Source organism: Panicum virgatum, chromosome 5K (assembly GCF_016808335.1).
Source record: "Panicum virgatum strain AP13 chromosome 5K, P.virgatum_v5, whole genome shotgun sequence".
In the NCBI taxonomy this organism is placed as follows: Eukaryota; Viridiplantae; Streptophyta; class Magnoliopsida; order Poales; family Poaceae; genus Panicum; species Panicum virgatum.
The window spans coordinates 32,997,219-33,138,715 of NC_053140.1; the positions used below are offsets into that span (position 1 = coordinate 32,997,219).

General features: G+C 46.4%; 7 protein-coding genes and 3 long non-coding RNA genes across 23 annotated transcripts; 4 read left to right on the forward strand and 6 right to left on the reverse strand.

The window, feature by feature from the left end:
* Positions 1–6,161: 6,161 nt before the first annotated feature.
* On the reverse strand, positions 6,162–9,426 carry LOC120707135 (WAT1-related protein At5g64700-like). 2 transcript variants are annotated; one of them, XM_039991930.1, is made up of 7 exons: positions 9,210–9,426; positions 9,074–9,136; positions 8,294–8,410; positions 7,599–7,851; positions 7,336–7,494; positions 6,582–6,730; positions 6,162–6,492 (listed from the first exon to the last, which is right to left on the reverse strand). In XM_039991930.1, the coding sequence occupies exons 1-7, from the start codon at positions 9,380–9,382 to the stop codon at positions 6,369–6,371; spliced, it is 1,038 nt and encodes a 345-aa protein (XP_039847864.1). In that variant the 5' UTR covers positions 9,383–9,426; the 3' UTR covers positions 6,162–6,368. The 2 variants fall into 2 exon arrangements, with proteins under 2 accessions (XP_039847864.1, XP_039847865.1); XM_039991931.1 differs by having other exon boundaries at positions 6,164–6,489; positions 9,210–9,424.
* A 33,403-nt stretch (positions 9,427–42,829) lies between these two features.
* Positions 42,830–54,477, reverse strand: LOC120707136 (WAT1-related protein At5g64700-like). Of its 2 annotated transcripts, XM_039991932.1 has the most exons (7): positions 51,943–54,477; positions 51,811–51,873; positions 50,776–50,892; positions 50,000–50,240; positions 49,738–49,896; positions 43,373–43,518; positions 42,830–43,247 (listed from the first exon to the last, which is right to left on the reverse strand). In XM_039991932.1, the coding sequence occupies exons 1-7, from the start codon at positions 52,113–52,115 to the stop codon at positions 43,085–43,087; spliced, it is 1,062 nt and encodes a 353-aa protein (XP_039847866.1). In that variant the 5' UTR covers positions 52,116–54,477; the 3' UTR covers positions 42,830–43,084. The 2 variants fall into 2 exon arrangements, with proteins under 2 accessions (XP_039847866.1, XP_039847867.1); XM_039991933.1 differs by lacking the exon at positions 49,738–49,896.
* Positions 54,478–54,838: 361 nt separating this feature from the next.
* Positions 54,839–58,654, reverse strand: LOC120707138 (pentatricopeptide repeat-containing protein At4g38150-like). 3 transcript variants are annotated; one of them, XM_039991937.1, is made up of 2 exons: positions 57,580–58,654; positions 54,839–55,391 (listed from the first exon to the last, which is right to left on the reverse strand). In XM_039991937.1, the coding sequence occupies exon 1, from the start codon at positions 58,589–58,591 to the stop codon at positions 57,596–57,598; it is 996 nt and encodes a 331-aa protein (XP_039847871.1). In that variant the 5' UTR covers positions 58,592–58,654; the 3' UTR covers positions 54,839–55,391; positions 57,580–57,595. The 3 variants fall into 3 exon arrangements, with proteins under 3 accessions (XP_039847871.1, XP_039847869.1, XP_039847870.1); XM_039991935.1 differs by lacking the exon at positions 54,839–55,391 and adding an exon at positions 55,897–56,259; XM_039991936.1 differs by lacking the exon at positions 54,839–55,391 and adding an exon at positions 55,897–56,336.
* A 63-nt stretch (positions 58,655–58,717) lies between these two features.
* On the forward strand, positions 58,718–61,514 carry LOC120707137 (pentatricopeptide repeat-containing protein At5g40400-like). Its single transcript, XM_039991934.1, has one exon. The coding sequence runs from the start codon at positions 58,720–58,722 to the stop codon at positions 60,523–60,525; it is 1,806 nt and encodes a 601-aa protein (XP_039847868.1). The 5' UTR covers positions 58,718–58,719; the 3' UTR covers positions 60,526–61,514.
* A 6,753-nt stretch (positions 61,515–68,267) lies between these two features.
* On the forward strand, positions 68,268–78,790 carry LOC120707140 (2-oxoglutarate and iron-dependent oxygenase JMJD4-like). 8 transcript variants are annotated; one of them, XM_039991940.1, is made up of 13 exons: positions 68,268–68,638; positions 68,731–68,889; positions 69,573–69,735; positions 72,665–72,782; positions 73,063–73,132; positions 73,212–73,292; positions 74,697–74,753; positions 74,829–74,940; positions 75,031–75,116; positions 75,662–75,925; positions 76,031–76,150; positions 77,274–77,658; positions 77,838–78,790. In XM_039991940.1, exons 1-10 carry the CDS (start codon positions 68,411–68,413, stop codon positions 75,680–75,682), a joined length of 1,095 nt encoding a protein of 364 aa, XP_039847874.1. In that variant the 5' UTR covers positions 68,268–68,410; the 3' UTR covers positions 75,683–75,925; positions 76,031–76,150; positions 77,274–77,658; positions 77,838–78,790. The 8 variants fall into 8 exon arrangements, with proteins under 8 accessions (XP_039847874.1, XP_039847879.1, XP_039847877.1 ...); XM_039991945.1 differs by having other exon boundaries at positions 75,031–75,083; XM_039991938.1 differs by having other exon boundaries at positions 68,270–68,638; positions 75,031–75,535.
* On the reverse strand, positions 73,755–73,943 carry LOC120707142. The gene is made up of 2 exons (XR_005688830.1): positions 73,874–73,943; positions 73,755–73,839 (listed from the first exon to the last, which is right to left on the reverse strand). It is a non-coding gene; the product is annotated as an uncharacterized LOC120707142 (long non-coding RNA).
* Positions 78,791–78,957: 167 nt separating the features above from the next.
* LOC120707141 lies at positions 78,958–82,357 on the reverse strand. The gene is made up of 6 exons (XM_039991947.1): positions 81,426–82,357; positions 81,239–81,325; positions 80,884–81,105; positions 80,249–80,467; positions 80,025–80,171; positions 78,958–79,711 (listed from the first exon to the last, which is right to left on the reverse strand). The coding sequence occupies exons 1-6, from the start codon at positions 81,621–81,623 to the stop codon at positions 79,331–79,333; spliced, it is 1,254 nt and encodes a 417-aa protein (XP_039847881.1). The 5' UTR covers positions 81,624–82,357; the 3' UTR covers positions 78,958–79,330.
* Positions 82,358–109,939: 27,582 nt separating this feature from the next.
* LOC120707143 lies at positions 109,940–112,771 on the forward strand. Of its 3 annotated transcripts, XR_005688832.1 has the most exons (4): positions 109,940–110,198; positions 110,290–111,904; positions 112,002–112,132; positions 112,457–112,771. It is a non-coding gene; the product is annotated as an uncharacterized LOC120707143 (long non-coding RNA). The 3 variants fall into 3 exon arrangements; XR_005688833.1 differs by lacking the exon at positions 112,457–112,771 and having other exon boundaries at positions 110,273–111,904; positions 112,002–112,342; XR_005688831.1 differs by lacking the exon at positions 112,457–112,771 and having other exon boundaries at positions 112,002–112,342.
* Positions 112,772–113,116: 345 nt separating this feature from the next.
* Positions 113,117–116,052, reverse strand: LOC120707144 (probable WRKY transcription factor 27). Its single transcript, XM_039991948.1, has 3 exons — positions 115,184–116,052; positions 114,242–114,355; positions 113,117–114,129 (listed from the first exon to the last, which is right to left on the reverse strand). The coding sequence occupies exons 1-3, from the start codon at positions 115,627–115,629 to the stop codon at positions 113,568–113,570; spliced, it is 1,122 nt and encodes a 373-aa protein (XP_039847882.1). The 5' UTR covers positions 115,630–116,052; the 3' UTR covers positions 113,117–113,567.
* Positions 116,053–132,909: 16,857 nt separating this feature from the next.
* Positions 132,910–134,807, forward strand: LOC120707146. The gene is made up of 3 exons (XR_005688834.1): positions 132,910–133,182; positions 133,261–134,004; positions 134,502–134,807. It is a non-coding gene; the product is annotated as an uncharacterized LOC120707146 (long non-coding RNA).
* The last annotated feature ends 6,690 nt before the right edge of the window (positions 134,808–141,497 follow it).

The following is a 141,497-nucleotide window of genomic DNA, read 5'->3' on the forward strand; positions in this document are numbered from 1 at the left end:
CCTCCCCAAGCGAGCGCGGGAGCCGGCGCGGGCCACGGCGGCGGCGTCGAGCCCCTCCCCCAAGGCCGGCGACCCCCTCCCCGATGAGCGCGGGGGCCTGCACGGGCCGCAGAGGCGAGCCCCTCCCCTTGGCCGGCGACCCCTTCCTGGTCGTGTCCGGCGGTGGCGCGCCCTCCCGAGGCCAGATCCGGTGGCCGCGAGAGGATGCAGCAGCGGACGCTGCGGCGATGGGATGCGGCGGCGGTGGCCGATGGGCTCGTCGGGCTCGTGATGGGCTCGGCGAGGTTTTTTCTTTTTAATATTTTTTTTTGATTTACCGAGGCAGGCGTTGAAATCGCCTCGGTTAAGTCACGATTAACTGTGACTATGCGCCTGAGGCGGTTGGGTCTGCCCGCCTCGAAAAATATTTTTTGACTACCTCAGAAAATAATTTTTGTACTAGTGAGAGGTACTAGGGGGCTCCAGGTCTGTCGGCGCTCTTCTCCAATTTGTACCTCTGGGAGAGTGAGAGGTAGTTTGGGAGAAGTGCTAGGGTGACGGCACTCTTCTCCCAGCTTGTGCCTCTATGGATGCTGCTACATTCTTCAGTGCTTAGTAAGCATTCGTGATTATTATCTCTAGTATTTTACATGGTATAGTATATACTAGTAGTGCCGGTAGTTGAGTAAGATCAGTTCTCTTAGTCACAGATTCGTCTCTCCGTATTTATATGGAGTGCTGTAGTTAGCTATGAGATATCATAAATAGTTAAACTGCAATAGTAATCTATAGCGCAGACGTGGTGTCTAGGCTAAGGGTTATCCTGTGTTTGCCTTATATTTCACAGTTTGTTAGAGGTAGGCTGTAGACGGTGACAGCCCTATTAGTCCTTCGTAATGCTCTATATTCAGATATAGCGTAGTGTTGTTGGCCGGAGTCCCCTGGCAGACCAGATGTTGGCCCGTACCCGAAGCGAGTATTGTGCCCGAGAGATCGATCTTTAACTCAGCTATAATGCTATATTAGGAACCCTCTCTAACCTTGCCACCTATGTTGGTGTGTCCTTGGACCGACTATAATAGCAGTTAGTGCACACACGTTCCCTTGGATTCGATAACTCTTGAAATACTCTGAGGTGAAAGCTACAACGATATCCATGTGCATGCGGATTTATTCGTGACACTAAAATACCCAACACACATGCAAGTGTTCGACGAGGACCTGTTGGAAAAGACAGGTAATGGATGTCGACTTTGCTAATGTTTGGAAGATTGTGGGTTGGTCTGCATTTGCTGAAATTTTTGATATGGTTCCCGTGATTTGACGATTGAATTTCTTTGCACACTCATGGAGACCGCAAATGGTGTCTTGTTTTGATTTTTCCGTAATGAATTTTCACCATCTTGAAAAGATTTGAGCACTCTTTTGGCTTTTCATCCACTCGTGGGTTTCAAAGAGTAAGATTTTGGCAATCCATTACGGGATAACCAACATGTGCACAACCACGCTGCAATGATATTCATCATCCCACTTTGCGTCTGATGCATAAATGGGTTGCGCTTATGCGTTTTCTGCGGGAAGACGTTCAAACTATCTGTGCTGATGAACTTCACATTCTTTATGCCATGGTGAACAAAATAAAAATTTCTCCTGTAAAGGAAATGGTTCACCAGTGGCTTGGAAATTTTCGGATGGTTGGTCCTATCGAATGCACTTCTCTTGTTACTCAAATTGCTAATGGGTTGAATGTTTTGAGTTGGGCTCAAATTTCGTACATTTCTGCTCCTCGTTTAAAAATCAATGAAGCTTATTTGGTTCAGGGACACACTTTAAAGTGTGGTCCAGATGGCTCTGTTATATTCTTCTTTTCCGGCTATGTAAATGAAACCTCGATTCCTAACTCAGGGCTTCATTTATATAAGCGTCAGAGTCTAGCATTTGAACTGCAACCAATGGAAGTACCCCTGCAGGAGTAGTGTATCCGGGAGAGTGACCAGGAGCAGGTCAAGGAATGCTTCGATTGATATGCCACCACCTCCACCACATGCTTTTCATGGTTATGCAGGTGGATATGTTCCAACTGGCGGGACGGCTAGATCCTTATCCGGACATCAACCCAGTTGGGACCAGTACATTCCACAACCCGAAACCGGTACATCATCATGGCAGAGTGTAGGGAGCACTGATTGGGAGCAAGCTGCGAGGACCAACTGGGGCTACAGTGGTAGCTCCAGTTCGAGCGGAGCACCCTCACTCTTTGCTGCCTGGTGCTCATTCTCGGCTAGAAGCTACCATGAAATAAGCCAAGGGATCCAAGACCTCAACATCCGGTGCGACGACATAGATCAAACGACCCAGCAAATTTAGAGCACCCTCAACCAGCACATCGAAAACACCACGCAGCATCATGCACAGGAGGATGCAAACTTCGCCAACATGATTAGCATACTGCAGAAACAACCAGAGGACCATTTGGCATATATGTGGTCACTAGGGTACAACCCTGGACCCAGTTAGTGATCCAGCTTGGGGAAGAGCCCCGAAAGGTAACATGTATCTTTGCATCTTGCATATTTCCTTTTCCCCATTGCATTGCATATAAAAAAATGAATGATGACAAAAAGATATGCTTTCATTTCTCTTAATTCATTTCTCTTGTATTTCCATGAGCGGTAACAATGAATTAGTCCTTTTAGTTGAAATGATGAATAGTTTTTCTATTTTATTTTCTCTTCATGCTCAAAATTTCAACTTGTATTCTCCAAGAATTGAGTTTGTTGGTTTATTAAAAAGTTTTCCTTAAACCTGAAATCTTGTGGGTTGCGAGTGTATAATCCAAGTTTATGTTGTTGAGAAGTATGATATGATGAAGTAAAGTTGCTACAAACCTGTTCTGAGTAAAACTTTATGTCCAAAATTTTATCTTTCAAAATAACAAAATGAGAAGTTCCTCAATGATGAAAATTTCCTACCAAAGCCATATAACATGAAGCTTGCACTGAATTATCCGATACACATGCTGCTTGCTATCATTTTGACCTTTGTCAAATGTTGTGAATGTTGTGAGTTTCTTTTCATACTCTCATGATCGAGATCACGTACACACCACCCTCACTTGCTAAAACTTCCACACTGGAAGATAGCAAAACATGCCATCCATTCCAATCATTATACAAATGCTCCACAATTTATGTGATCTCTCTCTCAAATACTTTACCTAGAAAGACATGGGCCATGCAAAAAAAAATTGGACACATGAAGGTCCAAGAGCTGAAAAACAAAATGTGGACACATGAAGGTCCATGAATAGATGCTAGCCATATCTAAAATAAAATAAAAAGAGAGGGATCATATATGGAGTTTTATTCATTTCATTCCACATACCATCCATTTACCACACACATGCACTTCATGATCATGATTGTATGATGACATGTTTACTCTATTGGTTTCAATTTTTGACTTTGCAAAATATTTGGTGCAAGTATGCTTTCTCATTTTCCCTACCAGAGCTCCACCAAAGCCTTTTTAGAAGTAGGAGAAAGAAGGCATCAAAAGACCTTGGTGAGGAATCATACACATTGAGTGATTCAAGAGTATCATTTGAGGAACTTGGTTTTTATTTGCAAAATATTTGAAAACCTCTGGATATAAAGTTGAGCAAAGAATGGGTGAGTGGTGCTTTATGAAGTCGTTCTATTTCTCAACCACCCAAGACAAGGAGAATGCCAAATGCCCCACGGAAACTAAGGTAAAATGACTGAGCAAAATTATGACCAACTTATTCAATTTGAGGAAGAATATTTTGTTGGAAGCTATGCATGATGAAGAAATGAGATAGTGCAACAACTCCTGATCAACAACCCAAGTCTAGCTTTTCTCAGGGACGAGCAAATCTCAATTTGGGGGATCTTGTTGACACCCGTTACAGGCCGTTTTTTAGCATCAATTTGAATAAAATAAATGGATGAACTTGCATTTCTTACACTCATGATGCTAATAAATCACTGAATTCCACATGTCCTTGTAGAAATTTATGAGTGCAGGTTTTTGGCTAAAAATGAAGGGTAATCATACCCTTTGATCCAAGGAGCAAAGTCCCATCCAATCAATCGTCACCATGCAGTCATCACATGGGTTGGAGGGCACATAATTGGAGCAAACCGACCTACCTCGAGCCATGTCATCAACTAAAGGCACAAGGACCCACATACCACTGACTCGACAAAAGAAGAAGGTCATTGGGGCCATGCCTTGGTCGGCCGACCAGCCCGGTCAGCTGACGGCCCATGGGCCCCACCGCCTTTGAGTTTTGACATGGCAGTCCCTCATTGGTTGGCAATGTCAGCTTGAGGTGAATTGGCTGCAGAAATCAGCTGAGAAGAGGTTGTCTCCCCTTCATAAATATGAGGGGAGGGGATCCTAATCAAGAGAACTAAAAGAAACACCATGTAGCTCAATTCTTCACTTGTAAAGGTCTTAGGACTAGGAGAGTTCAGGTGTGGAGTAGTTTTTCAAGGTCTTAGAGTCTTCATGAAGAGTTGGTATGGTTTTGTATCTTCTCTTTATATAAAGTCTTAAATTTGTACTAGAGTTTATTTATTTATTTATTCTAGCATGTTTGGTTCATATGCTTGTGGCAATGTATGCGATCCTTTCATGATTTGTGCTTGAGTTGTTTATCTGGAGTGCTTAGTTTGGTTTCTAGTACCATGGTAACTGTTTCATCCCCTTTATCCGGACACTCTAGAACTAAGGCTCTTGATAAAGGTGGATGTCCTTGCACAAGGCTAGAGCGGTAATCGTCAATGTAGACGTGCTTCCTAGATAAAGGTTATATTTTAATGCGGCTTTATCCCACGGTTCGTAGAGGTATCCTGCAGGTGGTGACAGCCCTGTTAGAGACTTTGTAACACTCCACGTTCGAGTAAGGCTGTAGAAGGTCCATAAAGTATCATAGTGATTGACAGATTGTCTATCGGTCATACGTGGTCTCCCTTATGTCATGGGGGTCTAGATTCAAAGCTATGCATGTGTGTGAATAATTTCAAATACAAGTCTTACTTACTAGGTAATAAATATAACTCCGGTTACCCTTGGATGCTCTCCTATCTCTTTGCTATCTTAAGTAATTATATCTGAGCGGTTTGTCTTGCGTCACACTACCTCCTTATCATATATCATTTACCCCTGCTTAGGCTATAGATACTAATTCATAATATTTTCCCTAACTTAATAAAATCTTTACACGGCCGTCTTCCCTGCGGAAATATAAATGACAACTCTGGTATACTCCGGATAAAATGCTATAGAGGTATTCCGTGCGCTTGTGGATTTATTCATGACATATGAAATAGCCCGCTTGACATCTATGGGCATCACTGTCTAGAACGGTGATGCCGGTAGATGTCAACAATGTCTGAGGAACCCCCACGGCTGAAGAAGGCTGATGTCGGACGAAGAAGCTTCATGGCTGAAGAAGGCTGATGCTTCACCAATCACAAATGTTTCCTCCCTCCGAAGGTGACTTGCTGAAGGTGATTTGCTTGTGTTCTTCCTCCTCCAAAGGATGTTTCGTTCTCAGATCCCCTCTTCAAAATTTTATTCTCGGGCCAAACACGCGGTGGGCGCCAAACTGTTGGGGAGGTGACTCCACCAAGACAACCGAGAGTGAGGTATGAAGAGCGTGACGATTCAAACAAGTGAGGAAGTGAGGAGTGCTCCGGAGAGAGCCCCACTAATGACTCTTTGGGTCCTTTATTATATACAGGAGGGTGAGTGCTAATTTGCATCTAAGCCCTTGGTGGGTACAACATTTACAAATAGACACTTGGGCTTTTACAAGTAGCCCATTTGCTTATGTCGGCTGGGCCATTCCCTCAACATTGGCCACAGTTCTTGTATTAGCAACACATTTGTGAACATTTGGTGCTATCTCTTCCAAGCATTGTTCATGTAACCAGCGATCAGACCAAAATAAGATGTTTTCCCCATTTCCAACAGCGGTGATGACCATTGGAAGTTTGAATTTGTAGGCCACTGAGCCACTCGCATTTGTATTAAAATGCATGAACCGGAGTTTCCACATTGTGGGCCACTACTACTTTCCAGTAACCAACTCCTCCCATTTCAACAAAAGATTATCATCACGTAATTCAAGTATTATGTAACATCATCACAGAGGCACAAGAAGGAATTGTGCAATAATATTGTATCAACAGTTTATAACACACTAGTTTGAACCTCGAATCCTTGAACAAGAGATGGCAGTACTGGAAGAAAAAGGGTAACATAACTTTTAAAATTATCTTAATTTCAGTAACTACAAATATAAACCAGCCTGAGACTATCATTGAGTTCTCATGTACAAACTGAATCGCTAGTGTGATCTAAACTTCTGCTGCCTCTGCGGGAGCAGCCATTTGTTGCTTCCTGACATCTACATGCTCAGATCTCTTTGCCCAAAGAACACTATACAGACCACCAACCATAATTACTCCACCTAAGATACTGCTGGGAAAAATGATGACTTCCAGGTAAATCATCTTCATCATGACATGAAAAATGAGGCAAGAAACAGGTAAGCAGAAGGACAAACCCACCTTCCCAGGGTAATTGCTTCTCCGAGAAACAAAGACAGAATTATTGTGACAAGCAGGGTTATTGGCATTGTCATGGCCAAGAAAACGGGTCCGCTCTTGTCAATCACCCATACTTGCATATAATATGCAACTCCAGAAACAAGTATGCCCTGCATGATGTGTTCAGCAGTTTCAAACAAGCAAGCATCACATTCATATTGTTGGTAGTGCTCTACCAACCGATGGTCTTTTGGAAAAAGAGTCAATCTAATATAGAATAATAAGCCACCACTAATAAAACAATAGTACTAATAAGAAAAAAAGAAATATATTTCTGCAACACGGGAAAAAACATACATTAGGTTGGGACGAAAGTGGCTTTGAGGCTTAGAAAGCTAGTACTAATACTTGAAGAGACTTTGACTTTTATTTGAATCCTGTCACATTTCTAAGTGAAGACTCTACTATCGAATAATTTCAGATCAGTATGGGAATGGATCTGTTGAAATTCTCGCACTCAAAACAGTGCATTAGCTTAGGGGAATGTACAATTCTGAACAGGTTCTGAAGATTAATGAGCATCAGTTTGATTCCATTACCTTTGTTCCATTTGGATCAACAGCGAGAAAAATCTAGAAACTTTTTTTTGTGATAAATCTATTAATTTTCTGCTGCTCAGAGAACACCTTTTTGTTACCTACAGGCTAAAGAGTGGTTTGCTAAAAACAAAGATGCACGTACTGGTACACTATCTGATAGACCAGACATTACTTACAGAGTACACCACAGCAATAAGACGTGCGTCCAGTCCTAGCCTCCATTTTGCAAAATCTCTCTCAGCCGCTAGGGTGATAAAGAAACATTGAATTGTTGCAAAGATCATCTGGAGAGTTGTATTGAGCAGCTTAGATGGATATGCTTCCAACATTGGTCCCTGAGAACAAGTATTGTGTAGTAAATTTCACGAGGAAGCCAATAGTTCCGTTTGATCTGCTATGATCTTTGAACATATAAAAGAAGCTCCTGTAACTATCATACCTGAAGAACTGTCCAAAGAGCCCAAGATGTAGTTGATAAAGTCGTCAGGAAAATTCCCAGTATCCAAGTCCTTCTAGGATGAGCAGTAACCCCACCATGAAAGTTACTTACATGATGAAAAAGATGGTGGTGGTTGAATGATTTCATTTCAGGTCCTTGGTAAAATGCAAGTACAATGACGCCAGCAAGGCTAAATAGTATGCCACAAATTTTTGCAATCCCGTGGAACCTCTTCAAGTTCAAAGTCTCCATCCTGCCAGACAGAAGGAGGAATATCCAATATTTAATCTAGTCTACATTTTCAAGTTAATTTGTCTAAAGTGAACACAGATAATATCATGTTTTTGGTATATTGCAACTAGCAAGAGGCTTCTCTTACTAAACTTACAGAGCTCATAAAATTTGCCAGATCGTTCTAGGTTCACAAAAAAAGTTAATATGATGCTTTTTTACTTCATCATCAATTTGCGTGATAGTCACTTCACAAGTAATTTTATTGTATAGTTCTATGTCGTGTAATACTGGATCCTATATAGGACATTATACAAAAGGCAAACAACAGAGGATTAGCTAAATCTACTATAGTTTAGAAAGTTGCAGCTTTACTTCAACATTAGAATCCTCAAATATGTAAATTATGGTCTAGTATTAGTCTACCGTCCTAAAAAATGCAAGTACAAAAATAAAAATCTCACCTCAATAGAACAGCCAGAAAGAAAGCCACTGCTGGCAGGAGGTTAAATATTGCAGATGATGATGTTGCTGAGGCATAACTTAGACCAAGGCCATATATGTTTATTGCTCCAGAAATCCTAACAAAATAAAAAAAAAAAGATCTGAAATGATTAGTGAGTAGTGACTGTGCTAAAGTATAGTAAATGGAACAGATAGAAATAACAAGTACTGCAAGTTATGAACAGAGCAATCCATCGAACCTACTTAAATATATAGCTCGGTTTGACAAGTTCTGCACATATCTACCACTATGTTCTTGACAAGTTCTGCACATATCTGATATCTACCACTATGTTCTATGTGCTGCCAAACGTTGGGTTATTGTTAGTTGTTGCTGATTTTAAGTATATATATATTTAAGAAGAATAAGGGAAAATAACAGAAAACAGTTTATGTCACTGTGGGACAAAATACTACAAATACTGCACTTCAACTCAGAAAAGGGAAATGGACAAATGACTGAACCAGGGAGCCTAACATCTTGTGCGCACAAGTGCAACGATGTGCAAACAAAAGTAGTTCAAGCATAGATCTCTGACAGACCTTTAAAATTAAGGTTATGGAACCCATACAGTTGAACATGAAGATTCTGAAAACTGTTAGTGCTTTAAATTGAAATCAATGGCAGCTTGATAACCATTTATGTTTCAGATTTCTGGTCAATACTGATCATTTGGCCAAACAAATAGAAATGAAAACGATCAACAATAAGTACAAAATAAGATTCCAGGCTCACCTACCCGTATAACGCATGCACAAATAACTTCAGAGAGACCTTAAATGAAAGTGGTGGAGCAGTTTTCCTGCAGAAAGAGCTTCGATTCATTCTCCCACGCGGTGGTATGCAATAAAAATAAGTTACAAGATTTGTATTACCTTTCAAGAACAAAAGCAACTGGCACCAAGAACAGAATAGCAACCAAATGCCTGTAGAAAACAAAGACAGTCGTGCTCATGCCTTCATTGAAAGCGTTTTTGGTTACTATCTGCATGCCTCCATATATAGCCCTTAGGAGAAACGCGACCACAAAAGCTGTTCTATTGCCCATTGCTACAGAAGTCTCCTGGAACTTCTGAACATGGTCTTTTATAGTGGAGGTGTGCACTGGGATAATGCAGGATCATTTTTATAATATATATAATCAAGCAGGTGGATCCTAGAAAGATAATGCGCCCTCACTTTAGCGTCAGCATACATCAAAATTGATTGGTAGGACCTCTAACAGAGATTAACAACTTGGGTAGTGCATATATTCGCTATGTAGGGACCGTAGTTATCCCATCCTAATCGAAGCCTAAACACATATATACTAAACGATTTGAAGTTTGACGATTGATATGTTGGTAATTCTGCAAACAGTCAATTCGAAACTGCAGTAGATTCTGATGCCAAGAAAGGGTTCCAACAAATAGTTAAAGATTGTGAGGCTCACAATTTTCAGTTAAATACCTGAGGTGTCAACTTTTATAAAAAAAAAGTTAATCTCCACTAAACATCCACTACTAGCCAGCGATCTCCAAAGTGACCCACCAGAATGCAAGAAAAGGTTAAACCAAAGTCTACCTGATTGAGGCATGCATAATGACATTTCAAGCTTTTGCACCCTTCTAAATAAATCCATAAAAAAATACTTAAGTTCCGTGGTATCTACAGTCCAATGGCTTATTAGCATGTTGTGCAATGGAATATAGTAAGAGTATCCTAACACAATGCATGGATTCTGTTAAGAGTTTCCTAAAGTCCTGTAAAATGCCGAACAAAGCATAAGATTTTGGACATGCATCGGTGCATTTTTAAAACTAAAACTATAGCATTTTTGCAAATTTGCTTCTCCGAGTCCTAGCTAGATCACTCTTTTTTGAGAGAGAAAGAGTCCTAAATCAATCTGATACAATAGAATATGCATGTACAAGATCACTTACTAGGCTAACCTGGACAACAATCACATCACACGATATTTCACACTCATGAAAACAAACATCCAAACAAACCGGTCGGAAGCATATATTTGTTGGAACCCTCTATGTTATTTTCTCTCAAGAATGAGTTCCGAATTGTTATACAATAGTCTGAATTATTCTCATGCATATTCTCTGAACGAAAATGAGAATAACATCTATGTTCAGAGTCGGAGCTCCCCATATGGCAGGGTGGGGCAGCTGCCCCACCTACCACCGGAGGAGCGAGCCATGGAGGAGTGCAGAACTGGAGCCTAGAGGAGCGGCGCCGCGGCGGCGGCCGTCGTGGCGTCGTCGCGTGCAGAGTGAAAAACGGGGAGGGAGCTAGCAAAGACGAAAAGGCCCAGTAAGCCCATTGAGCTAGCCCAAGTGCCCCATCCCCCAAACCTTGCTCACGGGAGCTCACGGGATCCCCCTTCAGCCCTGCTCACTGCCTCCCCCCAATCCGCGCCACCGCCGCTTCCAGACTGCCGTGCGCTGCCGCCCGCCGCCTCTAGGCTCCGGCCCTCGCCTAGTACCGCGCCGCCGCCCGTTGCCTCCGTGCTCCGGTAGCCGAGTCCGGCCCTCCTCTCCGCTAGGCACTAGGCACTAGCATGCTGCCTGCAGCCACCCCGCCTGCCACCTCCCTTGCCGGCGGCCGCAGCCAGGCGGCCAGACAGAGACCGCCTAGCGGCAGAGCCGCAGAGGCGCCCCGAGCAAGCAGCCCCGAGGCTTGAGTTGCGCGGCCCCATGCAAGCAGACCCAAGCGCCGGCGGGCGCTGCTCAGCTCTCTTCATAATTGTTTTATTATATTACAATTCATAATTTCATATATTACACACCAAGTCACTAACTGATTTGTGTTTCGAATTTGTAGGTTTCAATTCATATATTACACACCAAGTCACTAACTTATTTGTTCTTCAAAATTTACATATTTCTTAGCTCTGAAATATTAGATTTTGGTCTTAAAATTGGATATTTTTTCTTGTTTGATTGGTCTTTATTGAATTAATGGACAATTATTTTCAAATGAAAGGTATGATCATCAATTATTGTTTAAATTTGATATAGATTAGCTATTAATATGCATCCTCAAGATATCATTAAAAAAACTATGTTTTCCACTACGCCCCACCTAAATTTTTATCCGAGTTCCGCCACTGTCTATGTTTAGCATGAAAATTCGGACTATGTTATTTTCTCATGCAATTGTTATAACATCATTGTGACCCATCTATGAGAATAACTTCAAACTCATATTCTCATGCATAGTCCGAATTTTTTCTCATCTATTCTCTCATAGTCCGAATTGTTATACAATAGTCCGAATTCGGAACTCATCTATGTTATTTTTTCTCTCAAGAATGAAAATGAAATATACAACGGTTTCTCTTTAATTATTTGTACACATTTTTCTCTGAACCAATAGAGCATCAGTATTATAATTAGCTGCAGGCCATGAGTTCTATCTGCTGATGAAATTACACCCTCATCCATTGGCATCTTCAGAAAGAACGGACGAGAAAACATTCTGCTTTTGTTCTGACAAAGCTGTATACGGCTTCAATTATAACCGTCTGTAGTGTGAGATGCACGTGTAGCACTACCCCAAGACGTAATTGGAGGCAGCACTTTGGGGCATCCTGATTCCACCGACACAGTGACCTTACGTGCATTGCTACAGGAAAGCATCAGCTGCGCTCCACTCACATGTGGCACTGTGGATTCTTGTTTTTTGTTCTTGAGGGTAGGCACCGTGGATTTCAGCAGTTAGTACATTTGGTGCTTAGGTTTGAATTATTGATCTATCCTAGCATAGGTCACTTCTTAGCATTGTCATCAACTCATCACCTTTCTCAAGAAATAATAGGTCATACACAACAGTGGGCACCCACGAATCTCAAATCCGTTGCATAATGGCTCAATGTAGCGTACTAGTGTGACTTGCCATATGAACTCTCCCTTCTTTCAATCTTGCATCCTGCCATGGTAATGCTTTATACTCAGAAATTCTAACTTACGCAACAAAATTAAACTCACATAGAGCACGCTTCATAGGAGATTATGCAAGATTTCAGTAATGAAAATGAAAGGAAGGACGAAAAGTAACATATCACTACTACAGAAAAAGCATCTTGTCCCGGTCCCCAACCCCATTCAGCAACCAGGACAACCGGGACTACGAATCCAAGACTAAAGATTCCAGGCTCTAGTCTGTCACACCCGCCTGTCCTCCAAAGCCTCACTGCCCAGCCCTTCCGAGGGGCGGACTTGCATATACATAGCACCCTATTTACACTTTCATCCTTGCTTCGTGTAAAAGGGTCAACCCGAAGGTGTTAGGCTGGAGAACAAAGGCTTATAAGTTGGTTTCACCCTTGCTTAACTAGTAAGGAGGTACTAAACATGTGCACGCCGCACTCATGGGCAACATCCAAATTGGGACAGGTGTCACATACACCCCCTCTCAAAGGACCCGATGTCCTCGTCGGTCCAACTCCCACCATGTGTCAAGTGCCAACGCCATATGTCATATCGTGTGTCCCATCTAGACCCACACGCACCATGTGCAATATGACCATGCACTAACCCATATCTAGGAATGTCCCCTCTTAGCGCACGTCCGCACATCCAGTGCCTGTGCCATATGCCATGCCGTGTGTCCCATCCAGGCCCACACGCGCCATGCGCCATATGCCCGCACACTGACCCATATACGCAACTGCGAGAGTCGGCTTGAGAGCACTACCGTGTAACCGTGAGACGACTTGGGCGGCTGGCGTGGGTGGCGGCGTGGCCGTGGTGGTGCCCGGATGCCGGTATAACTGCTGTTTATGGGGAGGAGCGCTCGTAGTCATGCCCCGAGGATGCTTATGGCTTAAACCATTTTGTTTTGGACAGTTGGAGGTAGAGCTTGAGCAAAAGCCGCTTGAGAAACTGGTCGATGAGCCCTAGTGTGAAAATATTTGCTAAGCATACTTCAACACTTCGCTTGGATCAGAAGTTGAAGCACATTAGGATTTTTACTTGTCTTGTTTCTGGGGAGAAGATAGCTAGAAGTCAATCGAAGAAGTCATGCTTGGAGAATTCGATGAACCAGCGAGGTTGAGGACCATTTTGTCGTTGAGGAAGGTATGTAGTTCATCTCATACTCTGTTTTCATAGGAACTCAAGTTAATTTTGATGGATTTTTTTCTAATGATGATGACGAAGCGGCCATGTATATGCTCCGAACCATTCTCCTCTTATCGAAGTCAACACCATCTGCTGCCATCTATAGAGCCCTCATGACTCTGTTGTTTGGTTGGATGAATTTGCAAGTGCTGTGAAAGATAGACGTTGCAGACGTTTGGTTGCCTGAAAATTGGCACGCGCCCTGACCTCTCACGCACATCCTCGCGTCCCGTGCGAACTAGGCTGCCAAGAAACGGATTTCAATTCCGTTTCCCGAGAGCCAGCCAGCCAGTCTCTGCAGGGCCAATTCCCAACTGCACGCGTTGGACCAGGCTCAGAGCAGAGTACTTGCCTGATCCTGCATCTGGCCCGGCCAGGTCAGGCCATATGCAACGAACCAAACGCGCTCCAAGTTCTCACTGTGTCCCTGTTTTGGGAGCAACTAGCAGTTCCCATTTTCTGGCCTGGAGTAGTACACTTTCGGTTCCCATTTACAAATTCTATGGTTTTGTCTTGCAGTTTGACGGCAGGTATACAGTTCCCTAGGCTCATTCTGTCTGCCCGTTCTCCAATAGTCCTTTCTCAATAATTGGTATTTGGTATTGGGAGATATCTTAATAGCAGTGGATTATTGAGGGAGCTACTTTTGTAGTCTCCAAATAATCTTGTCCTGATAACTAATATATTGGAAGAGCATGAACTCTCTCTTTATCTGAGAAGAGTTGGGTTAAAATATTGGGACAACCCAATAGTTATTAGGGAAAAGGAGATGTATTGGGAAACTGCTGGAGCACGTCCTTTTCCCAAAAGTAGGATTTTATTGGAGAATGGAGGACTGCTGGAGATGCTCAGCAAGACTAATGAATGCGCCGGCCTGCCGGCATCTCGCACGCCAGCTCATCTGCAAGGAGGGCAGTGGAGTTTAGGCCAATCCCAACCCAAGACATTACTAGTAGTTTCTATATACTTGATGAAGGCTTGTCCCACAGTTTGGTAGATTGTATCTGTCATCTTGTTCTCACACTGTGCTTCAGTCAATGGCTGGAGCTTTGGGAAGTCAAACTTTTTAACCACATCTCCAGATCTGGTGGTGTTGTATGACTTGAGACATTCACGTTCATACTTGTCCACAGCTTCACGCAACTCTTTTTGTTAATCCTCTTTGAGCTTGTCTTTCTCAACAGGAACATACACAGCTTCACGCAACTCTTTTTGTTAATCCTCTTTGAGCTTGTCTTTCTCGACAGGAACATAGTTGCCTTCATCAACTTCACCGATTATTGGCATGTTGAAGCTTCTGGTCCCACTGGGCTTGCAAAAAGATGTGTTGACACAAAAATTAACACACTGAAATCCGAGGGCAAGTGTTCGCCAAGCTCCGAAAAGTCAACCAAGCGTGCCAGTCAATTTGACCTGCAATTGACAAGGGATAAACAAAAGTTAAATCCGAGAGCGTATCGGCTGGAATTCTGAATATCTCTCACACAACTCGTATCGGCAAGCTCTGTCGATAGGGAAAAACGACAAATGAATATTAAATGCAGGTGCGGAGTAGATAAGCGCGTCGGCAGGCCAGCCGATGCGGAAAACGACAAAATCAGCTTGCGGGAGCCGATTGCACGTGTGTAACAAAATCTAAGCTACGAATGTGTAACTCAGATGATGTTGCTCGATAACGCTTGAAACAGATCTAAACCGGCTTTTATAATAACAAGATATTATTACAAATTCTATAGCCGATCTAATATGTTTTTAAGCAAATAATTATGATAATGGCCAAAAACGTAGGAAAAACCTACAAATCTAGCAGACATCGGTAATTTGTGAATAAATCTAGACGAGAAAACAACGATGCGCCCGAGATCAAAGCCTAGATAAACTCGATAACTTTTGAATAGATTTGAATGAAGCCACAGTGATACGCCCGGTAACTAAAGCTCAAATTTACTCGGTAAAACGAAAACTCGCCAGCAAATCAAGTCGCTTGAATATGAGGCGTCCTTGATCAACTTGAAAGAACTCGGCGAAAAAAATAGTGAAGTCGCCGACAGGATAGTAAATTGCAAAGAAATTGTAAAGAGTTGTTGTATTGGATGTGTATTAAGTTTTTCCGATCTCGTACAACTGATATATATATCCTACGCTAACAAGTCCTAGCCGATTACGGCAAATATATTACTTGACCAAAAAGTAAAGACTTCCTAAAGACTATCTAAAAATCTACAACCGAATTATCAGAATTCCCATAAAGTTCGGACTTTTCCTTCCTTTTCTGACTCGTCGGCAACTTCTATCGGCCGATTCCCAAATCGTGCAGATCAGCATCTTCATAGAATATTCCTCTAGCCCATCGTCTACAGCCCCATTGGCCGGCCCTGATCCTGTGCATGTTTTGGTTTCTTTCAAATCGGCAATCTTTCCTTCATAATATCACCTTCCTTGACACGTGTCAAAAAACAGTGTCAACACATGCCCCCCAGTTTCGGAGTAATTTATCTTTTGCTCCGAATTTAACTCTAATTATGATTGCCAATGTTCGAATAGATCTCTGTCCTTCAAATAGGCGGCGCATCAAATCCCCATATTGCCCTTTGAACAAAGACAATAAATATCTCCGCCTTCCCCTTCGTCAACACTTTTCCTGTAGCACCTCTTTGCCTCCCCTCTTGTTCAAGAACACATATGTTCCGCCGCCATTTTCAAGACTGCAGCCGAAGCACACCTAGGGTTTGAAGACCTTGGATTCAAGAGTCATCTACTTCAACAATGGCGTCCATCTCTAAGATCCCAGAGGTACATTCTCCTTCCCATCTACCTTTTATCCCAATCTCTTCTCCGATTCTTCTGTTTGTGTGACACTTCAGGTGTCTAGTAATTAGAACATAGGATAATGTGTGAAATTTGTGTTTGTTCTTGTGTGAAAGTTTATTTTTCCAATGCAAAATTAAGGGTATTTTTGTAATTATGGAAAATTATAAGTCCCTTTTTGCAAAAGTTTTTAACATAGGGAGCAAATTCAACTTTGTGAAGGGCTTTTTTTCAAATATACTAGCAATCATTGCTTTGGCAGCTTTATTGCAAATTAGTCCTAAAATTGTTGAAATTTGCTACCAAAAAGTACTTTTCCTTTATTATTTAGAGTTCATTTGAACTTTTGAAAATATTTCAAAATTCTTTGATCTAGTGCAAATTTGCACAACATGAAAGTTGTAGATCTTGAAAAACTGAACAACTTTCATTTTGGGCACTTTTTCATTTTAACCCTAGATCAATGGCAAATTTTAGTTTACACTCAAATTCCTAAACTTTTCAAAATTTACAACTAGATCCTCCCAGCTCTTCTTCCTCCTCCCACCTTGCCGGAGCTCTGCTCCACGCCGCCGCCGTGGATTTCCCTCGCCGTGGCTTAGCCTCGCCGCCTCTGGAGTGCCACCCGGCCACCCTGCCATCTCCCTGGCCCCACCCCTTTCCTCTGCTGGCCCCGCGCGAGCTCGCCACGCCGCGCCACTAGATCGCTAGGTCGTGAGCTTTTGGGGGTACCAACAGCCGGGTGGCGGAACGCATCCGCCTTTTCCCCGAGGGGGAGTAGTCGAGGAAGTGCTAAGCTATTAGGCCGATCTAGCTTCGGGGCAAGAACGCAAGAACACACGGATTTAAAGTGGTTCGGGCCGCCGGAGCGTAATACCCTACATCCACTGTGTGGTGTATTGCACTAGGAATGAATGAGTCTATCCCCTGCCCCCAAGTTTTTCTTTTGACTTGAGCCTTCCTCTAATGGGCGTGTCCCTTTTATAGAGCAAGGAGGACGCGTACACAGGCGTCGGACCCTGACAGGTGGGCCCAACAAAGATGTATATTTTACTAGACAGTAGTGGTGTTACAGCGATGGAGAATCTCTTGCCGGATACACTTCATCGTCATGTAGACTCTCTGGCCGAGGGGGGTCTTCTCCTGTCTCATCGGCGAGGCGCCCGTTGAGGCAGTGTAGGTTGCGGCGTAGACTGTTGGGCCTACCGTGTAGGCGTTATGATACTCTGTCGCCGAGTTGTCGTGTCTAACTGGTGTAGCAGACTGACGTGCGCGGCGTGAGTGGCGCCAGCGGCTGTACAGTGTACCTTGGTAACGCGCGGTCAACAGTACAGCCTGGCGAAAGTCTCCTCGGGTTCTGCTGTGGCAGAGCGCTCTTAACATCTCCCGCATTGAATGCGGTAGGTGGCCAAGTCTTCCCGAGGAAGCTTGGCAGCCGCGCGCATATCTGCGTCTGCGGACACATGGCGGCTCCAGACCCCCCAGGCGGGGTCTGTTCCCTCCCTGCCGAGGGGTCCGGATAGTATATGGGGGTCCGGGACCCCGTGGGAGGTCCGGGGCCCCCGGCTGTTTTGTCTGAGTGCTTCCTTCTCCGAGACACGTGGTGACACCGGACCCGACCCCGAGCGGGATGCGAGTCCGAGACCGTTGATCCGATGAGATGGAGTCGGACCCCAGGGGTCCGGTTGCTCAGCTCCTTTGGGCGTAGTTACGGATAACTACGAGTCTTGACACAGCAAGAAGGGGTACCCTAGTCCAGAGGTACCGACAGTGGCCCCCGGGCCCACCTCGGGAGAGGTACGAACCCGCAGGTGGGGCCATTATTGTGACGCAATGCTGATTGCGTTGGCGTGCTCATGTTGAGAGCGAGTGCTCCGGACCCCCTCAAGGTCGTAGCACTTGTTGCCAGGTTCAGGTACTAGAGCGCTCTCCGCAGGGCGGCGAAGGTGCAGGCTTAGGGTACGGAACCAAGCTAAGCGGCTGCTCAGACCTTGAACCACCCAGGGAGCCAGCACTACTTCCCCGGACCCGGCTCCAGGCGACCGTGGCGAGCGGTCTCCACCGGAGCGGGCCACCGGAGTGGACTTGGAGCGACCGTGGCGAGTGGTCTCCACCGGAGCGGGCCACCGGAGTGGACTTGGATCGACCGTGGCGAGCGGTCTCCGCCGGAGCGGGCCACCGGAGTGGACTTGGAGCGACCGTGGCGAGCGGTCTCCGCCGGAGCGGGCCACCGGAGTGGACTTGGATCGACCGTGGCGAGCGGTCTCTGCCGGAGCGGGCCACCGGAGTGGACTTGGAGCGACCGTGGCGAGCGGTCTCCGCCGGAGCGGGCCACCGGAGTGGACTTGGAGCGACCGTGGCGAGCGGTCTCCGTCGGAGCGGGCCACCGAAGTGGACTTGGATCGTTGCTGACGATCCCATGAATTACGTCACCGGGCCTTGCAGCAAGGTGTAGGAAACCAGGCCTTATACTAGAAAGGAGCCCGGGACCTCTAGGGACACCAGACTCGGATACTAGGGGACTCGTAACAGGGCAGTGAAGTACGTAGGCTTAGGGTACATTACCAGGCTAAACTACGCAGAACTTCTCTACCCCAGGATACGGGCACCACTTCTCCTGAGCAGATCCCTAGGGGTCCGAACTGCCTTCCAGCTAGAAGGGGTGTCCCAACCTGACCACAAGCTAGCAACTCAATTTGGATTGTTAGCAACTAAAGAAAAAACTCCGTGCGGGAGAAAGAAACATGCAGGTTGAACGAACAAGTGCTATTAGGTTAAAGTAAAGATAGGACTGAGAAAGTGAATCTCCTTTATTGCTTGACTCGTGGTGTACATCAGAGGTCGGGATTACGAGGGCGGACCTCTACCGCTCTGGACCACTTGCTGGTGTCGCCTGTTTGTGCGATGAAGCCAGAGATCGGGTTTACAAGAGCGGACCTTTACTGCTCTGGACCACACGTAGGCACCAAATCATTACAAAAGAGAAACACACTCAATCCTATCTAGTGATAACCTACAGCCGTCGCCCCGTAAAGCATGCACGTTGCTGGCCGTAGTGGAGCTGCCATCTTGGGGGCTCTTCTGAGTTGTTGGGGCGATGGCGCCCTGGACGTGCTTGTATAGCATCATCCAGCATCACCTCAGGAGCTTGCGGGGCTTCTCCCAGCACAAGAATTGTCCTATGCTCAGATAGCATGGGAACAAATTCTTTGGCTTTGAGTGGGAGTGGCCCTGCCGTTGCCAGCTGTCGCCGTCTGCCGTCGGAGGCCGGCCCGATGACCGCTCATCACGAGCTGGGTGCTCGTTTGAATGAGCACGGAGTGTATAGAAGGGCGGTCGTTCGCCGACTCGACCTTGGTGCTGGCGTTGGGCCCCCGCGCCTGGTGGCGGAGTCCTGTCTGCAGCAGCACCGAGGGAGACTCGGTCCTGGGAGGGAGGAGTCGACGGTCAACTTCCCCCGGGCGATAGTGGTTGGCTCTAGGCTTCGTGTTGAGAGAAAGCCTTGAGCCGACATCATGCCACCGCCGGGGAACCCTGGCGGTTGCTTAAGAGAAAATCTTGAGCCGATGCAGAGGTGTTGTAGGGTGACGCACAGCGGGTATCTCCGCTGCGCGCCGCCGCGCCGGCCTTGAGGTGTCGCAGTGGCGACGCATAGCAGGCGCCGCTGCCGCGCGCCGCCGCACCGAGGGCATCGTCGTCTCAGTGCCGTGGCATGCAGCGTGGGTGACGCCATGCCTCTCTTCATCTTCTCGTCGCTGTTGCAGAGAATGAGGTCAGCCTCAGAAGCCTGGAGATCTAGCCAACGCCTGCATCTTCCCCACGGACGGCGCCAAATGTCGTGGGCTTTTGGGGGTACCCACAGCCGGGTGGCAGAACGCACCCGCCTTTTCCCCGAGGGGAGTAGTCGGGGAAGTGCTAAGCTATTAGGCCGATCTAGCTTCAGGGCAAGAACGCAAGAACACACGGATTTAAAGTGGTTCTGGCCGCCGGAGCGTAATACCCTTCATCCACTGTGTGGTGTATTGCACTAGGAATGAATGAGTCTATCCCCTGCCCCCAAGTCTTTCTTTTGACTTGAGCCTTCCTCTAACGGGTGTCTCCCTTTTATAGAGCAAGGAGGACGCGTACACAGGCGTCGGACCCCGACAGGTGGGCCCAACAAAGATGTATATTTTACTAGACAGTAGTGGTGTTACAGCGATGGAGAATCTCTTGTCGGATACACTTCATCGTCCTGTAGACTCTCTGGCCGAGGGGGGTCTTCTCCTGTCTCATCGGCGAGACGCCCGTTGAGGCAGTGTAGGTTGCGGCATAGACTGTTGGGCCTACCGTGTAGGCGTTATGATACTCTATTGCCGAGTTGTCGTGTCTAACTGGTGTAGCAGACTGACGTGCGTGGCGTGAGTGGCGCCAGCGGCTATACAGTGTACCTTGGTAACGCGTGGTCAACAGTACAGCCTGGCGAAAGTCTCCTCGGGTTCTGCTGTGGCAGAGCGCTCTTAACGTCTCCCGCATTGAATGCGGTAGGTGGCCAAGTCTTCCCGAGGAAGCTTGGCAACCGCGCGCGTATCTGCGTCTGCGGACACGTGGCGGCTCCGGACCCCCCAGGCGGGGTCTGTTCCCTCCCTGCCGAGGGGTCCGAATAGTATATGGGGGTACGGGACCCCGTGGGAGGCCCGGGGCCCCCGGCTGTTTTGTCTGAGTGCTTCCTTCTCCGGGACACGTGGTGACACCGGACCCGACCCCGAGCGGGATGCGAGTCCGAGACCGTTGATCCGATGAGATGGAGTCAGACCCCAGGGGTCCGGTTGCTCAGCTCCTTTGGGCATAGTTACGGATAACTACGAGTCTTGACACAGCAAGAGGGGGTACCCTAGTCCAGAGGTACCGACAACCGTCCCTGTTTTCTTCTCCGGCGAGCGGCCCGCCACTGGAACTGCTTCCCCGGGACACCTCGACACCCACGCATCATGCCTGGAGCGCCACCACCACCCGAACCACCTCTGCTGGTGCTCAATAACCCCGCCATGACGCCCCGAAGCCCCTCCCGATGCCACCTCGCCGGCCGCCATTGGAAACCACCGCCGCCGTCGATTCTTACCTACAGTTCCGACGAGCTCATCCCCTGAGCCTTTCCTCTCGCTCATCCCTTCTTTTGCGGCCTACATATAGCCCCACCAAACTTCAATTCTGGCATTCAACCGCCGCCGCCCTCCATCCTCATTTCCGGCGAACTTTGCCCGCCGTCGACCCGTCGCCACAACGCCGCCCCAACCACCATAACCTCCTCTCTAGCTTCGCCCTGATCTCACAAAGCTCACCAGCCCTCTAGCCCTGCCTTTCCCCTACTGGAGCACCACCACCGTCAAGCACCCCCTCCGCCGTGCCCTGCTCCATCGCCGACGAGCCCCCTCCAATCCCCGATCCACCCCTTCAAGCACATCAATAGGTGTGCCTTGAGTTGCTCGTCCTCCCTAGCCCCCTGGCCTTCGCCGCCGGCGATCACCCTCGCCGAAATCCGGCCGGTCAACGCCCTCCCCACCTCTGACCCGACCAAGGACCCAATTGCTTTGATTCAAAACTTCTCAGGGTCCTTTCGCCAAAAAGATATTTTCCTTTTATTCTTTTTCCATGTGAACTTTGAAAAATCCTAGAAAAATGTAGAAAAATCAGAAAAATGCCAAATTAATTTTGTTGTGTTCCTTTTAATTAGCTCTACAATCTGATGTGATGAGTTTGAGTTAATTTTTAGTGTAACTAATTCTAAAAATTGGGTTAACATATAAATCTTTTTATTTATAACTTTTATTCTAGAGCTATACTCTAAAGGAGCTTTGGACCATGTGATCTATAGAACATGACCAGCTCTATATAATTTTTCTAGAACTATTAGTGGACTCTAGATGTACTTTTAAAATTTATTTTTGGTGTCTTACTTATATTCTTCAAGCTTTCTTTTAAAAATCCTTTTTGTTGTTTGTTGTATTGAAATAAAAACCCTTTTTCCCATGTTATTTTATGGAGTTTATTTGTGTTCACTTTTACTCTATAAATAATTGCCCAATAAAGTAAAACTATTAAGTCTAGTCTTAATATTAACTTTATTGGATTATAACTCTATAGTGAAGGAAAGCTATACTCAAGCACTTCACTAATTTTCCAACTACTGCATTGCATATAGAAACAACATCATTAGCAGACGGAACCTACGAGCTCATCCAGGAGCCAGACAGGGATTTCTCTGAAGCTCAGGCCAACATCTTTGAAATAACTGAAGTCCCAAACTCTGATTCGGAAGAACCAAAGCTTACTGACTCCATAGACACCACTGAAGGCAAGCCCCGGTGCAGAATTCCTATTATTTCAAAATTGTGCCACTTATTATTGTTATTTACTTGTGCATTTAAGTTATTGGAGTTGAATGAAAACTTTAGATGCATCATCCTAGGTACCTATTGATTGAATACTAGAAACTGATTCCGAATAGATGCTAAGCTAATAGGACTAGTAAAAGTCGAGTGATTGCCTGTCACTAGCGAGCTTTATAGGAGTTGATTGTTTATATTCTTGCAATCACTATAAGGACCACGGACGGGATTTGGTTACGAGATTCATGGTTATATCCCACCTGTGTAGTTGAATTTGTTAAGGCCGCAGTGTGTGGTAGTGTTGATTAAGTGTTTGAAAGTACTAGCCACATGCCGTAAATATGGTACGCGGTAAGCCTAGTAACTGATCGGCCCAGCAAATGGACATACACCCCCCACTCTCTCGTAGAGATAGGAAGTTAATTTATGTTGCAACAACCACTGGTGCAGAGAAGGTCGGGTTCTCTATAGTTGGGGAGAGTGGCTCTGATCCATGAACCGGAATGAGAAGCAAACGGTTGCTTTGGAGTGACTCGTCAGTGCTCCAAGCGTGTGTGTTAGGTTTACCCTTGCAAGGTTGGAAATTCGATTGAATCGTCCATTTCTCGCGGATATTAAGATTGCTTAATCTCTTTGCCACATAGAGTAAGAAGTGAAACATTTATGATTCTTAATCTTGTTTGATGCAAATATATCCTGTACCATGTTTGTGTAGATAGGAGCTTATCTGGACTGGTTAATCCAACTAGAATCTGAAAGCTAAAATTTGAAAGTAAGGATCTACTCTTTGTTGCTTTTCAGCAAAAGAAACCCCAGAGCTTTCACAAGCCCTACATGTCTAGAAAAAGGGATGTTATATACCCTGAGTCGGGTTAGTCTTGCTGAGTATTAGTATACTCAGTCTTGCTGGTGACTTTGTTTTCAGGAATGACTTGTGAGGAACCAAACACTAGTTTGACTTGGCCTAGTGTTTTACCTGTTGGTTAGTCTATGGAATGGGAACCATCCCCGGCCAGCAATGACTCGGCTGAATGATGTCATGCTCGGGCTTACCATGACATCTACCCTACGACAGATATATATATATAGTTATGTTTTTTTTTGCTGCAGAACTTCTCTCTTACACTTAGTTTCTTTTAAAACTTTTTTTAAGTTCCTTTGGAAATAAAGTGTGTAAAAGCTAGAACTTCGGTTTACTAGCTTTAAACTCTAATATAAATTATACCCCTTATCTATGTGATGTGAGATATTGTGGAATGTTGTATCTCTGACTCGCCTTCGTGCGGGATGTATACTTGTGTTACGATCGGATATCTAGTGGTTCCATCGGGATGTTACCCGATAGACCAATGATTATACCGGTTGAGGTGCGTTTAGATGTTTAATGCACTTGAACTGGTGTAATTCAAATTGGTTCTGCCACAGTTTGCGCCCTCTTATTTCTACCTTTTTTCTTCAGAATCTTAGGAACAGCACAATAATCCCTCTAGAAAATCAATCCAGCATGGTTTGCTTAGGCCCCATGGGCAATCCGGATCCTACTAATTTGATCAATCTAGAGACCAGTAGAATCCCCCTTAAATCATCCAATATGAATCTAGACTGGACTCAAGTATTCAGATCTTGGCCAAGTGTCACCCCTGGATAGAGGAACTGGTTCCGCTGGGTAGTGAACACTTACAGGGCAAATTGGGAACAATATGACATCAGACAATGTCTGAATCTACCCTTATCTGAAATGATTAGGAACAAGCCGATGCTAATATCGGCTTCTTTCTTCTGGTCCGATGCTATTAATGCTTTCATGTTTAACCATGGACCAATGACACCTACCCTGTTAGATGTCATGATGTTGACTGGCTTGAATGTTCATGCTTCCGATAGACCTTTTTTTTCTTGTTAGAAAAAGCCTCCTTCAAGATTGAAACCAAAAGCATTGGTGGATGGAAAGGATATATCAGCAAAAATATGAAGACCGGTTCAATCTCGGTCAGAGAGCACACTGCCTTTCTGAACATGTGGCTTGAAAAATTCATCTTCTGTGGTAGAGCTATTGGCCCAACAAACAACAATCTCAAACTGGCCAAAACTTTGGCCAATGGAAACTCAATTCCCCTTGACAAACATCTTTTGGGATCAGTCTACCATCTGCATTACCAAGTATCAATTAGACTTAGAAGGGATCAACCAATTTCTAACCTTGGGGGCCCCTAGTGGTTTCTTCAGCTATGGCTCCACATGTATATGCACAAAACCATGATGGTGAACTTAAAAGAGATGAAATTCCCATCAGAAGAATTTTCTGAAGAAGAAGATACAGTTACCCGCCGATGTACCTCATTTGGCGAAGCTGCCATAATGATTGCTAATGACCCCAGGATCCTCGGCATTACTGACTTCTTCAAATGTTTCTACCATGGATTTGCTGAAAATTCCACTATCTAGTTTGCATATCACGATGATGATAACAACTTTGAGAATCCCTTCAAGTTTCAACTTGAATCCTGGAAAGATAATGAATACGCCTCAAAGAGCATGAAGGAAATAGTCTCCCCAAGAATTTTGCCTGCCACCTTCACATTTGGCAAAGATGCACTTTCCTTTGAATTCTATTATCCATCAGTAGCATCCAGACAATTGGAATTTGGCCAAATACCACCCTCTCCCTTCTTTGCAGACAAGGTTCAAACTAGAGGAGCCATCGGCGATTCTCTCTCCTACAGTCGGCTAAAGGATTTGGAACCTAACATCGACATGACACTTCTAGCCGATTGGCAAATTATGCCCTTCACCACCACCCCTTTCACCCAATGGTGGCCAGAATGGCAAGAGCATCTCTTCTGCAGAGCCGTCAGCCTTTATTGTATCGCTCTGAATGAAAACTACCAAGCGGCCATTGATGAGGTATAAATCCAAACCCATCCTCATGATATTTCATACAAATTTCTATTTCCATCTTCTAACAATTACTTTTTACAGGATGATGGTCACAATCCTCCAACTGTCAGTAGAAGTGGCTAGCCGATCAACTATGCTCTGCCAGCCAATAAACCCAACATCGGCTACGGTGCCCCATCTCTTATTGATGTTGCTACTGGAAGGAAATGCAAGCTTTCTAGTACCAAAATCTCAACTCTTAAGAAGAAAAACTCTTTGAGCCAACCTCCAACAGCAACATTACAGATAGATGATCTGACGTGTCTTCCCTCCTCTCCGCCAGAAGGTAACCTTTCTGAACCTTCTCATGACTGTATTCATCTTGACACTAACCATATCATCAATTCTTATTATCAAGACGTCTCCGAGGATCAATCAAGAGGAGAAGAAGAGGATTCCCAAAACACACCTCTTCGCACATCATCAATTATTCAGGTACTAAGCTGCTCAGCAAATGCTTGTATCCTTTCATGATCCTAAAATTGACATTCCTTTTTCTTTGATTCTATCAGATGCAGCATTCACCTCCAGTTCCCAAGAAATCCAAGGCAACCTCTTCACTAATCCAGGTAAAAATTCGGAACTCGTTTGTAAATTCATTCTGCAAACTTCTAACTATTATCTTTTAGCTTGCCCACCAAGCACAGGCTGGATCATCCAATCAATCAGTCATGCCAGACTTTACAACTCCAGCCTCTTCACCACTAGTCCTTGCTCCTCCTGGCTCCAACTTTGATGAAGTAAATCTGAAACAGGTGAACACTCCTTCTCCAGCCGATTTATAACACTTATCATCTTTATCGGCTATTCTGATCCCATGTTCTCTTTTAGGCACAAGAATCTCCAGACAACAGCATGTTTTCCTTTCAAATTGGAGCCACCTCTCAAGAAGAAGAAGGAGAGACATCTGCTGAATCAATTGCATTGTCTGACGATGTCAAAGCCAAACTTCAGGAAACACTCCAATTTCTGCATCAAGACATTGGCCAACTAGTCAGAAATGCTAAGCCGATTCGTGCCATTCTAGACGATCTAGAAGGCAAGCTCCCAGAGTTAATTGAAGAAGTGTTAACTCCTACAGCCTTCATCGAGAGCCATCGTGTGCAAGTTCTCAGGGCTCAGAAACAACTTGTCGATCGACTCCAACAAGAAGCCATTGCCAACCAAAGGGATAATTCAAAAGCCCTTGTAAAGTTGGCTTGTGATGAAATCAAGTCTCTGAATGATACACAGGCTGCCATCCAAAGAAACAAAGCCGAGCTGGAAGCCAAGCGTGATCGCCTTCTGCATGAACTTAATCAAGTCAATCAAGCAATAGATACTGCAGACAACGATCTTTCACAGATCTCACCGGCTATCACCAAGCTTGAAGGAGAGAAACAAATGCATGCTCGTCAAGCGTATCAATTCCACAAACATCCGAAGCCAATTCCTGGTTCATCAGAAAGTGATAACCAAGTGATCCAGGAAGTCAATCAGATTCTCCTACGTGCGATAAAAGTGATCCAAGAGGCTCTTGGATTATTGTAAAAATTTCTTCTACTGTCCTACACTGTAGTCTTTGGAAGTCGCAAACGATCTGGCCGCTCATGACACAAACTTTAGAAACATGCTTTCTTTATATTTTATTGCTCTAAGGGAGACAAATATCGTGTCAGCCATATCACAACCGATGCACCCAATTTACAATCGGCTTTACATAATTTTTGCACTAAAGGCAATACTCCTTAGTATTGGCTATAACTAACATCTTGGCCGATATTACAACCGGCCATGTCTCTTATTGATCAAGACTCATCCGAAGAATTTCCAGCTTGCATCGACGTAGATTCATAATCAGCTACCCGAAAGAAATCCTTCTCCCATGCTTGACCAGAGAGGCAATTCATATTATCATAACTTACTATGTGAGCCTCAGCCGATGCCACACTGAACGACGAATCGGCAAACACTATCTCGACAGAATCATCAATCCATTGTATGAGACATTGATGCATAGTAGAAGGAATGCAACAATTGGCATGAACCCAATCCCGACCCAAAAGTAAATTGTATGAACCTTTGCCGTTAATAACAAAGAAAGTAGTAGGAAGGGTCTTACTGCCAATTGTCAGGACAACACATAATGCACCCAATGCAGGCGATACGTCTCCTTCGAAATCCTTGAGCATCATGTCAGTCTTTGACAAATCATCCTGACTTTTTCCCAATTTGCGCAACATCACATAGGGCATTATGTTCACAGCCGCACCTCCATCAACAAGCATCTTTGTAACTGGCTTGCCGTCGACAAAACCCTTCAAAAACAATGCCTTAAGATGTTGTCACTTGTCATCTTCTATTTTTTCAAACATTGCTAGCACTGGTTCCAAATTCAACTGTGCCATGGCTTCTTCCAACTCTGTTTCTTTATCTTTGTCATCTGGCGCCATGAATTTCTTTGGCATTATGAAAACCATGTTAATTGGCGCAGCCGATGATTTGGAATCTTGTTCGTCATCAGCCTTCGGCTTAACACGCCAAACTTGTGACTTCACTCATTTCTTGCTCGGAGCCTGTTCTTGTTCCTCTTCTATGATTTCCAGCTGGCGTAATCTCTAAACATGCCTCTTCTATGATCTGGTAAAACCTCCTGGACACCATTGAGGTTGACTAGTTCAATCTGAGTACGGCTCTCTTTCTGGATCTCTACGCATCGGCTGATCATCTTGTACCCTATCATCGGCCATTTCCTCTAGCCGATCATGCGCAGGCACCCTTTTTCCAACAAGATCACATAGCATGGTCCTGCCCCCCAGTCTGTCGTGCACAGAAATCCTTTTTCCTAGGCGATCATGCACAGGAACATGCCCACGTCGGTGTAGCTCACTATCATGACGTGGCTTATTATATGATCGGTTGCCTTGACCATTGCATTCGGGACAATCATCTGCCGATGGCAATGTCAACCCTTCGTCCCAGCAGTAGATGAAGAAAGGACACTTTCAATGTTCCTTTTTACGCGGTGTCTCTTCTTCTCTACGCTGTCGCCTTTCACGGTCACGCTGGAATTTGTTTAACAGCATTTGAGACGTGACACGCCTCCGTGGTGCCGAAGAACGTTCGGCCTCTTCTTGTGGACCCTTCCCTTTGACTTCATCGGCTATTATCTGTGCCTTGGGATCAACAGCCCCAGATTTCTTAGCCAATGATGACGTCAGGATCTTGTCTTGAGGAAGATTCTTCTCTTTGGTCATGTCTACCATGTTGGTAGCAAACGGATGCTGATCAATCTTCATCGTCTTCTTGGGGGCTTCAAACTTCAGCTTCCCTTGCTCAAAGGCCAATTGAATTGGCTGTTGGAAGACTTTGCACTCATTTGTACCATGTGACGTGGCATTGTGCCACTTGCAATACTTAATATTCTTGAGCTCTTCTTCCGACGGGATCTTGTGATATGGTTTTAACTTGATCAATCCTCCCGACAATAACAAGTCAAAGATCTTATCTGCTGTTGGTATTTCTTAACGTTCACAGAATAATCCGCAAGCGTACGGAGATATTGTTGTAGCACTTCATCCGTGAGTATTCAGGGTACCGTATTTCCACGGGGAACGGAGGTACTAACCTTCTAACTGGTTTGTCCAAGGACAAACAAGAGGTAGGTAGGCAAGGATAGAGAGGATTCCTATGGCTTAGAGTTCTAGTAAAGATAGGTTCTACATCTACTTGCTTACTTCGGGCACCCGCTTACTCCTGGTCTGCCAAGAGTATCCGGCTATTAGCTCTACACCCAACCCTCACGTGGGGGACTACAAGAGACGAACAGGGCTGTCACCACCTGCCGCCTACCCCGACAGACCGTGGAGAAGGTATGCAAACAACGGTAACCTCTAGCCTAGACACCACGTCAACGCTACCGATTACTACTCTAGCACCGACTCCGTCCACGACTCGAGCCATCAGACTAGAGCACCCGTCATGAGGACAGACGATGATCCCGCAAGCAAATAAAGAATAAAACTTACTTTACTAAAAGACTAACTACCATAGAAGATCACGAATACTTACTTAAGAAAGGAAGCATGCGTCGAGGTACAAGGCCGGAGAAGAGCGCCGACAGGCCGGCGCCCCTCCGAACTACCCCTCACTTTCTCCCTATTTTCTAAGTACTAGGCACGTCCGGGATGGATGTAGGAGAGCCATGGGAGACTGCTGGAGAAAGCTGGGCCTGAACAGGCCCAGAAGGGGGTCGGCCGAACCCTTGGTTCGGCCACACCCTTGCTGAGGCCTTTTGTGCTCATCTTCGGCCGACACACTCCTTGTGGGCTCCTTATGTAGATTTTAGGGTGCATTCCTGTAGATGTGTGGGTTTGGCATGTCATTTGGTCCCTAAGATCCTTGTGCGCACTGCTGTTGTTTGTCGAAAGTGTCTTTTCTCTTGGACTTGGGCTAATTTGCTTCAAGATGTGGGCCCTCTAATTCTCGTGCTCACGTAGAATGCTCTGATATGTACTTTTCCCTTTGTATGAGCACGGTTTTCACCCGTATGCAGATGTTGCTTCCTGTAAACAACGATTCACCAAAACTTGTGGAAATGATTAGTATCAAAGTCCTAATTCTAGTTTGATGTTTGTTTTGGCACAGATCTTTGTAAGAGTTGACGGTCAGATATGATACTTAAGGACCATCAATAACACCCCCACACTTAGTCCTTTGCTCGCCCTCGAGTAGAGGTTGAAGGACTAAGGTGGATGTAACTCCTTTTTATGAAACCTACATACAAGTTATTCCAAGCTTCTTCCAAATTCTGTGAACTTTTGAGTGGCTACCATGCTTTCTTGGGTAATTGAAGAATGGAATGATGCAAAATTCAAGTTCCTAGCTCTTCCTGCTTGGAAACTTGGGTTTTCATTTTTTATTTTTTTTTTTGAAAAGAAAGAATAGTCTTGCTCCTCAAATTATTCTCTCGAATCACTCTTTTTGTTTTGGATCCTCACCAAGGCAAAGTTTTTGCCTTCTTTTCACCTGTCATCTTAATCAGGCTTATGTGGAGCTCAGGATAGGAGTAGAGAGGCATGCTTGCTTTGCTTATGTTGCTAAGTCAAAGTCTAGATCCAAAAAGAAACAAGTCATACACCTTGATCAAGATGTGCAAGTGTGTGGTGATATAAATATTTTTTTCTTTTTGGGTGGATGGTGTATGAACTCCTTTTCATGAACCATCTCTCTCTCCTTTATTTCTTTTGGATGTGGGCTATTTTTTTCTTCTTCTCTTTTTTTTGACATGCCTTGTGGGCATGTGGCATACCTTCTTTGGGTATGCATTTTTTTTGTCATGCCTTGTGGGCATGTGGCATACCTTCTTCGGGTATGCATCTTTTATTTCTTTTTGTATAGCCCACATCATTGATGATAACTTTAGAGAGAGGGAGTCATGGTGTGACTTGAAGTTTTATTTTGTGGTGGATGGAAATGCTTGCTTTCTTCCAGTGTAGAAGTATAGCATATGAGTGGGCGTGTATGTGATCTTGATCATGGGAGTATGAAAAGTTTCTAACATGGGTCGTAGAACTTGACAAAGCTCAAAGCAAAAGGCAGCTGCAAAAGGTTTTTCATGATGCTCAAACTTTGGCTCTGGTAGGATTTTATATTAATTTGAGGAGACAAGCTATTGCTGATTTTTTTTAAAACAAATCCCAAGTTCTTTGCAAGAAAAACATGGTTCCCTTTATCTAATCATATCACATTAGTCAATTACTTAGATAGCATGGGTTCCCTATGAAGATATTTGCTCACAAGAACTAGAAGAAAAAAGAGGAATAAAGAGTATGCAAGGTTATTTTTGGAAGAGCATGGAGTGCAGAGAGGATTGACAAGGTTCATTGAGTTTAGTTTTTATGATCAGCAAGGAAATTATTTAAACTCAAGAACTTCGAGAGTTTGAGGGAGTTTATGAGGCGTGAGTTGCACACACCATCGTTGAAGGAGGAAGAAGCACGAAACAAAGGGAGTCAGTGGTGGCTTGGTCGAACCAAGGGTTCGGCCATTCCTCCCTGGATTTCTTCTGTCCTGTTCTTCAGCGTGTTGTATCGTCGATGTTGTGCACCGTAATTGGGGGAGAGATCTCGAACAGGTTTGTAATTGGTGATTTGGGGAGATCTCCCCCACACTTATTCTTGTACCTGGCTTTATTCAAAAGAAAAACAAAAGTGGGGACAAGGGACTCTGCCAGTTTTGAACACCGGGGAGTCTAAACTTTATTGAATAAAAGAATGCTTTCATTGGGAATACTAAAGGTTTTTTTCAAATCTAATTTTTTTAATATGTATATGTTTCTTTTTTTTATGGCAAACTAAACATGATGGGTAACTTAGCAGGGTGGATACATGAGGCAATGATGGACAAGGTGTGTAGGATACTTACCTGGAAGAACTCGCCAAGCAATGAACAAAGATGCAAGAGTGGAACTTTATTTTGATGTAGCGAAGCTTTGCATTTGTTCAGCTTGGTTCCTTGTGCATTTGCCTTCCCATTGGACCAAGGAGCGTTGTGTTGAAGTTGGAGTTATGTACACTGCTCCTAGTGTTGTTTTTTTTCGTTCCTGCCAAAGGTTAGTGGACAACAAATACTCGCGAGATGGATAAAGGACTTTTGTTTTTGGATTTGTTGTTCACATCCATGCTTTAACAAGTTCAAAAGATTTATTTGGCATGGATCACAAAATGCTTGCCATCATTTTATTATTATTTTTTTTCTAGAGAGAAAGTTTGGAAGAGAGATTTGTTTTTTACTGTTCATCATTTTTTGAAAAGCTCAAACAAGGCTGAGTTAAAGTTGCATAGACATAACAAAGGGGTATTTTTGACAACATACTCACTGTGATCCTTGAAAGGTTATTTGTACCTCCTTTGCATGCAATTTTTTTGTGCTGGAGTGCATCCCGGGCCTTGTCTTATCTCTAGTATGAATTTAGCTTGAAGACTTACCCATTCAATTTGAAATCTTCCTATAGGGGTTAGTCCGCAAAAGATATACCTCCAAAGTTAAGATCGTATTAACTCTAACGGTTCATTAATCAAACTCGACACCATATCTTATTTGATCAAAGAAGGCTATTTTAACATAAGTACCATGCTTAATTTAAAAAGCCTATGGATGTATGCTGCAGCATACACTCAAATCAAGAGCATACGGGAAAAAACAAAGTGAGCATAAAAACATGAACAAGCTAAACTCATAAAGAGATGAACATGAATAAATTGTAGGTGAACATTATCTTACCTTTGCACGTACCTGAGTGTTCTTACCAACAGGCATATGTGATGGAAGTACTGGAGTTGGTGCAGCAGTGGCGTGGTCACAAATTATTGTCAATTATTCCTCCATGTTGATCCAGGCTGAAGCGGAGGAAGGCACGTAGACCATGCCGACTCAAGTGGACAACAAGGCCAGATCTTACGCACGGGAAGATTGTAGCGGATCATGGGCCTTGGTGCCATGTTCGTGGTCATAGCGCTCCAAGATTGGGGACGTAGAGTATACTAGCAAGTGCCAATCGGAATGGAGCAGCGAAGGCCTAGAAGCAGAAGAGGAGTAATTCCTCTTGCTTGAATGCGCGCAAGAGCCGCTAGAGCAAGGCTATGCAAAGCTTGAACTAGATGAGAATTATGGGCAGGCTATGAAAGCATGAGCGAGAGCTAGGTGGCGGGATGATATCTAATAGTGTGCAATGTAATGGTTTGGAGGCACGCATATAATGCAGCCTCTGTCCATGTGGAGTCTGCTTTGCTTGCTCTCACTCCCTTTCTCACTCTCTCTCTCTCTCTCTCTCTCTCTCTCTCTCTCTCTTTTCTTTTCTTTTTTTCTTTTTTTCTCTTTTTTTCTTTTCTTTTTAGCAAGGCAGAACCAGCACCATCCTTGGTACAAAATGAACCTGTTGCGGGGTGCTAACCGATCTCCCCCACACTTGGACTTTTGTGCCTTACGACACCAAAAGCCAAGTGTGTGATGTCAGTATCTCCAAGTATATTCTGCCAACTGGAGGTACCAGGTGTGCAGTTGGTGCAGTTCTCATGTCCTCGTGCATCGCATGCCTCTCATCTTGAAAATGGTTAGTGACAAAGAATACCCGAGGGTGCATACAAACCGACAACATGTTCTTGCTTTTATTTGTTTAGCAAAAGTTTTTTTTATAAGAGTCCGGGCTATCTCCCGGCAGTGTTTGTTTATGGTCACAACCTCAACCATGGGAGTTTTCCTGTTGCAGCCATAATAGGTGATGTACACCCCAGCTACACCACCGATTGTCATTCCATTGTTTCTAGCTGCAAGGTTAGTGCCAAAGTGCGACAAGATATGCAAAATTTTGATAACCATAAGCAATTACATCCAACCGTAAGAACATAGATTTCTAAAAAGGATGTAAAACTTGTTGCACTTCCCTAACACGAGGGGGTGATGAATCTGGAGATTCATGAGAGTGACTTTGGGATTTTGGAAAAGAGGAACTCTCATGCTCATGAAAAAGGATCTCATCTTTATGGGGCTCCAGGTTCGATCACGAAGATTGTTCATGGCCCTTGAGTTCTTTAAAGAACATCAAGATAGGAGTTTGAGGGCTAGAGGAACAATGTTTAGGAGGTGATGGCTGCTTGGAGGAATAAGGGCAACAACGGTGGGTGGAAGGACATCACCTCCTCATGGTGTCACCATTGGGAATTTTGGTTAAGATTGTGGTGACACCTTATCTCGATCCCTTCTGAGATTGCTCAAGAAGGTTTAGCTAGTGCTAAAAACTCCTCTCCTAAGAAGGTGAAAGCAAAAGGTCTGGGCGAGGACTAGCACCAGCAATGAGATCGTTCAAAACATCCACTTCAGTTCCTTGAATGTGGCATTGAGTGGTTTAAGAATGGGTGCGAATCTGAATTTCTTCAGAAGAAAAACTCCCCATCTTTTACCACTCTTTGCACAAAACGGTCGTTAAACCCCTCGAGGTTTCTTTCTGGAAGCACTAAGGTCAGGAGGGATTTCTGGAACTGGTGGTTTGTTCTGGAAGGGATAATTCGACGTATTTTCTATTTTTTCAGAAAAGTTTTTCCTCGAATTCACAAGGGAACTCTAAACAAGGCGAGAATGTTCATGGCCCCATAATGAAAGAGGATGTGTAACTCTGTGGGCCATATGAATGATTTTGAGTTTGGGTCCCGAGGGAAATTAGTTTCAACTCATCCCTTCCTTAGGTGGAAGGCCTCGCGTTTCATCAAAGATGAATTGGTGACAAAGCACTCCATCCTAAGCTTCCAATAGAAGTTCAATTGAAATGAAAAATGAATGCAACTTCTACCGGGCATCAATCAAAATCAAGGAATAAGATGTGAATTTTGAATCACTTTATTTGATTGGCATCGATTAGTAATCGAGGATATGAATGTGAATTTATTTCACTCGATTCGATCGGTAAGGCGTGAGGGTGAATCTCGTAGCGGGATGAGGAACTTAGTCCAGAGAGCATAGCTCTAAAGACTCACCCCAACGGGGCAGAAGGTGTGTACGAGGATAACCTTCCAAGGGTAGCAGGGGTGAGGGTAGAGGTAAAAAAACAAAAGAGATTTTTTTTGTTTTGAAAATATACGAGGACGAACTAGATTCGAAGTCAATACGGCAACCGTTCCCCGGCAACGGGGCCAGAAATGCTTGTTGGTATTTCTTAATGTTCACAGAATAATCCGCAAGCATACGGAGATACTGTTGTAGCACTTCACCCATGAGTATTCAGGGTATCGTATTTCCACGGGAACGGAGGTACTAACCTTCTAACTGGTTCGTCCAAGGACAAACAAGAGGTTGGTAGGCGTGGATAGGGAGGATTCCTATGGCTTAGAGTTCTAGTAAAGATAGGTTCTACCTCTACTTGCTTACTTCGGGCACCGGCTTACTCCTGGTCTGCCAAGAGTATCCGGCTATTAGCTCTACACCCAACCCTCACGTGGGGGACTACAAGGGACGGACAGGGCTGTCACCATCTGCCGCCTGCCCCGACAGACCGTGGAGAAGGTATGCAAACAACGGTAACCTCTAGCCTAGACACCACATCTACGCTACCGATTACTACTCTAGCCCCGACTCCGTCCACGACTCGAGCCATCAGACTAGAGCACCCGTCATGAGGACAGACGATGATCCCGCAAGCAAATAAAGAATAGAACTTACTTTACTAAAAGACTAACTACCATAGAAGATCACGAATACTTAATTAAGAAAGGAAGCATCCGTCGAGGTACAAGGCCGGAGAAGAGCGCCGACAGGCCGGCGCCCCTCCGAACTACCCCTCACTCTCTCCCTATTTTCTAAGTACTAGGCCTAAGCCTTGGAGTGGAGCCCTTCCTCCTCTCTTGTTGTGTGTCTTGAATGGGGGCTCTCCTCCTTTCATAGCCTCTCCAAGGGTGGATCCACGGTTAGACTTGTGAGGTGGCACTATGCACATCCGGGATGGATGTAGGAGAGCCATGGGAGACTGCTGGAGAAAGCTGGGCCTGAACAGGCCCAGAAGGGGGTCGGCCGAACCAAGGGTTCGGCCACACCCTTGCTGAGGCCTTTTGGGTTCATCTTCGGCCGACACACTCCTTGTGGGCTCCTTATGTAGATTTCAGGGTGCATTCCTGTAGATGTGTGGGTTTGGCATGTCATTTGGGCCCTAAGATCCTTGTGCGCACTGCTGTTGTTTATCGGAAGTGTCTTTTCTCTTGGACTTGGGCTAATTTGCTTCAGGATGTGGGCCCTCTAATTCTCGTGCTCACGTAGAATGCTCTGATGTGTACTTTTCCCTTCGTATGAGCACGGTTTTCACCCGTATGCAGACGTTGCTTCCTGTAAACAGCGATTCACCAAAATTTGTGGAAATGATTAGTATCAAAGTCCTAATTCTAGTTTGGTGTATGTTTTAGCACGGATCTTTGTAAGAGTTGACGGTCAGATATGCCACTTAAGGACCGTCAACATCAGCTTTGGTGATGTCGAACCCATATGATTCAGGTTCCTTCTTCCCAAACGGACACATTACCAGCTTCTTATTGTTCTGAATCCATTCAGCTGATGCGACTGTTTCTTACTCTTCATCAGAATCTTGATCAGCAGAATATCCTACGAAATTCACCTTCTTCTAAAAAGGCTTCTTAGACTCATAGGACAGAGTCTCTCCTGTCATTTGACTCGCGATCTGACTGATGCTCTCAAACTCTTGCGATGCATATTTATCCTTGATGTGTGGCAAAAGTCCATTGAAGGCTGCATCGGCCAACTGCTGGTCTGACAGAACTAGACTGTAGCACCAGTTTTTTACATCTCTGAATAAAGGCAGCTACTGATTTATCATTTCTTTGCCTCAAGCTAGTCAGATCTACCAACTTCAGCTCTGTAATCCCAGAGAAGAACTGGTGAAACTGCTTTTCCAAATCGGCCCAATATAGTATGGAATTTGCTGGCAGTGTGGTAAACCATGCAAAGGCCGATCCAGATAAAGACAAGGAGAACAATCGGGCTTTAAGTGGGTCCTGATTAGGTGCATCTCCACATTGCAAGATGAATATATTGACATGCTCCACTGTAGAAACATCCCCCCTGTCCTGAAAACTTGGTGAAATTAGGAATCTTATACTTGTGTGGGAGAGGAATTTGATCATTAGCCGAAGGATAGGGAGTCTTGTACATAACAAACTTCTGCTTCGGCCTTAATTCGAATTGCTCCCTCATTACCTCAGCTATTTTAGAGGTCCAATCAACCTGCTGATCAACTATTGGTATCTGCTGAGGAGAAACCATGCCCGTTGGATTCGTTGCCGCTGCAATTTGTGGTGATGTAGGGGTCATCAGCCGTCCTGCCGATGCCATCTGCTGTGCCTGCTGAGCCATCTGATTGGGTAGTTGCGAAGCCATCTGTTTAGTTGGCTGCTGATACATAATGCAGAAGTAGCCGTCGGCTGTGGAACCGATGGACTGGCTGACTGTTGAGCTGAAGGATCCATGTATGGCACGTTAACGTATCGTAACGCTCCAGTCATCTAATCATGGAATATCCAGTTGACTCCACCCTGATGAGGGGATTTTGAGATCAGAATCACTGAAGGGGACTTAGGTTGGAGCAGTAATGCAAGATGCTGTTGTGGGGTCATTGGCGGTGGCGCTGATGCATTGAATTTTGCAGCCATCTGTGGACTCCATGTATTGTGTGTGGTTGGCTGTGCTGCCGATGCACCTTGCTGAGGGGTCATCGGCTGAGCAGCCGATGCATTAAACTGTGCCGCAGATGATACAATAAATAATTCAGGCGGCATGCCAAGTCCAGTAGCTAGATTCCATTCTTTTGGGTATCCAGACGCAGATCCTCCCTGTACAGCTATAGGAACAGCCGAAGGAGTTGAATAAATGGGAGCCGCTGGAGTTGTTGATGTTGCAGTAGTAGCCTTCATTGACACTTGACTGTTACTAGTTTCTAGTCGGCTATCTAGAGCCGACAAAGCTGTTGCCATAGCCGCTTCTAGAGGAACAAAGTTCATCTGATCTGGCTGTATATAGCTTGGACCCACACGGCCTCGAAACGTGCCTTCCGTAAAGGTCTTGACCACTGTATTATGCACTGTATTACCCATGATTGTGGCACTCTTGACGAAGGCTTCTCCCACAGCTTGGTAGATTGTATCTGTCATCTTGTTCTCACGCTGTGTTTCCGTCAATGGCTGGAGCTTTGGGAAGTCAAACTTTTTAACCGCATCTCCAGATCTGGTGGCGCTGTATGACTTGAGACATTCATGTCCATACTTGTCCATAGCTTCACGCAACTCTTTTTGTTGATCCTCTTTGAGCTTGTCTTTCTCAATAGGAATGTAGTTGCCTTCATCAACTTCACCGATTATTGGCATGTTGAAGCTTCTGGTCCCACTGGGCGTGCCAAAAGATGTGTTGACGCAAAAATCAACACACTGGAATCTGAGGGCAAGTGTTCGCCAAGCTCCGGAAAGTCAACCAAGCGTGCCAGTCAATTTGACTTGCAATTGACAAGGGATAATCAAAAGTTAAATCCGAGAGCGTATCGGCTGGAATTCCGAATATCTCTCACACAACTCGTATCGGGAAGCTCTGCCGATAGAGAAAAATGACAAAGGAATATTACATGCAGGTGCGGAGTAAATAAGCGCTTCGGCAGGCCAGCCGATGCGGAAAATTACAAAATCAGCTTGCGGGAGCCGATTGCACGTGTGTAACAAAATCTAAGCTACGAATGTGTAACTCAGATGATGTTGCTCGATAACGCTTGAAACAGATCTAAACCGGCTTTTATAATAACAAGATATTATTACAAATTCTATAGCCGATCTAATATGTTTCTAAGCAAATAATTATGATAATGGGAAAAAACTTAGGAAAAACCTACAAATCTAGCCGATATCGGTAACTTGTGAAAAAATCTAGACGAGAAAACAGCGATGCGCCTGAGATCAAAGCCTAGATAAACTCGATAACTTTTCAATAGATTTGAACGAAGCCACAGCGATACGCCCGGTAGCTAAAGCTCAAATTTACTCAGTAAAACAAAGACTCACTAGCAAATCAAGTCGCTCAAATGTGAGGCCTCCTTGATCAACTTAAAAGAACTCGCCGAAAAGAAAATAACGAAGTCGCCGACAGGAAAGTAAATTGTAAGGAAATTGTAAAGGGTTGTTGTATTGGATGTGTATTAAGTTTTTCTGATCCCGTACAACTAATATATATAGCCTACGCTAACAAGTACTAGCCGATTACGGCAAATACATTACTTGACCAAAAAGTAAAGACTTTCTAAAAACTATCTAAAAATCTACAACCAAATTATCATAATTCTCATAAAGTTCGGACCTTTCTTTCCTTTTCTGACTCGTCGGCAACTTCCATCGGCCGATTCCCAAATCGCGCGGATCAGCATCTTCACAGAATATTCCTCTAACCCATCGGCCGGCCCTGATCCTGTGCATGTTTTGGTTTCTTTCAAATCGGTAATTTTTTCTTCATAATATCACCTTCCTTGACACATGTCAAAAAACGGTGTCAACAAAATTGCTATCCAATCATATCTCTTCTCTCTCTTTTCTCCCTCCAATCCTCTCTTTTTTGTCTTGATTTTCACATAAGCATGGTTTCTTGCATGAGATCCGGTTTCTTCATATTTTTTCTTCTCTTCCCATTAACTCTTCTGCCACCTCAACTTTTTGCTTACATAGCAACGTATTTAATAATATGAAAACTAGCTAAGTTGGAGGGTTGAGACTGGTTTTAGCTTGATAATCACTTAATGTTGGGAGCAACTGGAATAGCAACATGCAACCAATGGGAACCAAGGATCGCTGGACCACAGCATATCCGCCCGTGTTGTGCCGGCGACTCACCAGTCGCCCGCTTTCCTCTCTCTATTTTCCTCTCTCTCCAACGTGGAACCATGATGACGTGTTCTGCCCATTGACCGGCTAATCAGGATGGCAACGAGCGAGGTGGGGATTGTGAACCCATCCCCGCCCCGTTCCCTAAAATGTAGTCCCCGTAGTCCCTGCCTCGTCCCTGAATAGCATGACGGGGCGATTTTGATCCCCGTCCCCGATCCCCGTGGGTCCCCAATCCCCGATGGGGCCCTGCGAGGACTAGAGAGATGGCTTGATGGGACGCGGCATTGGCTGGGACTGGCGGCGGGGTGGCTGAACTGTGCGAAGCTTCAAGCGACGGCCGGCAGCGCCACTGCCAATGGACGCGCCGATGGTGGGGGCGGGCGGCGGCGACCCGAGAGAGGGAGGAGAGGACTCTGCTCCTGTGTTGGCGTCGATGTCTATCAGAGCACCTCCCGTGCTTAGCTGCTCACAAAGTAGTGGCCAGCGGGGACTAGGGGCGGTGCGCCGGCGGCGGTGTATGACGGTGGCCTATAGGTAGCCCCTGAGCGGCATGCAGATGGCTCGAGCAGGCATGACTTGGGCAGATGCGGCGGCGGCATATGGGGATGGGGCAGAGGAGGCGCGGAAGACCATAGGGAAAGAGAGAGACGGATGGGGATGAGGCCGATTGGCTGATTCCCTTGTTTTTTTTTATTTTTTTGGGTCCCATGGATCCCCATGGTGCAAACTCGATACCCGAACCTGCCCCGCCTCGGCCTCCCTGCGGGGAAAAACTCCCCCGTCCTCGCTGATAACGGGGCGGGTCCCTGTGGGGACGATTTAGTTGGTCTTATAATATTTGCTCTTATACACACACATCTGGCAGCAGCAACCAAATGCGATTAATGAGTTGGGTTGATCAAGTGTGCCCGTGCTGATCCTCTCATGCTGTGTGCAGCCGCTCCGCTCGGTCGCCGGTAGTCATCCATGCCGGAGGCAGCTCAGCTCAGCCCATCCGGTCACCGGCTCACCGCCGCCGCTGCCACGTTCCGGGCCCAGCCGAGGCCGAGCTCTGAGCGCGCCACGATGCCAGCAGAGCCCATTCCCGTTACCCAGGGATCCGTGCCATCGGAATCCGGGTCGTTTTCATTTGGGCCCTGTTTAGTTCCCAAAAAAAATTCTACAGTACCCATCACATCAAATGTTCGGACACATGCATGGAGCATTAAATGCAATTAAAAAATAACTAATTACACAGTTTAACTGATTAGCACGAGATGAATCTTTTAAGCATAATTAGTCCATAATTGGACATTATTCGTCAAGTAACAACAAAATATGCTACAGTACCAAAACCAACTACTTTTCACCAACTAAACAGTGCCCTGGTCTGCCCGTTTATCAAGTTTGGGGAACTGAACTGGAATATTCCTAACTCAGCAAGATTGGCGACAACGCTGTTTTAGCTTCTATTTAGAGCATCTTCTAAATTTTCTCTGTTTCAACTTGTATTGATGCTTAGTGAAGCATAATACCATAGCTTTTTCTTCTCAAACACGTAGGAGAGTTGCTTTATATATCTCTATTATTTCTAAGCAAGCAATATTTTTTGTTCATCAATCAAAATCCTAATCGGAGCGTGGACAAATCAATCGAAATCCTAATCGGAATACGGATAATCAATGTCTCACACAATCACAGTCACAGCACGACCTGATGAGGACATGACCAATACGCATATGACCAAGGCCCAAGCGAAGATAGAGTTCAAAGCCCAATCCACATTAAAGTCCGATTTATTCGCGAGTCCGGTTCGGACTGCATGAGCAGGCCTCACGAAAACGGACGCCCAGGCCACATACGGGCTTCGTTTTGGGCGTTCTATATATCGTTGCAAAGCTAAGGAGATAAGATTTCCAACCCAACTGATCCCATATCAAAATACGCTCGGAGTCGATGGGAATCGTCAAAACAACATGACGACCAGAATCTGCCTGGATGCAGTGACGCCAGTTTTTGGGCCCGAAGGCCTTGTACTCCCTAGGGTTGCCCGGCCACCCCCTTGGCCGCCCCCCTAGCCTCTCTCTTCTATATACACAGCAGCCGTCATTAGGTTACTTGGGTTTTGCTTAGATTATTCTGTCGAGAACAGTTTCGCCGCCGTGTCGGTTTGTGAGACCCCAACTTTGAGATTAATCTTTCATCTGCAGAGTCACTTCAATTGAGCTGCGTTCTTTCGAGTTCTTGCTTGTGTTCTTCGTTGCGCTTGCAGGGATTAGCCTTCTTGGCGAGGTCAACCGAGTTGTGACACGGTTGATAACCAGAGGAGTTGTGGTGCTAAGATTGCTGGATTCAGGTCTTAGGATCTGAAGCCGGATCGGTGTGTCTCGCTCCGCCTACAACGAGAGTTATCCAGAACCTGACGGAAGATCGGGAACCCACATCCCCATTACGACCTCTACATGAAGTGAATGAATACAAAGTTGATAGTATTACATAAGTCTATTATATTACTCGTAACAACGTACGGACACTATACTAGTAGAGAGAAATAAATAATAGTTACGTACAAAAGCAACCATTATACCATAATTATATTGGCATCATAGAAAGGCCACAAAATTAAGCACCCAAACTTTTAAGTTTTTAGAAAAATACAAGGATTCGCTAAGATAATTTAACTTAACACTCCACTTGCACGTGAGAAAAGAAAAATATTATTAAAAGGCAAATTGGACTGATTGAATAGTTGTACCAAAAAAATAGTTTAGAGGGTTATTCTAACTCTCACCATAATTAAAAATAGTTTAGCGGGTTATCCAGATTTTGACCGTACTTAGGAAAGAAGTTTCAAGTTTTCTTTCGAGTCCAAAACTTTATTAATTATTTTTAAAAAGTATTGAACGGATTTGTTGTTTTTAGAAGAAAACTATGACAACCAAATATCCCCTTGGGTTGGCTGTATACTCTCTACAATAGCAAACTGGCAGTGGCAGCCGTGTGGCAGCGTTCAAATTTTGAAACAACAGTATGACTACACCTAACTTATTCTGAGTTCTGACATATAGTTTGAGTTCTGTTTCCCACATATATATGGGTGTACACACTGTGTGACGTGTAGATCTTCATATTCCACATCTGGTACTGCATTGATCTAATCTTGTGTCTTGAGAACTGATGCTGCTGTTCCCTGTTCCTCCAGATCCAAAGCAGCATTTATGTCATCATCTCCTTGCGCGCACATAGCTACTTGTTCGATTCTCTTTCCCCACAGTACATTATACAGACCACCAACCAGTAGAGCTCCACTTATCACACTGCATATGAACAGCACAGTATGGCAATATGGCATTGGGCATCAGAAAAGCAGACTCCAACCAATTTGCTACTGTCGAAACAGGTAAAGCTAATTTATGCCGTGAAGTGACTAGAATATACACACCTTCCCAGGGTGACTGCTTCTCCTACGAGGATTGTCAGGATGATAGTGAATACCAGTGTCAATGGTACGGTCATGGACAGGAATACAGGCCCCCTCATGTCAACTAACCAAACTTGCAGGTAGCACAAAACTGCAAGTGTTATGCCCTGCAAAGTTCAGTAATAAAAAAATAAAAATAAGAAGCTTAAAAAGTGATGGAGAGAATAATTCTCTGTATTCCTCCAACTTTAGATGGGTGGGTATATATAGAACCTATATATGGGCCTCTAGGTGGGCCTCTATACACATGGGCTCAATATACTCCAACACCCCCCCCCCCCCCCGCGCGCAGTCTGAACTACCGGCGCAGCGGTGTTCAAGACTGGACAACAAGAAAGCTAACACCCCCCGCAGTCTGAACAACCGACGCAGCGGTGTTCAAGACTGGACAAGATGAGAGTACAAGTAGTGCACAAAAAGGGCTAATACCCCCGCAGCCACAACTAGCCACCGGCTACGTTGAGGCTGGATCGAAACTCCGAGAAGGTCGACGAGGGCAGCCCCTTGGTGAAGATGTCAGCAAACTGGGAGGTAGTCGAGACATGGAGTACCCGAACATCGCCGATGGCGACTCTGTCGCGCACGAAGTGTAGGTCGATCTCCACGTGCTTCGTCCGCTGATGCTGGACGGGGTTGATGGAGAGATACACGGCGCTGACGTTGTCGCAGTAGACGAGCGTGCTCTTGGCGAGCGGGCTATGGAACTCTGCCAAGAGCTGTCGTAGCCAGGACGCCTCCGCCACGCCGTTAGCGACAGCCCGGTACTCCGCCTCGGCACTGGAGCGGGAGACAACCGGCTGCCGCTTGGACGACCAGGAGACCAGGTTGCCGCCTAGGAAGACGGCGTAGCCGGAGGTGGAGCGACGAGTGTCCGGGCAGCCAGCCCAGTCAGCGTCTGTGTAGACCACCAGCTCAGCAGAGGGCGAGCGGTGAAGCACCAGGCCGAGGTCCACAGTGCCACGGACGTACCGGAGGAGACGCTTCAGCGCGGCAAGGTGTGACTCCCGGGGATCATGCATATGGAGACAGACCTGCTGAACAGCGTAGGTGAGATCCGGCCTGGTGAAGGTGAGGTACTGCAAAGCGCCGGCCAGGCAGTAGGATCAGCAACCGGGTCACCCAGATCAGCAGACAGCTTCGCCTGAGTGTCGACTGGAGTGGAGCAGGGCTTATAATCAGTCATCCCAGCCCGCTCCAGAATATCGAGGGCGTACTGCCGCTGGTGAAGGAGAAGACCAAACGGACGAGGCTCAATAGTGACGCCCAAGAAGTGGTGGAGCTGACCGAGATCCTTCATAGCGAACTCCTGCTGCAGAGAGGTGATGACACTCTGAAGCAACTGCTGACTGGAAGCTGTGAGCACAATGTCATCGACGTATAGCAGCAGATAGGCAGTCTCATCCCCACGGCGGTAGATGAAGAGAGATGTGTCAGACTTGGCCTCGGTGAATCCCAGTGTCAGCAAGAACGTGGCGAACCGAGAGTACCAAGCCCGAGGAGCCTGCTTCAGCCCATAGAGAGACTTGTTGAGCTGGCAGACTATATCCGGACGACTCGAGTCCACAAATCCCGTAGGCTGAGAGCAGTAAACATTATCTGACAAGGTGCCGTGCAGAAACGCATTCTTCACGTCCAGCTGGTGCACAGGCCAAGAGCGCGAGAGCGCAAGTGAGAGGACGGTGCGCACCGTAGCGGGCTTCACGACCGGGCTGAAGGTCTCATCATAGTCCACACCAGGCCGCTGAGTGAAACCCCGGAGAACCCAGCGAGCCTTATAGCGCTCCAGGTTGCCGTCAGCCCGACGCTTATGCGTCCAGATCCACTTGCCAGTCACCACATTGCCACCAGACGGACGCGGCACGAGGTCCCACGTCTGGTTGGCAAGAAGAGCCGCGTACTCCTCTTCCATCGCGCGACGCCAGTGAGGATCCGCCAAGGCGTCGCGGACAGAGGAGGGTACCGGAGAGATCCGCGGCTCTCCCTCGGTGGCGGAGAGAGTCGCGGCCTGAGACGCCATCCGCCGAGTCACCATGGGATGGATATGCCGAGGATCCCGATGGATGACTGGCGGGTGATACACCTCCGGCTCGGCTCGAGAGGGAGCCGGAGGAGGCAGCGGCGACGGCTCCGGTGTCGGCGTCGCAAGAGCCTCCGGAGCAGGAGGCGTCACCGGTGTCGGCGCCGAACGACGCCGGTACACCTGCACCGGCTCAGCGTACCGCTGCGGCGCCGGGGTCGGCGCCGAGCGACGCCGGTACACCTGCACCGGCTGAGCGTACCGCGTAGGTGCAGGCATCGGGGCCGCGCGTGGTGCAGTGGGAGGCCCCGGGTCCACGCGCGGTACGACCGGAGGTCCGAGGGCCGCGCGTGGCGCGACCGCGGGCACCGGGGCCGCGCTCGGCGCAGCAGGGATCACCGGAAGTGGTGCCGGTGCGCCGGGAAAACCTGCAGGAAAAGGACAGACAGGTAATGGTGGCTGAACCACCGGGTCAGTCGGAAACAGAGACGCCAACTCGGGATCAGAAGGTGTGGAGGAGGTGGAGTAGGGGAAATTCGACTCGTCGAAGACGACGTGTCGGGAGATCAGAACGCGGCGAGAGGTGAGGTCAAAGCATCGGTACCCCTTGTGGTCAGGGGGAGTACCCGAGGAACACACAACGAGTCGAGCGGGGCGCCAGCTTGTGAGAAGCAGTGGCGGAGGTGTTAGGGTAACACGCACACCCAAAGACCCGAAGGTGGTCGTAGCGAGGAGGGGTACCGAAAAGAGCGTGGTGTGGAGTGGGATCAGGAGAAACAGTGGACGAAAGGCGGTTGAGCAGGTAGGTGGCGGTGTGGAGGCTCTCAACCCAGAAGCGTGGGGGGAGAGAAGCCTGGATCAGAAGGGTGCGCACGACGTCGTTCGTCGTGCGAATCATCCGCTCAGCCTTGCCGTTCTGAGGAGAGGTATACGGACAAGACATACGCAGCTGAACACCCCGAGACAGGAAGAAAGACCGGGAGGTGGAGTTATCGAACTCCCGCCCGTTGTCACACTGGACGGCCTTAACGGTGAGGCCGAACTGAGTGGACACCCAGGCAAAGAAGTGGAGGAGGGTGGGGAAGGTCTCAGACTTGGCGCGCAAAGGGAAAGTCCAAGAGTAATGAGAAAAATCATCAACAATGACCAGATAATATCTATAGCCAGACATGCTGAGTACAGGAGATGTCCACAGGTCACAGTGAATAAGATCAAAAGCATGCGCAGCATGCGAAGAAGAAAAAGAAAACGGAAGTCTAACATGACGACCTAACTGGCACGCATGACAGAGGTGCTCAGCAGGAGCCCTAGTACATGGAACATCGATACTACGGCAGAGCTGAGCCAAAACATCGCGGCCGGGTGACCTAGCCAGCGGTGCCAGGTGGTGGAAGAAGGCGTCACGGCAAAAGCAGAAGACGAGGAAGCCGAAGGCGAGGTAGCGGAAGCAGGAAGCCGAAGAGTGTAAAGGGGCCCCGGGCTGTCACATCGGAGGAGCGGACGCCGGGAAGCCGAATCCTTCACAGTAAGACCAGAGGAGTCAAATTCGATAGAACAGGAGTTGTTAGCAGTAAACTGGCGAATAGAAAGAAGGTTGTGAACCATTTGAGGAGCAACAAGAACATGAGGAAGACGAGGAGCAGAACCCACGGCGGTGACAGGAAGGCAAGACCCATCACCAACCATGATAGAAGAAGGACAAGAAGGGTGGGGGGTCGGACAGAAGAGAGGATACCAGCATCGGGAGTGGTGTGGAACGAGGCACCCGAGTCGGCGATCCACTCGGTGCTGGTCGGCGGCATCAGTCCCATGGTGCTGAAGGACTGCGCCAAAGCGGCCTGGTCCCACCCCCCAGGCCAGGTCGGCTGCTGACTGTGCTGAGCAGGCGGGGTCCAGGACGGCGCGAAGAGTGGAGCAACGCCAGTGAACATGGCCGCCGGCTGGAGCTGAGGACGAGGCCCCCCTCCCGGACCCTGGAACGGCCACATCGAGATGCGCCCTGACCATGGGTTGCTGAAGGATGGCCAGGGCGTACCACGAGCGGTAGGGGCAGGAGCGGCAGCCGGTGTCGGCGCGCCCCGACGGCCCCCACCGGTACCGGTGCTCCCAGAAGCAGGGCCACCAGTGCCACCACCACCACCCCGTCGCCTGCGACGTCCACGCCCCCCCCCCCCCCTCCTCCGGTCTGCCCGGCGGGAGCAGCACCAAGGAGGGAGGTGGCAGGAGCAGTAGAGGAGGCCGGTGGAGTAGCAACGAGCGCGGCAGGGGTGGGCGAGGACGATCCGGGCGCGAGACCCCTGGTGATCTCCTCGAGGGCGAGGTCGTCCCGGACCTGCAGGAAGGTGGGGAAGGGCCTCTGGCGAGCGATCCAGCCCTTCAGGTGGTCGTAGGTGCTGCTCAGTCCCCGTAGGACATTGAGCACCAAGACCCGATCGGACACCGGATCCCCGAGGTCGTGAAGAGCATCGGCCATGCTCTTCATCCGCCGGTAGTACTCACCGACGGAGAGGTCCCCCTGCACGAAGGTGCGGAAAGTGGCGTCGAGCTGGAGGGCGCGGTACTCGGCGTTGCCGAGGAACTGCCCCTCGAGCGCCACCCAGGCCTGCCGCGCGGTGCCGCCGTGGGTCCTGACGAGGTCCTGAAGATCTAGGGAGATGGTCCCGAAGATCCAGGACAGGACCACGCTGTCGAGGCGCAGCCAAGCCACGTCTCGCGCCTCGATCGGCGAGTCGACGAGGACGTGGTCGTCGAGGGCGTAGCGGCGGAGGGTGAGGAGGACCTGGTCCCGCCAGCGGCCGTAGGAGGAGGACGCGGGGTCGAGGAGGACGGAGACCAGGGCCCTGATGTTCTGGACGCCGGCTGCCTGGAGGTGGAGTTGGGCGACCATGGGGTCGGTCGGGTCGTACCGGGCTCCAGATCCAGCTGGCAGGGACTGGTGGGAGGAGGCGCCGTGCTCGGGGTCGACTGGCTGGCCGGAGGAGATGCGGAGGTAGCGCTCCGCCTCGGCGACTCGGAGAGCGAGGGCGTCGGCCGTGGCGCGCTCGCGCTCCCAGGCGAGGGCTGCCACACGGACCCGCTCCTGGGCCGCCGAAGCCTCCGACTTGGCGGCGAGGAGGGCCGCGGCGAGAGCGGCGTCGGCCTGCTGCCCTCGGAAGGCGGCGGCAGAGAGCGGCGCATCCATGGGAGGCATCCCGAGCTCGGGCCATGTGGGATCGGCGACGGTGGCAGCGGCGGGCTGCTTGGCGGCGGCATCGCCCACAGACACCAGAGGTGCCGCGCCCGCACCAGAGTTGCTAGCCGGTGCCTGCTGCAGGGGGACCTCCTGGCCCTGCGCCTGCAGCGGCAGTAGCAGCAGCAGGCTGCTGCAGGGCGGCGGCGGTGGCCACGGGCGGCGCACCCTGCACAGACAGCTGCTGCAGGGGCTGCAGGGCGCCCACGGCGGCGGTGCCCGTAGCACCCGCGGCCCCCGCGGCGTCCTGCGGCGTCCTGCGCTGGCGGGATGACGGCCAGCGCGGCGGCCGGCGCGCGCCAGGCCGGAGAGCCCCAGGCGGCGGCGCCGGCGCCAGATCTGGTGCCCCCCGCGTTCGTGCTCGCCGCGCCGGTAGTAGAGGCGGCGGCGGCAGCTGATGCAGGGGTCAGGGCGGCGGCGGACGCAGGGGTCAGGGCGGCGGCGGTGGGGCGCCATGCGGCCGCAGAAGCAGGGGAGGAGGGAAGTGGGGGGAAGGAAGAAAGGGAGGAGAGGGACGGCGCCGGGAGGGGCTGCGTCGGCGGCCGGCGGCCGGCCATGGCGCCGGGAGGGGCTGCTGCAGCGCCCAGAAACAGGGGTGGCGGCTGCAGGGGAGAAGAGAGAGAAGAGAGAGAGAAACCCTAGGCTTCTGATACCATGATGGAGAGAATAATTCCCTGTATTCCTCCAACCCTAGATGGGTGGGTATATATAGAACCTATACATGGGCCTCTAGGTGGGCCTCTATACACATGGGCTCAATATACTCCAACAAAAAGTAACAGTTTCCAACCAATGTTGTTCCATTTCAACCGGTGATCTTTACCAAGCCAGTGGCAGTTTTCAAATATTTTGCCAGTTACAGTACATTTTGCTGGAAGGACAATGAACTCAATAGAACAGCACTGGAATAGCACATTCTACAGGAAGACATATATTCACTCTCAGACTCTATGTAATGGCTATATCCATAAATATAGTTTTCAAAATATATATCCATAAATGTTTAAAAACAGTAAGCTCGAGATATAGCTCTGCCATATATTCATGATCCATAAATTATTTGAGGGATCTTATACTTACACAATAGATTATAGCCACAAGGCCTACATCCAAACTAAGCTTCCATCTTGAAAAATCTCTCTCAATTAAAAGAGCCATCAGGAAAGACTGAACAGTTGCAAAGACTATCTGGAGCGTTGTGTTAAGCAGCTTAGATGGATATTCCCCAAACAGATGTCCCTATGAAGTACCATGCAGTGATTTTAGAGCAAACAAAAATGCACTGCAAACTAACACATGCGTTCTTGCATAAGTGCGAGCTAAGAGAGCAAGAGGTGTGTACCTGAAGTACAGCCCACAGAGCCCACATTGCAGCCGCAAAAGATTGCAAGATGACTCCCAATATCCATTTCCTTGCAGAATTAGTACCAACATGGCTTGTGTAATGGAAAAGACGGTGATGGATGAAAGATTTCAGCTCAGGTCCCTGGTACAATGCAAGTACAGTAACACCAACAGAACAAAGCACCAAGCCAGAAACTTTAACGACCCCATGGGATCTCTTTAAGTTCAAAGACTCCATCCTACAAAATTTAGAGCAGAAATACTCATAGCTCCATGAAAGTCAATTCTCACTAATCTACTATGTTCATTGAATACCTCACAACTTACAAATGTTTAGTCTTATTACACCTTCAAAAGTCTCACATCAAGCCTTAGACATTCTTTTTAGAAGAAATTTCAGCTAAGCAAGGGGCCTCGCTCAGTCTCCAGAATATTACTTAGCAGTGGAGGGGGTAAAATTGGATCCTTTCTTACCTCCATTCTGGTAGCTAGACCAGTTTTTTTAAAAAATATTCCCTTTTTTATTCTACGCAGTGAGTTATTGAACATATATGGTCTCATCCTAGTAATCAGTAGAGACACAACACAACTACACGTGTTATTGAACATTTATACAAGTTAAGTATGTACAAATATTAGAAAATAACAATTACTAAGACCATTATATGCCACAGTTGATTAAGTAGTTCTATTAGCAACCTAAACAAGAGATGGATGAAAAATATGTTGTCCACACCTTTCTGAGGAAACAGCAATTTCCATGGAAAATATTACCTGAATAGGACAGCCAAAAAGAAAGTAAGCACTGGCACAAGATTTATTACTGCAGAAGCAGATGTTGCTGAAATGTAATTGAGGCCAATGTACGATATGATCGTAGAAGCAGACATCCTAAGCAAATAGAACAAGAAGATTGTTAACGAAATTGCATTGTTGCCTGTTGGTCCAGTGATAAAGCCCCCCCCCCTCCCCCACTCTAACACCTGGGTTTTAGGGTCGGAGTGGCTAGAGGGGGTGGTCTAAGTTGGTACCAGAGCCAGGTCCCGGGTTCGAAACCCACCGGCCACGCATTTCTTCCGCTGCGCGATTTCCCCTGCGGGGTTCGCTGAGACCAGCAGCCACAGGCGCGGCGCGGCGCGGCGCCGTAGGGGGAATGTTGGTCCAGTGATAAAGCCCCCCCTCTCCCCCACTCTAACACCTGGGTTTTAGGGTCGGAGTGGCTAGAGGGGGGCCCATGTGTAGGTACTATATATACCCACCCTTCTAGGGTTGGAGGAATACAACAACTATTATTCTCCTACATTGCCAGCTGACAAAATTATTATGTTCGCACTTCATGGAGAAAATGACACTATAACTGCCTGACATAACTGTTAGCCTGTCTGTGCGCAATGGTTGGCATGGACAAACATTCTGAAACAGGAGTATCAATGAATATGTTAGCAGTTACAAGTGGCAAAGACTGGATCACCATGAACCAAGGCCATGTGGTGTGTAATACTTCATTCAGTTTGCTGAAACCAAATTTAAGGGAAGATTTGAAAGGAAATATGCTGAGAAAAATAAATTTATTTCCTCCAAAGCTACGCATGCACATGCCAATAAGATGTTCAAACAGATAATGTTTGGACAAGAACTACAAAGTAACACCATGTAGTAATAACAATCCAAGTCAGAGTTTATCAGGCTATGAATATATTTCAGTTAAGTATGCACACTTGAACATCATCATAGAAAAATACTTAGTCCAAAGACCCATTTTATAGAAAGAAAACTTAATACATCTAAAACAGTTGTACTTTGACATACCCGTATAATGCATGCACAAATAGCTTAAGAGAGACTTTGAATGACAGTGGTGGGGCAGTTTTTCTGCAAAAATAAACTCAGCACATCCTTCCATAAATGACATCCAAACAAATAAGCCACAAATTTGGATACCTTTCAAATGCAACGGCAAGGGGCAGCAAGAGCACACTAGCTATCAGAAACCTGTAAAAAACAAGAACACATGCACTTGTGCCTTGGCTAAAAGCAATTTTGGTGAGTGTGTTTGTGACTCCATAAATAAGTCTTAGGAAAAATGAAACAGCATAAGGAGCTACAGTTCCCATTTCTGTTGTTTGTTAGAACTTCAAAGAAGACTACTTCAATACCGCTGGTTGGGCATCAGGATATTTTGCAGACAATTGGTTAGTTCAGATATGTAGACATCCACTCAAAGGAAATATATTTTAGTATGCAGGACAACTTGCTTCAATAATAGCTAAAAATATAACTAAAGTGAATGAAAGTTATTTTCACAGCCTGGCCCACCTAGTTATGCAACAAACAAGATGCATAAGCCCCAATCTCTATGAATATTAATAGAAACGTGAGGCAACCTCCCTTGATTAAAAATCTCTAGAAGAAATGAGTCAAGTGCACTAGCAGATCGATTCATTTCAGGGATTTCCATTCAGTCAGAAAACATAGTAGAAGCTTCAATGCTAGATGTCAATTCAATGAAAGCCATTAAACATAGAAGCGTGTTTTCTTATACATATTTGATAAAATAAAATAATCAAATTTCAACCTTCATAGAATAATAAAATAAACATAATATACATATAAGTAAACTAATGTATTCTGCATAGAATAATAAATAAAATTCAAAAGTAACAGCTCCCCGTATAACCATGGTAACTGCTTGCCTGCAGTGTAGTTCAACAACAAAATGAATTTATATTTCTCAGGAAAGTGTTTCCGGTGATTCCAATTTTCAACAGTAATGTCCAAAATGCTCAATAATTCATTTCAGATTACATATTAATAAATTAATAAAATCGAGTTCACCTACTGCTGCTGCAGTCTATTTTCTAACCTTAAGTAAGTGGCCATTACTTGGTATCCTCAGTTACTAAAATTGGTACACATTGTCTGTTGACATCATTTGGCATTAGCACATTCTTATTCTATTAAATAAAAAGGAAAAATAAAGGTATACTACTTGAGTACTTGTGTTCAGTTATGAGCAAGAGCAAAGGACTGGAGAGAGAAGACAAGGCTTTTAGTTATTTCTGATAAGTATTCTTCTGACTGTACACCCACCTAGGCAAATTTGGTGGCCCAGCAGCCAAAGTGACAACGACAATTTAATGGAATAACAAAAAATTACTGAATATGAGGATAGAGATTAGACGACAGCAACAGTCAAGGGGGCTAAATTGATTTCTTTTGCTTGCATAAAAAGATGGTCTATCTCTTTCTGAAGTTCTTTCAGTAGTCACAGTTGAAGTAAACTTTTGTGTAGGTAGGAGGAATAAGGGAGGCATTAATGGGCTAGACGTGGAAAAGCAATTGGGAAGCACTTAAAGACAAGGAGCAAAGTGGTTTTAGGAGAAATGAGATCAGCAAACCTTTCTCCTTTTGCCATGTAAAGAGCAATAATTTCATAGTTGCACCTTTGTGATTATTAAAAACAAAAGTGGACAAATTCATAACAATGTGTTTAGTGGTACAGCAGTGTCTACTTCCACATGAAGCCTCCAAAACTTATGTGGTTTATACGAATTACTTTTCCCGGCCAATATACAATCACAATCTATACTAGTAAGTCTGTATATGTACTGCTTAAAAGTTTCAGTTTTTTTTTCTCGAACACGCAGGAGAGCAGCGTATCTTTGTATTAAGAGAGTGAGAGTTTGGTTCAATTACAGAATACAGGGCCGCACCATGGACCAGAGTACGGACTGTAGGAGTTTCAACATTAAACTATTACAAGACAAAGGACTAGGGCCTGACCACCAAAACACTAAGCTAAGTCTGGGTTAGTGCCCTCCCTGACACTAAGGCAGCAAGCGCCTTAGCCTAAAAGTTTCAGTTGGTTGTGATTTCGTAACCCCTCAAGGCCTTGTGTTGACGCAGATTTCAACACACGAGAGCACTTGAGAGTGTGTGTCGCAAACGGACTGAAGGGCAGCGAGGCCGCGCAGACCGGTCAGACCGCTAGAGTAGACCGGTCGGACCGGTTTCTAGGGTTTCGCTGGAATCGGTCGTCTCGAGGGATAACTATCACACTTACGTAGTGAAAGACGGCGAGGTTTACAAGCAAACCAACAAAGAGATAACCAACGCACTTACGTAGCGAAGAACAACTAGTTTACGAGCAAACTAGCAAAGGTCGTCGATGTTCACGCCCGGGAGGGACCCCGTCAGGGTGTGTGGACGTCGCCGAACGTGCCCTAGGTCGACCAGCGAGCCTTGAGCGTCATCAATGGTCGTGGAGATCACGGATGAACAGCAAGAAGAGGTTGGAAAAGAGAGTTAGGGTAAAAAAGTAGATGCATTGTTGTTTGATTCGATTGTATGTGTCTCAATCGGCCGTAACCCTTTATATTTATAGGGTGGGGTGGTCTGTACCCATTAGGAGTCGAAATCTTTACAAATCCCGTGTCAAAGTACAACTCCTAACTCTAATTGGGTGTTCCGAACCGGTCTGACCGCCCCTGGACCGGTCTGACCGGTCAGACTGGGGTGCAGGTCTTCCGGGAGGCATAACTTCCTCATCCGGTATCCAAATTGGACGTTCTATATATGCATTTCGATCGTCTCGATGAGATCTACGCAATGGTGAAGTCCAATTGACAATTTGATAAACTTGTCTTGACCAGTCTGACCGGTTTACACGACAGGTCTAACCAGTCCGCCCAGATTGTCCAGCAAACCTGATGTGTGCCAATTTTGGGTGTCAACACCTTGTTCGGTTTAAATCCCAGAGTAGGAAGGATTGGAGGGGACTGATTCCCACCCCCCACCCCCAAACCCCGCCCCTCCAACAACAACACAAACAATCCCCTTCGAGAGGGGATTAACCAAACAAGGCTTAAACAGGATGGTCTGTTCTTCCAATTCTTGAGTGTTGGGTTTGCAGTATCAAAATGATACCAGGAGTGCCAGAACGTGCCTGGTGTTCTACAGAACCTTGTGGCAGAAACTCCTTAATTTATATTAGCCCAGCGTCAATTACTACCAAGATTACATCCGAACAGAGCCAAAAAATAAAAAAGAAAAGAAAATTTCTCGAATGAAAAAAGAAAAGAAAAGAAAATCAAATAGACCTCGTTATTGTAAATAGAACATAGAAAAACTCAATTTATTTACATTTCACTTTCAACTAGGAATGACCTACATTGTGTTTTACTAGAGAAAGTCTGGAAATAAAGTTTTAAGATTGAACCTTTTGTCCTTTTGGCATTGGCATAAACATAATCAGACCCCTGTGGATCAACAATGGGGCAGTTCATTTATGACCTTTTCCTGTATCCAGGCTGAAGATTCTCCAATGCAGACCCAGTCACCAACCGGTGCTCACATCCTCAGCAATACTGGAAACAAAGCCACCGAGAACCCTGCGGTAACAAAGATTGCAAAGATCACATACCAAATAGAACATCGTGAAGCAATTGATCACTATGTAAAATGGAAATTCAAGCAGCTGTGCTCATTATCCATGGATCAGCCCCCTCCTGCTCATTCTGATCCTTCTAGAAAAATCACTGGGTGTGATGTGAGTATGTGACGTGCGGCGGAGTTCAGCAGAGACATAAGAACATCTCCTCTGGTGGAATTCTGAAGTGACACAATGTTTTTGTGACAATCCATGGAAGATCCTGGCAAGGTACCTCAGAGGAGATGGCCCATATAAGTGCCGGCATCAGGAAATTTGTATTCCATAGCCAATGCTGCGATCAGTTATTTGTATCCCAGTTTGGGCAGGGAAGGGTTGCTCACAATTGATAAAGCGATATACACCCCCAGGGTGACCAAGTGAGATCGCAGGATGATCATGGATCTTGAACTTTATCATTTAGACCAAACGCGGCGATAAAATGAGAAATTTCACTAAGCCACAACTTTATCAGCCATGCTTGCAAAACACAATTCATAAAAGTTGTTGCATTATTCAACCAAATTCCACCCCATGAACTGTCAACAACTAGACACCATTCAGAAGTTAGTATACTATTACAGCTACCTAGAAATTCTAAAATGTTTACTGGACAGCAAACCTGAAACAATAGAACTCTTCTACACCCAATAGGTTATGTTGCACATAGTTACAACTCTATTTCCAGATTTATGTAGCGCAGAAAGTTTCAGTTTATCACACCATTCTTCCAGTACTGGGTTGAGCTTGTGTTGTTGAAACTGGAGAAGCTGCTTCGTGTTCCTCCAAGACCAAGCAAGCAGCCTCTTTTCTCCATTGCCTCTTGCATCCTGTTACATTGTGTGTTTCCCCAAAAATACATTATACAGGCCTCCAACCATTAGCACTACACCATTACATTGTGCATCTGAAAATCAAAATTCAAGAAAAAGAATACACTCGCTATTCTGCCTAAAAAGGTAAAGGCTTATTTAGGCAGTGAATGTTTGACAAGAAGTGCACCACCCCAGAGTGATTGTTCCTCTGATGTTCAGGAATACAGGCCCCCAGCTCCCCTTGTCAATTAACCAAATTTGGATGCAACATGAAATTGTGAAAAGTATACACTAATACCCTGTTGTATTCAGTAACTTCACATACAACAACAACAACAACAATAACAAAACCTTTTGTCCCAAGCGAGTTGGGGTAGGCTAGAGATGAAACCCAAAAGACACAAAGGTCATGGTTCAGGCACGTTGATAGCTAGTCTCCAAGCGCTCCTATCCAAAGCTAGCTCCTCAGAGATATCCCAATCTTTAAGGTCTCTCTTAACCGACTCGTCCCAAATCAGCTTAGGTCTACCTCTACCCCTCTTTACCTTATCAACACGCTTTAGCACCCCACTACGCACCGGCACCTCCGGAGGCCTCCGTTGGACATGTCCAAACCATCTCAACCGATGTTGGATAAGTTTCTCCTCAATTGGTGCCACCCCTACCCTTTCCCGAATAGCTTCGTTCCGGACTCTATCCCTCCTTGTGTGCCCGCAAAACCACCATAACATCCGCATCTCTGCTACACTCAGTTATTGGACATGTTGCCTTTTTTAGGCCAACATTCAGCACCGTATAACATCGCCGGGCGAATCGCTGTCCTATAGAACGAAGGGACTACACTCAGTCGCTGTCAGTAACTTCACATACGTCAAAAAAAAAATTCTGCCCTCTTTGATTTGTTCATCATGCATGAGAATGACACCAGCTATCAAATTGTGGTTTATGATGTCACTATTTTGAATTAGCAACAAGATGAACATCAAACTATCAAGTCACGAAGTTGTATCTGAGCAGCAACTATGAATTCATGAGTGAATTGGTCACCATGCATATAGATTGCCAATAGCGAAAATACTGTGCAAATAGCAACTCATTGCCTTCAAGTAGAAACAACATAACAAATCAATTGGAAAAATGCAGTGAGTACGTCTTTATGGGGGCAGTTGAATAAATAGTGCTAAATTGCATGTAACAAAAGTGCATACAGATCTCCACAATGGCTGGTTCCATATAAAACGACATGGTAGCCATTTTGTTTTAACCACGGAAGCAAGCCAACTCTTGGGGGATCATCACTGCAAGGCTAAAAAAATGATGAAAATGTGCACGTACTACTTTCAGGCAGATATCAGAAAGGTCGGCCTGATTTCCTCTTCCCAAAGATCACCTCCCACACCACTGGTGAGAACGGGCCTTTCTTGTCAAGGTGCTCCCTTATGGATTTCTCATCAATAGCAAAGTTCCTATCCTGGAAGCTCCGCACAAGCTTCTCACCCTCATCCACCCCCTTCATCTTGCACACCGCATCAACCAAGCCCACAAACGTCTCAGCATTCGGCGCAAGCCCTGCCTCAAACATCTCCACACAGAACCCAATCGCATCATCCAGCCTGCCCCCTTTGTACAGCCCCTGTATCAGGAGCCAGTAGCTGAATGCGTTGGGGATGACCCCATTCCCCTGCATCTTCCTGAAGATCCTCACAGCGTCGTCAAGCTTGGCCACCTTGCAGAAGGCTTCGACAACAGCCGTGTAGATGACAACCTCCGGGATGGCGCCCTTCTCCCGCATTAAGCCGAACAGCTTCATGGCGTCCTGCACCAGCCCGTTCTTGCACAGCCCGTCGAGCATCGACACGGCGTTGGGGATCAGCCCGGTCTCCTTCAACTTCCGGAAGATCTCGTCCACGTCCACCGGCTGCGCCGGCGCCGCCTCGTCCTCAGGCTGCTTCCGCTCGGCTCCGCCTCCCTTTATAGCGGCGGCGGCGGCGCCAGAGGGGCCATCTCCCAGCTTAAGCTTCTCCAGCAGCGTCTCGCCGACGGCCTTCTGAGCGCTCCGCTCGGGCCGCTCCTGCTGCGGCTGCGGCTGCGGCTGCCTACCGGCAGAAGCTGAGGCGTCAGGCCCTCCCCTGCCGCGCCTCGGCGGCGGGGGAAGGGGGTTGTTCTCGGGGTCGGCGCCGAAGTTGAGAGTGCGGAGGAACGCCTCGTCCTCCTCATCCTGCTGCGCCTCGCGGATCACACGCCGGCGGCGGTCCCCCGTGGAGTAGAGGCGCGGGAGCCCCCCGGCACCGCTTAGCAGAAGGAGGCGGCGGAGGGCGCCCGATCTCGCCGGAATCTGCAGGCTCATCTCTCGCTTCCTCGCTCTGACTCTCTCTCTCTCTCTCTCTCTCTCTCGCTCGCTCGTGGCGGCGGAGCACGCCCAAGAGAAGGATTGGGGGTTTATGCTCTGTTGCTGACCGGTGGGCCCCACATGTCATGGGGACAGTTCGGAGAGTTTCGGTCGGTTTCAAGTGGCTCTGCTCCCTTGTGAATTGTGATGACGCGCCCGAAGCCATGTCCAAAGCTGTGTCGCGCATTCCGTCGAGCACCTTGACCTCGCTCCTCCCCCGAGCCCTCAACCCCCACGTCGCCGTCGTTGACCTCGTGTCCACCCACCTCGCCGCAGCCGCAGCCGCCGACGACGCCAAGCCCGTCGACCTCACTCGCCTGCTCCCATACCTCGGCCACGACGAGCTCACCGCAGTCGTGCTCCGCGCGGGCCACTCCCACCCGCTCCCCACCCTCCGCTTCCTCCTCGCGCTCCCGCCGCCGCTCCAGCCCTCGCCTCCGCACCTCGCGTTCCTCGCGCACTCGCTCGCCTCCTCCCGCCTCTTCTCCCACGCGCTCGACGCTCTCTCCCACCTCGTCCGCCTCCACCCGGGCCACGACGCGCTGCCCACGCTCCTCCTCGCGTCCCCCACCGCGCCGCACCCTTCCCTGCCGGGCCGCCTCGTCAAGGCCCTCCTCCGCCACGCCCGCCTCCGGGACGCGTTCCGCGCCGCCCTCCGCGCGGCCGCCGCCGGCGCGCCCCCCGACGCCACCGCCTTCAATGCGCTTCTCGCCGCGCTCTCCCGCGCGGGGCGGTTCGATGAGCTCTGGGCCGCGCGCGCGGCCATGGCCCGCACCGAGGTGCGGCCCGACGCGCGCACATTCAACATCCTCGTCGCCGCGCTCTGCCGCGGGGAGGACGCGGAGCGCGCCCAGGGGTTCCTCGAGGAGCTGGAGGAGCAAGGGTTTGAGCCAGATTTGGTGACGTACAACACCCTCCTCGCAGGCTACTGTAGCAGAGGGAGGCTGCAGGACGCGCTCCACCTGTTTGACGTAATGCCACATAGGCGCGTGCAGCCGGATTTGGTCTCGCACACCATTCTGATAGACGGGATGTGCAAGGCCTGGAGGCTGAAAGATGCACGCCGGATGTTTGACAGGATGGTGCAGAATGGCTTGTGCCCTGATGCTGTTGCTTATAGTGTTCTGATCACAGGGTACTGTAATGAGGGACGACTGAGGGAGGCTAGGTCTCTGCTGATGGAGATGGTTGGGAGCGGGCTCTCAGCGGTAGCATTCGCTCTCAGGATTGTGATTGAGGGTCATGTAAATTTCGGTAAGTTGCTGACCTGCTTGAATATGGTAGCTCCACTAAGGAAATATGGTGTTGTCATCCCGTCGCAGAGTTATAGCTGTTTGATTGGTGCATTGTGCAATGAAATGCGCCCTAATGCTGCAAGGGGTTTGCTGCAGTGGATGATAGAGGATGGGCACAGTCCTAGATTGCAGATGTACAATATGATTGTGGACTGCTTCTGCCAATGTGACAATCCAAAGGAAGCTTTGGATGTCAAGATTGAGATGATGTCCAGAGAAGTGAAACCAGACTACGACACTTACCGGTCACTCATAACTTGCCTTAGCAGATTGGGAAGGAGCTTGGATGGTCAGTCAATAATGGTGGAGATGATTGAGTCAGGTTCCCAACCGAATGAGGCCATTTGTGCTGCCTTGGTTTGTGGCTTCTGCAAGGAAGGCGAACTTGGTAGAGCAGAACTAATTGTGAAGTCTTTCGCACTCGATTTTCAGATCCACTGTAATGAGAGCTATAATGCGTTGATGAAGACTTACTGCAAGACTAGGAGCACAGCAGAGTCACTAGCTCTGCAGGACAGGATGTTTGAGTTGGGTTTTGTTCCAAACAGTGAAACTTGTCGATCTCTTATCTATGGGCTGTCTAAAGGTGCTGGTTAAGTTGATGGCATCTGTTATGGAAGGAATCAACTTCAATCGTCTTATTGAATGGTATCCATGATTGTGTAATATGCGTGTGCCCCATCTCCATAGCAATGATGTTCCAAGGCCAAAAAGCCCATGCTTGATTATTTCAAGCACAGGCTTCTGCGCAGACTGGAGGCAATATTTCATTCTGGTCTGACATAGGATGCCAAGGCCAAAGATGCTGGTTAAAGCTGAGTGGTTCCTGCATTGTCAGATTTTGTTAGTGAATGACGCAGAGAACAAAAGGTGCAAACAACACAAATTTGAGGATCTTATAAGTCAATTGTAAATTTGGCAAGCAAAGTTGTGCAGATACAAAATAATGCAATTTTAAAACAAAACATAAACATACAATTTTTAGGTATTTTATTTTAACTTTTCTTTTGAAGAAAATATCTAGGTGTTGCTGTGGAGGGTGGAGTTCACATTTTACCAAGGCTGGTGTGAGGATCATGAACATGACCCAGTGATTCTTGGTACCATGGTTTGCAACAAAACATAGGTGACTCAGAGATGGTTTCAACCTTGGACGCCATTCTTGGAACCAAATCTTGTTTTTTCTCCTCATTTCTTCAACAGGGTAAAACATCATGACAGCCAAAATTCCACTTGTGGCATCCCATTGTCAATGTCAGCTGGTATTCAAATCGTTAATTCAGATCAAAACAAGGAGAGTTGTGATGCCATTGACAGATTCCTTGAATCCCTCGGAGTTGGAACAGCACGATATGTATGATGGTTTATGGAGCAAAATGGTGGAGCAGGAAGAGAGGTAGAACAAGTGGGGCAAACTTTCTTAAGAAACCAGATTCGACTGATGTGGTCACGCAAACACCAGGCAAGATTGTCGTGCCCAACAAATGTTTATAGATGCTACTTTACATTTTTTTTTCGAAACAAGGCTTTACCCCCATTTCCATTACCCAGAATGTAAATATAGAAGTTTGATAGATGCTGCTTTACATGCTATGTGTCAATGCTCAAGAGGGAGGTTAATCAAATACCTTGCATCACCTACTGATGCTAGTCTCAGCCATCTGCTTCATGCAGCAGTAGCAACAACAACAACATAGTTTTTTGTCCCAAGCGAGTTGGGGTAGGCTAGAGATGAAACCCAAGAGACACAAAGGTCACGGTTCAAGCACACTGATAGTTAGTCTCCAAGCGCTTCTATCCAAAGCTATCTCTTCAGAGATATTCCAATCTTTAAGGTCTCTCTTAACCGACTCATCCCAAGTCAGTTTAGGTCTACCTCTACCCCTCTTTACCTTATCGACACGCTTTAGAACCCCACTATGCACCGGCGCTTCAAGAGGCCTCCGTTGGATATATCCAAACCATCTGCTTCATGCAAGGAGAAGAAATCTGAGATGCGCATATGAGCTGTAAATTAGGAACTGTGTACAGTGTACTGATTGTGTAAGCATGCTGAAATCGACAGAAATTTCAGTTCCCATATTTCCGTTTGCAGTTCAGTGTAGAATATTGGTTTGTACTTTGATCTGTTGAGTGAGCTCTGTTTTAAATTTGAGCTGTCAGATCGGGGCTCCATATGGAGCTGATCATTGTAGCAGTCTGGAATGTGGTGACGTTTTGAGGTATTGAACCGTATTTCTAAATTGGTACTGTGCATTCAGATGACAATTCTACTTCCTGCTACCAGCTTTTGCTTGCTCACAGATAACTCATTCGGCATCCGTGTATACGTTACCTGTTGCCAATTGGCATTGTGATTCAAAAACTGTGACCAGTCAGTATGTCATGCTCCTGTTAACATTAAAATTCATGCAAGCTGTACCTTGACGTTATTGGCTTTATAAAAGCAGGGTTATCCTCTTTCGAAAAAATTCATGCAAGCTTCATATGACTAAGCAGCATCGATATGTTTGCATCTAGAGGATTATGTGCAAAGACATTATGTCAAACTTTTCAGCACCCAAAGAACACTGATACTGTGCCCGCAAGACAAGAAATATTTACAAGCCAAAAATTCATATTGAAGTTGCATGATATGACCTGAATCATGAGAGTTACCCTAACAATAATACAAGTTTCTGGTAACCTCTAACAGCGGCTTACTCAAACTTCATCACAGATATACACACACTACATAAAAACACTATAATGAACACGGTAAGCTGATGCAATACTCCCAGGACTTCAGTATTGCTGAGGTGAGATTAAGAAAACTGGAGAGCAGAAACAAATTAAATGGCAGAAGCCATTATTTCAGTGTTGCATATTGGCGAGAAATCTGTAAACATTCGGGTATGACATCCATGCAGATCTATCTCAACAAAAGACGACCACTCCATAAGCAAACCAAGCAGGACATATGATTAGTCCAGTGGCCACCTATAAATAGGGATGGTAACGGATCATGGATTTCTGGTCGTAGTGGTTTCCTCATAATCCACCTTAACATTTATATATTTTTAGCTCAAAATTGTATAAGATTAGAATCCAACCCTTAGATTATCTAGGCTAACATTTACCACCCCTATGCTATAAATAAGTTCAATTATAATAATGCATATGTCAAACATTGGTTTACTATTCTCTCATATTTTTCTGCAAAATAGACGGCTTCGTGATGACGATCACAAATAAGCAGGTGTGGAACAGGCAGACGCAGCCCTGGAATGCGAACCATATGGCGGCCACATTGGCAGTGGACACAACAGTCGGATGGGTCTGCATGTAATGTAATTGCAACATTGCTATAGATATTAAATAAGAAAAGTAAAAGTTTAAATTACTTCCCTCACAGTCCGGACAAATCCTAAATTCAATTTACTTCCAAAACTATATATCATTTGGTCTAATTTACCCCATAACAAGATGTGACTTTGTTATTTCTCCACACATTTATGGGAAATTATGTAAAATGACAGTGGACAGAAAATACAATGAATTTCCATCGTTACTTTTTGTCCAATTATTATCTAAAGGGTTAATTTGCTACTGCATGCCCTAATGTATCAAAATAGTGATGAAAATTCATAATATATTTCTTAAATCTTTTATTTTGCCTGCTATCATCCTGCAAAAATTTTAACTTAAAACTCCACTTGTGTGTGGAGGAAAAACAGACTAATCTTATTAAGAAGTAAATGAGACTAATTGGCATAATTGTGGTAGTAAATTGAACTAAAAGTTTTAGTTTAGAGGTTATCAGAATTTTTTGCTATACTTTGAGGGGAGTGTTGTATAGACCTTTATGATATTGGCAATTAGTAAAAGAACGGATAAATCTACTCTCTTTTTTCCGAAGCATAGTACAGACAGCACCCCTATAAAACACGAGCACACAACCCTATCTTGGGAAACTCAACTGACATATCCTAAAATTAACAAAGTTACCACATATGCACCCGCTGTCCATGGGCATGTCGCCTACTACCAAAAGAATAATACTGGTTAACTGCTGAAATAAATCTAGAAAAATACAAGCACCCGTGACCAGTGGAGGACTTGAACTCGGAAGGGATAAATTGGACCAGATGACATAGTTTATCTGGACTTTGACCATAATTAAACAGAGTTATTAACTTTTTTGTATTATATTTTTTCTTGGATCCACAAATTTTAGTTAGCAAGGGACTTTTATCCCGGAGTGTGTTTAGGGTTCACACGATGCTGTGGTATACAAATAGAGTAAAGTCCATTTTTGGCCATCCAACTCTTGCCTCGGTTTGGTTTTAGCCATCGAACTCCAAAACCGGGTATCTTTGACCACTGAACTATTAAAACCGTTCACATTTGGCCATCCGGCTGTTTTGGTGGCCGGTTTCGCTGACGTGGACGCCGCGTGGCAGTGGGGCCCACTTGTCAGCATTACAACCCCTCTCTCTTCTCTCTATCTCCCTCTTTCTCTCTCCTATCTCATCTCCTTCCTCCTCTCTCTCCTTCCTGCTCGCCGGCGGAGGCCATGGCGCGGCGTCCTCGGAGCTCCGCCGGTCTCTCTCTCTCTCTCCCTCCTCCTCGTGCCCGGCGACCCAATTCCGACCTCAGCCGGCGGCGCCTCCCTCTTCCCCCTCTCCCTCTGTTGCAGCGCGCGGCGGGTGAGCTCGGATGGAGCTAGCGAGCGCCGTTGCTGGTCCAGTCGGCGGCGGGCGGCGGCCATGGCGCGTGAGGGGCGCAGCCACTCGGGCCTCGCCGACGTGCTGCAGCAAGGGGATGGCACCACCTGCGGACGGAGTCGCTACAGGAAGCTCGCCGACGTCGTCGCGGAGAAGGCGGCAGCTCCCGAGATCGGTTCGTGCTGAGGCGGCCGAGAAGAGGGAGGCGATGGTCGCCTAGGCATGCGAGGCGGCCGGGCAAGCTCGAGCTCCGCCTCGGGCCTGCACCGCCGGCTTGGCGAGCTCGAGCGCCGCCGCGGGCCAGCGCCGCCAGGCAAGCGAGCTGCAGCCCCACCACGGGCCAGCACCACCGGAGGCCCGCCGAGGCTCCCCGCCGTTCCTCGCGAGGCCGGCCGCCGCTCCCGCATCGGCCTTCACGCCCGCGCCGCGCAGGCCACCAGCCGTGGGAGCAAGGGAGGGGGCCGGAGAGGAGGGAGGGGGTGGAGGGCCGCACACGCCGGAGAGGAGGGAGGGCCCTGCACGCGGCGGAGAGAGAAATAGGAGAGAGGGGGAAGAAAGAGAGAAATATGAGAGATAAAAAAATGACAGGTGGGTCCCACCAACATGTGGCAGCCACGTCAGCAAAACCACATCCAAAATCACCGGGATGGCTAAATATGAACGGTTTTGAGAGTTCGATGGCCAAGGATACCCGGTTTTGGAGTTCGATGGCTAAAACCAAACAGAGACAAGAGTTGGATGGCCAAAAATGGACTTTACTCATACAAATATAGGAGAATGTAGCAGCAGCCTCCTGACATACTCGATCTTTAGTGTAAGGCTTCGTTTGGTTTTTTCAATTTAAGTTGTAAGTCTAACATCGCATATTTACACATCAATTAGAAGTACTAAATATAGACTTATTACAAAGCTAATTTCATAAGTCGTGACTTAATCACGAGATGAATCTATTAAGCCTAATTAGTTCATAATTTGACCCCTAATTGCTACAGTAATCATTCACTAATCATACATTAATTATACTTAATAGATTTGTCTAGAGCCATAATAGCAACTTATCACTTATGCAATTAGTTTTATATTAAGTTGGCATCTGAACATTCGAATTGACATCCGAATACTCAATGTGACAGCAACTTAAAAAACCAATGATAGCCTAAAAGAAAGGTGACCTTTTTATGACTGAAAATTTCATGTGATGTCCCTTTGCTCTTGGCACTTGGAAGTAAGGATCCCAGCCAGGGCGTTGCATCTTGGAATCAAGAATGTATACCTTATATTACAACGAATCTTTTATAATCATGTGTTTTTCTTTGAGAACATTCCTTGCATGGCTCTAGAGAAAATATCACTTCCTTGTGTGGCCCTGAAAAAATAAAACTTTCTTGTATGGCCTCCACTTTATTTTCTACCCCTTCTATGGCCTCCGGTTAGCTGCCGTTAGAAAATTCCGTCAACATTAGACGGAGTCCTGCCGCCAGCCGTCCGCTCCCTCCTCTGCTTCGCTGCCAATGCCACCGAGCCATCGAGAACGCTCCACATCCCCAAGGTCCACCGAGACGCGGTGTTCCGGCGCCACGATGGGCAGCTGCCTCCGCCGATGCCGTCCGCTACGCCGCGCCGCTGCCCGCTACGCCGACACCGACGCCGACGCCGCCCGGTACGCCGCGCCGCTGCCAACGCTGCCTGCTACGCCGCGCGGCTGACGTACCAACTCTTCAGTTCGTCCAAGACCGGCGGTGGCGCCCTCCTTCTCCCCTGCCTAGCGCGAGCGGAGGCATGGAGCACTCGCCGGATCCCGCACCTACCCATGGCAGGGAGATCCTCCCGGAGGCCGGCGCAGAGCAGGGGCCCGCGCGCGAGGTTTAGCGGCGGCACCCTGCTTCTCCCCTGGTGAACGTGAGCGGAGGAGAATTGGAGCGCCCGCCGGATCCCGCTCCTCCCCGCGACCGGCGCAGGGTAGGGCCCTGCGCGCGAGATCCATGGTGCTGGATCTAGCTCGGGTACGGGACTGGGCGGTGCCGAGCCTGTGCAAGAGTGGAGGAACTAGGGGTCAGCACTGCCTCGCAGGCCATTGATTTTATGGAGGCATCGCGAGATAGAAATGGGGAGGAGGGAGATCTTGCTCGGCGTGGCAAGATCGAGCTCTTGCTTGTGGTCTGCAACCGCAAGCGCAAGGGTGGCCTGCGGTTGTTGGTGGCATGGAACCATGCTCGTCACCGCGGCCTCGCTCGCCATCCGCGCCAGCGCCGCACCCGTGGGCAACCACGATGGCCCCGCTCGTGTTCCCGGAGGACACCGCCGCCGACGGAGGCGCCGGCGGCGCGCAGTGCGTGTAGCGGCAAGGCGTGGAGGTCCAGGAGGGTCGCGCGCGGCAAGGGAGAGTGGCGTGTCCATGGTGCGTCTACGCGCACGTGGCGGGGGAGGCGGTCGCGGCCGCGGCGACGAGCATGGCGAAGAGCAGGGCATCATGGCGCGTGTGACAAGGCGGGCGGGCGGGCACAGGGCGTCGTTGCCTTCACCGGCGGCGGTGGCGACGCCTCCAACGGCAGGTCAACGGGGGCGCGGGGCGGCAGACGGCCTGCATCGCGTGGGTCGGGGGGATGTGGAGCGGACAGCCGGCGGGGTTCCGTGTGATATTGACGGATTTTCTAACAGGAGGTGATGGGAAGGCCACAGAAGGGATAGAAAATAAAGTGGAGGCCATACAAGAAAGTTTTATTTTTCCAGGGCCACACAAGGAAGCGCTATTTCCTCTAGGGCCATGCAAGGAATTTTCTCTTTTTTCTTTTGGTGAAGTAGTAGATTGGTGACAATATGGAGTATAGCACCCACTTGGCCAATTCCTGTTGGGTTCTTTCCCATGGTTTTTTAATGCTGAGTATCCAAATGAGCCTGTAGGATTGTTTAGCGCACATGTATGCAAGAATAAGCAATTTAAACCACAAGAAACAATCAAATACTAATACTAATATACAAATGAATATATTTTTCATCGTATCATATATCGTACATATAAAAACCAAATGAATTTCCTACAAATATGACCAAAAGAAGACAAAAAAAAGAGAAAAGTCCACTAGCGGTCCTTAAATTTGTGCAGCTGTGTCAAGCCAGTCCCCAAATTGCAAAACAGGCCTTTAGATGCCTAAACACTGTTCGGGTATCACTGTAGTTAAACTATTAAGATGCAGATTCACAGCCCAGAGAGTTATTTGCATCTAAACAGTGTTTAGGCACCTATAAATGCCCGTTTTGCAAGTTTGGGGACCGGCTTGACACAGCTAGGCAAGTTTAAGGAGCACCAGTTAGAGATAAAAATGGTACAAATATTTTCTGATCGTATTCGAATTCGATCCGATCTGGAAGAGTTTTTATCCGTCCGTATCCGATTCCGAGTATCCAATATCCGTAACCAATCTGTATCTAAATGCTCAAAAGTTACATTTTTATGATGTCGATATCTATTAGAATTTTATCCAGCAAAAACTAACACTATCTGTATCCGACTCGAACACAAATATGAAAACAAATACGATATAACAGAAAAACGTGCGTGGAGAAAATGTTGGGCCGAAACGCCGGCCACAAACGAGAGCGGTGGACACTAGCGGCCCAACTAAAGGCCTGTGCGGAAACTACGGCCCGGTCCGGCTTGTCGCCCCCGACTCCGGCGACTCCGCGACTGCGCACTTCCAACTCCGCCGCCGCCCGAGCCCGAGCGAAGCTGCCGAAGAAGCAAGCGTGGCTCCCTTCCCTCTCCCTCGGTCGACCAGATGGACGGCCGCGTGAAGGTGGTGGGGCAGGTGGAGCGCGTGGACGGAACGTCGCTGACCTACGCGGAGTTCGTCAACCGCTTCATGGCGCCCAACCGACCCGTCGTCCTCACGGGGCTCACCGCGTCCTGGCGGGCCTGCGAGGACTGGACGCTCCCCGGCCCCGGCGACCGCCGCCGCCCTGACCTCAGCTTCTTCGCCCGGAACTTCCCCTCCCCTCTCGTCCAGGTAACCCCCTCCTCCTCGCCCATGCTGATGGCCCGTTGCGCTTGCTACGCGAATCGTTTGAGGACCCGTACGCAGTGGTGTCGATTGCGCAGGTTGCTGACTGCTCCTCGAGGGAGTTCACGGACCAGAAGCGCCTTGAGATGTCCATGCAGGAGTTCATCGATCACTGGGTTGGAGACGCTCATGGTGGCTCCAGTGCTGGGGATCGCGAGAGCTCCCTGTTGTATCTGAAAGATTGGCATTTCGTTAAGGTCTGCCCCCAGCACACTGCTTGCTTGATTTTCTCAAGTACTACAATGGCTTGTATTTTTTTTTCCTGCATGTAAAGGTTTATTATGCCAAATCGAAATAAACAGCGAGTGCATCTCCTAATTTTTGCCAAAACATTTTATGGTAATAATACAGTATTTTCTCCAATGATGACTATGTATTTGTTTCTATATGCCTTGCCTATGTAAAGCTGGCATATCTGACAGAGGTAACTTGTAATGTTATAAACTAAATTATGTTTTATTATTGTTTTAAGTTGGAGGAAAACTGTGGTATGGAGTCAGTTCCAGCAAGCAGCATGATGTGATGTATGCCCGCTGATTTTATTCCTTTTTTTCAGAGCTCGAATCTATTATTTAGTAACTGGCTAGCTGCAAATTTCTGTTCCAAGGATTGCAACATTGTCTTAAATCCACATACCAGTTCTTAAGACCAAAATGTTTTATTATTTTAACTATAAGGATTTCACCATAACTTCTGTGCTATGCAGTTGAGGATCATTTTGAAAAAGAGAACAATGTGTGTGTCTATGCTTACAAGATTGAATAATCCTTCAATAGCTCAACAGTAGAATGCAGACAATGCCTCTTTTCTTTTTCCAACTGATATTCCCTTTCCTGCTGCAACTGCAATATGGCTGTAATTACTTATCTTAAATTTCCAGGAGTACCCTTATTATGTTGCATATACTACACCAACATTCTTTGTTGATGATTGGCTCAACATGTATCTTGACAGTCACCGTATACATAGAGATTCTGACATTGCCAATCATAAAAATGAAATAAACTGTTCGGACTATCAATTTGTTTACATGGGAGAAAAAGGTATGTTCTATTTTACATGTCTAGCTAGCATTGTGAAATTCTGTGGTTCCACACGCAAGTTACCCTGTATTATATTATGATTATCTCCAATCATAATTATGCTTGGAAGGGCCAGAAGGCAAAGGAGGTTGAGGATACTGGCTTCAACCTTTGGTACACGGGAGCAACTCCGGGTAGGAATGGTGTAGACATCTTGATTGATAGGAGCCTTAAGGATGGAGTCGTAGATGTTAGAAGGCAAGGCGACCAGATTATCCTAATCCGGTTGGTAGTTGGAGATTCGGTTTTGAATGTGATCAGTGACTATGCCCCTCAGGTAGGCCTTAGTGAGAGCACCAAGATGCAGTTCTGGGAAGATCTAGATACATGGTTAGTACCGTGCCTACCAGCGAGAAACTCTTCATAGGAGGAGATCTCAACGGCCATGTGGGTGCGACTAATGTAGGGTTCGAGCGAGTGCACGGGGGTTTTGGGTATGGTAGCAGGAGTCAAGAGGGGGAGGATGTGTTGAACTTCGCGTTAGCCTACGACTTGTTGATAGCGAATACCGTGTTTAAGAAGAGGGAATCCCATCTTGTGACATTTCGTAGTGGACAACACTCGAGCCAGATCGACATTATCCTTGCTAGGAGGGAGGATAGACGTGATTGCTTAGATTGTAAGGTGATACCTGGGGAGTGTGTTGTCCCTCAACATAAGCTTGTGGTGGTGGACTTTCGTCTTCGGGTACGTGTCCACCGGGACAAACGTGCCAAGATTGCGAGTGCCAAGATTGCGAGAACAAAGTGGTGGAAGCTTAGAGGGGAAGCGGCACAAGCGTTTAAGGAAAGGATGCTAGGTGAGGGGCCTTGGGAAGAAGGAGAAGACGCAGATGACATGTGGCTAAAGATGGCAACATATGTTTGGCGTGAGTAGGGGAGGCAAACAGGAGGGGAAAGACACCTGGTGGTGGAACGACGATGTGTAAAGGGCTATTAAGGAGAAGAATGAGTGTTTCAAGTGCCTCCACCTTGACAAGAATGCAGCCAACATCGAGGGCTATAAATTAGCGAAGAGGGTTGCAAAGCGAGCTGTGAGTGTAGCAAAAGGTAAGGCGTATGATGACCTGTATCAGCGGCTAGGCACGAAAGAAGGGGAGAAGGACATTTATAGGATGGCTAGGATCCGCGAGCGGAAGACAAAGGACATCAACCAAATCAAATGCATTAAGGATGAGACAGATCGACTGCTAGTGAAGGATGAGGAGATCATGGATAGATGGAGAGAGTACTTTGACAAGTTGTTTAATGGGGAGAGTGAGAGCCCTACCCTTGAGTTAGATGACTCTTTTGACGATACCAAAAGACGTTTTGTGAGGAGAATTCAGGAGGTAGAGATCGGGGAGGCTTTGAAGAGGATGAAGGGAGGTAAAGCGATGGGCCCTGATGGTATTCCCATTGAGGTGTGGAGATGTCTAGGAGATAGAGCAATAGTATGGTTAACTAAGCTTTTTAATCTCATTTTTCGGTCAAACAAGATGCCGGAAGAATGGAGCAGAAGTATATTAGTACATATCTTCAAAAACAAGGGCGATGTTCAAAGTTGTACTAACTACTGTGGAATTAAGCTGATGAGCCATACGATGAAACTTTGGGAGAGGGCTATCGAGCATCGCCTAAGAAGAGTGATAAGTGTGACCCAAAACCAATTTGGGTTCATGCCTGGAGGGTCAACCATGGAGGCGATTTTCTTAATACAACAATTGATGGAGAGATATAGGGAGCAGAAGAAGGACTTGCACATGGTCTTCATTGGCCTTGAGAAGGCATATGACAAAGTACCGAGAAATGTCATGTGGTGGGCTTTGGAGAAGCACAAAGACCCAACTAAGTACATTACCCTCATTAAGGATATGTATAAGGATGCGACGACGTTTGTCCGGACATGTGATGGCAACACTACTGACTTTCCTATTAACATAAGCCTACACCAGGGGTCAGCATTGAGCCCTTATTTATTTGTTTTAGTGATGGATGAGGTCACAAGGGATATACAAGGTGAGACCCCTTGGTGTATGCTCTTTGCTGATGATGTGGTGCTAGTTGACGAGAGTAGGGCAGGGGTTAATAGGAAGTTAGAGCTGTGGGGACGCACGTTAGAGTCGAAAGGGTTCAGACTTAGTAGGACCAAGACCGAGTACATGATGTGCGATTTCAGTGCGACTAGGCATAAGGGGGGAGACGTTAGTCTATATGGGCAAGTGGTGGTCCAGAAGGATATTTTTCGGTATTTAGGATCGGTGCTACAAAAGGATGGCGACATTGATGAAGATGTTAGGCATAGAATTTCAGCTGGCTGGTTGAAATGGCGGCAAGCTTCTGGCATCCTTTGTGACAAGAGGGTGCCACAAAAGCTAAAAGACAAATTCTATAGGACAGCAATTTGTCCGGCGATGTTATACGGTGCTGAATGTTGGCCTACAAAAAGGCGACATGTCCAGCAACTGAGTGTAGCAGAGATGCGGATGTTGCAGTGGTTTTGCGGGCACACAAGAAGGGATAGAGTCCGGAACGAAGTTATTCGGGATAGGGTCGGGGTGGCACCAATTGAGGAGAAACTTACCCAGCATCCGCTGAGATGGTTTGGACATGTCCAACGAAGGCCTCCTGAGGCGCCGATGCGTAATGGGGTTCTTGAGCGGGTCAATAATGTAAAGAGGGGTAGAGGTAGACTTAAACTGACGTGTGATGTGTCGGTTAAGAGAGACCCTAAGGATTGGAATATCTCTAAAGAGATAGCTTTGGATAGGAGCGCTTGGAGACTAGCTATCAATGTGCTTGAATCTTGAACTTATTTCTTTCGGGTTTCATCTCTAGCCTACCCCAACTTATTTGGGGAAAAAAACTATGTTGTTGTTGTTGTATAATTATGCTTGAGTTTCGATCTGTAGGAACCTGGACTCCTCTGCATGCTGATGTTTTTAGGTCATACAGCTGGTCAGCAAATGTTTGTGGGAGAAAACAATGGCTGTTGCTACCACCATCACAAAGTCATCGTGTATTTGATAGGTACGAAAAAGTTAGTTTTGGTATTTCTTATCATTATTTATTATTGTTAGCTAAAACTTTGGTAACAATGCTTAATGGTAGAATGAAAGCATATTAGGTGACCCCGTTAGATTAGTTCATGTAAAGCAACTATTAAGCATCATTATAGCTTTTACATATAACTTTTGTGTTTTCTAAAAGACACATAATACATAATGCAAAAATGCTCCATATCTTCCCTCATTTTTTTGTAGTACTTTCTGTTGTTGCCTGCTCAGTGATTGTTAATTGTGCCATGTAGGTACATGAGATCCTCGGTCTATAACTTAAATGATGATGTTTCTGAAAAGCTTTTTCCTGAATTCAATAAGGTCTCCCTCCCTCCCTCTGGTCATATTCCTTTGGAAAGTTTCTTTTCTGAAATGTAATTTTATGAAGTTTCTTTTGTAGACTGAATGGCTAGAGTGCATTCAAGAGCAGAATGAAATCATATTTGTTCCCAGTGGATGGTATCACCAAGTCCATAACCTGGTAAATCTCCCCATATTTGCAATTCAACTGCATGTTTACTGTGATGGTTGATCTGTATTGGTTTGGTGTTATACTGTTATGCAAGTAGATATATTTTCCACATTGGACGTAATAGGAACTAAATAGGATAACATGAAACTATCAATCATTGCCTTTGGATCAGATTGGTTGTTAACACTGGACATCTTTAAAATATCTCCACCCATTTTACATGTATACTCCTCTCAGTGACTAACATATGTAATCTGCTTTCACCAAGTTTAGTTCTCATTTTCTTAATTTGGGGTTGGTGTCACTTGATGTGCACTTTGTTCTTTTTCAACTTAGATGTTTAACTTCCTATGTTGAGGAGGATTTGGAAGGGCTTGGTTTGATGTCCCCTTTAATGAGATTGAAAATGTCCTGAACTTATGATGGGCAAATATCATGTTGGCCCAACAATGAAATATTTTTCTCAACCCATTAAGCCCAAAGGGCAGTTTACATATATATAGACTCCAACGGCAGCATATTCTACGAAATATGCTCCTAGACTCTTAATAGACACCTAAGCAGCCATAACCTAGACTCTTAATAGACACCTAAGCAGCCATATATGGCTAGAAAAAAAAACCTCCGTGCAATCCCATCGATGGTCGAGATCACCCCGGGGGGGCTATACCTAGCCCTATCTAGTAGTATAGATAAGTACAGGGACGCACTATCGTGAGACTTATCTAACATATCATGCAGACAGGAGCGGGACATTAGAACATAGAGAGCTAGACAATAGATGTGGAAAAACAATATATGACGGAGAAAACTTTAGAAGTTATGAAGATTATTCACTCCCATTGCTTGCACACATAAAGGATGCAAACCAATCCTTATGACCTTATATGTTTGGAGTACGACTTGACTGCTAAGAAAGTAACATGGATGATTCAAAAGAAAAAAGCAGCTAATCATGATGAAATGCTAAATTATGAGATATGCTCATATGCTTGCAACTTCCTGACGATAAAATGATACTTGAAAGAACTTATGCGTCACATCTCTGTGCATTCTGCGCCTCCATGCTGTGGTTACTGCTGGGCTCAAGTCCATGGAAGAACTTTGAATCATTTCAGTCTGCTCCCAGTGGCATGTAAACTGATGCAATGGCTAATCAATTTGAAGAAAATTTTACTCCCAACAACTAAACTATAGTTACTGAAATTATATTTTTATAAGTATTTATCAATTAACATTAGTGTAGCTAAATCTGTTTGTATGATATTCAAATGGCAGTGCATTTATTTGTTTCTTAAAAAGTTCTTTGATTTTTCCTGTACAATATTTGTTTAAAGAATTGTACCAGTTACCATTAATATACTACTAGCTGTTAAACTAATGTGTTTTTCCCCTCTATGGCAACCACTATAGGAGGATACTATATCTATAAACCATAATTGGTTTAATGCCTACAACCTGCACTGGGTGGTGAGTACATGTGTTTTGTATCAAGTTAGTTGTAAAATAATAAATTACATTCTCGCTAATACTTGGCACATTTAGTGGAACTTGCTTTATGAAGACTACAAAGTTGCAAAAGAATATATTGAAGACATTCGAGAAATATGTGATGATTTTGAAGGGCTTTGCCAACGGAACTTGGCGGCTAATACAGGTAATGCTCCATTATGTGAATAATTACATGAACAACAAGAAATGCCTTTTTTAACCTTCTCTGATAACATCCTATTTGATCTATTTTCAGGGATGAACTTCTATGATTTCTTCATTTTCATAGTGCGGTTTGCTTTAGCCAATGTAATTGAGCTTTACCATCTTCAGCAGCCAGAGGTTGCAACATTTTCAACAGAAACTGCACTCCCTTTTGTCTATAATCTGAAGTCAATTCGTAATGTTGCATCAAAAATGATAACTACAGAGGCTTTCACTACTGAGAATCTTCGTAGTATTTCTGAAGATAACCGTAATGCTTTCTCCAATGTCAAACAAATATTAGAAGAGGAGAGTTTCAGAAGGCTATTGGTGACACTGTCACAGGCATATGAACACATAGACAGAGGGCAAAGACATTGTCTTAAATCTTCTACTTCATATCAGAAGAGCTGTTTGTCAGCGATCTGCTTGAACTCTGATTGCAATGTGGTTGATCACATTATTTCTTTGATCAGTGAAGTTTGTGTACCTGCAGATTTGGTGACACTAATTGATAGTGCTCTCTCTGATGGATAGTTTTTAGTCCATCTAGCATGGTAAACTTGTGCTTGCATGAATCCTAATTAGTGAGCCATGATACATATTTGATCACTGTTGGATTCTGACAGCCTGTCAGTTGGAGAATCAATTGTGCATTACATACTTATTGGTTCTCTTTGCAGTGCCCACGTTTCATGACGTAAACTCCAAACATGAAGTTTTCTGATGTGACATTTGCATAACAGTGGAAGGTCAAAAGATTGCACCCTTTTGTGGCAATCAGGCTGTTTAATTCTTCCATGCAGAAGATGTCACTAAGGATGTAATTATTGGTCAAATCACCCACCTTTCTGATAATTGCATTCAAGTTGGATGGACAAAATTTGCACTGCTTATATATCCAAATGATTTCCAAATATTTTACTACATTCAACCTGTCATATATGGTAAAGTCGCTAACGATATGAGAGTAGTAAATTTTTAATGGTTTCTATGGAAGATTTCATTTGTAAATCACTCATTACTTTTGTTTGCTGTCTCTGTTCCTGCAGACAGGTGGAGAATCTTGACAAGACAAGGGTTAAAAGCTGTTTTGTACAATCAATCAAGGCTTAAGCGAGTGTTCAGCTGTGTTTTAAAGATGTACTGTACTATATTTGATGAAAAGTTTTGTAAGTGATTTTTTTCTTAAACCACAGTTTAAGTCAAAGAATCCAGTCTTGATCATCTCTGTTTTATAATGATTAAAGTTTATCATAAGAGAAAAACAATATGAACAGAAAATCTTTTGAATATTATTCCCTTCATTCTTAAATATATGTCGTTTTGACTTTTCTAGGTTCATAGTATATCTAGGTGTATAGCAAACACTATGAATTTAGAAAAAACAAAACGAGCTACATTTTGGAATGGAGTACTTGTGAGGCGGTGAGTAATGCTTTGCTTTCCAAAAAAGATTCTGCGGGTGTCTTATGATCCTTTCAAAAAACTGTTGGAAGAATAAATGATATATGTTAAAGAATAATCATGCTATGGGTTAGAGTTAGTTAGAGTTATGTGATATGATATGAAAATGGCCTGAGGATGGCCCAAGAATTTTGCAGATGCAACCTTTTTGGCTTTATTTTTTTTTAACAATTAACAAAACTAGTCGGGCAAAAGTTTCTAGTTGACTGAGAACATGTAGAGGTGAGAGACCTGTTTTATTCCATTATCTAGATAAATCGACTAAGAGAAACTATAGTTTGTACTCCCTCCGTTCCAAATTATAGGTCATTTGACTTTTTTGACATCAAGTTTGACCACTCGTCTTATTCAAAAAATTTATGCAAACATAGTCAAATTTAAGTCACTCTTGAATAACTTGTATTGATAAAGCAATCCACAATAAAAGAAGTGATGTTTTGCATAAATTTTTGAATAAGACGAGTGGTCAAACTTGGAGTTGAAAAAGTCAAACGACTTATAATTTGGAACGGAGGGAGTACTGAAAAAGCAGTGCCAGTACTGATCAATATAACTGCTCTGGTACCCCCTTGACCAAAAGCTTCTTTAATTTACCAAAAGTTTATCCACACCTTATACCGGCCAGCCTTGAGGGTGCGAATATCTGAACAACAGCTTTCGGTCATTTACACGAGTACTAAATAAATTATCTTTATTATCATGAAATGGTGTCCTCTCCCCTCTTACACAAGTGCACTATAGGCCGTGTTGGATTGGAATGTTCCTCTTGGCTTGGTCTGCTCTGTACCTGACTGAATGAAACCCTGTCTGGTGACTATGTGACTGCAGCCTGGGGCGATTGCTGCACAGCAGGAGCAAGAGCACCAAATTATAATTATTGCCTGTCTGGTGCTCAGATCCATTTGGGGACTAAGCAGCAGCAGGAGGGACATGGAAACAAACAGATCTGCTGGGTTTCCACTGCGAGTGTTGCTCCTGTCTCCTCTTGGCACTGCCATCCCGTTCACCTTTCCAGCACCACGCCGTGCCCCTGTCTGCTGGATTGTTGGCCATTGCTGCAGTCCTATGATATGCACTGTTCTGTTTTACCAGACATGCCGAGGCACAAGAACAGGAGGAGCCACTCTAGATTTCTCCATTCGTCAAGCCTTGATGGCTGCAACTGCAAGTGATCGATCTATAACCGACAGGAGCTTCTCGGTTTCTCCGACAGGTGCGTCATCAGCTATACTCTGACCTGCATATACATGTTACTGTTTTGCATTAGTATTATCATCGTAATTGTGCTGTTAGTTTCAGTTTCACGCAACCTAACAAGGCACGCTCTAATTAAGGCGTTAAGCTGCGTTACCGCTCTAATTATTGCTTGCCGTTGCATCTAACCTGATGCAGGTAGCTGGGGCTCTTGACAACGCCGCAGTGAATCCTGTCGCCTGCCGCTCATTATCCACTGGCTAGCCGTTGCAGGCCGATGTCGCTGGTGCTGTTTGCCATTGAACCTAATGGAAGCAGCAGGGCTGTAATGGCGTGCTTAAATACCCCCTGTCTACAGGCAGAGGAGTTTGTTGCAGTGTTATTGCCGGCAATTGCAGCAGCTACCCGTGCCTATCCCACATAATGCTAGTATACTCCCAACAGCAAGGGACAAACGGAAATGGTTGTCCTGCAGCCTGCAAGCCTGAAGCTGCTGCGCCCAGTTTGGCCGAGGAATTGAAACACCAAGGACTCGATGCCTGTCACCTCACTTCTTGGTGGTCTCGTGTTCGGACTTGGAAACACGCTTGGCTAGTTGGCTCCAGAGGCTGCCATGCCATCCACTCTTTTCTGCTTTCGGTGGCTGGCTCTGTTCCTCCTCACCTGTAGCTGTACGCTGTAGATTCTAGTTCGTTTCGATTTTCCGGGAGGCAGTGAACTGGAGCAGACCGACCCGTGAGGTGGTCCTGGTGTTCCGACTGTTCTAAGGCTGGGGAAATGGGTGGATTAGATGCTTGTGCTTTGCTGCAACATGGATGATGTAACTTGGACGTGAAGGAAGGGACAAATGCCTTGGGAGGAAAAAGAAACAAAACAGAAGCTGTATATATATACACTCCCTACTGCTACACCTCTCTAGATTCTAATAAAGGTTATTAGTAGTACATACCATAGCATTGCCCAAAATCCCGTCGCTTTGTGGGCTTCTTATTCCTTTGATTATTGTTGCTACTCTGTAACTTAGTCATCGGTAAAGGTGACTATGTACTAAGACGCGATCGATTGCTTCCCGAGGCGTTTGATTGCTTCTTGCATTGCTTCAATGTTGGTGCAAGATTTTACATGTGTGACTGTTGCTTAACGTTGAAGCATGACACAGAGTGTGCTTGTTCCCCCTTGTTCCCTAACATGATGTTTCTTTCTTTTACCTCATCTAACCATTGGGGACTTTTTTTTTTGAAACGAAACCATTGGGGACTTTCAGTCAGACCCAAGGAAGGAAGAGCATGAGCAAACTGGCAGAGAGAGCAAGGCCTGGTTGTTGTTGATGGACAATGCAAATGTATATACTGCTAGCTTGCTACATTGTTCAGGGGGCTTTTACATTACAACTCGTCACTACCTGATGAACCTGACTAGTTTGCACTGACCATACCTGGTACCCAACCCTTTTGTTTTAGACCACCAAAAAAGAGAAAAAAAAAGAAAATTGAAGAAATTACATGATGGTGGATTCTCCCTTTTGAGAAATGAACCTTTTGCAAGAAAAAGAAAAGAAAAAGAAAAGACCAAGAAAGAGAGATTGCCATGGGAATTAAACCAAAAAAAAGTATCCTCCTCGCTCATCTGCATGCATGACTGCATCCTGTTCTTCAATTCAACCCCCCTGCTAGTGCTAGGTGCTCGCACTGCTACGTGCACCGGACGTTCCTGCCGGGCCCGCCGTAGTAGAAGTAGTTGCCCCAGACGGCGTTGACGCCGCCCTGGATGTCGTAGCAGCTGGGGTGGTCGGCGGTGACGTGGAAGCCGGCGGCAAGCGGCACCAGGCTGTTGTCCCAGTCCACGACCTCGAGGTTCCGGAAGTAGGAGGCGCGGCCGAAGCCCTCGCCGGCGAAGTGGCCGCTGCCCATCTGCGTGGCCGTGTGCGCCCCGGACGCGCGCGTGTTCACCACCTCGCCGCCGAACTGCACCATGCTCGCGTGCGACGCCAGGTGGGTGAACAGCAGCGACGGCCAGTACCCCACCAGCTCGCCGGAGCCGAACTCCAGCCACCAGTTGCCGTGGTTCGGGTCCTGCAAGCGCGCGTGTTAGATTTTATTTGTATTTCTTTTCAGTTAATGAGAGGAAAAATTAGATTTCATCCGGTTTCATCAAATCAAATAAGTAAAGGCAAATGAAAAGACCAAAAAAAAAGAGAAGGAATTCAGCTGCACCGGTGCGTGGTTGTACTCATTTCTAGACACGATGTGAAAAGCCGTGCACTTGTTGAATGAAAAAAGGCGAAAGGAGCAGAGCAAGCGATGCAAACTAAAGAAAGGACAGCTAGCGCAATGATGCGCGCGGTCTGCGACTGCCTGCAGAAGGAAGGCCATGGTCTATGGTTACCTTCCAGACGAGCAGGCTGATGTCGAACTGGCCGGCGTTGTAGGCGGAGGTGGGGGAGATGGCGGCGCCCATGGCGATGCGGCTGTTGGTCTGGATGAAGCCCGAGCAGAGGAGGTTGTAGCACCCCGTCGTCTGGTACGCGTCCGTCTGCACCACCAATTAATCAGAATAAGGAATTGAATCCCTACAGAATTCTCGATCGAGGCGATCAGTCTGATGATTACCGTCCAGTAGGTGAAGAACCTTGGCGAGTTGTCCCCGTAGAGCTGCGGGCTGACCTGCCACCCGGCCTCGATGGTGTTGAGGTCGTTGCCGAAGGAGCCCGCGATGACCCAGATCTGCGACAGGCTGAACTCCGACGCCGTGCTCACTTTGGGCGCCCACACGTTGATGCTCGCCTTGGCGCCGTAGAACTCGTCGCCGGCCACGTACCCCACCGCGTGCTGCACCGCCGGTTCATCATTCAGGCTCACCGTCAGTGTCACCGATCCAGATGCATTGCATTGCATTTGCATTGCAGCAGGATGGAAGAAGAAGAAGAGGACACGAGTACTCGACACGCTCATCGTCATCAGGTGAATCTAGCTAATCGGTTGCGACAAAGCCATCTATCGTCTTGTACGCTGCTGGATGATGTCAGCTAGGCTAGTCTAGCTAGCTAGGAGACGCCATGCAAGCTTTTCTGGCTTCTAGCGCTTGTCAGCGAGCAACTCGGTCGGTCTGCTGAGATCTTGGCCCTCTCGGACCCAGAACGTACATAACTGCCTCACCAACCAAATGCCATGGCGCTGCCAGTGCCAAGCTGGTGGTGATGACTTGAAGAATCCTGAGGAGAGGAATGGAGTAGGCATGCACGGACCTCGTGACCGCCGGCGACGGAGTCGCGGCGCACCCTGGCGGCGGGCGCCCTGCCGAAGCGGCGGACGGAGCTGGCGCGGAGCACGTCGGCCTCCGTGGTCCGCCTGATGGGCACGGAGCCCTCCGGGCAGGCCTCCCCGGACGCCGCCCAGAGCTGCGTGCCGGCGCCCGCGGTGTCGTTGGGGCGGCGGTGGTGGTGCCCCTTGGGCCGCGCCGGCGGGTCCTGCACGAACGGAAACAGAGCTTGTTATTTTGTTAATGAGTACTCTCTGCTGTTCCATCGCTTGATAATAAAATGCAGAGGAAAACAGAGCAGGGTGCTGGTGATCAGGGGTCACCGAACGCGAATTACTTACCAGTGGCCTCTGGCCGTGCAGCCTCGGGTGGTCGAACGCCGGCTGCAGGTGCGCCGCCACGCAGTCGATGAGGTCGCCGTCGGGGCTCTGCAGCATCGACAGCAAAAGGTGAGCTCGCACCGTCGGTGTCATGGTCCGAGTTCAGCGTCAGACAAAGAAGACGAGCAGAGGACACCCACGCACGTGCCTGGATGGTCCGGAGCGCCGGCTTGTTGAGCCGCCGGAGCAGCGCCTGCACCCTCCTGTACCGCCGGAGCTCGTCGCCGGGCCGGAACCCCCGCGTCTGGTTCTGGTTCTGGTTCTGGTTCGCCGCCGACGCCCAGCCGGCGAGAAGCAGCAGCGCGACGAGGAGCGCAAGGCGAGAAGGCGACGCGCTGGCTGCCATCAGTGCGGGGTCCTGACCGGCTCGCGGAACCTCCTGATGCAGGGTCGCTTCTGGTCGTCGCCGCTGCTGCGCTTCTCCTTCTCCCAGGCCGGCGGAGGAGAAGAATACATTGGCCGGTCCGTGGCTGCTGCTGCTGCTTTGGTGCGCGCCGCTCGCTTGCTCGCTTGCCTGCGGCCTTGGGAGTCGGGGCTGCTCCTGCTCCTGCTCCTGCTGCCAGAAATGTAGCCGGCGGCGTGGCTCCTTAGTGATCCAGGAGCTGCCTTCAAGTGGTGGCGGGGCGGGTCGTTGCGTTGCTTCGGGCAAGGCGAACAAAGACGGGGGAGCGAGCACTCGTCCTCCCTGTACGCAAAGGTCTCCGCTTCCAAGGCTCCCCAGGCGACGGCACCGGGGGCGGCGCTATATACTACTGCCACTCTGCGACTGCCAGCCAGCCTAGGTTGCTCTCCGCTTATCGATCATGGTGATGGCCAGATGGTAGAGTGGAGAGGAGAGAGAAGTGCAGTCAGAGTTAGCTAGCCGGTCCCGACAAAGCATGAGGCTTTGCAGCATGAGGCAATCGAGTTGAGGGGAATAATTTACTTGGTGTGCCTGCTTTTGGGAAAGGCAGAGCAGCAAGGGAGCTGAGGAATGAGGGCGCCCTGCCCAACCCAAACCAGGCGAGTGCCCATGCCAAGGCAAATGTGGAGTGCTGCGGCTGCAATGAGTGAGTGGTACTACCATACCAGCATGGCAGTTTGATTGGGGACGGATGCGGGCGCATTTGCAAGGAAGAAACTCTGCCTCTATAGTTGGCTATGGAGCCAGCGACCCGGTGGCCCGCCCAGAAGCCTGGTTTTTTGGCCTGGCCCGGCCCATTTTGTGCTTGGCCCGGCACGAAAGCAGCAGGCCGGCCCGGTAGTGGCCCGCTAACTCCAACGGTCGGGCGCGGCCGGCCCAGCCCAGCTGGCCAGGGGAGGGGGGAGTATATAACTCTGCCCGTGGCTCCCCCTAACCCTAGCCCCCATTCCCCTCGCCCCCCGTCGCCTGGCTCCCGCCGCCGCTCCACGACCGCGAGAGATTGCGCCTCCGCCTGGCCACCTCTGCCATTCCGGCCGGCGAGCGGCTACCCACACGGCCGCACCCGCCTCCGCCGCCGGCCTCTCGTCTTCCCTTCCGTCACCGGTGAGTAGATCTCCGGTTCCGTCGCTCCGGTGAGCAGATCTCGCGCTCCTACGCACCTCGCTCCAATCTTGGCCGGAGTTCGCAGTAGTCTTTGCCATCTCGCCGTCATTGTCTCTTCTCTCTACGGCTCCGGGCTCCGGCTGCGCAGGTACTCTATTCCGTAACCCTAACCCTAACCCTCGTCTTCCATCTCCATCCTATTCCCTACCCCTAACCCTCGTCTTTCATCTCCGTCTTGTCTCTTGTGCAGGTCTCGTGCACTCGGGGCCGCCAGCCGTTGAGGAACGGAGCCGCCGAGGTTCGATGCGAAGGTGGGCTGCACCCTGAGGTCGTCGACATGGAGGAGTACACCATCAACGATGACCTCAGGGCGTGTGGCCTGCCCGCGGACGACGATGACGACCTGACTGCCGGCGCTGAGGATTGTTCGGTAGCAGTGTTGCTCCGATCAATGTCAATGCCTCTGATGATGCCGGTGCTGGTGTTGGTGTTGGTGCTGGAGGTGATGGCGTCGGCGCATCGGCGACTCAGACGCCGACCTCGACGCCTACTGCTTCTACTGCCAACAACATCGTGCTGAAGCGTGCCAGGTCTGGTGCCTAGAACGACTTCGAGCCGATCTTTGAGACCTTGCCCTCTGGCAAGCAGGTACGAATCGCTGCCAAGTGCCGCCACTGTAATCATGTTCTGTCTGCTCGATCTGCTTCTGGTATTGGACATATGCTCCGTCACCAGAAGCAATACGTCAAGAAAGCTAAGCATGCTGCTTTAGTGCAGTCCCGCATCCAGTTCAATGGTGATGGTTCAGTCACTGGTTGGCAATACAAACCTGATGTTGCTCGGAGAGAGCTATGCCGGTTGATTTCTAGACTTGATTTGCCTCTTGGTTTTGGTTATGAAGAAGCATTTGAGGAGTACATTCAACGTTCTCACAATCCTTGTTTTTCTAGAGTCTCTAGATATACCACTACTAGAGATTTGGAAAAATACTTTCTTGAGCGTTGTATTTCTCTAATTAATAGCTTGCGTTCTGTTACATCTATTTGCCTCACTTCTGACATTTGGTCGGGTAATGCTAAGGAAGACTATCTTAGTGTGGTTGCTCATTTTGTTTCTGCTAATTGGGAGTTAGAGAAGAGAGTCATTGGGCTTAGGCTCATTGATTGATCACATAATGGTGTTAACATTACTGAACGTGTTGAATCTGTTGTTCATGAGTTTGGTTCGATAGATAAAATCTTTGCTGTGACCCTTGATAATGCTTCTTCTAATTCCAGAGCTATGTCAAAGCTCATTCCTAAGTTTGTTGGTTATCTTGGTCCTGATCCTGCACCACTTGACAATGTTAATAGAGAAAATGACAATGCATTGCGTGGACTCTTGCACCAGCGATGCGCATGTCACATTGTAAATCTCATTGTCAAATCTGGTTTGAAAAGGATCAAGTCTTATCTTGAGGCTTTTAGAACTGCAATCTCTTATTTGAACTCTTCTAACCAACGCATTGGGAAATTTCATAACTATTGCATTGTTAAGGGGGTTAAACCTCACAAGTTTGGTTTGGATATGGATGTGAGATGGAACTCTACCTATCTCATGCTCAAGCATCTCATACCATATAAGGGCACTTTCTCGACCTTTATTGCTGCTAATTATGGTTTGGTTAATGGTGAGCCACTACTTAGTGAAGGTCATTGGGCTGTTGCTGAGAAAATCATGGAGTTTCTTGGAATTTTTTATGAATCAACTGTTGCTTTGTCTGGTGTTTATTATCCAACTAGTCTTCTGATGCTGCATCATATTCTTGAAATTGCTTGTTATTTGCTTGCCAGAGAGACTGATCATTTGCTCATGGGCATTCTGACTCCTATGAAACTGAAGTTCCTCAAGTATTGGCAAAAACATCCCTCTTTTGTATTACTTTGCTTTTGTTTTGGATCCAAGAGCCAAGATGAGAGGTTTTCATAATGTTCTCCAGCTTCTTTCTCAGGCTGTTGGTGTTGATTATTCTAATTACTTCACTGAGGTAAGAGCTGTATAACAAGTATGAAAACAAGTATGGTGCAGTTAGGTTGCAGAGGCCCTCCAACATATCAGGATCATCTGGTAAGAAAAAAATGATTGGGGTAAGATAAGATATATGGAGCTGCTGGTACAAGTCCCTCTTCTCCTGCTCTTGCATCTACATCTTCTCCTGCTGTATCTGTGCCTTTTGTTTCAGAGTTGGCTTCCTACTTGGACAACGACACTGTCACCTGCTTTGATGATGATTTTGACATATTAATTTGGTGGCATGAGCACAAACTGACATATCCCATTCTGTCCATACTAGCAAAAGATGTTATGTCTGTTCCAGTTTCTACTATCTCTTTGGAATCTTGCTTTAGTCTCACTGGCAGGGTGATCGAGGAGCGTCGACGACGTTTGGTGCCTCATAATGTGGAGTACATGACCTGGCTCAAGGACCGGGAAGCTGCTGATGCAAGGGCACAGCATGATGTCGAGAAGTTGACGCGAGATTTGGAGCTAAAGTTTGGCATCAAGGACAATGCTGAAGGGCAGGCTGTTGGAAATGAGTAAGTACTTCACATTAAACATGTTTGATTATGCTATTATGAATTGTTCAGTTTCATAAATCATGATAATTGATTCCTCTCTTGTCTTTGTATTTGCTAGGTCTGTCCCTGCCAATGGTTAGTCAAGAGAAATGAAGGCAAGAGGCAAGACTGGGCCTGGGCAAGAGGGCAGCAGCATCACCAAGTCAGCAGTAGTCTTTTGCAATTTGATCTTCTGTTTGTAATGTACTAATGTTGAAGTCTGCTGAACTTGAATAATATGCTGTAATTTTGAACAATTATAGAGTTGGGTTGTACTCTTTTTCCCTTCCTAGGATTTCTCACAAGGGTGAGTTTTACCTAGAAAAGTTTTTAATGAGGCAGCAAACACTTGATCACATAGATCAAGTGTTAAAACAGCTTTATAATTGTGTTATCACTTATCAGTTAAGTGATATTTTGCTATATGTGTCTCTATGTGTGGCTGGCTGTGATATGTGATGTTTTCTTTTGATTGTTTGTTAAATTTGGAGTAGGGTGAGATGTTTTTTGAATCGTGGGCTTCGGGCGGCCCGGCCTGTGCTATAGTGTCAGGCTCCAGCGGGCTGACCCGGCACGAAACAGGCCTGTGGGCCCGTGCCTGGACTGCTGGGAGAGCCCGTGGGCTGGCACGGCACGGCCCGATTTGATATTAGGCCGGGTCAAGCACGGCACGGGTAAGAGCGGACCAGACCAGGCTCGTTCTAGGGCCGGGCCAGGCGGCCCGAATGGCCATCTATATCTGCCTCTCGATCGATTCTCATGTCTGTGTGTGTGACCACCACTTTGCATTGCAGCCAATTGGTAGCAGAGACAGGCAGCATCAGGCAAAGCGGCGGTCTCACCTCACCTCACCTCGTCTCGTCATCATACGGCGGGGATACTTGCGGGATGAGTATGTAGGCCAAAGAGACAGGCAGCAGCGTACGCTTTGAGTGGTGGTATTTGGCATATCTGACTGTATTCCCTTCCTTTTATTTGGCTGCTGCTGCTCATCCATTGCATTGCCATGGATTGATGAGGAGGGCGCATGTCTGGTGAACTTGTCCCCCCCTCCGGCGCCCCTACCGAATCCGATGCCTAACATGCTGCGTGCATCTTTATTTCCGGTATGCAAAAGTTGACCCCTCTATCCTGGTGACCAGAGACCCTGCTGCTTGACCAGCCTAGTAGATGTTCTCCCAGAGGATATGGTAACAGGAGTACATCAACAACACATACAACTGCAGTCTGCATCTCAATTTCATTAGCAGATACTTGCGCTGGCCCTTTTGTTTCAGGATCTCTAAAAAAGAAGCCTTGCTTTTGAATGAAGCCATGAACCCATGTTCAGATAACAAACGAACAAACAAGCACGCAAGCAACACATCCAAATTCCAATGTAAAACTCGCCCGAACTTCTCCCATTTGCTTCCAGCTTTTGCTTGGCCAGTTTATAAACCCGGTCAATCTTGAGCAAGCCATTGCTCTCATTCAACCGAGGGGGCCGGGTGCAGAAAAGCAAGCCGAACCCTCAAGACAGGAGGCAGGCAATGCAAATACTCAATGGGGGCAGAGTCGAGTGGCTTTGGCCTTTGGGTTAGTTGGCCGGTTGGCCCCCCTGTGTGTTTTCTTTCTTTGCTCTATTCTCTCCTTTTCATCCGCCCCTCTCCCCTCCCCTCTATCGATCACCTTCATTGGGTTCTGCACTCAGCATGCATGCTCGATTGCTTTGGCCAATGCTGGCTCGCTCCTCCTACGCCTATGGCCACTCTACTCATCAGAACTCTCCTTTGCTGTTCATCTGCAGGCGGCTACCTGCTGCCTGGTCCTACATGGAATGGAATGAAACCCTGATAGCAATAGCATGGCCGCCGTGGTCCTCAATCTCCATGCCCTTGCTACCTTTCACTGCTTCCTAGGTCCTCTACAAGACTGCGTGCTCCAATCTCGTTTTTTTTTACACTACATGGGGGGCAAAAAAAGGGGAGCTTCTACCGTGTTTGTTTGCACTTGCAGGGCCAAAGGAATTTTCACCTCCATGACAGAATGTAACTTTTGCCGCCTTGTTGAGTTGTTGTGACACGCGCAGGCGGCATGGCAGCATGGGGGAGGATGAACAGTGACTCCCAGGTGGTAGAAATGGAAAAGGCGTTCCCGGTGCCTCCTCTTTCAAACGCATCTCGTCGCGACCCCGGATCTGTTGGAGGTTTGCACATCGTTCCTCCGATCCTCTTGGTTTCACACAAGGTTCAGAAACTGCCCATGTGCGTTCTCGAAAAGAAAAAAAGAAAAGAAAAGAAAAACTTTTACCCTCCCACGGCTGATTCGGAAGAAGAATTTTATTTAGATTAGGGGGGAAATCCGGTCTTGAACATTCACAAGTGAATGTCTACAATCATAAAAAAAACACACCTGGCTACAAAGCCAGAAGTTTATACGAGTACTTAAACTCTAAATCTCCAACGGAAGAACACAAAAGACAAGACAAGAAAAAAAAAACGAAAGACTAAGCTTTAAACTACTTTATAAGTCCTTCATTCAACCTTGCTTTGCTCCTTGTGTAGAAATAAGAAGGGAGAAGTCCGGATTACACCATCAAACTATCGCAAAAATCTGATTTTCAACTTTTAACTATAAAACCGGACAACATATGTCATCCAACTGTTGAAACTGGACAAATTTGGCCTTGGGGTGGTTTTGAAGGTGGTTTGCATTTTTCTAAAGGAAATAAAAAATCTAATTAGATCTAAAAAATCAAAACAAATTTATTTTAAATCAGAAAAATATAAAACTAGTACCAATTTTTTTTTTAAAATATAACCTATCTATTATTGCTCCACTTGAATCTTAGTTATTAAAAAATAATAGTTATAACTATAAGCAAACAAATATTATGGATGGCTTGTGTTATCCGATTTTGTAGTTGAAAGTTGAAAATCAAACTTTTGCGATAGTTCGAAGGTGTAAATCAAACTCTTTCCAAATAAAAATCTCACATCAACTGTCAACCTTGCGATGAAGAATTTTGTTTGAAAGGAAATTCCGAAGAAGAGTTAGATTGGATTCCCAGCAATCTCTTTGCTGTGCCTGTCATCATAAACTGAGATGGCCTGAATCCAGTAGATCTTGCGCTGGCAGACAGACTAGCTAGCCTACGTTACAGTTACAGAGAGCCCTGACTGAACCTGCAGGTACGGAGAGCAAGAGTTTGTTGGGGAATGTTTAGTTCGCCGAAAGTTTGCGAAAAAATTGTTGTAGCACGTTTCGATTTTATTTGGCAATTATTGTCCAACCATGGAGTAATTAGTTTCAAAAGATTCGTCTCGTCATTTACAACCAAACTGTGCAATTAGTTATATTTTTTAATTATATTTAATACTCCATGCATGTATCGTAAGATTCGATGTGATGTGCGTCAGTGAAAAATTTTAGGAACTTTTCGCGGAACTAAACACAACCTTGCTGCACTTTTGGCTGCAACAGAGTACACACGCATGGACTGCCACAGATCCCCTCTCCCCTCTCCCAGATCCCGTTTCATCCTCCACTGCATCGTATCGATCTTACTGAGCTGATCTCTCTCGTAATAACAACTAACCGTGCCCCACGAGCTTTTTACTGATGAAGTGATGATGAGCAGTATTCTGTTTCTGCCTCCATGCATGCATGTTTACTACTGATCCACTTAAGCTAATAACCAGCAGCCGCAGTGGTAATCATGCCCTAAACATAGTGTGCCTCTTTCTCTTTCAGCGGCAGATTGGCTACCGTGGGGCCGTATCTCACTGTCATGGATGTCGAGAGCATGCAGCTTTGCTTTCTTTACTTAATTTGCTCGTAGCAGCGCTGCGCTGCGCCATAGCTTTTTGGGTAAATTAAAGAACGCACCGCCGGCCGGCAGCGGCAGCGGCAGCGGTAAGCAGCCTGATTAGATTAGCTGGGTTAATTATGCGCACGGGCTGCCTGTTTCAACCGTGTAATCTATGCGCCCACGTCGCGTCAGCTGGTGCAGGCGCGTGCGCGGTAATGATGCACTCCACACGCTCTGGTACAACACAGGGGGAGCCAGCCAGACATTCGTATATATGGAGTACGTGCACGTGTTTCTTTTTTTTTGTCAAGACAGGGTTCAATACAAATCTCCTCTACTTACGTTTTTTTAAGACGATGGAGTTAATAATCTCCGGCCTTTGTATCAACTAGGGGACCAACGACAAAACCAAATTACATTATGCAATGTGGTTATGTGGGTACCAAGATTTGAAACACGCACGGTGAGTTTGTATCAACTAGGGCACCATTATATTATATTGCACTAATACTGTGTTTGGTTTCATGAATAGGGCTTCCTCGCATTGTTGCTTGGTTTGAGAAATGTAATGGAAGAATTTATCACCATGCTTTGCTCATAAACAGCTTAACAATAGGGATCGAATGACCTCGTCTCACCAAAACCCATAGGATAACCATATGATAGACCATGTCTTCTATATCAGGTGATTTCTCGAACTAAATACCCTTGTAAATTAGTGCTTCCTCACTCTATAATTACTTAAAAATTATGATTTCCAAATTACTTAACATTAGCAAATAAATTCTTTCTAAATTATCCGGCACTCGTTTGGCATCACACTACTCCAATACTCCATGACCGTTGGTTCAAAATGGACATCACCAACGGTTCGGATGCTAAAAAAAAGATGAAAAAGCATGCCCGCACACTCTCTGCTGCCCCACGCGCCCACACAGCCAGCCAAGGCCCATTACCCGCGCGCCTCGGGCTGTACCGCCACTCGGCCTCCCGCACAACTGGCCATTATTGCTCATTGTCCCGCCACCACTCGGGCTCCCGCTGCCATTGTGAGCTCCGACGCGGTCTTGAGCTCAGCCGAGGAGCAGTGGCGGGGCGAGGTTGCCCAGGAGCAGTGGTAGGGTGAGACCGTGGAGGTCAAGTACCGGGCACCGTGAGAAGGTGGAGCTCGCACGCAGTCAGACAAGGAGAGAAGGAAGAGGGGGGGGGGAAGGAGGGTCAGGGTGCGCAGATTCGCTTGCATGGAGGGGGTGGCGCCGCGAGGTGAGCCAATGGGGGAGGCATCGGAGGAAGGGAGAGGAGGGGGCACGGCGCGGAGGGGATCGAGGGAAAGCGGCAAGGGAAGGGAGAAGGATGGGGGAGAATGAGATGGAAACAACAAGAGAGGAAGAGAAAAAAATAGGGTGATCAATACATCACTACCGGGTTGTAATGTCATATTTTTTTTCGAAAGGCTGTAATGTCATATTTTGACTTAATAGTGATGCCCAACATCATCGCCAGCTGTATTACAAAACCCCGAAGGTGATACACTATCACTGCTTCTTTGAAGTTTGGAGGCGTACTTCACACATTCAGGGCATGTTTGGCAGGACTCTGGCTCCTTCAAAAATGGCTCCGGTTCCTCTGGTGGAGCTGAAACCATTTTGACAAACATTTGGCAAAATAGCTTCACCTTGTGTTTCATGAATTGATCGAAGATGTCAAATGTCCAATATGCCCTTAGCAATTTTTTATTTTCCCTCCAATTATTTTTCTTTTTATTTACTTTCCTTCCCTTCTCTCTCCTTTTTATCCTCCCACCCACTCATCGTCCGTGCCCTTCTTCCACATGCGCTTCCTCCTACAAAGCGGTGGCGGCCCGTGCCTCCTCATCCTCCAAGCGGCTGCGGCGGCCCACGCCTCCTCCACCCGCTAGCGGTGGCCCACGCCTCCTCCTCACCGTAGCGGCGACCTGCGCCTCCTTTGCCCGCCATCGCCGGCCCGCCCCTCCTTCTCCTTCTGGCGTTGCCCCCCTCACGAGGGCAAGGCGGTCCAACGGACGGGACGAGTTCCGCGGAGCCACGATTTGTGGCTCCAGCTCCGTCCTTCCGCTCTAGAGAGCCGGAGCTCTAGCGGGGCTCCACCCCCGGAGCCGCAGTGAAACACCCCATTTGGCAGGGCTCCGTATGGAGCCGGAGCTGGAGCCTGTTTTGGAGCCCCGCCAAGGGGGACCTCAGTTCCCCTGATTAGTTTTAATGCCTCATGTCAAAGGAATTAAAAAAGAGACATGTTCTTGAATATCCGCATGATGAACTTTCGCTATCAATTCTACTGTTTACTCATCTGTCTTAACATCTACCATATCGAAAAAGTGAAGTATGAAAATATGTTTCATAGTGGATCTAATTATGTTTGTTTGATATCGTAAATATTATTCATCTTTTATGTAAACTTGGTAAAATTTAAATAATTAGATTTAGGACAAACTCAAAACGCTCTATATTTTAGGATGGATGGGCCAAAGCACAACGATACATCTTATTACATCTTAGAACGAGATTTAGTGAAATACAATCCAAGGATGGGTCAAAAGTTCAAATTGAATTTCTAATTAAATATAGAAAAATTAAAGGAATAGTCACTCATGCCCGTATATACTAATACATGGTTGTTAAATCTTGACTTTGTTCTGTGGTTTTACGATTATGTTATGGTTGTGACTTACCTATGGATGAATGGATCTCTGATGCGGCTGAGAATCAACGATTTTGACAACTATTCTTGTAGGTTCACCCTGCTACGTACCCCTGGTACCTTCTGTTGCGCATAGGATCGGATAAAACGAGTGTCCTCCTAGGATTCCCTACATTTTCTCGCTTTTCTCCGTCCGAAAGAGGAAAAGCGACAATCTTTTCTTGTGATGCACAATCAATTGAGTCATCGAGTGCTAGCTAAGCATGCAGTATGAACTATGAAGCAGTCTGATGAAGAGACCGCATGCATGATCATACAGGGCCACCAAAAACTGTACAAGTCAAAAACACGGGTAATCTCTGTGTCAGGCTCCGGCGTCCTCCTGGTGTGGCATGCCATCGACAGATCGACCTCGAACCGATGGCTCAACTTAAGTGGGGGATCGAGGAGGATACTTGCCTGATGAGATAGATCGAGAACTTTGGTCAGTTTCTTTTAGCCTGGCCGGCAGGCACCAACGATCTCTTTCCTGCATGCAGCTCTTTTCACACAAGCTAGCTTCAACTGGTCTTCTCCTTGCGGCTTCGTCTCTGATCATACTACTGTTTCAGTCGTGGATCGACTGCTGTTTCAGTCATCAGCTCCTTTTCAGGGGCACTTCGGTTCAGCCTAGGGACGAAAACTTTCAAATTTTAGCTACGCCGGTCAATGCCTTTATTCAACTCCTCCTTTTGACAGGAAATGCTGCACTGTGGATAATACAGATGCATATGGATCTGTCTGACTCCATGTATGCAATGACACTACTGAAATTTCAGAGTTTCGTTTCGAGCATGGCTTCTCATCGCTCAAGAAACGATCTTGACATTAAGCCAGCCCGGGCACCTTCCCTTCCATGATTAAATCCAGCAATAACCAATAAGATAATCATGCAGCATATGCCTTCAGTAAGACACAATCATCACACCCTTTGAACTGTACCACCTCCTCTCACATGAATAATAGTGCACCTATCTGCTTACCACTTACCAATGCCCGTCTACATGCACAACCCTTCTGTAAAGGAGCTTGCTGGCATGCTAATGGCCGTAGCATGGCATGCCGATGCAGAATTAGTACTTCGTAGTGGGTAGGTAGGCAACAATTAGAATGTTTTGTGGGGCTAAGCGAAAGAAAGCAGACTGCTTGGTCCCTTTGGCGCCCAACATGGCATCTTCTAGATTTCAGTATTAGCTAGCCTTGGAAAGATAGGGCAGCCATGTGTAGATGCAATTCTTGACTAGGTCAAGGACTGAAAGTGTCCCTAAAGGAGAAGACGACGGAGGAGAAGCATCTGAAGCATCTGCTGGACAAACTTCTCCTTTCTAGGCCTCACCTCTTGCACGGATGAAATGGAGTAACTATACGTAGTTTGTGTTGGGTCTTTTCTACCTAAAAATTTTTGGTAATCACAAAAACACACCTCCCTCTCACCTAAATGAAGAGGATTTTCCCTCTACCCTATTTGAATTTTGATAGTTAGCAACCACTAAAAAATAGAAAATTAGTTATTGGTAATGGAGAGAGAGAGAGAGAGAGAAAGAGAGTACGGTTTGGATATAAAGTATGAGTAATTTGTTGGAGATGCTCACTTTATCAACACCTTTCCTAGCGGAATATTATTTCTCACTTTGTGAGAGGTAAATGTAACTATTCTTCTTGTAGGGGTTATTTATAACTTATGCGACTTCTTTTTTTTCTCTATGAAATTGGAGGGGTTGGACCCAAGTGGTTTTATATTAGCTAAAAGAAGAAAAAATATTCAAACAAAGCCAAACGAATTAGAATACTAGTTAGCATGTCTTTATGACATCTCAGGGCTGACACTTAATAAAACGAGTTTTTTACTTGGGCCGCCACTTACGAGAGAGAGCCGTTGGCCTTTTGGAAAACAGAAGTGTTACTGGCCTGCTACGCCAGTGCTGCCGATGGAAGGGGGTGAAGGCCCACGTCGGGGCCAGCCGAAATTTCCCCTTCGCACAATTTCACCTGGCCCGAAGTGGAAAAGTGTGTGTACTTAGCGTTAGAATTAATAGTTTAATACCCACAAAAAAATTATATAAAAATAAGGCTTATAAGTAATAATTACCATTATCAATTTACATCCTCTTTCATCTATTAAATATTGGACCTGGCTAACGTACGGCCGGACGTAAATTACGCCGGCCGTACGGCTGCCCGTAATTAGAAAAGCTAATCTACCAGTGACATACTTGTACTTTCCTATTCTGACAAATTTGTCTTTTTCATATTTTTCTCTTCTTTGGGCGGCCACATTCTTTCTACAATACCATCAGCAGCCCAACATAAAAATATCATTCAATTCACTGCCCAACAAATTTGTTTTTCCCCCAAACAGTTCCATCATTAGGTATGTGGTTTAGGCAAATATCAAGCATCATATAGAACAGAAAAATACCAAGCAACAGACAAATTGTCAGGCACTTCATAAGGCACAACAACATCAGCCCCCTCATGTAAACAAAAGAACGTACAAATGTCATACATCATCATGCATCTTAGAACACATTCAGACCTACAAAGTTACCTATTAATTTACCTACAAATTTCATTGCTGCACTATGTGAATAAAAATTCTAAAATGTACTCAATATGTGCTCCCAACTGCTCAAAATGACTTCCGATTTGCATTCATGTTCAATACTCTGGTGACCTGCAAATATATTGAAACAAAACATAAAAACCAAAGAGGATATGCAACTATGTAAGTAATGGAGAGAAAAAAATCCCTAATTAGTAGGCCGAAGAAATATTGCTTGTATCAGCATTGCTGGTAGTTGTATGTTAACTATGTACTAAATACAACCAATAAAAAATGAATTGTAAGATACTGAAACAAAATCGCTTAATTAAGTGTATTGTTATGCCTAGGTAGAACAACAACATTGCTTATTGGAAACCAATATTGTCTAATTCCTTCTACATTATTACCTAATTTAGAGCCAAGTTATTGCCTAATGAAAAAAGGAAAATAAAAGATATCCATCACTATTCAATTGCTCTAAACAAATTCAAGCTGCAGCTGCCAGCATCCGCCGAAAATACTAGCAAAGCTATTGGATAGATCTAACTACATGAAGAAAAGCACATTGACCTAGAATTCAATTTACTGGCCAAGAAAGCAAGCCATGAGTCAACAATGAAACTAGCAGTTGTAATGCATAGCATGAGAAAAGGCCTTCCATGTACCTGACATCTGAAACATTGCTAGATTGTAACGCATATTATTGCCTATTTGAAATAATATTATTGCCTAATTCCTATATATATTATTGCCTAATCAAGAACCAATGGTGCTTGTATCATAAAAAATATAGGATCTAGCACAAATACTGCCACAACAAGAGGAAAGGAAAAGCCTATAATTGAGGGGTGAAAACATGATCTATTATTCTGGTTAAATATATGTGCCTGTAGATCCGAATCATATAATGGTGCAGATCTCAGTTTATTATATCTGGTTCTGCCAGTGATTGAGAGTATTTTTGCCTAACTATAAGCAACATTACTTACTAACAGAAAATAATGTACTTGCTCTCACTACATATGTAATTATTTACTTGACCCGGTTCATACTGCATATCATATCTGCTTCATGCTTTTTACTTGATACCCCTTGCTGAATAATTTTGGAACCGGCAATGTAAGAACAGAAAAGAGGAATTAGAGAAAAAAGAATGCTGTAAAAATTGTCCAACATTTGCATTGTTTTGCCTTGACCTTGCCACAATATTGCTTGATTATAGTACATTTATTTGCCTATTCTCATAGCTATTATCATTATTTTCTAACTGCTTAATGATGTTGGTGGCATCCCAACTATAAACTCTGATACCCAAACTAATCTAACTGCCGTGGGTCGTGCAACTACATCGCCAAACATAAACAACCTACCAAGATCAAAAGTTGCATGGTATAAAAAAAAGAGAAAATATGCTATAGCTGAGGGGATGAATGCACAAGTAAACAGTAAATAAGTGCAGGATTTGCAAGTCAACCAGTCCCACTACTCCAAAAATGTATAGAGCAATGAGCAAGAGACTTTTGATTTAGAAAAGGCTTGTGTTTGTTCATCTATTGAAACCTAATCTATTTGGCCTATAATCGTAATGAGATAAAAGACTTCATTCCAGACAAAAAGAGAGTCTATCACATGATACTTATGAAAGTGCTTGAACTGAACATTTAAAATTCTATTTAAATAGTATTAAAGTGCCTACTAAAATTCATTAAAATGCTTCTGATAATGCTAGTAGAAAGGTTTATGGGTTGCAAACATCCGGTTTGTAGTTTTGCACTTGCTTAGTCAAGCCACCAAGCTAGTTTACAAAAATTACAAACGAAAACAATATAACTCTATACTTTCCACTTACAGTTACAAAGGCTACAAAAATTAGATGAGTAGGGAACGACTCACCCCGCTTGGCTTTGATGCTGATTCTGTGCCCTTGACATCATACTGAAAATTCCTAGGACAGGGAAGAGGGCGGGATCATCATTAAAAAAATCAGGTTCATAGACTAGCCCCTAAAGCTGCCTGGGAGAAAACTGCCCTAGAGAAAACTAGTGGCTGATATACACAAAGAAAAAAGTTGATGAACAAAGCAGCTAAAAATTAGCTGCATAGATGGGTTTGCCTAATGTTCCTTGTGTATTTGCCTAATGGACAACATGAATTTGCCAACAGTAAACCACGTTATTGCCTAAAAATACTAACGTGTAAAAAACAAACTGAACAATGGATGGGGTTGCCTAATGTTCCTTGTATATTTGCCTAATGGACAATATGAATTTGCTAACAGTAAACCACATTATTGCCTGAAAATACTAATATGTAAAAAATAAACTGAACAAAAAAATAAATCACATAAGCATACCTCATTGGATGGTTGAGGGCTCCCTTGTTGCTGATTTTGGCCCCTTGGCATTGTAACAATTGAGCCGAAAAAAGAACTGCACATTTTAAACGAGGTGTGGGGAGGAATCTTAGTGCTGATAAAAATACAAATACGGCTAAAACACACATAATGACTGCTATGTGGTGTGTGTTAGAAAGTGTCCTTACGCTATAGCTTTACGAGAGTAAGGGAGGGGATATCTCTGGATGAGTGCTTACTGGGAAGCAGATCGACTCTCCTTGAGATCTTCTTGACCCGCCATAGATCATTGGCGCCCCTGATAGCAGGATGACGAAATCGAGACTTGCCTTTGTTCACAGAGGACTCCTTCTCTTCCTCCCATTCGATTTGGGTTTCTCCCTCTACCAAAAAATTAGAAAAATAAACCACCCAGATGAAATAGATTCCGAACGCAAAAACAAATCATGTACAAACCATTTTCCGCCTTCTTGTGAATCTGCTCCTCCACCACCAACTGAATCTCACCACATCTCTGCTAAAAAATCCCTAGGAAAAAAATCCCCAAATTCAGTTCGCTGCAATGAGAAAACGGGAGAGCATCAAACAAATCCATGGAGGAGGGCGGGGAGTCACTGGTGTGAGGGAGGAATTTTTATTATTTTAATCCTTTTTAATCTAATATTTTAATAATAACTCATGCAGATCTAAATTTCCAAAAACTAGTCCTTTTGGTCGCGCCAAGCTCCGAAGAGTCTAGCCACATGCTTTGGAGCGACCAAGCTGCCATGCTAGAATGCCCGTGGCCAGGCAGCTGACGTGGCAAGACTGAGTTGCGCCACATGCGTTGGCGTGACTGAGTCGCGCCATGCGCCGTGGCGGGACTCAGCCCATTACTAGGCGGCCCAGCAAGTAACCCTAGCCCATCTTTCTCTTTCTTCCTTCTCTTCCATCCTCTTCCAGGCAGTGCATCGCGGAGAGGAGAGACCCCGCACCAAGGCAGCACTACCCGCGCGGCGCCTGGTGGCACCACCACCCGCGCCTCCACTGGGCCACCGCCATCCGGTCTTCGGTCGGTCGCCGCGGAGCGAGGAAGGAAGGGCGCGGCGCGGGCCACCGGTCCCGCCGCCTGCGAAGTCCGCAGAGGGCGTCAGTCCCTGGCCCGCCGGCGGCCCGGCCTTGCCTCCCGTGGAGGCCGCCGGTCCCTGGCCTGCCGCGAGTGGGGGCCCGGCCTTGCCTCCCGCGGAGACCGGCCTTGTCCGCCGCGGAGGTCGCCGGTCCCTGGCGCCGCCTCCAGCGGCAGCCCGGCCTTGCCCCCCGCGGCGGCCGCCGGCCCTTGGCCCGCCGCCATCCGCCCCTCCCCCACCAGTTCCTGACCTCCTCCCTGACCCCCTCCTTTCAGTGAGCTGGTACATTTCTTCCTTTCCTCCTCTGATTTTTCGATTGAGGTATTCATGAAGAAATTTAGAAATCAATATTCGTACTGCGTATGTATAGTAGTTGGTGGGTATGATTTGTTTCAACCATGATTGTTCCTTTCATAATAACATTTGTGAATAGTAAATAACAATTGGAATTGGGTGTTACTCACTAACAATAACCAGAATTCATTTATATTTGGAAGATGGTATTCAGTGAACTAGTTAATTGATTAGCATTTTCACTGATACTAGTGCAATAAGAAATTTATCATGTGCGCTAATTGTATCTCTGTTCTTGGTTTAGGAAAAAAAAAGCATGTGCAGGCTCGTTGTTGTGAATATTGTTAACAAAAATTGAAGTTGAAAGCTGGAAAATTATAAGCTATGAACTATAAGCTCAGAACTTAGAAGATGGACTTGCAGTAGTTGACTATAGCCAATGATTAGGGCTTGTTTTTTTTAAACGAAAGTGCAACATAAATACATCTAGTGGTAATCTGGATCAGCATTACTGAATTAGGCTGACTAACACATTAAGGTACCAACAAAGCTACAAATGAAATATTTAATGACTGCATATGAAATATGACCTTATAGTGATTTATCACTTGGTTGTTCTTGATTTCTCGGTTTTTGAATGTAGATGGCACAGCACCCACGGTATCCCCTCCTACAAATGGTTTATGATGAGCGGCACCATGGCAAGATACTAGAGGAGCGTACGGAGGTGAACTTGTGATTGAATTTTTTTGTGTGAAATTACTAATTCGACTTTAGTTGATTACAATGTTGACTGATATGTTTGTAGGTTTTGAGGCCTCTACGTCCCCGCCTTCACAAGACTCACACTTGGGACGATAGGTACGCACCGTACCTTAAACGGGCTGGATTCCTCCCGTTGGCGTGGTTGGTCAAGGATGGGCTCCCTAGGATGGATAATGCAGCTCTAACAGCACTTGTTGACCGATGGAGGCTTGAGACACACACATTCCACCTTCCTGCCAGTGAGATGACCATTACACTACAAGATGTGGCTATGCTCTTTGGACTTCGTATAGATGGAAGAGCTGTGACCGGGAGCATATGTCCAAATGGATGGAGAGATAGAGTGGAGTTGTTGTTTGGAGTACACCCACCTGAACCACCAGAAGACACGAAGGACAAGAAGCCTACAGGAGTGACGTCAGCATGGTTGTCCGATCATTTTGGTACGCCACCTCCAGCTCATGCTCCGGAAGGGGTGGTTGCTAGGTTCGCTCGAGCGTGGCTATGACAATTGGTCGCATGGTTTCTATTCCTGGATTCGAGCGGGAACACAATCTCGTGGATGTGGATAGAACTAATTGGTCAGGAATGGGACAATATTGGCAGTTTCAGCTGGGGAAATGCAGCACTTGGATTGTTGTACCGTCAGATGTGTGATGCGTGTAGGCGGAGCGGAGATAATGCAAGCCTTGGGGGTTGTGCTTACCTTTTGCAATTGTGGGTGTGGGAGCGCATTCCTATTGGCAGGCCCGAGAGGCATAGTATTGGGGTAAGGACCTGATTTGTGCAGTTGTTTGGCACCATTATTGTCTGCTTCATATAATCTTGAATATTGGATAACCTCATTACTTATTGTCTTCAATAAGGTTGTTCCATCATACGAGGAAGAGGCGGTGGGTACTGTGGGTTGGCTGTGGAACAACAGTGAAACCGTGCATGGGAATCCAGAAAGGCGGTACGTAGACTACAGCAATGCTCTTGACTGCCTCAGTGCTGCACACGTAAGTCTACTACAACTTCCCTACCGCAAATCATGTAATGTAGCCATATCATTGTTGTAATCATATTGAATATGTTGTCTTAGGTTGAATGGCAACCATACAATCGCGAAGAGGTGCAAAACATGGAGCTTAGTCCGCAATGCACCATGGATACTCAATATTGGCGCTCTGTCTGTCCTCTTATTTGCTACTATATTGTGGAGTTTCACCTTCCAAATCGCGTGATGCGCCAGTTTGGAATACTTCAGACATGTCCTCCCGAGCATCTCAGTACTAGCCAAGAGCCGCATGCGTAAGTTTTTTTATGCAATATCATGTTATGGAAATTATTTAAATGTTTTGCTATAAATTGGAACTGCATTAATGCTTGCAATATTTACATGTAGAATCGATCGTCGCAAGCAAAGGGGTATGAAAAACTGGGAGGAGAAGCACGTTGCGCATGTCAATGCTTGGAATCTCCGAGCAAACAACATTGTTTTTGGCGGACCTGTTCACCGTGACTCCCAGTTCAAGACATACTTGGAGTGGTTGAAGCAACAAACAAGGCTGAAGCTAAAGGTTTCGATGAACCTCTTTCGGCTTGATATCCCCAATGGACATCTTCTTCAAAGCTTCTTCAATCTCCTCATCACCTACATTGTCATAGCCAATAACCTCCTCTTGGGAGCCATTAGATTCATCAAACTTCACATCACATGTTTCTTCAACTAACCCGGAGGTTTGATTGAATACTCTATATGCTTTGGAGTTTGATGCATGACCAAGAAAGAATCCTTCATCACATCTACTCTCAAACTTACCGAGCATTTTCTTCTTATAAATGAAGCATTTGCAACCAAAGACTCGAAATTACGATATGTTTGGTTTCTTCCCGGTGATGAGTTCATATGGCGTTTTCTTGAGGAGTCGGTGGGGATACACTCTGTTGGATGCATGGCAAGCCGTATTGATTACTTCCGCCCAAAACCTCTCGGACGTGCCATAATCATCCAACATTGCTCTTGCTAGAGTGATTAGTGTTTTGTTCTTTCTTTCCACCACTCCATTTTGTTGAGGCGTGTAGGTGGCGGAGAACTCATGCTTGATACCCTCTTCATCGCACCATTCTTCAATCTTCATATTCTTGAACTCTGTGCCGTTGTCACTCCGGATCTTCACAATTGGGGAGTTGTACTCCCTTTGAGCTCTTCTTGCAAAAGTCTTGAAAACTTCAGGAGTTTCACTCTTATTGTCTAGAAACATGACCCAAGTATAACGTGAAAAATCATCAATGATTACTAGGCAATAGAGGTTACCACCAATTCTCTTGTATGTGGTTGGACCAAAAAGATCCATGTGAAGTAGCTTGAGCGGCTTGGAGGTAGACGATGGTCTTGATGGGATGATGTGTTGCAACTTGTTTTCCGGCTTGACATGCACTACATAGTTTGTTCTTGTCAAAGGTGACATCCTTCAAGCCGGTGATCATCCCTCTCTTGTGGGCTTTCTTGAGGTTGCTCATGCCAATATGAGCAATTCTTCTATGCCAAAACCACCCAAGAGACGACTTGGTGAAGAGGCATGTCATGGAGCTTGTTTGCTTTGAAGAGAAATCCACCAAGTAAATATTGTCATGCCTAAACCCCGTGAATACCAATGACTTGTCTTCTTCAAAGGTTACTACAACACCATTCTTGTCAAAGGTACACGTTAGTTCAAGATCACATAATTGAGCAATTGAAATAAGATTAAAACTAAGTGATTCTACAAACAAGACATTAGAAATGGATAAATCTTTAGAAATTGTTATTCTACCCAAACCTAAAACTTTCCCCCTTGAGTTATCACCATAGGTGACATGTTCATGATCGCCGGGGTCTTCAAGAGAGGTGAACATGCTATCATTGCCGGTCATGTGTTGAGAGCAACCGCTATCAAGTACCTAATGTTTTCCACCGGCTTTGTAGTTCACCTACACAAATGAGAATCATTTTTTAGTTTTTGGAACCCAAACGAGCTTTGGGCCTTGCACATGTGTGACAAGAGCTTTGGGAACCCAAAGTTGCTTGGGGAGCTTCTTCTTTGCTTCCTTTGTAATCTTGCCAATGAATTTGGCATTCACCTTGCCCTTTACCTTACTCAAAAGAAAATGGTTATTTTGATGCATAGATGAGTAATTTTTAGGTAAAGTAGGGAAAGGACGTGATGGCAAGGGACATTCCCTAGTGTGGTGCCCGGTGACTTGGCAATGTTGACAATATGATCCAACTTTTTTAATGAAGCTAGTCTTGATCACGCGAGAAGGAGTAGTGCCTTGGTTTGGCTCCGGAAATAAAACAAGACCTCTCTTGCCATAGTCACGAGCATTGTTGAAGAGAATTTCCTTGTGGATGTATTCTCCTCGTGAGAGCTTCTCCACACTACTTTTGAGGCTTGCCACTTGATCCATCAATTCCTTTTCCCTAGAAGGAGCAAGCTCGGGCACAATATTAGTAGCATGTGCATCATTGAGTAGGTCATCACATGAAGTAGAAGGATTGACCTTTTCAATATTTTCATTGATAGAGTTCTCAAGACTCGGGTCAATTGCTTCATAGGCAAACTCAAGCTCTTGATATTTGTGAGCTAACTCCCTATGCTCTTGCTTGAGCTTTTCGTGACTCTCTTCAACTTGCTTAGCAAGTGCAAGTGACTCATGGTGCTTTTTGAGCAAGTCATTGTACTTGCCAAGTAAATCGGAGTGAGCTAGCTCTAGCTTGGCATGAGTGCTCTCAAGAAGTTTGACCTTGCACTTTTCCTTCTTGATGACGGATGTATACTCATTGATGAGGTTAGTAAATTCATTAGGATCAAGCTCATCATCACTATCACTATCCTCCTCACATACCTTTGTGTTACCTTTTGCCATGAGGCACATCGGAGGTGGAGGTAGCAATGGTTATTCATTGGTGAGAGCAATGGTGACGATGTCTTCTTCATCATTTGATTCTTCACTTGATGAGACATCGGTCACCCATTATTGTTTTTCCACCAAGAAGCTTCTCTTGGTGTTGCTTTTTTTCTTTGGGAAGAGCTTGGTCTTTTTGTCATGGCTCTTCTTCCCAAGTTTTTTGTTTTTGTTCTTCTTTTCATCTTCATCATCATCGCTTGAATCATGGCGATGCTTGCTCTTGTTATCCTTCTTTATCTTGTCCGGCTTGGGGCAATCCGGAGAGATGTGACCTTTTTCTCCACAATTGTAGCATATTTTGTCCTTGACATCTTCCCTTGGCCGGAACATTATTCTTTTAGGGTCAAAGTTGTAACCCATCTTGTTGATCTTGTCACTCAAGCGTGTGAACTTTCTCATCACGAGAGCAAGTTCTCCATCATCTTCATCATCGGATGAGCTTTCATGACGATCATCTTCTTCATTGCTTGAGCTTGATTCTTGCTTGATCATCTTGAGCTTGCGGTGCTTGTTGACCTTGGTTTTGAGAGCGATTGATTTGCTTGAAGTTGGCTCTTCGGACATACCAAGAATACTAATTTCATGAGCGCGAATTTCGCCCACAAGCTCTCCCACTTCCATCGTATCAAGATTCTCCTTTTGAAGCATAGCATTGATGATATTGTACTTGAGCTTCGGAAGGAGCATGAATATCTTGCGGTTGATGGAGCCACTGTCAATTTTAGATACTTCAAGAGCATTAATGTCCTTGACAATGACATTCAAGCGAGAATAAATATCATTGCAATTTTCATGAGCTAGCATTTTAAAAGAATCATACTTAGCTCTAAACAAGTGATATTTTTCTCACGAACTTTGGTGGAGCCTTCATGAATTTCAATGAGCTCCTTCCAAATATCACTTGCCAAGTCCATGCCATTAACTCTAGTAAAGACTTCCTCACTAATGGCTTCGAAAATTGCATTTCTAGCCTTAGCATTCCACTTTAGTTGTTCGGTGGTGGGATTTCCGGTGAACCCAGTCTTAGTCGCTAACCACACTTCGGGGGCAATCGCATCAAGATATGCGGCCATGCGAACTTTCCAATAAGCAAAGTTCTTGCCCTCGAAGTGAGGAGGCGATCCACCCATCTTGGCCATAGCTCTAGGCGGTGAAGCCTAATGATCCAAATGAGCAACGAGACTCTGATACCAATTGTAAGGATCGATGGACCAAGAGGGGAGGTGAATTGGGCCTTTTTCAAATTTCTAAAACAAAATAAAGCAACCTTAACCTATGCAATACTAGTAAGGCTCAATTCACCAACCGGCTAACTAAGCAAACTACACAAGCTATAAAGGATACAACAAGATATAAAACTAAGCAAGGTAGAGCTAAGTTATGATCTCTAGGGTCAATCACATGAATAATTGCATGAAAGTAAGTGCTTGAATGTAAAGAGTGGGCAAGAGACGACCGGATTTTTTCCCGTGGTGTCGATGTGTTGGCACACACCCCTAATCCACGTTGTGACACTCACTAAGAGTCTTGTCACCTCCCAAGTCACCGAGACGAGGGTGCTCACTAAGAGTCTCCGTTCACCATCCCGGCGTGGTAGAGCTCAAGCCACGTACAAACTTCTTCGGGCTCCCACAATCAACTTGGCAAGCTCCGGAAGAAACACCTCAATCACCAAGATCGCCTAGGTGCTGCCAATCACCAAGAGTAACAAGCTAGGGCCTTTACTTGAGCAAAAACCGATCACCAAGAACGGATGCACATAAACTTCTCTCTACTCAAGTCCTTAGTCTTGCTTCTTGGATGATTGAATGATCAAATGAGTGGAATATGAAGCTAAAGGTGGCTCTCAACAATAGTATGAATGTTGCCTGGTGTCAAGAAAGTTCAAAATGACCCATTGGAGGGGTATATATAGGCAGCTCACGCGGATAGAGCCGTTGGAGAAAAGCAAGTACGCAACGCCGGTTAATCCGACGGCCCTCCAAAAGTCATCGTCGGTTTAACCGATGAAAGTAAACTGTCCATTTGAAAAATTAGCCGTTACAGCTCGGGCAATTTAACCGACGTATCATCGGTTTAACCGGTGAGTGTAGTTGTCCACTGATCAACTGAAAAACCAACTCTCTGGACAACTGCACCGACGCTAACTCAAATCCATCGTCGGTTTAACCGGTGAGTACAACTTTAGAAATCCCTGGAAAAAACGATGTTCTAGACAACTACACCGACGTTAACTCAAATCCATCGTCGGTTTAACCGGTGAGTATAACCACAGAAATCCCTGGAAAAACCAACGTTCTGAACAACTGCACCGACGTTAATTTCAAATATCGTCAGTTTAACCGGTGAACTTAGTGTCCATGCTTCAGTGACAGCATTTAACCGACGTATAGAAAATTGATGTCGTCCGTTAAACCGGTGATAAGACTTTTTCCTGATTTTGTCTGTTTTGATTTGAGTCTTGAATGAAATCCAATTCTTCTTGAGATATGAGTTGAATAGCACTTGTTTGAGCTTCCAAGAACCTGAGTGACCAATGTGTGCATCCATTTTTGATTGACCATGTCCATGCTCAAGTTACTTGGCCTTAACCCCTCTTAATAGTGCGATCTCTACAAAACTATAAAACCTATACTAACCTAAGTGTCCTTCTCAATCTTGCAACACTTAGGACTATAAAGATCCTTAGTTTTGTTATATACTTGAGTTGAATACCAAGATCGCCTTTTTGAATGATGAAATTTGGGGGCCTCTTTAACATATGATCCAATGAGCGATAATATTTCATTAAGCTGCACAAACTCATTAGTCACAATAATGATTGTCATTAATCACCAAAACAAACCTTAAGGGCCTAGATGCTTACACTCAGCAAGATTTATTGTCATAATTCCGTGTCTTGATCCATTGGTATCTGCAATCAAAGCCCATTTCTCTAGGGGCTCATTTTTTATCCACTCAGAGAAGCATTTCACCGATCTTCCCCTCTTCCGTCTTCGTGTGACGTGTGCAGGCTCGCCGTCAATTGGTTCTAACCCCCGCGATTCCTCTTCACGTGTCACAACAGGTTTCTTACGAACATCCTCCGTATGTCTGGTTGTTAGCTTATCGAGAAGGGTCAATAAGTCGCCATGCTAACTGGATAGAAAAAACTCCCAAGGATCTGTCTAAAATGGAGGACCCTGAGCAGCTACACCAAATCACCAGACTATTTGCTTATACTAAGAGTAGAACAAGATCCTTTGTATTGCTCCAGTGCGTGGTTCGAGTAGGCATGATCTTGTTCTACCTGCAATTACGTCTTCCTAACTTGTTTTTGTAGCTTAGGTATATTCCTCGATCACTAGCTAGATTAGCAGTAAGCTGCAATGCTTTTGGTAGCTTGTCATGTATCAATGAGCCTCTGATATATATTTTTTTTTGGTGTCAGCTTCAAACTCCAAAAAGAATTTTTCCTTTTCTACCGACTGATATTTGTTCCAAAGTTTAAGAAAGTTAGTTTTATAACTTTATATAGCTACAAAACAGGGACTATATAGGATTACAAGAACTTCACATGAATTTTATAGTATTAATTTTTTACAATTATATAATGGCATAATCAAATAATAGCATACCATGCTTCAGTAGAACTAGGCAAGAAAACTTTCCAGACCCTGGGCCTTACACTCCGATGAATTCATCTTCTATCGTGTGTTCTTACGGTCCAATGCAAGTTCACCATTTGGTCAGCGATAAGTCGAACAGCATGCGAATTGTGTCATATTTAAAAATAGTTTCTTATGGGTATGATTTTTAACTAAATAAAATATATATAATAGAAAAGAACTTATTGCCAAAGGGATCAAGATTTTGGATAGTCAAAGAGGGATTGATCTAATTCTTCCATCACTACGACAGTATGGTTCATCTTCGCTTGATCCGTTCATATGATTAAATCACCACAATGCAAGTTGCCGTGACCTTTTTTGACGAATCCACAGCATTGGTTAGTTCCGATGTTATTAATGGAATTCAAATAAATTAATTAGTTGTATGCAATAATTATATATTATCACAATACAAATCATGTGCGTACAATCTATTGGTTACAATTTTATATACGTGCATCATGTTATTCTAACAATTTTTTAAAAAAAATACTGCCATTACTACACTACACATCGTCCACGACAAATCTACAATACAATAATCTAAGTGTCATTAATTAAAGAAACTGTAATTAAAAAAGACTTAGTTAAAAAATTCCACCTTCAAATGGAGATGTCGGACGTGAGGGAGCCGAGGACCGAGCTGCGCCACGCACATCGCACCCGGCGGGCGAGGCGTCTTGCAGATGGGCGGCGAGCCTCCAGCCGGGGCCGCCTCGGCACCGCGTCGGCCCCCCTGCACTCGCCAACGGCCACGGCAGCGAGGGAGCCACGGGGGCCCTACAGCCCGCGCAAGGCCCCCCATACACAGCCCGCGGGGAGGGGGGCGGCGCTGGGGGGCGGCGAGAGGCGGCGGCGCTGGGGCGTCGGCGAGGGGCGGTGGCGGCGCAGCCGGGCGGGAGAGGGGCGGCGCCGGCGCTCACGGGACGGCGAGGGCCGTGGTGGCGGCGCAGCAGGCCGGGAAGGGCCGGCGGCGGCGCGGGCGGGCGGGGGAGGCGCGGCGGTGGCGCGGGCAGGCGGGGGAGGTGCGGTGGCGGCGGTGAAAAGTAAGGGGGCGCCGGTGAAAGTGAAGGGCGACGGGGGGTAATACGCCGATAGGCCTGTCGGCCACCCACCCGTCGACTAGTGGCCCTATCGGCCAAACTGGCCTGTCGGCCGTGGAGGGGCCGACAGGTCCCTAATCGGTCCGACAGGACATGCTGGCTGGGCCAGGGTTAACGAAACCGGTGGGAACCGGTCAAACCGGTCCGGCCCGGTTACAGTTTGGGCCGGTATCAAACCGGCCCCAATTCAAAATTTAAATTTGAATTCAAAAAAAATAAAAATTCCCAAACCGGTCATACCGACCGGTAAACCGGTCTACCGGCCCCAATTCAAAATTCAAATTTGAATTCAAAAAAATAAAAAATTGCCAAACCAGTCATACCGGCCGGTAAACCGGTCAGGTCGGTATACCGGTCGGAACCGGTTGCACATGCGATTTTGAATTTGGATTTGAATTCTACCGGTTTTCGGTCAAACAGGTCCAGTAAACCGCTACCGGAGGGCGGCGGTTTGACCGGACCGGTCGGATTTGGAAACCCTGGGCTGGGCGCGTGCCACGGTGGCGGCACTTATCGGCTTCGGGTAGCCGACTACCCCTGTCGGCTGCGAAACAGCCGATGGGTTACCAGTCGGCTCTCCACGAGCCGTCTGGAACCTATTTTTGCAATTTTTTTGCTATTTATTTTTGTGATTAACTATTAAAATAATATTATCTAAAAAAATTCCTTGAGGGAGGGAGGAGGAGGACGGGCGACTCCTGCGTGGGCGAGAGCGCGAGGGGCTCCCCGTCCCGCCCGTGCCCTTCGCCGCTGCCTGCTTCGCGTACTCAGCCGCCGCCTCGCCGGTGCTCAGCATCGCGTTCCTGGTCTTCGCCGCCGCCTGCTTCGAGTACTCCGCGGTCGTTCCGGCCGCCCCGGCAGTGGCGTCCTTGGCCCTCACGGCCACCTGCTTGATGTAGTCGGTTGTCGTCCCCGTGGCCTCCCGGGCCGTCCTAGCCGCGGCCTGCGCGCCGCCGGATGAGGAGAGGGCCTCGGCGCCGCAGATGGGGCAGCGTGATAGAGGAAGGAGGCGATGATGCTTTCACCCGCGTAGAGAGAGAGGGGAGAGAAAAATTGAAGGAGGTGAGAAATACTGAAATGATGGCCCAGGCGGTGGATGGATGCCTGATGGACCGGCCGTTCAGAAGCCCAAACATACGCCCGGTTGATTTGTAGTCTTTACCTTAAATATTATATCACATACTCTAAAATATATGTTTATCATTATCAAGTTACAATAGTTTTCATTTTGCATTATCTATGTTTGATACATATTTAATTGAACAATGTGTTTATAAATTAGTATCCTTATCTCTTCCATTATTGATGATGAGTTTATGGTTTAGGGTTTAGAATTTTGGGTATTAATAAATAATGATAAAAATAGTAAATTAATTTTTTTTATTATTGGTGCACTTTAATATTTTGTTATAATTTAAATTCAGATTCAGAGATAACTTTAACTTTTAATAATGGCATATTGGATAATATATATGGAAATATAGGAGGTTATTTTCATTAATTTTATAATGATATGGGTGGTTAATTTACACACAAATTAGGGAGTTACTTTGGTTTTTTTAATAATGATAAAGATGGATAATTTAGATGCATGTTTAGGGGTTACTTTAGTCTATTTTTATAATGACATAGGTAAATAATTTATTATGAAGGACTATTATGATTAGAGTTATTAGATCGGATGTTTCTAACTTTTGTGAGAATTTCTATTATTTCTCTATTGCTTAGAGCAGTGGCGGAGCTTAGTGGAGACCAAAGGGGGCCATGGCCCCCGTGGCTCAATGCAATCTCCACTAAATAAATAGTAATTTGCTACTGTTCATAAATATTTAGTGCTAAATTACATAGGTTGGCCTCCCCTTGTTTAGTGTTTAAGCTCCGCCAGTGGCTTAGAGTGTCCACTTAGAATCCTAGGTTACTTCACGTGGAGGCCTCAATCATATAGACATCAAAATAAACAGAAATAGAAATGAGATGGAGAAATAGATTTTAAATAGAAAGGATTAAATATTAAAATTTTGAAAAAAAAGAGTCTTCGCCTGGTTTTATTTTATTATATTACTATGATTATCTACTTTTCGGCCATGACTATGATTATGCATGTTAAAAAATTTTACTGCAACTCAAGACTGTGGGCCTGTAGGGGATGTTTTGGCTCATGGTCATGGATGATGATCGGGCAATAGCAGCAGGGCCCCCAAGACAGGGGATGGGATAGCAATCTGTGGAGCCGTTGTCGGTCGTTGCGTAGGCAGGCCCAAATAGGCCCCGTTGTCGAATGTTGATTCCCTCGGCGTCGTCTGCGTCTCCACCGCGGCTCTGCCAGAGGCGGATTCGCCCGCCACAACGGCTGCGGCGGCGGCCTTCCTATTCCTCATCCCCACCGGAAGCTAGGTTCCCGGTAGATGCGAATCGCCATTGATCCCCACGTCCTCCGTCGACGCTGCTACCGTCGCAGCCCCTAAATGCGAGAGCAGCGCCGTAGCAACGGCCAGAAAATCTGAAAAGGGACACATGATCTTGCTGCCGTGAAGGTGATCCAGCACGCAACCGCGCTGCCATAGTGAGCACCCGATTCCTACTTTATTTTTATCCTCTTTCTTTGCATCATCCTTTTCATTTTTACCATTCTCACAGTTACATTCCCCTGTCAGAGGCTTCATGTAAGTTCAATCCACACCCTACAGGGCTACAGGTTAACCACAATGGTTTGGCCTTGGAAACTTCTCCTTTCTAAGTTCTAAGTTTATCTTGGTTATTCTCTATTAGTGCCTCTCTGCTGAGGTTATGGGGAACATGCTTTTGACCTTTTGTTAATCTAGGCTTTCATCAGATTGAACTAGCTGCTGGTAGCCGATTGTGGATGATGCCTTTTAAGATTCCCAAATTTCTAACTTGTACATGTTAGCACTTAGCATTTGCTACAAGTTAAAAAAGCACCATGCAAATGATTGACCTTACGATAAATACTTGGTAAACACGGGGTCAGGATGTGCACAGTCTCATTGAGCTACACGTGGCAAACAGCATAATCATCCTAATCGTCACTACATCACGAAAAATGACAGACACGAGGTAGCGGCTAAGTATAAATAATTAAATACCCATGTTACATGCACTTCATTACAGGAATAGGGGATGCAAGTGAGTGACTTTTTTGGTTTAGTGGACGCTAGTGTACTGGGCAGTGGGCACCAACGATAGTGTGCACGTCTTTTATTTTTTTTGCTTATTGCCATCAGTAACAACCCATGTGCCCTAAGGCAAAGAAGCATCAAATTGTATGGTGGAGGTTATTTGCTTGTTTGCCGATCAACCAGCTTGCCTCCTCCTCGAATGGAGGCTTCACAGCAGGTAGAGAATTCTCTTTTCATGTTCGTTTCTGAAAGCGTCTATTCAATCCCATGATGAAGGGATGTGCACCAATAGATGCCAGCGATGCAGGCGTGTGGTGATGCCAGCTGAGGAGCTTGGCATGGATGTAGCCGGCTTCAACAGGACATCTGCAGCTCTCAAACACAGTCATAAGTTCATGACATTTCCACCATCTTGTGGAAGGTCAGACGACCCCCCCCCCCCCCCACCACACACACACACGGGGCATGGACTGCAAGTCTGCAACGCATCAGGACATTGGCATTGATCCAAGTTTGTCGCCCTCAAACGTGCTGAGGTTGAGATTGACCTGCTGCAGGCATTTTCTGAACTTTTGGTTAAAAAGGCATGTGCATTGTTTAATTCAATGCTCTCTCTTTTGTGTCGACCTACAGAAATGTCGTGATAGCTCCAACCTTAATTTTCAGAATTTGCTTTCTCTTTCACTGTTGAAACTGTTGGTGTTATTGGTTTTATTTTTATACATTGCCTTTCAAGTTGCTTATTCTCGATGAATTAATATGTTCCCCTGTTGCACAATGTTCAAAACTTAGCTCCTGGTTTAGCTTTTTTTTTTTGTGTGTTAGCTCCTGTCTGCAGAGATATTTCTAACACCCTAACGGACAATGTTCCCCTATTGCACAATGGGCAAAAAATAGCTCCTGATTTAGCTTTCTTGTTTTTTTGTTTACCTCCTGTGTACACTCCATTTTCCATCATTGAGTTCCGTAATGACTGAAAAGTCAGAAATGGCACCTATCTTACATTGTTAGTTTTGAAGCGCGTAGATTGATGTTTTGGAGATATATACTAATTTTCCAGGTTAATTCACTACAGTGCTTTGAGATGCAGGCTACAGTGCACTAGCTCAATAATGGAGCTGTAGGATTACAGGTCTGGAATTCAGTTGGGCACTAGATAAAACTAATCATGAGATTCATAAATAAACTATTTATTTCTCAATTTCATTCTCCTTTTTTTTTGTTACCAGGAGATAGTGGATCTTGCCGCTCATACTGCGAATTTGAGCTGTGGAGGAGACCATGCAGTGGCATGATTTCTGTACCGATGGGGAAGTTTTTGTCTAGTGGGAAGGCGTGCTCCAGTAAGCAGTGTGTAATGGTCAGTTCTCAAAGGATTAAAATCTTTCCATGTGTAATGGTCAGTTCTCATTTTTCTTAATGGGAATGGTGGATAGGAAGCTATTTGTTCAAATGATGGACTTAATTAATCATTTGCTTAGTTACTTAATGTAATTTGGTACAAAGATTCGACCGTTCAACACCATTTCCATTGCGAAATTGTAGGTGTCATAGCCTATATGTTTATGCAGAAGTTGTGTGCACATTTTACTTAATTATTCATCCGAATTATCTCACCGGATGCATGTGCTTCCTCTCAAATTGTTTTAATACCATGCCATTGTCTTCCTGTTGTGCATTGAAGGTACTATTTGATTCAGCACTGTAAACAGATGGCCATCTGTGCGCAGGACAATGAATGATTTTTATGTCCTGATTACTTTGTAGCCTTTCTCCTGGCGGTACTTCTACTACGTCTCGCCATCATCAGCAACTCATCACAGGTCCTCGAAGAACATTTTTTTTATTGATAAATGTAATCTGTGTAGTCAAATGTATATATGTATTTTTGCTGTAATTTGCTGAACTAATGCAAAATGCAGATAGAGCACCAGAATGTAGGTTTGTTGCTCTGCTCTGGTCATGGAATTCGTTGTATCTACAACATCAAATTTGCTCTCTATTTACCAGGTTAAGCGTTATGTTTGTCCTTTTTTAAAATCTAAGCATAATAACATCAATAGTTAAGCAAAGATCTGATTGTTACAGACGCAATTTTCACGGGCGCAGCCCAGCCAGCATTCTTTACAGGCGTGGACGACAAGCGCGATTGTTACAGACGCAATTTTCACGGGCGCAGCCCAGCCAGCATTCTTTACAGGCGTGGACGACAAGCGCGCCGTTCTTCCTAATTCATACTCATATCAGAATATTCTCTTGCACGCAGGCCACATCAACACACGCTAAGATTGGTAATCCCAAATCACACATTAAACAATGCTATTAATTAAACAAGAAGAATATATGATCTCAACTCCGTGCAAGAGGAAGAACAAAAGGAGCCACCCAAACACACCATCCACTTTTTCCTTCATTTTTGCACTCCTTTTTGTTGGTTCATCATCTACCACTTTCAGTTTCGCACAAAAAAAAAGGCACCTAAGAGAAAGATATACAAAGTTTCAACTATTCCTAAAGAAGAAAAGCGAGAAAAAAAAAGAGAATGAAATGCCAAGATGTTGGTCTAGTCAGTGAAGAAGGCTGGATTGGTTGGTGATTGATCAAGCTCGATACAGGTCTGGACTGACTACTTATGCTACAACTAGTACTAGTATCATACTATCATGGTGCTGCTGCCATCGATGGATCGATTAGGATGGCGGATCATATGCTTTCTTGTCTTCTCCTCTCTCTGTTTCCCTTGATTTCTTTCATCTACAATGACGAGGGCACACAACAATTGTCTCTTGAAGAAGTCAGCTCTTGGCCCCGGCCGCTCCTGTAGGTGGCTCGCCGGCGGTGGTGGAGGCCGACACCCAGGAAGAGCTCAGGAAGGGCTCGTGGACGGTGTCAAAGAGCGAGGGCATCGACTCCAGCGGTGCCGCGTCGTCGTCGTCAGTGTTCATGAACAGCAGCTCGTCCTCGCCGGCCATCTCAATGTCCTCCACCCGCAGCCCGTCCTCGTCGTCATCGTCCTCCTCCATGGACGGTGTGCGCAGCGGCGTCGTGGGGGAAAGCCCCGCTGTCGGCGTGGAATTCCGGCCCGGGCTCGGCTGCTGGGGCGGGTGCGGCTCGTCGCCGGGGCTGGCAGCGCCGCCGCCGCACACCACCACGGATGGCGGCGGCGGCTGGGGCGCCGCCGAGGAGGAGGTCGGGAACTTGTGGCGGGTGGTCCCGGCGAGCGAGTTGCGGTGGGTGGGCGCCGCGTGGTTGTGGTCGCCGGTGTAGGTGAGGATGAAGATGCTGGGGTCCGAGCGGCTGCGCTCCACCTGCTTCCGCGCCGCGCACCCTTTGGAGCTGCTGCACCGGTAGTATCCCCTGCTCAGGAAACAGAGCAGCCGGTGAGATGAGTTTGCTCCGACGCCGCCGCCGGCCGCCGCGCTGCCAGTCCCTCTGCTGCAAGAAGAAACGGAGGAGGAGCTCAGCTGACCTTGGGTAGGGGGAGCCCTTGATGGGCTTCTGGCCGTACTTGCGCCACGCCCACACGTCCGACGACGAGCTGTCGGCGGGAACGTGGCAGACCACCTTCTTGACCTGGTTCTTCCTGGTGAGCATGGAGAGAGACAACGTTAGCAGCAACTCACAGAAATCTGCAACTCGAATGACAAAACATGGCATCAAAAAAGGAAAGGAAGATCATTTTTAGCCCAGCCCAACTACTGGCCCACGACGACGCCAACAATGTCCGTTCCAAACCCTTGCTCCGCCTACCCCACACCGCCCAGCCACCGTCTACGGTCTGCCCCAGTCAGCCGCCACCGGCAGCCCGCGGCAGCTACGGCCTACCCGGGTCTAGACCTCCTCTCTCGTCTCTCTCCGCTCTCTCCACGCATCGCACGTAGGCACACGGCGGATCGGCGGCGGGCGCGGCGGATCGATGGCGACCGAGGCGGATCCACCGCATCGCACAGGGCGAAGCGACGCTGCGACGGCGCGCCCGGCGGTCTCGGCGGTTGCGGCCGCCGACTCCCTCGGAGATGGGTTCCTGCACCACGATGCTGTTTTGGAGAACGTCTTCTTCGCCGGCTCCCCTCCCGCTAGAGCTTTTGTTTCCTTTTGGTTGCCTGCTTTTTTTTTCCCTTTCTTCCACGGCTCATTTCGCCAAGAACAGGCCGGGTTGACTTTTGTTTTCCCTTGAAACTCAAGAGCAGGGATGGGTCTTGGGTGTTCTTTCTTCTGTGTGCAAGAAGGAACTGGGATTAGGGGTGTTTTCTTCCCTTGGTTTTTGCGTGGTTGCGGGGGAGCCGACGATTCAGAAACTATTCACTATTTCCTTTTTTTCTAAAAAGGAACTGAGGATGCAGAGGCAGTGTGACTTGCTCTCTCGCCCTCCTTCCCTCCTTCGCCAAGAACAGTGTGTGTGTTTGCGTACCTTCTCTTGGATCTTGGAACGCCACCGGGCACCGGCCGCCCGCTCGGCTGCGCCCTCGCCGGAGCAGAAGCCGCCGGAGCTGCGTGCACCTGGGGTGGCGGCGGCACGTCCACCGGCTGCAGCTGTCGCTGGGGCGGCGTCGGCGGAGATGGTGGCGTTGGCAGAGGCTGAGGCAGGGGAGGCTGGGCGGCCAGCAGCGCCCTGAGGAGCTCATCGCCGCCTTGCCCGCCGCCGGCGCACAGGTCCGGGAAGCGCCACCCGGTGTCTGCCTCCGGCTCCTTGGCAGGCTCCGCCTGCTCCTGCTCCTTCTCCTTCCGCGGCTGCGGCGGCAGAAGCGCGGCGAAGGGGTTGGTGCCCCCCTGCCGCGGCGGGGAGAGGCGGCTGCGGCAGCCCAGGCGCACGACGGCGTCCAGGTCCCAGTTGTTGAAGCAGCGCTCCTCTTCCATCGGCGGGCGGCGGCGGAGTGGTTGGATTTCTTGGCCGGCTCACCCCGGAGGAAGGAAGGAAGGAGGAGGAGGAGATAAGGGGGAGGCGCTGACTTTTGCTAGTTTATTGATTGTTTTGGAAGAGTGGGGAGACTCTGGGGCAGAGTAAAAGGAGAGAGAGAGAGAGAGAGAGAGAGTGGTGGGCGAAGGCATTGGATCCTGTCCTAAAAAGGGGTGAGGGCTATGCTGTGGGGCTCTTTTTCTTTCGGGTTTTCTTTTCTTTCTTGGGGGTTGGAGTTTTGTGAGGGTGGGCGCGCCTCACTTGACTTTGGAACATGTCAACGGGGTGAGAGGATTCAAAAGGGCGAGGAGAGAGAAACACGGGAGGCTACCGTGCACTTGATGGAAGATACAGGATGTGGGACCATATGGTGATATTATTAGTTCTACTAGTACTGCTCTCTCTTTTTTCAGGGGATTAATAATGGCCTCGTTCGGGTGGCTGGTGGCTGGGCTGATCTGGCGTGAGAGGAAAACACTGCTGGTTGGCTGGCTGCCTGGTGGCTGGGCTGATTTGGCGTGAGAGGAAAACACTGTTGCTGGCTGCCTGAAGCTGCCAGCCGAACAAGGCGTTATCTTTCTCAATGAGTGTTGAATTTAAATCGTTCAAAAAAAGGAGTGTTGAATTTATTTTTGGTATACTTTCAAGTACTTGTTAGTTCTTTTATTTGACCTGGTAATGCTTCGCTCTTCAACTTGTTAGTGTTGAAAATGGACTTTGGAGCTAGGTTCTGGTGTTCCTTTTTTTTTCTAATGCACACTGTTGACTTTTGACTTGTATGTATGAACTGTGTTATTATCCTGATGATGAAGGAGTACGGACTAACCCATTTCATATTCCCATGTGCTCATGTGAGATGTTTGTTAACCTGGTTAATTATGCCACATTTCTACGCTGATGAAAAACTCTCTGCTATCTACATGCATAGTCTTCGGTTTTAGTTGGATGACGTGAAATCTTTTATAAATCTGTGTGTCAAGTGATCTCATGGTGGCGCCGATTCAATTATATTTTTTTTTCTTGTTTGCTTGTACATTAGTAGCATGTTCATACCCTGCGCGTGAATTCGATACATCTTTGCAACTGCCTCCAGCTCAGTATTTGGTTGGTGACAAAATGAACAGTTTTACAGCTCTTACCAAGGGAATGAAATTAAAACATGGCTTGTTGTATCTCTCTAATGCGACAATATATTTCTTAGCTTTACCATGTGTTCCAGTCTTCCGTGTTACTTCTTGTAAGGTCAACTGTCTTGTCCTTCAAAAATAAAAAATGCAGAGTTTTTTTTAAAAAAAAGAACTAAAATGCAGAGTTCCAGGCATGTGATCCTGTCCACTGGGTCAATATTTGCATCGAAATCCTTGGCTGCCCGCTGGATTGTGTCAAAATAATCTGTATTCTTTTGCTAAACTTTGTCACTGAACATGTGTGCCTCCCAATCCCAACCAAAACCAACCATATCAGGCTGTCGTTGTTCCATGGGGGGGCTCTGGACGTGGGCGTACAAGCACGAGGCCGGCGTGGTGATCAAGCCTGCCCTAGTTGCTCGGCACAGTGTGGAGAAACATCGAAATGGGGGGTCCAGACTCCAGACATGTCTAAGTTCACTCCTGTCACGTTCCCTCCTCTGCTCGACCCAGAGCTCCCACTGAACTCAACTATTTTCCCCTAGCGCAACAACAGATTGCTAGCATGCCACGCTCCATTTGTTGCTGTTTTCCTTTCTGATTTTCGTCCCTGTTACTGCACGTGATTTCGTTCTAATTCCCGATGCTTCAGTGAATGAATGGCGTCGAAGGTGATGCAGCATCCTGTTGTTCCAAAACGAAAAGGGGAAAAGAAAGGAAAAGGAAAAAGCGTTGTCTGCGGCGGCGTGGCCGGGGCCGGCGGGGGGCCTCGCTCCGGCGTTGCGTTGGGGAGCCCACACGGCGGCACGGGAGGCAGGCTGGCAGGCGTTGCCCGTGGCACACGCGAATGCGCGGCGCTGGACGGCACTGCCGCGCGCGCGCAGAGGGTCCTGTGCTTGCTGCTGCTGCTGCTGCTGCGGGCATCACCTACTCACGATCGCGGTGGCACGCAGATCGTGCGCGGGCTAGTGTCCCTCTGGTTCGCACGAACTCGAAAGAATCTACGGTTTCTACACATTCCTTCAGGAACGCTTGAAATCAGGTGGACAGAAAACATTACTGTACACGGCAAAACACATGTGCCACTGTCCCGATCCGGATCGTATATAAAATCTCACCGGTCGCAATATATACTATCATCTTATCTTATATTCTTATATCTTATCAAACGGGAAAAAAAATCATAGCCTCATGACGTAGAATTATAAGTTGTACGCGCGTGGTCCCATGACGTAGAATTTAGTTATATAAAATCCCCTGCCAAACAAGCTCTTGCCCTTCATTTCAGTTCAGAGAATCGATTCACGGAATTAGGCTAAGGTCACCAATTGAATAGTCTCTAGAAAAACTTAATTTTTATGACAAATTTAGTTTTTCCTGTTAGGCATTATATGTGTTATATTACATACTTTGTGGTGTGTGATGCGTTGATTGATGTAAATAATAAAATATGGTATCCATTTTTTTTAAGAAAAAAATAGAAACACGGTAGTTCTCAAAATGACCTTATATTGCGACATTACGGACAAGAGTTTTTTTTTTGGGAGGGGGGGCATCTCTAACCCTTCACCAACGAAAACGAATTGAGCCCCCCCAGTTGGCATGCATGGCAGTCTCCAAATAAAAAGCTACTGCTATTCATTACATTACTGCTGGTAATAGGATCCAGCTGTTCGCGTAGTACGTGTGCTTGAGCAGCCACCAGAAAAAAGCGCGACGGAAGCCGCGGCCACGGGTGGGGAAGACACGGGATAATCTTGTTAATTAGCCGAGGTAGGGCAGGCGCAGCCACGGCAATAATGCAGGAGGCGTCGGGCAGGCGCAGCGCAGGCCGCTCGAGCCTCTCCTCCCGTGCCGTCGCTGTCAAGATAGGGAACGGGCCGGGTCCATCCATCGGGTAGTTGATCCGATCCATAAAATAAGACCAATGAATCACATGGGCCGGGTTTAAGTCCGATAAAAATCCATAAAAGTCGGAGTCTACCGACCCAATGAGTCGGATGGTCGACTCAAAATAACTCTATCATCCCACTTAATTTCTAGTTCTATTTTATCATCCCACCTGATCTCTATAGTTCGATTTGACGCATGGGAGAGAGACAAACATGAAGGTGAGCAAGCTAGCTGCGGCGGCGGCATCTCGACGCATCTGGTTGTCATCCGGCGGCCATAAATTTTCATACTGCGCTCCATCTCAGTTATTCTCCCGTGGGTATCCTATATGGTGATTGAACCAGAACCAGATCTTTGCATGCTCTACCTAGCTAACCCCATGTGCAAAGAAGCAGTTGGCCACTGGGCAACTGCGGAGAACGATTCTTCTTTTTTCTCTTACACATAGCTTGCCTGGCCATAGTAGCTATCAAGGTAGTTGGTATACTGACAAGCCTGCACCAAATCTAATATTCTGATGATTTAATCCCACTTCACCTGTGTTTGATCTTAGCTAGCTTGCTAGTGCACTAGATTTCAAAGAATTCACCTACTGGTTTTGTACAGCTAATACTCAGCATCGCATGATTCGGTTCATGAAATTTTCGCGGCTTTGAAAATATTTTTATTTGTAGAGTTTTCATAATTTTGCACTCTATATTGCTTTTATTTGCACTGATTGATTTGTTGTATGCACATATAACTCCATTTATACTATATGTTATATTTGAATGGGCCGACTCATTATATCCATTAGGTTAACGATGCCATATATAGATGATAGATTGGATCGGCCCGTGGTCTTATAAATTAGCCATGAGATCATATGGGCCGGTCCAAGGCCAGTTCCGAGTGGGCCCATCCCCCCGCTGGGGCCCGGGACCGGAGGGATCTCCTGCGGCCGAGCATCCTGCGTCACTCTCCGTGCCGGTGCCTCCCGACTTTTTCTAGGATCTCAGGGCGCGTTTAGTTCCCCCGGCAAAAATTTTTGGAGGTCAAATCAGCACTTTGACCGGATGTCGGGAGGACTTTTCGGATACTAATTAAAAAACTAATTTCAGAACTCACTTGGAAACCACGAGACGAATCTTTTGAGGCCTTTGACCGCGTCATTAGCACATGTGGGTTACTGTAGCATTTATGGCTAATCATGCACTAATTAGGCTTAAAAGATTCGTCTCGTCATGTACATCCAAACTGTGTAATTAGTTTTGTTATTTAATTATATTTAGTGTTTCATACATGTGTTTAAAGGGGAGGTGAAAATTTTTGTGAACTAAACGCGCCCTCAATCTCAACGCGCGCGCCTTCCCCGTCTGGAGCTCCGCGACGCCGCCGCGGCGCGCGGCCCCATCCGGCCAAGCCGTCCGCAACAAAAATGAAAAAGAAACACGACCCGGCAGCAATTGCCACGGCCCGGCTGGCACGCACGGGAACACGAGGGGGAGGAGAGCCCGCCCCGGCGCCGGCGGCACCACACGTCCACACCACATGGCCATGGCCTGATGGCCTCCCTGCCTCCCAACCCAAACCGTGTTGACCTTTGGGGCTGGCTGCTGCTCCACGGGGACAAAGAGAAGCGTCTCGTCTCTACAGACTACAGGGGGGACGGGGCGTCCAGCGGGCGGCCTGCGAATACCCGAAACCTTTTTTCGCTTCCGGAATGGATGTCGGCTGTCAGGAATTTTGAATCCGTCGTCTCCGATTCACCGCTTGACTTTCCTTCTCGCTTCAAAGCCTCTCCTTCTCGATCGCCGCTGCTGTCCTAAAAGAAAATTAATACAAAGTCGTCGATGCACGCTTGACCTCGACTATCTCGCTTCAATATTTCAGAATTCAAAATCACACCGAGTTTTCTAGTACGAAGCACAGCCACACGTTCTTCAATAATTCTTTTTTACTATACATTTCAATAAATTCAACAGTCACATGGGCTGCTTGCCCCTGCAATTTTTCCTTCACTTTTTTTGTTCTCTGTGCAAGTCAAACCGCATTGCATGGGGCGAGGCAGGGAGAAGCAACCCCGGGGATCCGTACTCGCGGAGGGGCGGGGCCTTTGACTTTTGTGGCGCGGGCACGTGGGCTCCGTACCATGGGGCCCGCTCTCAGCGAGAGGGAGACGACCTGGGGACGGGCGGGCGATGACCTCGAGCAGAGGGGCGGAGGGCATGGCAAAAGTCGCACCGTTTGACCGATTCTGTCGGCTGACCCCGCGCGGCGGCCGTCCCGTGAGCTCGTGGAGGACCACCGCTTTCACACGTGTGACGCGTCGGCCCGTAGCGCCCTCGCAATGAGCCAATGACAGCTGGGCTCGGCATGTCAGCTAGGCTGACGTCGACCTGACATCGCGGTTGCTGAGTGACAGTCTTAGGTACTGTTTGGGAGAGCTCCAAGCGGCTTCGGCTCCACCGCAAAAATACTATAACAACATTGTTTATTAGAGCTGCTCCACTCCCTCCTCTCCTCTTCTCTCACTGACATGCAACACTATTCATTGAAGCTCCGGAACTTGGTTTGGGTGGCTCCGCCGGCTCCGCACTACAGTAGTGCTATAGTGCCGGAGCCGGCGGAAGCCCTCCCAAACAGGCCCTTAGGTGCGACTGCCTGGTAACGTGTCGACGTTTGGCAGCTCCGAGCCGCTGCGACTGCGAGCCTTGCGAGCGGCTTAGGATTTGAGATTTGGGTATTTGAAATTTTTAAAGGGCGATTTTTTTTGCCAATCTAAAGTATATATACATATCACATAATTAAGTATCAAAATCATAACATTTATCATAGCATAACTTAAAATTGTTCGACAAACATGTAAAATAAATAAAGTATAAAACAACAAATGATAAGAAAAGCTTACAAATTTCAGCCTACAGTTTAACATTTCGATCCTTAATGGCTTGAAAATAAGAGATGATGTTCTAATTCTTAGCTTGGAAGAAGAATTCCCTTTCAATGAATGTGACCAAGCAACCATTTAAAAATTTCTGCCCCATCTTGCTTCGTAGCTTGTTTTTGACAAAGTTCATTATAGAAAAGATAAGAATCCTCAATTCAGGATCATGCTCAATCTCATAATCATTATTGTCTTCATCACTGTCACTGGAATCAGATTCAGCTAGGTGCATGGATTCATCATCTTCTGCTATTGGGGGTTCAACTGGCTGCCGCTGCTCATCTCTTTGAGGAAAAAAAAGGAAGATCCGAGCCTGGCCACCCAGCGCCCAGGGAGGAGCCCAGCGTCGCGCGCGCACCTCCTGGCGCTGCTTGGCCCCGAGCTCGGCTGCCGGCCGCCACCGCTCGGCGCTGGACCGATGGTGCTAGCCGCCGCCTCTAGGCCTCGCCGCCGCACCCCTCCAGTGCTGGGCCGCCGCTATGGTTAGGGGAATAGGGGTGCAGCTTGGCAGCCGGGCAGGGAAAGAGGGCTCGCGGGTCTGGCTCCTGCTATGCGTCGGATCGGATGGCTGGATGGGGAACGGGGAAGGGTGGTGAGTCGGGTTGGGCCTGTAATTGGGCCGGGAGAAGTTGGAGGAGGTGGAGTATTGAGCCCAAGTTACAAAATGTGATTGAAAAGTCTGTTTTGAGGTGCTATTTTCGTATTTTGTGATACATACATATGTTATACACTATACCTATAAATTTTTTTGCCAAAAAATTTGGGTATTCAACTGAATACCCATGAATACATGTGGGGGCCACTGCGAGCCCCTCGTAGGATTTAAGGGACTTGCTAGCGCCCGGACGTTCGACGTCCAGGACTAGCATCGGACGGTTGTGTAGCAGTAAAATTCCCATCGCAACATGTGTTACATGTTGCATGCAACATATAAAAGGTTTTGCAACATCTAAAAGTAGCATATGCAACATCAAAGAATAGTATCTGCAACATGAAAAGACATTATTTGCTACACCGAAAAACGCACCAAAATCATCTGGTTGTAGGAGTAAAATTCCCGCGGCAACATCGAAGCTTTGTTTAATGCAACATCCATTCAAAATCCTATCAGATCTTACACCATCAGAAAAAACTACTACAACACCGAATTTATGCAGCTGCAACGAGAAAAAAAACATTTGCAGGAAGAAGAAGAACACCCCCATGGCAACACGAATCCTCACCTCAACATCTTAAATCAATCATTGGAACATCCAAAAAAATTGTACTGCAACACTTTGGGGGTACCTAATGCAACATGAACATTAAAAAGCATAAGAGAATCACTTCTTCTAGCTCGAGTTGCCGTCATGCCCCCAACGTTGCTGCCCCGCATGCCGTCGACCCTGAGGTAGCGGTGACCACTTCCCCCACTCGTGTGGCTCCGTGACGAAGCAGTCGAAGGAGAGCGATTCCCCCAGCGCCAACATCATCTCTGCCTTCCAGCTCTACACTCCCCTACCCCAGGCACACGCAGGTCACGAAATCGAAAATTGAACGAGCTCACGAGCAACACAGGCGCCAGCAACGGTAGCAGGGAGGCGAGCTGCTTGGTTGACCGGTTGTCGACGGCGCCACAGATCGCCGAGTCACCTTCGCTGGCGGGGCGCGGCCACAGCACTCGCCGCGTCGCCGCTGTCCTCCGCAAGGGTCAGGCCACGCTCGTCCTCTCCCTGAACTCCGCTTTCTGGGGGTGGAGCCGAGTTCGGGGGGGGGGGGGGGGGGGGGCACCGATGGCCTCCGCCGAGGGTGGTGGTGCGACAGTGGAATGGGCGTCCGACCGATCGGACGCCTTATTCCTAGCATTACCATTCTTTTTTTTTGTGCAGTTGAGGTCGTCGCCGGCGCGTCAGCGATGCAATCTGGGGTCGTGCCGACCAGCCGAATAATTGGAGTAGACGTGGGCAGATCACCGGCCGTCCTTGCGAGATGGAAGTGGTTGTTGCTTGATCTTCTGCTGGTAGCTAAAAGGTCGGTCATTGTGGCCGAGCGTCGTCGAGGTAATTGTAGTAGTCGTCAACATGTACACCAATTAGCAACGGCTACGGGATCTCCTGGTAAGCCACGTGATTGTAGGAGACTCGGACCAACAAACTGTTCTGCATCGGGGTTCACGCAGCTTCTCCTAATCAAATCAGCACTCGGCGAGAGCCCCCAATCCGATCCAGTTCGGGACTCGTCAGCTCCGAGTTTATGTGGGTTAGGACTCGGCAATGTCCACGTAACGCTTCCCAATGAGGTGCTAGATTCTTCTGCCGCGCACTGTTTGGGCGTGTGCCACTGATCGGCCCAAGATCAACTCGAACGAAGCAACGATACTGCCAATCTCCATGAAGCGGTGATGGGGTTGTTGAAGATAGGCGCCGATTTACTCCGGGCCTGAATTCGTCCGGTCGCCGAGTTGACGGAGGTGAAATTTTTTTGAATTTTTGACGTCGCCTTGCTGATGATCACGAGCCGGGATGAATTGTTGGGCCTCGTTCAGCACGAGGCTTGATGAAGTTGAAGATGCCATTGAATTCTTCTAAAGATCGTTTGGCGAAACTCTCTACCTGGCGCGCCAGCTGTTGGTGTTTAACTGTCAAACTCTCCGAGATATACTCCGAGGAGACTCGCCGGGATCAGAATGTGATGGTACAAAGAACACAAAGATTTAGACAAATTTAGGCCGCCGAGCGTAATACCCTACGTCCTGTGTAGTGGTTTCTATTGCCTTAGGTGTTGTTCGAGATGTATCGTCTGCTTTGGAGGAGTCCTTATCCGCCCTTATATAATCTGGGGGAATATTGTCACATGGAAAGTCCTAACCGAGTACTATTAGAGTCCTACTCCAACGAGGTCGAGTAGTTTCCATGTACATCAGCTAGTCCTACTGCTGTACGAGTAGTTACAAATAGGTAAGATATATTCCATGTACTATCCTTTACTCTAGAATATTCTACGCCTGTTAGCAGTCTCGCTGCCCCGGATGTGGCAGTACGTGTCATTGCTTCATCCATCATTACCTAATATTACCCAAATGGTGAAAAACTGAAAAACAAAAATTAATAAAGGGTCAGGCGGCGGCGGCAACCGCCGCTGCCAAAGTGTCGCCCCAGTGTCGCTAGCGTGGCCGTCCTCTAACTCTCCTTCTCCACTGAGATTTGAGGCTGTTCGGCTTATCTAGGCTTGGCTTGTCTCCGCTTGTTTCGGCTTATTTCCTCTCATAGAATACTATTCATTCTACCAGCCCAATACTATTCATGCGATCAGCCGAACATGACCAATAGGAAGGGGCATATGCCCCCATGTCCCCCGATTCCAGTGAGGCGGTAGTCTCATCAATGGAGGAATGTATCGATTCAGAAAATACAAAGACCTGAAGAGTAAGGCTATTTCCAGCAGCTCGCGGTTGCGAATCCGTAAAACGGATCCGATCCGCACCGTAAAACCAGTACCCGCATCGCGATTAAGGTAGCCCCTTCCAGCAGCGCGCGGCCTCGCAAAACAGACGGTTGGCTCCCGCCAGTTGGAGCGCCGGAGCGGAGGGCGCTGGAGGGCGGAGGCCGCCAGAGGCCCGTGCTGGAGGGTGGAGGGCTAGCGGCGAAGAGATCGGCTGGTGAAGGCGGCTGTCCGTGCCCGGCACACGTCGGCGGTGTCGTGGCTCTGGAAGGCATCGGCGGCTTGGACGAGTGCGGCAAAAATCGTCGAGGCGGTGGACAGAGTTGGCATTGGAGCGCTAGAGCATCGGATCGAGGTAAGAAAAGGGCTTCATATCCACGGATTTGTTGTCAATCGGTTCGATTAGTTGTTCCTTTGTTGAAATTGATTGGATTTATAAAGGGAAAATATGTTTTGGGCAAGAACCCTAACGAATTTGTTGTGAATCGGTTCGATTAGTTGTTCCTTTGTTGAAATTGATTGGTGTTCTTGTGTGCAGCTGAAGAACAAATGCGACACTTTTGTGTTTGTTCTCCGGTCTCTCTCCCATTTATTTGATCATTTGGGTCCTCACGTTGTACCAAAATGCTTGACATTGTTCTCCGTTTCTTCTGAATTGCTGTGTTTTGGATTTGTGCTCCACTGCCTCGGCATTGGTGTGATGTTCGGATGTTTCATGTCTGAAGGTCTGCTTGCCTCCAACAGTTTATCTTGGTGAGTCAAGAATTCAAGATCCTGCCACTGCTGCATCTTGTGACATGGTTTTCTGAAACATACTATTCCTCAGTTCAGTTTTTTTCACATGTGAAGATAATAACTGCTGACCTGAATGTTATCATGAGAAACATATTGTCGATTCGTCTGGTTGCTTTTGTCTGAATACATTAATTCATTACATGGTAAAATTCCTTGATAAGATAGTTGCTCATCACGACAAGAGCCAAGCTATGATTCCTTGACAAACTGGGAACAAGGATGATTAGGCTCAAAATAATTTTTCTGCTGATGTTGGTAAGAAAACTGTGATTTCCTGAAGTCAGAAACATCTTTTTCATTTTGCTTCCTAAATATGGAAAACACTGCAAAGACCATCCATGGATATAATATAGATTGGATTTATAAAGGGAAGATATTGTTTGGGCAAGAACCCAAACTGTTTACCTGAATTTTTCATCATTGTTTGAGTGTAGAATGGCCTGGAGAAGGAAAAGAGCGTGTGAACTCTTGTCACGGCAATTCGACGCCTAGGAAGAGATTATAACTGCAGCAACAATACTCCAGATTATTATGGAGGAGGAAGAACGCCCTCAGCGCTGAGCTTCTGTGCATTTCACTAACAAATCGAGTAGCAGAGTGAGATCTGAAGCTCAGATATTCCAGGTATCTTGGCAACAGCATCAATGATGCCAAAATGTAGAAGAAATAAGTAATACAAAGTACAAGGAACTGCAGAATATGGTGCGCACATCATCACACATACGAAAATTAGTCCACTCACAAAGTAAATATGCAACTTCAACAGAAAACTAATAACTAGTCTGAATAACCACATAACTTCAGTCATATAGGTAGCATACAACACACAAACATCTGAATTCAGTCATATAGTGCCCACTATTACACCTACTGCCCCCTAGGGCCACTGGAACCATCACCTCTCAAGCTCATTGCGGAGATTTGTTTCTGTTTGTTGATGTAGTACTCTTGAACCCATGGTGACAGCTTCTCGAGATCTATGCTCATGACCCGTTCCTCCCGATCTTTCTTCTGCAGTTCGAGTAGCTCTCTCTGTATCTGCACCTGGGCTTTCTGGACTTGCAAATGCTCTTCCTGTAGAGCGAGTTTGTGATCAGAGCGAGAAGCTATGTCCTTGGCTTCTTCCTTGGTTGCAGCCTCAACCCGTTCTTCATAAGCATTGCGGTCCATGGACATTTTTTGCAGCACTTCAAGGCAAGCTGAAGAGGCAGTGCTGCTGGTACGCGGCTTCTTTGTCCTGTCCCTGCCATTTGGCCTATCAATTCTAAGCGGGAGTGTGGCATCTGCATTTGCCGTGGCAGGTTCAGTAGACGGCTCCCCATTGCTTGCAGACATGGAAGCGAGCCACTCATTCCATTTCATCTCATTGCGTAACATGTACCAACAATGAATGAACTTGAAAGTGGAATTGACGATACCCTCATACATCTAGAGGGCGTCTTTGACCTGCACATATATTCACCAGTTTAAGCTTGGAGCTCTCCTTTTATTTTAATGTCGTAGAAATCAGAAAGAATGTACTAGGATTTATGCAATGATAGTAACACTAGAGCGTATAGTTCCTTGCCTTGTCATCTTCACTCTTGCCACTTTGGTTTTTCCTTTCAACCTCAGCGTAGAACCCACAGAATCTTGAAGTATCCTTCTGGATATCGCCCCACCTGTGCTGTAGGGAAGATTTTGACCTTGGGCAGTTGTGTTCTTCACAGTAAGCTGTTATCCTTGCCCAGTATGATCCCGTTGACTGGTTCACTGCCACAATAGAATCCTTGCTCACGTTCAAGTATGCCGAGCATAAGATTTCATACTCCTTTGTGCTGAAGTTCTTCAAACGTTTGGGTCCGGGTCCGCCTTTCCTAGGCTTTGCTGGTTTTGCTGGCATAGGGTTCACGTTTTCGGATCCCTAAAAATAGATACCGACAATATAGTCAGTACAATAACACATTCGACAATGATTTGAGAACATAGTTCAATTCTACTAGAATTTCAATGTCGTACCTCAGGAGTGAAGTTGTTAAGTTGCTGATCAGTTGGCATGTAGGTTTCACCTATGTCGATGCTAGGGGTGTAATTCACCTCACCCAACTGCTGAGAAGCAGCACCGATTCCTTGCCACAAGTTGTCCATTAATTGCCTATCACATATGAAAATTCAGTATGGTAAAGAATAGAGGGTAGCTCTTGGGGAAAAAACAATTTTGCAGCCACTTGAACACAAACAGAGCGGGCATGCGCAATTCAAGATGAAATCTTAGTTCAAGGTGAAATATTTATTCCTGAGTTATTGTAGTTAACATCTTTCCCATGGATCGACTCCTGAACTACAAAAATAGAAAATTATCAAGAGAAAAACCATCACCAATTTGCAAGGAGAACAATCTGCAGTGCTATCTCTGATTGCTTGTGTTGAAAAATTTGCTTGGCAAAGACCTAGGTATATGTGGTTCAGATGCCTATCTTCATCTACTTCCCCCTCATTCTGTAAAATTTATTTCCATGCATACCATTCTAGGGATGATAAAGGGGATCAGAGATTTGCTACAACCAGTGTTGTCTATTATCCAGGATGGAAATATAGCCAAGGATCTAAATGCCAATATTTCATTGCTGTTAAAAGGATTGCTCATGACCAACTTAAATACAGAGAAAAGCATAAGAGCACGCAATTTCTTCATACAATGTTCATCAATTGATCTGGAAAATCATTCAAAGCACTGGATCTACGGGAGTATGATATCAAATCCCTAAATCAACTGGCCTCCGCATGGTTAAAAAATACCCCACCCTCTACACTTCATCCACCTACGCATCAAGCCCTATACCACCAACCCAGACCATTCAGAGCAAAGATCTGACCTTGAAACGACCGTAGCCGGAGGCGGAGCCGATGAAGAACCATCGCTCCTGGGTGAGGACGGGCGTTGGGATTGGGTGCGCCGCAGCCACTTCCGTCATCCTCGTCTTGCTCCTATGCTTTTCCGCTGTCGTGCCCTCCTGGATCTTGCCTTGCACTCCAGCTCCAGGTCGCCGCGGCCGGGGAAGGGGGCGTCGATGCGAGGTTCGCCGAGGGAAGAGAGGACCGCGAGAGAGGCGTGTCTGGGCAGAGGAAAGCGAGAGAGGAGCGTCTGGGCGGTTGGAACGCGAGGAGAGAGAGAGGATGCGGTGAGGAGAGAGAACGAGTGAATATGCGGTGTGTCGACAGGTGATTCCTATTTTACGCGCTACATACGCATCCCGCTGGAAATAGCTACAGTATCGTCGCAATGCACATCTTCTATTTTTTTCCGCATGCGCGACGCCATGCGAGAGCTGCTGGAAACAGCCTAATACAAAAGCACTTGTATTGATTATAGTGTGGCCACTAATGCCAGAAAGGCACAGGAAGCCCTCGCCACTAGAAAAGATCTTTGGCTATTGCCGTCATGTTCTACCTCAATAACGGGATCATAGTTTACACAATTCCTAAGTAAACAACAAGGGTATACAACATTTATGTAGCTACATTTTCTGCACACACGCATGCTCAAAATTTATTAATTTAATATCTCTTTAAGGAATGACAATATTTCTTAAGAAAAACTAGCTGACTTTGTTGGTTATTACCGTGTTGGTTTTTATATAAACTATATATATGCTCATATAGTCATACTGTTACGAACAGAGTATGTAAAGAGGTGCTGGTGTAACGCCTTTATTATATTTCGTAAGAAACTAATCGAGCCGGTTGCAAATGCCAGTCCAATAATTGGTACGCAAAGTGGCCTTGGGTGAGCAAAGAAATTAAGCAAATCGAGCATGACCGGAAGAGACTCGCTAGAGTGAATTAATGATGACAGCCACAAGGCGAGTTTCTGCTGGTAGTCAATCTGGTGTCCTCCGATGGCTGCGAGCCTGCTGTGCTCCTGTGTTGGATAAGACGAACGGTTGGACTGAGATCATATCAATGTTCGTTGCATGGAGAGCTTGCACTGAAATAATGAGTGTGAGAGGAAGGTTTGGGGCTACCAGTCGATGGTTGCTATGGCGCAAGTGCATGGGCGAGATGGTCGACCAGCAGGGAGCGAATACATATATTGGGTCGGGTCGATTATGTGTCTGCGCAGTGAAAATGTGATGAGAAAGGACGAAATCTATTCACTTTAGTTTGTTAGGGCTCAACAACATTGTTGGTTTTTAATACATATTTTTGCTATTTTCTCTTACTATATGACTACTATTACTACTAGATTGCAAGCTCATTCGAGATAGGAAAAATTCTATATCACCCCCACCTATGGGGAGCTGGACTACGTTACCCTCAACCTATGAAACGGTCTATATCACCCTCTGAATTTTTCAAATCCGATCAAATTAACCCCTAAATCAGTTTCAAAAAATCATAGTAAACCACAAAAAATGATAAAATAAAAAATTCAATTGTGTTGGACTCTAAATGAGTAAATCTACACAGTGAACATATAATATGGTACGCTTTAGTGTGGTCAGGGTTATGCTTTGTACGTGTGGTTAGGGTTGCTTGCTTATGCATTGTGTACATGCCATTGCTTCATTCATCATTGCCTAATATTACCCAAATGGTGTAAAACTAAAAAACAAAAATTAACAAAGGGTCAGGCGGCGGGCGGCAACCGCCGCTGCCAAAGTGTCTCCCTAATCTCACAAGCGCGGCTGTCCTCTAACCCTCCGTCTCCACCGAGATAATAGAAAGGGGCATATGCCCCATGTCCCCTGATTCCAGTGAGGCGGTAGTCTCGTCAATGGAGGAATGTATCAATTCGGAAAATACAAAGACCTAGAGAGGAACAAAAGCTCTTGTATAGATTATATTGTGGCACCGATATCATCAAAAAATAGGCCACGAATGCCAGAAAAGCACAAGAAGCCCTCGCGACGATGTAGAAAAGATCTTTGGCTTTTGTCGCCATGTTCTACATCAATAAAGGGACCCAAGGTTACACAATTCCAAAGGAAACGACATACCACATATATTAGCTACATTTTCTACACGTATGCATGCTCAAAATTTATTATTTTAATATCTTTTTATAAAATGTGTAATTTTCTTAAGAAAAACCAGTAAACTTTATTTGTTATTATCGTGTTGGTTTTTACATAAACTTTATATGTGCTCATATAGTCATATTGTTATGAACATAATATGTAAAGAGGTGCAGGTACAACACCTCTAATATATTTCATAAGAAACTAATCGAGCCGAGTTGCAATGCAAAGTCAAACAATTGGTACGGAGGTGGCTGGGGGTGAGCAGAAAAGTTAAGCAGATCAAGCATGACCGGAGGAGACTTATTAGAGCGAATTAATGATGACAGTCACAAGGCGAGTTTCTGCTGATAGCTCAATCTGGTGTCCTCCGATCGATGCGAGCCTGCTACCATTGTGTTGGATAAGAAGGACGGCTGGACCGGGTTCATATGGGTTCGTTGCATGGAGAGCTTGCAATTGAAATAAAGCGTGTGAGAGGGAGGTTCTGGGCTCACTAATTGACTCTTGCTGTGGCATAAGTGCACGGGTAGGATTGGTGACCAGCGGAGAGCGAATAGATATATTGGGTCGGATCGATTATGAATTGATCAACACGTGGATGTGGTATGAGAAAACAAGAAAGTTATTCACTTTAATTTGTAAGTGCTTAGCAACATTATTGGTTTTTAATACACATTTTTGTTAATTTTGTATACTATATATACAACTTACTAGGCTGCAACTTTATTCAACATATGTGCTTTGTTCGGGGTTGTTTGGTTGTGAATTGCGTGCGTGCCATTGCTTTATCCATTATTGCCTAACATTACCCAAATGGTGAAAAACTGAAAAATGAATCTTAACAAAGGGTCAGGCAGGCGGCGGCGGCAATCGCTGTCCCGGTGTCACCAGCACATCAGTCCCCCTCTCTTTGTCCTAACTGATACTATAATAAGAAGGGGCATATGCTCCCATGTCGCCCGATTCCAGTGAGGCGGCAAACTCACCAATAGAGGGATGTATGGATTAGGAAAAACGTATGGCTAGGAGACATATCTAGTTTTCCCTTGAACATAGAATATAGATTTATATTTCCTGATGCGTAGTGCTAGAAGACATATCTAGTTTTCGCATGAACGTAGAATATAGACTTTATATTTCTTTGATCAGGGTGGTCCAGGATTTAGGGTATGGGTATTCAAAATTTTGAATGTATGAATTTTCTTCAGAGACTAAAGTACAGGTTCATAACGCATAATTAATAGCAAATCCATAAAATTGATTTGTAACTTGAAATTGTTTACATCTTGCAGCTAAAAATTCACAAGTATGCTCAAATTTCTCACCTTAGTTGCTGCAGACATCAAATTCATTTAGAATTGAAAACAGGAGTAGAGGGATCAGGATAGGGATGGCGTGGCACCACGCATGCTCGTGGCAGGCGGCCGACTCAAGCTGTGCGGCCTACACCCACAAGGCCACAAGCACCGGTCGGTAGCACTCGGCTGCCTGTTGCCGACCCCCACCGCATTGCGGTGAGGCCTATGGGCACACGCGCTAGCCGCTAGGGTGCTGGCAGCCCGCCACCGCTTGATCCCCTGGCCCTGTGGGTTGTGGCCATGCACGCTCGCTCTGGCGTGCTTGGTTTTCGCCGACTGCACTCCGCTACTCTGCCGCCGGCCGCTACCACTAGTGTTTGGAGGAGTAAGTTTTAGGAAGCACGGATACTGGAACTAGAATTCCCTACTCCTTGGTATCGCGGTAGGAGCTATCTGGACTGCTGAACGTGTACCCCTCCGAGATCCGTGCCAGGGAATAGCTGGTTTGTTTAATATGATGGGTATCTTTATTTAGATGTACACATATGTAAATCCATATCGCTGAAAGAAAGGGAGGCCATCCAGCGCTAGGTGCGTCTTTGTTGGCCACGTGTCTTTTGCGCATCGCTGGCGGCCATCAGTAAGTCGCGTTCATCGTACGCCCGGCGAATACAGAATAGAGCCAGAGGCCCACGCGAGGACTGAGAAAGGCCTATGACGTCGCGCTTGTCCGCCGACCAAATCTTCTTCGCCTGGTTCGCCTCGCTTCCACGGTCTTCTCTATTGCCTGTCACCCTCGTTCCCCACGCCGTCGACAGATGGTGGCGCTCTGGCCCAACCCCACAACCATCGTCTTCTGCCAGCTTGGATGCGAGTGGAGGCAAAAGGAAGATGCACGTCGCGCTAGCTTGGATGCGAGCCCGCGGCTGTAGCTCCCCCTAACGAGCCGCGCACCCCGTCCCTAGGCCCAGATCCCGTCCTCCCTACGCAGGCTTGTGCGTCGCCGGCAATGGAGGTCGCATACTCCTCCTCGCTCACTTCTCCGTACCGAGTAAGCACCCTCAAGCCGCCGTGCCCGTTGAGCTCAAGTCCATGCTCTCACCCTTATCCTGCTTCGTGCCCGCCGCAGATGTCGACATCAAATCTGGTTTTTCCTGGTGGCAGTGGCCTCAATACTGGTGCCTACAGACCTCGTGTCCGAGTCCGTCACTCCGGCTCTTCCCGCACCCCCTGCCCGGCGGCCCCTTGCTCCGTTCTGCTCGCCTGTCCAATGTTCGGTCCAACCCCACCCCCACTCCCCAACCACTAGCGGACTGAGATAGATTTTAATTCCATCGTTTTTTTACAAATTAGTTTGGGCTGATTTTGTATTAACGCACGATTCTTTCCTGTCATCCCCTTAGACGTAGCAATCATAGGGCCATATCAAATAGCTAGATGGACTGGCTAATGACTTTACTGATTATATCTAATACATAAATATACTTCTGTATGAACCTTGCTGTACATCTGGGAACTCAAAGAGCGAGCTGATTAAGATATCTTCTGATTAATATGTGTTATGCTTTCAGCTTCTACATGAACATGTCATGAACCTCTCACCTCTATAAAGTATACACCGCATCTAAGAACATGCCGAGTAACATTGGGGTATGTGTTGATTACAATATGTAGCTTGCTAATTCAGTTATGCAGGTATGTTAGAGCATGGGCCACTATACCTTCGTGAGGACACACTAAATTTTCTGACACCCCTTTTGCTAAGTAAGGTTTGAGCCTCCCTTCTCATGGTGTTGTTTCTACAATCAGTGGTAAATATTCACGGTGGCCTGCTGAGTATAGCGTTACCAACATTATATCAATTTGACTGCCGGTAAATTTTATACATTGATTTTGTTTAATACGTATTATCCATTTCCTGGATAGATATGCCTGTGACTTTAGTATGCATCCAACTATAATCAATACTTTCGTGATTTCTGAACTCATTAATCAACAGGCCTTCTACCTTTTTTTTGATCCTCCATAAATGGGTGAGTGGAAATGCTTGCATATTGTTCGTCCAAAGGTCATGAATACACCTTTTCTGCAAGCCTATATTAATTTCTAAAACATCAACGGAACTATGATGCTCTTTGCATATTCATAATTTACTTAAATTAAAGAAGTGGAAGAAAGCTATGTCATCAAACATTTCACAGTTTTCCATTCTTACCAAGTTATTTTTTTTATCATAGTCCACCTTATGTTTCAGGATTTTGCAAGCACAGTGAACTCTTGATTCCATCATTTGCCCTCCTTTGCAATGACATCTCTTACTGGTCGTGCGTTAGTCCTTCTCCATGACACAGTTGCATTTCGTGCATTCAGATGCGCCACTCTGGAGTCTGGACTGGCCAAACTGGAAGGCAGCGACTTGTCGGTAGAGTAGAGGCAAGGCAAGAGGAGGCCATCTTCACATCCACTCCTTCAACTGCTACCTGTGGTAGAACAAAAAGATTGCATTCTCCTGTGACCTCTTGCATCTTGGACCTTCAATAATCTGTTGAGCTGTTCGTGCAATGTTTCATTTGACTGATAATACTGAGATAAACATGTGATGCACACTGATTGCCATATATAAGCTACTGCAGTATAATACTAATATAACTCACTAGGTAATTGATTTGATGCTAATTAGTTATAAGTGACTTTGTTTAATTATGCAAATGTTCTTTTTAGACTGCAGCATTTCTTTCCTGTACGGCCATTTGTTGCTTGGTTAAAATAATGAAAGACAGATTATCAAAATGGTTGGTGGAAACTTGCAACCTTAGTTGCTGCTCACGGGTTTGTTCCGGGTCTGTCAAGCTGGAGTGCTCAAGCACGCAGCAATCCCAGGTGAGCCACCTCGGAGTCAGTGGCGAGAATTGAGCTGCAGAAATGTAGTTATGTCATAGTCGATTACTGTTATGCTTACCTATGCATCATAAAAAAATTAAATAAATTTGATACAAAATTGTAGGTCTTTTAGTCGTTGAAAGATGCTGTTCTTCTCACAAAATAAAATACAATTGAATCGCGAAAGAAAAGGTGATAACTACATCTACTTAGTCAATTTTTTTTTTGCCAATGTTGTAAATCTTATTCTCATCATGACACAATTCTAGCACCTCAACTCTTACTTTTCATATCCCCTCATAAATCATCCTTGCATTTGCTTTCGAAGTTGGAAAATCATGTGAACAATTTTGGCTACATCTGAATGGTAAATAGGATATAATTTCTTATCTATGGAAATTATTTAGTTGACTGTTATTACTTTTATAAATTTTGTTTCCCATCTTGCTGATTTGATCACTGCTATTTCATTTATCTCTGTTTGGCCAAGTGGACCACGGACAACCAACATTTACGAAGTGAAAGTTGCAGGTATCAAATTTTTGTGTGGTTGAGTAGACAATGGTCTGACTTAAGCTTATTAGAAATTCCATCGATTCATTCATTTCTAAAATAAATAATATTTTAAAATATATTTGGACGTATCTTGCAGTTATTTGTCATACTCAATGTTTTGATGAAAAGTGGTCATGAGAGTAAAAATATTACATATCTACCTCAATTTCTAATACTCAATCTGAAGTGGCTTATCTCAAATTAGTATAAAGTATGATTTTAGCATACTAGAATTTCATAGGATAGGAAGGTAAAATCAGTGTAGTTTAAGGATTACTCAAGTATTTTTTTTCCATTATGATTCTCATTTCAAACATGATAAGCTTGGTTCTTTTCTCACTTCCTCTCCTATTTTTTTGGATAGTATTCTATTCTCCAGCAGTACCAGATTATTTGATTGTGCAGCAACCATATGTAGCTATGTGCTTTATTCTTATTGATTATTAAATTAAGAGGTTATGGATTTTATTACACATCTTTCTTTGCAGACTTTTACCCCATGATTGCAATTTGAAAGAGCAAGAACCATGAGCAAGTTCCTTTTTTTTAAAGAATTTTAGGTGCAGCCATGAAATTGGTATGTGGTGTCAGTTTCGCCTTTTCATTCTAAAGGTTGGCCCTTTGGATCAAAGGTTCCTTTCCTTTTCTCGTCTCTTCTCTTCTCATTGCTGGTTGCTCATGCAAGTTCTTTGGTTTTAGGAAGTGAGGTCGTAATCTTGGTTTTCTTTACTATTCTAAACGACTACAAATATGAGAAAACGACTACAAATATGAGATAATGATATAATCTTTTATCTCTGTACTAAATACTAAAAGTATCAATACTGTCTCATGCTGTAATATGTTATCTCTTCAACAAATCGAGTACTAATTCATGTATGAGTTTAAAGGAGATCGACCAACTATGAATGGCATGCTGCGCAACCTGGAGACCCCTACTTATGTCATTATTTGTGCTTTTATTATTTATATTTGTAATTCACCTATCTTTGTTTTGTCTCTTGGATGAATGATTGCATGATTTGGAACATCTTTGAGCTCTATGGCTGTTGCCACTTGATACCTATGTGTATTGTGTATTGGTTAGCCTGCCATATAAAAGTTGATTTTCGTTATTTGAACTGTCTGACTTGGCAGCACCTGCCCCTACAGGCGCGGCGTTAGCGCGCCAATATTTCTAGTATTTATATGGTGGGACCAACGTACATGTACGAGTGGAGATGTACGTAATAAATATTGCACATGTCCCTCTCTTACGGATTCAATATCATTTGAAATGACCTCTCTCTCTCTTTCTCCTCCCCCTCCCTTCCTCTCATCTTCGATCCGGTGGACAGCGGCGGCGCTGCTTGCCACCGGGGCAGACCAATGCTGCGCCCGAGCCGGATAGGGGTACAGGTGCCATGCCATTGTGGAGCTGCTCTTCTTCTTGCGATTGAAGCCGACGGCACCACACGAGGGAGGAGCTCGTGACTTTGGCAATGGCGGCGGCACTATAGCCCAGCTGTTAGATCCACTAGTCCCGGTCCCAGGACCGGCGCTGGCGAGTCCGGATCCGGCGGTATTGGGCCGTTAACATTCTGATGAGCGCGGCGGCTCATGTCCCCCCTCTCAAACCCGTTTGATGTGCTTTAAGATTCGTGCTGCCGCCGCCATCGGGGTGCCGTCCAGGGGTGGTTGGTGGGCGGGGCGGTCGCCGGCGAGGTCATCGGCAGCCGGGGTGGTGGCGGGAGGCGGCAGCCTTTAGGGATTCGGGTTTCCCGGCGGTGCCGAGGTCCACCGGTGTTAGAGGAGGAGGTGGCGGTGGCGGCGGCCCGGCGGCGGCAGCAGTTCGTCGACGGCGGTGGGCGCGGGACAGCGCCCCCGGCCGGGCGGGGTTGGACGGCCGGTGGGCGGTGGCCGGTGGCGACGGATAGGGTGGGCATGTGCCGCTCTGCTCACCAAATCCACATTGGCCACCGCCGTATGGCACATCAACTACGACGAGCACTGCCACCCGGTGCGCATCCTGCCTGGCACGCCGCTGCACGAGTGGTTTGCGGATGACCGGCTGAAGCAGATGCATGCGACGGGTTCGGTACTGTCACATTCTGAACCACCTCGACTCCTCTAGGCCCTGCCTGCGTTCTCAAGTTCTCCAGGCCACTGTGTCATGCTCTTCCCTCTCCTTGGCTTCTTTTTTATTTTTTCATAAATCGATTTGTTTGGAAAAGCTTCCATGTTCTGTTCATTGCGGAGATGAGTTAGTGTGCAGGGGTGGCGCGAGGTGCTTGTTGGCGCTCCTTAAGTACCTATTTTATTATACAATTAGGAGTTGTTTTGGTAAATTTTTCGGGATGATTTATGTACTAACCCGCCACTTGGCGCCCGAACTTGACCATTTTCGATTTTGTCCTGGATTTTGGAGCATGTTGCATTTTGACAGGAATTTGGACATTTTCGGAGATGTTTTGACGCATGGTTACAACTGGGCTAAGATGAGGAATAAAAGAAAGATTCAACACGCAAAAGATGGGACCGAAAGGGGCCAGAAAAGGCCCAGGCCGGCCGGCCTGGAGTCCTTGGGCCGGCCGGCCTAGCCCTTTTCGGAGTCCAATTGATCTCGATTTTCTTTAGCGCGAAGTATGCGTCAACCCTAATCTATGTTTTACCAAAACCACCGACCATATCTTCCTATAAATACCCCGAAGCCGCCGTCAAAGAGAGGGGGGATCGCGGGAGCATCCGAGGGAGATTGCAGAGATCGCAGAGAAGAGCATCCAGAGATACATTCGAGTTAGACACAAGAGAAAGGTGACACCGGAGGCCTCATCGTCCCTCGGCGCCGCTGCAAGTTGGAGGACAGCAAGGGATCCATCCCTTGCCGGAGATTTCGTCACCATGATCGACTACGCTTCGCTTAGCTTCATGGGGTAAAGTCCTCGTTTGTTCATGGGGTTGTAAGGAGATCTTGAATTGTAATTGCCGAATCCTTTATGAGATTGATCTATCACGATTCTTGTTGATGATGCTTTGATGCCTAATAGTTCGCGACTTGGCTTTGGGTTTGTTTTGCTCTTGCATGGCTTACTTAGATTACATCAACTATCATGTTCTTGTTGATTCGTTACCGATTATCCTCGTGTAGTGACAGTATGCGGGAGGGAAAGGTTTTGATCTTGGAACACACCTTTGGTAGATTAGATCCGTTTTTCGTTGCTTGGCGATTACATCTCTAGTGATCCTAGACCCTATGGACAAATGCTCTTCATATCTTGTGCACACACCTATCATTGCTCACTAGTCTAGATTGGATTAGATTAGTTAGATTAGATCTATTTCACACTCAATCACTCAATATAGATCTTTTACCAACATTATTAGTGCTTAGTTAAGCATAGTAATACACTTGTTCTGTGGATTGATAAACCTTGGGGGAATATTCTAAGGAAAAAGCTACACAATCCGTGCGCTTGCGGTACGTAAATTGGCGCTCTAAGGAGCGTCAACAAGCTTTTCTGGCGCCGTTGCCGGGGAACAAGCGATTTTGCTACATTTAACTTTGTATTAATTTTGTTGGTTACTAACACCTAACCTTTTCCCTAGAAAATTTTTGTTTTCTTGTTTTTGTTTTGATTGTCTAGATGGCCCATCTCATTCAACACGTGGAGGAAGGAGAAAAATCACTAAGGGATTATGCAAGCCCGCGATCGGAGATCTTCGACATGCAAAAATCAGATTCGGTGTTGCGAGCCACCGAGTACGAGATCAAGCCTCAAATCATCAAGATGGCGGCGGCAAACCCCTTCAGAGGAGATGAGACGGACAACCCATATAGACATACCAAGTGGTTCACAATGCTATGCAACACGGTACAACAAGACGGAGTTCCGCTAGCTTGGTTTAGATGGAATCTTTTCCCATACTCACTTGCGGAAGAAGCGAGAAGATGGTTTGCACTTGCATCCTTCGAGGTAAAAGGAAATTGGGATGACTTGATGAAGAACTTTTGCGAGCGGTTCTTTCCGTTAAGCAAGGTTCAACATATTCGGAAGCAAGTGATCAACTTCGCGCAAGGAGAAGAAGAAGGGATAGATCAAGCATGGGATAGATTCAATGGATTGATTGAACAAGGACCGAAGCTCGAATTTTCCGGTGAAGTACTCTTGCATACCTTTTACTTTTCCCTAACCCCCGAGTGCATGCAGTTTGTTCAAATGTGTGCAGGAGGAGATCTCATGGAGAAAACACTCACGAAAGCTGCCCAACTCCTACAAAAAAATCAGCAAGGGTGCGGCCATGCGAAGATATTATGAAAAACGATGTTCGGCAAGCTCCGAGGAAGAATCTCAAGTGCGGGTGCTTGCTGGAATTTTCAGAAAAGAGACATCGGAAGTGAGGGAAAAACAACTGAAGCATGGAAAAGTCATAGAGACAAACGACGATGAAGGAGCATCAATCTGGTGTGCAACGAAAGACGACACGAAAAAGAAAGGAAGAACCTTGGGCACCGCCAAATCGCTAAGGGAATTCGAGCAAATGGATTGGATACCAATTGACTTTTGAAGATTGTTCGACAAAGCAAGACCATATCCAAATCAGCGAGGAATGGCGAAGGTGATAGCGGAAGACTTCCCGCCGGATAATCACACGGGATATACATTTGGCAAGGAATCGGCCGGTGATATTATTCGGAAACTTTTTGAAGAAAAAGAGGAAGAGATTGACTTGGACGAAGTGCTGGAGGTCAAAAGGATCATGGGAGTAAAATCGGAATCATCACCCTACATGCACATAGCCCAAGTATATGCGATTGGAAGCGATCAAGGCGAAGGTAATCCATCACCCACACCTCGTGTTGATTGCAAGATAGACAATAAAATGTTGCAATATTTTATGTGACATTGGCGCACATGTTATTGTGATGAGTTCCAAGGTTTATGTTGAGCTTTTTAACGAAACACCGAACCTAGATGCTACAATCATTAAATTGATCATGGGAGATGGTAGATTAATCAAACCGCTAGGAGTGCTTAGAAATCTAAATGTTGCTATAGCGGGTAAAAAAATTCCTACCGACTTTTTTGTAATTAATACTAGTGATGATGAGCATGAATGCATAATCCTTGGAAAACCCTTTCTCAAATTAGTAAATGTTGTTCTAGATGTTGGAAAAGGGATTGTCACTTTTGATCTAGATGGAGAGAAGCGCACATTTGAATTTCATTCAAAACCGTCTTTTGCTTCACCTCTACCTCTTGATAACGAAGAGGTAGAGAGCATTCGTTCCATTGATTCTTTCAGAGATCCTCTCCAACGCGCTTTGGAGAATGGAGATGCTCAAGATGATCAAGACGGAGAACTAGTGGAAACAATGGAAGGGTTGAAGCTGCAACACGGGAATTTGGAGGAAGAAAAATTTGAAGACATTGGAGAATTAGATCAAGAAGAGGATGGTGCGCCCGATGTTGAGATGAAGCCACTCCCCAAGGGATTGAAATATGAATTTTTGGGAGATGGCAAGACTTTTCCGGTGATTATTAGCGATGAATTGAGCCCGGAAGAGACGGAGAAGTTGCTGAATTTATTGAAGAAGCACAAAAAGGTGATCGGCTACTCGATTAACGACTTGAAAGGTATTAGCCCCGCTTTTTGCACACATCGTATACAACTCGAGGAGCAATACAAGCTGGTCGTAGAGCATCAAAGAAGGTTGAGCCATGCTATGCGTGATGTGGTGAAGAAGGAGGTTATCAAATTGTTGAATGCCGGAATAATATACCCCGTGCCACATAGTGAATGGGTAAGCCCCATTCATTGCGTTCCAAAGAAAGGAGGACTCACGGTTGTGAAAAATAAGAAGGAGCAATTGATACCACAAAGAACCATCACGGGATGGAGGATGTGCATCGATTATAGAAAATTGAATAAGACAACGAGGAAGGATCATTT

Coding starts and splice junctions, on each gene's coding strand:
- LOC120707135 (XM_039991930.1), bottom strand. CDS start 9,382: ATGGGCAATAGAACAGCTTTTGTGGTCGCGTTTCTCCTAAGGGCTATA. Junction 8,411..9,073: donor TTTGTGCATGCGTTATACGG/GTAGGTGAGCCT, acceptor TTATTTTGTTAG/GATTTCTGGAGCAATAAACA. Junction 7,852..8,293: donor TTTCTGGCTGTTCTATTGAG/GTGAGATTTTTA, acceptor TCTGTCTGGCAG/GATGGAGACTTTGAACTTGA.
- LOC120707136 (XM_039991932.1), bottom strand. CDS start 52,115: ATGGGAACTGTAGCTCCTTATGCTGTTTCATTTTTCCTAAGACTTATT. Junction 50,893..51,810: donor TTTGTGCATGCATTATACGG/GTATGTCAAAGT, acceptor CTATTTGCTTAG/GATGTCTGCTTCTACGATCA. Junction 49,897..49,999: donor CTCTGTGGGCTGTACTTCAG/GTACACACCTCT, acceptor GGTACTTCATAG/GGACATCTGTTTGGGGAATA.
- LOC120707138 (XM_039991937.1), bottom strand. CDS start 58,591: ATGAGCCTGCAGATTCCGGCGAGATCGGGCGCCCTCCGCCGCCTCCTT.
- LOC120707137 (XM_039991934.1), top strand. CDS start 58,720: ATGGGGACAGTTCGGAGAGTTTCGGTCGGTTTCAAGTGGCTCTGCTCC.
- LOC120707140 (XM_039991938.1), top strand. CDS start 68,411: ATGGACGGCCGCGTGAAGGTGGTGGGGCAGGTGGAGCGCGTGGACGGA. Junction 68,639..68,730: donor TCCCCTCCCCTCTCGTCCAG/GTAACCCCCTCC, acceptor TCGATTGCGCAG/GTTGCTGACTGCTCCTCGAG. Junction 69,736..72,664: donor TGTTTACATGGGAGAAAAAG/GTATGTTCTATT, acceptor TTCGATCTGTAG/GAACCTGGACTCCTCTGCAT.
- LOC120707141 (XM_039991947.1), bottom strand. CDS start 81,623: ATGGCAGCCAGCGCGTCGCCTTCTCGCCTTGCGCTCCTCGTCGCGCTG. Junction 81,326..81,425: donor CGGCGCTCCGGACCATCCAG/GCACGTGCGTGG, acceptor TCGATGCTGCAG/AGCCCCGACGGCGACCTCAT. Junction 81,106..81,238: donor TGCACGGCCAGAGGCCACTG/GTAAGTAATTCG, acceptor CCGTTCGTGCAG/GACCCGCCGGCGCGGCCCAA.
- LOC120707144 (XM_039991948.1), bottom strand. CDS start 115,629: ATGGAAGAGGAGCGCTGCTTCAACAACTGGGACCTGGACGCCGTCGTG. Junction 114,356..115,183: donor GTTCCAAGATCCAAGAGAAG/GTACGCAAACAC, acceptor CATGCTCACCAG/GAAGAACCAGGTCAAGAAGG. Junction 114,130..114,241: donor AAGGGCTCCCCCTACCCAAG/GTCAGCTGAGCT, acceptor TTTCCTGAGCAG/GGGATACTACCGGTGCAGCA.